General features: G+C 34.2%; 1 protein-coding gene across 1 annotated transcript; it reads right to left on the bottom strand.

Annotated features, from left to right (window-relative positions):
• Window positions 1-10334: 10334 nt before the first annotated feature.
• LOC139889432 (uncharacterized) lies at window positions 10335-12395 on the bottom strand. The gene is made up of 4 exons (XM_071872387.1): window positions 11770-12395; window positions 11355-11628; window positions 10485-11210; window positions 10335-10376 (listed from the first exon to the last, which is right to left on the bottom strand). The coding sequence occupies exons 1-4, from the start codon at window positions 12393-12395 to the stop codon at window positions 10335-10337; spliced, it is 1668 nt and encodes a 555-aa protein (XP_071728488.1).
• Window positions 12396-144179: the final 131784 nt, after the last annotated feature.

The following is a 144179-nucleotide window of genomic DNA, read 5'->3' as shown; positions in this document are numbered from 1 at the left end:
GAACTAGGCGGTCTTAATGTGGTCAACCCGTGGTTATTAGGGTGCATTAGAGTCTAGTCTACAGCCCGACCTTTTTGCTATAGCATTATTATGCATTTCATTTTGTATAAGTTATATTATTAGCTTTCATATCTTTTTGGTATGTGGTTTGCGGTTTTGCTGTTTGCAGATGTCGACTTCGAGCGATAACTATGTTGCTGCTCCTGCTCCACCGTCTCCTGCTAGACGTCGTGCTAATCAACCAGAGATCAATGATCCTGTTCATTACTATTTTTCTACCATTACTCATATGAACCGGGCTTATAATGAGGTGACACGTATTAACGCCCTTAGTGATTGTTTGCGCACTTTGCCACATAATGAAGTTATGGACGAGATCCATGCCGACATGGGTAACTTTATCTCTTTCAAACATAGGGTTGAGGATGCTAACCGTAAGCGTGATCGAGAAGTTAATGCTAAGTTCGAGGCTCTCGAGAGCACTGTCCGTGGGTTGAAGGAAGAGTTGGATGTTGTGAAAGGGAAGTTGCGTAAGTATGAGGATCCTGCTGAGACTCATGCTGGATCAGCTTATCACACCCGCTCTAAGCGAATGTGATGTGATTATTCATATTGATTATCTATTTCATCAGACTTAATGTCCTTTTTATACATACATTTTGGGTTATGTACGGCGTTTTGCCGAGGATTTTATTAAGATTTTGTTATGGGATATTTTTCATTATGTATGGATGGTTATTTTTATGACATCTATTATCATTATCATGTTTTATTTCTGATGTTGTGGCTCTTGGCATATTATATTATGCGTAATATATGTTCATGTATGTTAGGTGCTATGTATGTTGTATGATGTTATCATAAAATATGTATGCATGTGATGGTTATTTCTATAACAATCATAACTGTCATGTTATTACTCATAGTGTTTGTTAACTATTATTTATGATGGTTAATCTTTTTGTGTTTTGATCTATTCCTTTATGACACTAGTATTATTCTTGGTACTAACGGATGTGTTGTTCTATTTTGAAGATCATGCCTCCAAGAGAGTCCACTGAAGCGCGTATGCAACGCCTGATCAATGAAGAAATTGCTGCTGCTATGGCAGCAAATGCTAATGTTAACGCCAATGTGAACAACAACAACCAGGTGGGATGTTCCCACAAGACTTTTATGGCTGGTCGACCCCAAGAATTCAGTGGTACGGAAGGACCAATAGGGCTTACTCGTTGGTTCAAGAAGATCGAATCTATTTTCAGGGTCAGTCGGGTCCGTGAAGAGGACAAAGTTAGTTTCGCTAGTTGCACTCTCAAGGATAGTGCCTTGACATGGTTGAACAATCTGGTTAGTAGTTTGGGAAGCGATGTAGCTTATGGTTTGGCCTGGAATGATTTTAAGGAAAGATTGATCACCCGCTATAGACCTCGGGGTGAGCTTAAGAAGTTAGAGGTTGAGCTCAAGAATTTGAAAATGCATGGCACTGAGTTAGATGCCTATGAACGAAGGTTTTTCGAGTTAACTTTGCTGTGTCCTAGGGTTTATGCGGATGAGGACCGCAAAATTGAGGCTTACATTGATGGTTTGTCCGAGAAGATTGAACACGGGGTTGAGTCTAGTGAACCCCAGACTATTGAGGCGGCTATGTCTATGGCCCACAAACTTAATGACAAGGTGTTGAGAAGAAGCAAGACTATAGTTGCTGAAACTAGTGAGGAGGTTGTCAAGAAGGCTGATAATGGGAAACGAAAGTGGGATAACAACTGCAATCAAAACCAAAATCAGCAGAAGAAATAGGATACCTCAGGTGCTAACAACAGAAATCAGCGTGTGTGTCCTCGTTGCTATAAAGTTCATGATGGTTACTGCACAGTTACTTGTAAGAGGTGCTCCAAGCAAGGGCACATTGCTAAAGATTGTACAGTGCTTTTGTCGGGTTCTGCTACTCTCGCGGCTGGTGGTAATAATAATAATGTTGGTAATAGAGGTGGTAACGGTAATGGTAATGGGAAATCGAATAATGGAGGTAATCAAAGGGTTTGTTAAGAGTGTGGGAAGCCGGGGCATTTTCGAGATGCTTGTCCCAACAAGAAGACTGCTGAAACTGTACGCGGCCGAGCGTTCAACATTAATGCTAAGGATGCGAAGGAAGATCCTAAGCTTGTTACTGGTACGTTCTCAGTCAACGATTTATCCGTTTATGTACTATTTGATTCAGGGGCTGATTTAAGTTTCGTGTCGAGTAAATTGAGTCCGAGAATCAAAACGCCGTTAACTCACTTAGACAATACTTATGTTGTTGAAGTAGCTAATGGTAAAGAACTTACTGCTAAGACTGTACATCGTAAATGTAACATTAATCTGGGTGGTAGGGATTTTGAGATAGACTTGATACCGATTGAACTTGGTAGTTTTGATATTGTTATTGGTATGGATTGGTTATCTGCGAACCGTGCTGAGATCGTGTGTTATGATAAGGCTATTCGTATTACTGATGTGATTGGAGAGCCACTGATGGTCTTTGGAGATAAGAAATGCACACAGTTAAATCTTATTAGCTGTATGAAAGTTCGTAAACATCTCCGCAAAGGCTATCATGCTATTCTTGCTCATGTTGTTGATCCTAGTAAGGAAGTGAAGAACGTTGATGACGTTCACATTGTTAGGGATTTTCCTGAGGTGTTTCCTGATGACTTACCTGGCCTTCCGCCGCAACGCGCGGTAGAATTTCAAATTGATCTTGTTCCTGGCGCTGCTCCTGTAGCACGTGCTCCTTGTCGTCTTGCGCCTTCCGAACTTCAAGAATTGTCGAGTCAACTCCGTGAGTTGTTAGACAAAGGTTTTATTCGTCCTAGTTCGTCCCCTTGGGGAGCTCCCGTTCTGTTTGTTAAGAAGAAGGATGGTTCTTTTCGTTTATGCATTGATTATCGTGAACTGAATAAGCTCACTATTAAAAATCGTTATCCTCTTCTGAGAATTGATGATCTGTTCGATCAGCTTCAAGGTTCTTCTGTTTATTCAAAAATTGATCTTCGTTCTGGCTATCATCAGTTGCGTGTTAAAGAATCTGATGTTTCAAAAACTGCTTTTCGCACCCGTTACGGTCACTTTGAATTTCTTGTTATGCCGTTTGGATTGACAAATGCACCTGCTGTGTTCATGGACCTCATGAACCGTGTGTGTAGACCCTATCTGGACAAGTTCGTTATTGTGTTCATCGACGACATCCTTATTTATTCGAAGAGTGATGAAGAGCACGAGGAACATTTGCGGTTAGTGCTTGATCTGTTGAGAAAAGAAGAGTTGTACGCTAAGTTCTCTAAGTGTGCTTTCTGGTTAAGAGAAGTTCAGTTCCTTGGTCATATTGTTAATAAACAGGGAATACAAGTTGATCCTGCTAAAATTGAGGCGATTGAAAAGTGGGAAACCCCGAAAACTCCTACTCAGATTCGTCAGTTCTTAGGGTTGGCAGGTTACTATCGAAGGTTCATTCAGGATTTATCTCGTATTGTGAAACCTCTGACTGCTTTAACGCATAAGGGGAAGAAGTATGAGTGGAAGGATGAACAAGAGAATGCTTTTCAGATTTTGAAGAAGAAGTTGACTACCGCTCCGATTTTGTCACTACCGGAGGGTAATGACGATTTTGTTGTTTATTGTGATGCATCGCGACAAGGCTATGGTTACGTTTTGATGCAACGAAAGAAGGTTATTGCGTATGCGTCACGACAGTTGAAGATTCACGAACAGAACTATACAACTCATGATTTAGAGTTGGGGGCTGTTGTTTTTGCGCTTAAAATTTGGAGACACTATCTTTATGGTGTTAAGAGTACTGTGTACACCGATCACAAGAGTCTTCAACATATCCTCGATTAGAAACAGTTGAACATGAGACAACGAAGATGGATTGAGACGTTGAATGATTATAATTGTGACCTTATGTATCACCCGGGTAAGGCCAATGTTGTGGCTGATGCATTGAGTCGTAAAGAAAGGACTGAACCTCGTAGGGTTAGGGCCTTGAATATGACAATTAGATCAAACCTCGTTAGGCAGATTCTTGAGGCACAACAAGAAGCCTTAAAGGAGGAGAATTTTGTGAAGGAGAATGTAGAAAAGGTAGCTAAGAAGTTTGAAGTACGAGCTGATGGTACTAGGTATTTTGCGGAACGTCTATGGGTTCCGAAATTTGGAGGTCTTCGACAACTTGTTTTGGATGAGGCTCATAAGTCTAGATACTCTATTCATCCTGGTTCAGGAAAGATGTATCAGGATCTTAAGGAGCTGTATTGGTGGCATAATTTGAAAGGTGATGTAGCTAAGTATGTGACTAAGTGTTTGACCTGTGCTAAGGTCAAAGCTGAACATCAAAAACCGTCTGGACTTTTGGTGCAACCAGAAATTCCCGAGTGGAAGTGGGAAGGTATCACTATGGATTTTATTACTAAGTTACCAAGAGTTTCAGGCGGCTATGATGCGATTTGGGTGATTGTAGATCGACTCACTAAGTCGGCTCACTTTTTTCCGATTAGGGAAACGGATTCGATGGAGAAACTCACCCATTTGTATTTGAAAGAGATTGTTTCTAGGCATGGTGTTCCCGTGTCCATTATTTCCGACCGAGACAGTCGATTTGTGTCGAGGTTTTGGCAATCTTTACAGGAAGCCTTGGGTACTAGGTTAGATATGAGCACCGCTTATCATCCTCAAACGGATGGTCAAAGTGAAAGGACTATTCAGACATTAGAAGATATGTTGTGAGCGTGCGTCATTGATTTTGGAAATGGGTGGGATAAATATTTGCCGCTAGCTGAGTTTTCTTATAACAACAGTTACCACGCAAGTATTAAAGCCGCACCGTTTGAAGCTTTGTATGGTAGGAAATGTAAGTCTCCTATTTGTTGGAATGAGGTTGGGGATGCTCAACTTACAGGTCCAGAGATTATTCACGAGACTACTGAGAAGATTGTACAAATTAAAGAAAGGTTGAGAACTGCTAGAAGTTGGCAAAAGAGTTATGCCGATAAGGGAAGGAAAGATGTTGAATTTCAAGTTGGTGATCATGTTATGTTAAAGGTTTCGCCTTGGAAGGGCGTAATCCGTTTTGGTAAAAGGGGAAAGTTAAGTCCTCGTTTCGTGGGACCTTTTGAGATCATTGAAAGAGTTGGACCGGTGGCTTATCGTTTGAAATTGCCACAAGAACTCAGTGTTGTTCACGATGTTTTCCATATTTCGAATTTAAAGAAGTGCTTGGCTGAATTTGATCAGACTATTCCTTTGGAGGAACTTCAAGTTGATAAACAATTGCATTTTATTGAGGAGCCTGTTGAAATCATGGACCGAGAGGTTAAGACTCTTAAACATAGCAGAATTCCTATTGTTCGGGTCAGATGGAACGCTAGACACGGTCCCGAGTTTACTTGGGAGCGTGAAGACCAGATGAAGCAGAAATACCCGCATTTGTTCCCAGATGCCGAGTCAACCCCTGCGCCTGCTTAAATTTCGGGACGAAATTTCCGTAACGGGAAGGTACTGTCACGACCCTACTTTTTCCGTTATCTTTGTCAGTTAATTATTTAACGGCCATTAACTGTTAGTGTGCCACGTCATTTCTATGACCTATATTATTATTTTTGTAATAATATATATATATTAATTATTGTGTGTTATGTGAATATTTGTATTCATATTTTAAATTTATACGTTTCTACGTCTCGCGAATTTCCATCCGGCGAATCTTTTTGGTTTTCAAACCAACGATCGAGTTTTTGGGACATTTAAATCCTAAATATTTTAAATATGATATTTTAAGATCATATTATTATATAGTGTATTTATATTTATTTTTCGTCGCGCGTTTGTTATCTTTCCGGATTTTTAATCGCGTAAGTGCGTTTTCGCATTTCGGGACTCGTTCGGGCTTTCGGGCCACGAGGATTATACATTTAAGTGAGATGGACCAAGTGGGGCCCACCCCACTAATTTTTTCGGCCGAAGCCTCATGGGAGGGGGGGGGAGTAATTCCCTTGGTTTTTTTTTTTTTTTTTTTTTTGACAATTCATTTTAATCATTCCACAAAATAATCAAAACCTAACTTGCAACTTTTCTCTCTTCCTCCTCCTTGCCTAGCCGTCGCCAACCATCACCCAACATCACCATCGTCATCAAAAATTAAAGCTTGGATCAAGGATTGATTAGTATAAACGCGTTCCTCTCTTCGTTCTCTACGCGATTACATAGATTGTTTCTCGATTAGGGTATAAACCCTAATCCTAGAACTTTTAATTTTTCAATTATTTTCTGTATTTTGATGTTTATTTAGTAGTATGATGTTTGTAGATTATTGTAATGATGTTTGTATGCATAGATGTACTCAAAATCACATGTTTTCGGTTTGTAAAATTCTGGACAGCAGGTAATTCGTGTATTCTGAGTTTGTGAATGATATAAATGTTAAAATAAACTATTTATATGAGTTCCTCTCATCAAGACATTATTTTTAGACTCCGGATTCATGTCGTTTCGATTCCCGGAGCCCTAGTTATGATCAAATTAGTATTTTGTAAAGATTGAATTGTGATATTGACATGAACCAGGTTTGGTCCGACTTTGTGACCTTCCTTGGAGTCTTTAGGGTGTGTTAGTGTGTTAGGACTGATGATGGGACGAACTTTCATGTTCGGGTCACCTAAATCCGAGCCACGGTTCACCCGTTATGACTAAAACACGGTTTTGAGTAAATTGAAGGTCCAAGTGGTGTCATGGCTGATTACCACGACTTGCGGATTGTTCTTGGTGTGTTCTTGAGTGCACCATTGTGTCAGGTGGTTTAAATAGGCAGAGATGCATATAAGGCTCGCCAGAAATCGACACCCGGGGCTCAAGATACGACCCGATGAACTTTTGAATTAAAACTTATGATTAATTCTAAAACTTATGATAAAAATAATGAATTTCATTATTAATTAATTACTTATGATAAAAGAAGTAATTATTATTATTTAAGACTTATGATATAAATAATTATTATATCATTTAATTATTATTTATGATTTAATTAACATTTTAATTTAACTTACGATTAATAATACTTTTATTATTATTGGAAAATACTTATGAAAAGTATTAAATTTATTTTATGAGAATATTATTATAAGACTTATAATAAAGATTAAATAATTATTTAATTATTATAAGACTTAATTATTATTTAATTATGATTTAATTATTAAATACTTATGATTTAATAATTATAATTAGAAACTTATGATATGGTTAATAATACTTATGATATGATTTAAAAATTTATTATTAATTAATAATACTTATATTATTATTAATATTTAATTAATTAATTAAATACTTATGATATATTAATTATATCACTTCAACTTATTTTAACTTTAATAATTCATTTTATTTAATTAAACTTATGTTATGACTTAATTATACACTTTTAACTTTAATAAACATTATAACTTATGTTATTATTATAATTTACACTTTTCAAATTAATGTTGACTATGTTTGACCAAGGTTGACTTTTGAGTTGACTTTCAGTTGACTTTGTCTTTCAGTTGACTTTTGTTGACTTTCTAAATAAGGAAACTTTCCTAACTTAAAAACTTTCTAAAAATAGAACTTTCTAAATTTGGAAACTTTCCAAAAATAGAAACTTTCCAACAATAGAAACTTTTCAAAAATAGAAACTTTCCAAAAATAGAAACTTTCCAAAAATAGAAACTTTCCAAAAATGGAAACCTGCTAAAAATAGAAACTTTCTATAAATAGAAAGTATGTGTCTGTACGCTGTTCCAGTCAAACCGATGCTTGCCGAGTATTGTTCTATGTCTACTTGTAACATGTACAATAGCTATCATACTAAGACTTGACCTAAGTTAGTTATTTATATCGACCTGCTTTATTTATAGGTCGGCGTTGTGATCATTCCTGATCACTTTACTCTATTTGCTGTTCGCTTGTTTGTGTGGTTTCTTCAGTTGCTTTTAAGGTGAGTTATAGTCCCGTTTTTACATACTTTTCAAAGTATATTTTTGGGATGTGATTACATGCATTTTTATTTACGTTTAGACACAAGTAACAGTTAAATTTAATTATTCATTGTGAGTTGGACAAAAATATTCCCTAGTCTGGTAACTGTAATCATTGGTTTCTACAGGTGAACGCGAATCCTACGGATAGATCTATCGGGTTTGACAACCCCATTTCGAGCTAGTCGCGCTAGCAATTTATAATCGGAATGTTTAGTACTTCGTAATTTGTTGTAGATACACTGTCCAAGTGTATATTTTTATTGTGTTTGGCAAGGGTAAATAAAGGGTTAAGTGGTTACCAGGTGGCTCATTGATAATGGAATAATGTTTAATGTTTTCTAACATTTTTTTTAAATCTTGTGGTCTAAAGTTTACTTATTATTTATACCTATAATTCACTCAACCTTTGTGTTGACAGTTTACTTGCATGTTTTCACAGGTACTTGAGTTTTGTGATGCTCCCGCTGTGTTTAGAAGAGTCTGCATGCATTTGGGCAGATTTTATGAAACGATTTATGAAACTTAAGCTTGCATTCTATTTTTGGATAATTTAAACTTGTGGGTTTGTTGGCAAGGTTTTGTGTCAACTTTTGGTTTATTACTATGGTTGGTTGTTTTGAAACTACTTATTTTGGTTTGTTTCCTTTTTAGGAAACTTTTGAAATAAAAGAATGCAACTTTATTTACTTAATTCATTTAAGTCCGATCAAGCTGTGGGACCAACTGACGGATCCGTTAAGTGTTTTGATGGGGTCGTCACATGATAAGAGTGGGTTTAGATGCTATGAGTGTGGAGAGTATGGACACTTCAAAAGCGAGTGTACAAAATGGAACGACAAAGAAGCACACTTGATTCGAGAAGAAGAACCGGTACTCCTTTGATGAAGATACTATCAAAATTACGGGGGTGATTGTTGGGTAATTTTGATAGTTAAGTGGTTATCTAGGTTAAGTAAAAATAAATGCATTGTCATAAGTTTAGATTTAGTTTATTATTAGTTGATTTTATTAAATTAGGTGTCAGTTAGTTTTTGCTACTTGGAAGTAGTCTTTGCATTGAACGGATATTGTGGTCAAATAGAAACAAGTCTACTAGCAAGTATTTTGGTGCACGTTGGAGAGTGGAGAGGCACAGTAGTTCCCATTTTTATGTATGCAGGTGATTTCTTTAAGGCTATAAATAGCCTAGCTATGTTATTGAATAAATGCAACAAACTCTTATTCCAATATTTCCTTTACTTTATTTACATACCACAAAAGCACAGTTGTTTTCTTACTCTTGATAGTTTAGCTTGTGAGTTTGTTATAGATCACACACTACAATTTATACCCTTTAGAGTAAATAAAAACCCTTGGACCTTATTTTGTCCATACGGCTCAAATAGTTGGCATAATAGTTTCTGTTGAGCATGTATTTTCACACGTTGATTGCATTCTGTTCGATCACATACGCCTCTTCTTCCACAATCGATTGCATCTTCATGGTATGTATGTTCATGTTTATCATTCAAGATCGTATTTGTTTTGGTACTGTATGTGTAAAGCATGTATTTATTTTTGTTAAAGCTTTCAGTTTACGGTATATATCTATTAAAGCTTTCATGTTTATCATTAGATATATTGCATCATTCACGAAACTGTATGTGTAAAGCATGTATATTTTTTTTATTGAAGCTTTCACGATCGTACATGTTTGAATGCTTTCAGTTTACTTTCAATGTTTAAAGCAAGAAAGTAGTTTATTTCACCGACATGTTGTTCTTCAATTTTGGTCACACATCAATCTGATTAGGTTAAGTAAAAAGCTTCTAATTTTTATCATATTAGTATTCTTAGCTTGGTGTACATACATAGCCAGTGGGTATTCCTGCTTTGGGGAATAAGATTATGTATAATTTTTATTTTTGCACAACCTGCATGGTTGTAATGTTGGTCTTAGTTGTACTTAAAATATTTAATTATGTGAGTAGAACTATTATGGTTAAATGTTTAGATATTGTACTATGGGGAGAAGCTGTTGTAGGTAGAAACAATCTCACTCACCTTAATCCCTCTTTGCATATTTCTAGAAGTATTGTGAGGAGATACCTTGTACATATCGAGCTCATGTTTTAAGTTCTTGTATAAATACACTGTTATTATTTGTTCTATAATCAAGTGTGCCCACCACAAAATTATAGCATGCTTTGTTGGTAAAATTTGTTGTTCTTTCAATTTTTATCTTGAACTGTAATTATATGTATGGACTAAAAGAAGTACGTACATTCAGTGGCGAAACTAGGATTCTCGGTCATCGGGGGCAAAAATTTTCAACAAAAGCTAAAAAAAAAAAAAAATTCAACAAATGAAACCAAAAAACGACACGAAATATACCTTAAACTAGTAATTTTCTCTACGTAAACGCATATGATGGAAACGCTTCATTACATCTTCATCTTTAACTTCGGCTAGAGCTTCTCTTTCAATTGTACAAATTAAACAAGCATTAAGAAATTCCTCCGAAATACGATTGCATAGGTTCGACTTTACAATTTTCATTGCCGAAAAACATCGTTCAACAGTTGCGGTCGCAACGGGTAACACCAATGCTAGCTTTAATAATCGATAAACCAACAGATAACTTATATATTTCCTTGTTTCCACCATCACTCTAGCAAGGTCGGCAATACCTTTCAAGTCCTTAAACTTTGGATCTTTTTGGACACTATGATGGTATATTTGAAGTTCATCCTCAAGTTCAATCTTATCCGCACTAGTAAAATCTTTTGGATATAAGTCACACAACAATCTTAATTTTTCCGAATCAAACATCGAGAATGAATCACGTGGATTCAACGCCGACATACAAGAAAGTAACTCGGTACTAGCTTCATTAAATCGATCACCAAACTCTTGAATTTGCATATCCAAAACGGTGTTAAAACACTCTATCTCATAATAATATTGATTAGTGATTTTCTCCCTTTGTCTCCTTGAATTAATACAATCTTCATTCATATTCAAAATTCGGATACCATGTTCTTCACAAAAAGATGACACTTTCGTTAAGAAAAGTTCAAACCCATTTATTCTTAACTCTTGCAATTTTTCTTTGGTTGACTCCACTAATTGAACCGCTTCTAAAATGTCTTGATCTTTTCTTTGAAGAGCTTTCTATAAAACATTTGTCAACTCTAAAATGCACAACATTAAGTGTAAATTAAAAATAAAATCAAATGACTTTAAATACTTCAAAAGACCAATCGCTTGATTTTGGTTAGAAGCGCTATTTCCTTCTTGTTTAACAAATTCAAGGACCTTAATAACGGAAGGAAACATTTCAACTAAAGGAACATGTGTATTATAGTGAGAATTCCATCGAGTATATCCGGGTCGTGTAAGAGAAAGCTCTTGATTCAATCCTGTCCCGGTTTCTAGTTTACCACTACCAATTTGTTCTTTTACCCTTTCTTTCTCCGTATCTATCAAAATATCTTTTCGTTTGCAAGAAGCACAAACAACATTTAACAAAACAGCTATCTTGTCAAAGAAGTTCACTATGCCTAAATATTTTTTGCAACCGCTACAACCACTAATTGGAATTGATGAGTAAAACAATGTACATAATATGCCGATTTATTTTCCTCCTAGATTTTTGCTTTTAAACCATTGAACTCACCTCGCATGTTGCTTGTCCATCATAACCTTGTCCTCTCAATTGTTTCATACTCACTTTATGTTTAGTAAAAAAAAAAAAGAATCAATAGAAGCTTTTAGAGAAAAAGAAGATGTATCCTTTACATGAACAAGGCCCACAAATCTCTCTTTAACAAATCCTTGTGCATCAACATATCGTAACACAATAACCATTTGTTCCTTTTTAGATACATCGCTAGACTCATCCACTAACAAAGCAAACACACCATCACCAATTTCTTTAAAGATACATTCGAGTAATTCTTGTTTAAAGCACTTAACAACATCTTTTTGAATGTATGAAGACATCAATTTGTTATTTCCCGGAGCTTTCGGTAGTTTACGGAGTTCCTCATTATGAATATAGATCACGTCCATCAATTTCAAGAAATTTCCCTTATAAATAGATTTTTCTAACTCATCATGACCACAAAATGGTAGAGAACATTTCAAACAATATCTACACGCAGAAATTGTAGCACTCAACCGCATTCGATATTTTGTTTTTGATTTTTCATCTTGCTTATTAAAGGCGTTGGCAATAGATTGATTTGGTTTCTTTAAAGATTGACATTTTTGTAGTGCCGTATTATGAAAGCTATACACATGTCCAACATGCTCTTTAAGTCTCTCTGTCTTTTTCCAATTATTGAACCCGTCCATCACGAATGCTTCACTACCACCTTGGTGCTCAAAATGATCTCTAAATAAGTAGCAACACAAACAATATGCTTTATACGCCTTAATACTATACTCGATCCAATTATATTTTTCGAACCAAGCTTTGACAAAACGCCTACCATTTGTGGATGGAAAATCATAACCTTTTGGTTGAGTAGCTCCTCTAACCCAATATTGTCTTCTTATCTCGTTTCTTTGATTAGCATTATATTGCAAAATTCTTGTTCTATCAACCGGATTTCACGGAAGATTCTCCATATCAACAACATTAATAGGAGTCGAAGAAGATGGTTTCATTCTTTTAAAATAATCTTCCATATCTATTAACAATTAACAATCAACAACATTACAAAACTAATAAGTAAACATGAATGATAACAAATCTATTAACAAAACAATTTCAAATAAATGTTACTGCCTATTTCAAATTTCAACATAACAAAACTTAGTTACTGACTTAATGTTACTGCCTATTTCAAATAAATGAATAACAAAACAATTACTACACATAACAAAATTAATAAATGATCTCTAATTCACAAATAACAATTTACAATCAAATCTATTAACAAATAACAATTAACAATAAAAAATTGTTGATTTAACAGCCTACAGGAAGCTTATTTTAGAATTTTAAACAATTACAATTCACAACAATAATACAAGATACATATTAACTGATTAAACAGAGTAAACAGAAAAATAACAAATACAATTTACAACAGAAATTGAACAAGATACAGATTTATGAATATTAAACCCTAAATTTGATTCAGAGAATTTTACAATTTTAAAAAGATCAATTACACAATTTTTTTCTTACCTTAAAGGCTTAAACTCTTAAACAAATCAGAAACAGAAAACTGGAAGGAGTGGAACTGTGGAAGCCGAAGCAGACAAGCAAGTAGATCGTCTTTTTTTTTCTTTTTCGTACGTACAGAAAGGGATGGAGAGATCAGAAGATGGGTTATAGGATCGATTGTAATACCCCGTCAGAATCCACTAACGACGTATTAACTCTGGTCCCAATGCTTGGCTTGACTTCTACATAACAGCAAGGTTCTACAGCAGAAGCAACTAATACCTGAGATAAAACATGCAAAACGGATCAACATAAAGTTGAGTGAATCTACAAGTTTGAGTAAATAGTTCTCGTATGTTTCATAAAACAGTTTCCATATATCGTTCGTCAAAAATCATTTCTCAAAATCGTTGTTCCGAATAAACCGCTAAGGTTTAATCTCAAAAGTTTGCATATAGCAAATGCTAAGTAATAAACTATTTGTAAGATGTCAAGTTTCAACTGTGAGTGACATCAAAAATTCTTTTTGTTTCATCTATTTGTAGACATTACCATGTCTAGTTTTAAGTTTGTAAACATCATGTTTAAGTAACATTCATCGTAAGTTAGGCCACGAGATTTCTAAAAAGCTTCGTAATAATATACACTTATCATGAGCACTTGATTTTAAAGCTTTAACCTTTGCGTAGGCCGAGCCCACGTCTTTAGTTTACCATATCATGGCGCTACGCCGATCAAGTGTATGAGTAACAACAAAATAAGCACCAGTTATGTTGAGGTGAGGTTTGTCAAACCTAACGGTACCGTCCCTATAAGTCGAGCTTACAAAGTAACTAATATAATCAAGCTAAGGGATTTTTGATCTGAACTCATATGTATATTCTTGGTAAGTTACTCGTGCCTAATATGTAATATAGTTGTAAAAATAGTTTTAAAATAGTTTCAAAAGCAGCATGTATCTCATCCCAAAAATGTTAATGAAAAAGGGACTGTAGACTCACCTTAGCATGAGCACCTGAAATATCTTAGCAAAACGTACTATAGTCGAACAATCTCGATCGAATAACGCAACCTAATCATGTAAGTCACCTTAAGTATACACATATAGGCCATACTATGTCAACCCATAGTGTACGCAAAGTCCTAGTGCTCAGACTGACTCAACAAACAAGTAAAAGTCAACTAGTCCAAGCAAGTCAACAAAAGTCAACCAAAGTCAAACCAAAAGTCAACTCGGTCAAAGTGGTCAACTAAAGTCAAACATCTCAGTAGGTCATGAAAACATGGTCAACATGTCAAACCTAGGTCAAGTATCACTTTACAACTTATAGTTAAGCGAATTGCACATTCTCAGTTTAAAGCATGCCTTCGAAATACGTACGTCGTAGAAAGATTCAACTATAGCTCATAACACATAAATCATAAAATTATGACCAACTCCAGATCACATCTATACTTAAAATAGATTCCAAAAAGTCTGGCCAAAGCCTCATACGATAATTAAAAGTCAGAAGGGGTCTAGTTATGGTTTACTAAATCAGTTTCAGCACACGCGTCAGTTTTGAAACATTTCTCAAAAAATATAGAAAATAGATTTTGATGAACGGCCATTTGGAGTTATCTCAAAACATTCCAAAATTTTAGTGGTGAAATAAAAAAAGACATCTCTTTAGCCAATTCGTACAGTTTAATCAATCTTTTATAGACCTTCCAGTTTTGTTCATCAAACAGACATATCACTTAGATGAGCATATATCTCATGGAAATTCACGTTTTTACAAGTTTGCATACAAATGAAATATGTCAATTAACATATAAACCTACATATTCCAAAAGATCAAAGTCTCAATCAACTCCTAGTTCACTCTAGCAATTTTTATGTAACTTTGAAAACTGATTCAGCTCACTTTAAAAACCAAATCTTTGTTTTGACATAACGGGAGCATTACAAAACCTTTTAACGCAAATCTTAAGTCCGAATTGCATAAATTTTCATTAGGAATACAATAGTACACTTTGTATAAACTAAAACACAAAGCATGCAACTCAAAAAATTCGGATTACAAGCATAACCTAGTCAAAACTTCGATTAAGCATATCTTGAGCATACGATAACGAAATCACGTAAAATCAAAGTCTAAAATTAATAACTTTTCAATATCTATCCATCTAAACATATTAAAAGATCAGTTGACATATCAATTTAATCAGGTCATTAAAATACAAATTCGTTTTTCATGCAAACCACATCAATCAAGCAACCAAACGATAAATTACAACACTAAACACCATTAATTGAGCACTAGACTTGATTACACTATGTAATTGAATAAAAATCTGAATTAATAAAATTAAGGTTACTAGTTATACCTTAAAATCACAATTTTATAGTACGTACGTGTAGAGAATGACGCAAAGAACAACGTTCGTGCACAGGGTTTCTTCTAAAATCAACTTTTGAGGGTGGTGGTGGTGTTGTGATGGCCGATGGCCAAAGAGGGAGAGGGGAGAGGTGAGTGTCGACCAAGAAAAAGAAAAGGGAGAAGGGTTTGGGGTTTAGCTTCTATTTATAGATCAAGTTAGGGCCTAATTAACCACTAATGACCTTGTAGCCCAAGTTAAGGTCCATTTAGGGAGTTGATGGGGGGTTCGGCCATATGGCCCTATAGGGGTGTTCCTGGGATCGTTTTGCTTATTTACTTGTACGCGCGTGGTCCGTTTCGAGTGCCGTTAACCGTACCGGGTCTCCGAAACGTTAACTAGTCGTTGAAACGAAATCACCGGATTTAATTCATTAAATAAATAATAAATTAAATTAGTTTTTCTTAAAGTCAATAATTATTGAAAATAATTATTTTATCGTTTTTCTGTGTTCCGTAGACTGAAAAGCTTTCTAGGCGATTAACTTAATCGTAACGTTTCCTAGTTATCTCGCTATCCGAAATAAGTTCATAAATTAATATAACATATTAATTCATGTAATCCACTAGGATCAAGTATGCATTTAATACTTTTAAATACACAAAGTCTAAGTAATCACCGTTAAATATTTAACGGAGAAGTAACGAATGTAAACGGAAAAAGTCGGGTTGTTACATTACCCACCTGTTATGAAAAATTTCGTCCCGAAATTTTAGTGCACGTCCACCGTAGCCGTCTCCTCGGGAAACAGTTGCGGATACTTTTATCTCATCTGGTCTTCACGCTCCCACGTGAATGCTGGTCCTCTACGGGCATTCCATCTAACTTTAACGATCGGAATTATGCTTTGCTTTAGTTGCTTGACCTCGCGATCCATAATCTCAACAGGTTCTTCGATGAAATTAAGCTTAGGATCAACTTGTACTTCGTCTAAAGGAATTACCAAACTTTCATCTGATAAACATTTCTTCAAATTGGAAACATGAAAAGTGTCGTGAATCTCACTGAGTTCTTGTGGTAGTCTCAGCCTATATGCTACTGGACCAATTCTTTCGGTAATCTCAAACGGTCTAATATATCTCGGACTTAGCTTGCCTCTTTTACCAAAACGCACTACACCCTTCCAGGGTGATACCTTGAGCATAACTTTGTCTCCAACCTGAAATTCTAAATCTCGCCTTCTAACGTCGGCGTAAATCTTTTGACGACTTCGCGCCATTTTCAGTTTCTCTTGTATCTGCGCGATCTTCTCGGTTGTTTCGTGTATGATCTAAGGACCAGTCAATTGACTAACTCCTAACTCAGTCCAACATACGGGTGATCTGCACTTCCTGCCATAAAGTGCTTCAAAAGGCGATGCCTTTATGCTTGCGTGATAACTATCGTTATATGAAAATTCTACTAACGGTAGATGTCTATCCCATCCAATCCCAAAATTAATAACACATGCTCTTAACATGTCTTCCAATATCTGAATGGTTCTCTCGCTTTGACCATCAGTTTGTGGATGGTACGCTGTACTCATGTCTAAACGGGTTCCCATGGCATCTTGTAAAGCTTGCCAAAATCTAGGTGTAAATCTGCTGTCTCTGTCAGAAATAATGGATATCGGCACTCCATGTCGGGAAACTACTTCCTTTATATAGATCTGTGCCAACCTCTCCATCTTATCCGTTTCCTTAATTGGTAGAAGATGAGCTGATTTTGTGAGACGATTAACAATAACATCGTAACCTCTCACAGTCTTGGGTAACTTAGTGATAAAATCCATAGTAATAGTTTCCCACTTCCATTGGGGAATCTCTGGCTGTGTCCGCAGTCCTGACGGTTTCTGATGCTCAGCCTTGACCTTAGCGCAAGTCAAGCACTTACCAACATAGGTAGCGATGTCAGCTTTCATGTTAGGCCACCAGTACAGTGCCTTAAGATCTTGATACATCTTGTCGGATTTATGGTAAATGGAATACTTTGTCTTGTGTGCCTCGTCTAGCACTAGTTCCCTTAATCCGTCAAATCTGTAACATCCCGTTTTTCCCGTACATATTTAAAGGTACAAACTTATTTATTAGTACGCTTATAACTTGTGCGTATGTGATTAAAAGACCTAAGTGCTAGTTATTGTGTAAATATATATATACGAATATGTATGTGTATATATATGTGTTTAGAATATATGCATGGGTATTTGTTGATGTTAAGTCTTGTGAGACTAAAAGATGAAGTTTAGACGTGCATAGGAAGCGTGAACAAGGTGTACAAGTTGAATAAATCGTTAAGTTGTGTAAAGATGTTGAATGGGTCAGTTGAAGGCCAATACCACGCCGCGGAAGCCTTTTTCGCGCCGCGACATTGAACTCAAACCAGAGTCAGGAGGCATGATAAGAAGGGTCGAGTTTTCCTTTAAATGTCGCGCCGCGGAGAAGAAGGCCGCGCCGCGACCAATAACTAGAATCTGAGTCAGGAGTGGTTTAAGACAGCTCGTAAAATACGTTAATTGCCGCGCCGCGACAATTGGGGTCGCACCGCGACCCACTGGGTGAGCTGGTTCCGGATTTTGTTTTTAAAATAAGTGGTTAAAGGGCAAATTCATCTTTTTACGTATAGATCTGATTGGAGCATTTAATCTCCACCACTTATCTCATTTAATTCATTTCTTTTCCATTTTCTTTCTCCAATTTCTCTCAAAACAAAAAAACCCACTTAGATTCAAGTGAGATTTGAGAGTGAAAAATTTAGAGTTGATCTTTGGAGCAAGAATTAGAGTTGTTCTCCTCGTTCTTAGCTACGAGTTGATAGTGTTGGTAAGTCTTAACTGTATGTTTTGAGTTTTAATTAGTTTATGCTAGGGTTTAGTTCATTTGGAACTTGTAAGACCCATTTGGGGGTAATATGGGTGAATTTGGGTTATGTTGATGAAAAGAAACCCTAAATAGCTATAATCTAGGGTTTGGTCTTATGAATTGAGGTTGTAAGTGTTAAATGGTGTTTTTAGTCACTAATACACTTGTAGTTGAAGGAAGAATTGTAAATGGGTCATGTTTGACTAAATATGTAAGTTTAAGTATTAAAATGGGTCAAAAGAGTAATGTTGACCTAGTTTGGGCGAAATGGGTATGAATTACCCTAAGTTTGCGTTAGATAAAGTTAGTAGACTTTAAATCACTAGCTTTAGTGATTTAATATGTGTCTTGGCCATTTATGGGCGGTTTTAGTGTAAGTGAGCTATTTAATGCTAATGGGTCATTAAATGCTCAAGTGTAAGTAATGTGGTTAGCTCCACTAGTTATGTATTGAAAGTGTACTTAATGTATTAGGTACATTGCTTTAAAGTTCGGAAGTGCATAATCATCATCCTTGTATTAAGGTGAGTGGAATAATTATGCGTGTACGTATATAATATATTTATTTATGTAGTATGAATGTGGCATTGTCGCGGTGTTCAAGACACCACATTCTAAGTAACGAGTAGTATTGTCGCGGTGTTCAAGACACTACTCATTGTTTGATTGAGAAGTAGTATTGTCGCGGTGTTTAAGACACCACATTGTCATGGGAGTGTATGTCGCAGTGTTCAAGTCACCACTCATGGTTTGATTGACATGTGGAATCGTCGCGGTGTTCAAGAAGCCACATTGTCATGAGGGTGAGTTAGTCGCGGTGTTCAAGACGTCACCCGGGGGGATTAGTGATGATGCGTTGAAACAGTACCTTTATTTATGAACGGATTTGAGTTATTTTGTTACACGAATTGATTTATTGTATATGTGGTATTTTAATGATTTTAGGTTGATTTCACACATATAGGCAACTAGTCCTATCCGCGTAGTTTAGTTTGTCGGTAAATCCGGTTCATTCCACAGGGAGACAGTGTTCAATGGTTTTTAATAGTCTTTGAAGTTAAACTTATTTTAAGGGAGTTTTGGATTAGGAATTGATAATACTACATAATAATAATAAAATATAACTTAATCCTAATTTAATTGAACTACTTATTAATTTATACGAATACATTAATTATAATTATTAATTTAGAAGTGAATTAATTGAAATCATACTAATAAGTTTATTACTAAATGCTAATTAATAAAATGATAACTTTTTAATAAAACTAATTGTTTAGAATTTTGTTTTGAGCAATTATAAAATAAATTTATTTAAATTAACTAAATAACATATTTTAACTAAATTAATATAAATTAATAAGAATTATAATAATTAACTAGTTATAAACTAATTACTAAATATAAATTAATACTAATTATAAACTAACAACTTAAATATAATAATAAAATAATTAAACCCTAAATTTTAACCTAATTCGTACAGTACCCGTATCGTACTTACGCGTTTCGCGTAGTATAATACGCGTTTCGAGTATGGTTTAATATGTACGCGTATCGTGTAGTTTTATACGCGATCCGCGTATGATATGGTTGATGTGACAAAACAGTGACGAAAAAACTGAGTTATAAAGTTGTGTAATTATTTTCTTTTTAGTTTTACTGAATAAATATACGTGAATAATAAAAATAATAATTAACAATAAATAAAATGGGAGTGTTTACTTAAATGTGTCACCTCTAGGTCCATGGATTGTTTTAAGTTTTAAGCTCGTATTAAAATGTTTAGTATAAAACTTATATTTTCCTTTCGAATAAATAATAAGTTTTGACTAACTAAATTAAATCTAATTTTCATTGGATTATATTTAGATAGTTACTAGTCCTTAAGTATTTAAATTGAGACCCAACCCAGTTTTGACCTTCGCCAAAACCCAAATCATAACGGTTTCCCTTTTTACAATTTCACTATTATATGACTAGTGATATTACCCAAACCACCGAACCTTACTTTTTAATTTACTGTTAGTAAATTAGTTATAAGTTCGTCTAGATCACTTTTAATGTTGAAGCTTAATTTATATAAATAAAAATAACTTTCGTTATTTTAATCTAACAAATTAAGTGACAAGGGTTAAATATCCAAATATATAATAATGGTTCTTTTAATTAGGCTCAATATTAAAAATACTAAAGTTATATTTTAATTTTTATAAATGATAACAATCCATTTCACTAGGGGCTCTACATCTAAGCAAACATTAGGGAAATTAGCTACTCATTATACTAGGGTAAACATAAAAATATAAATGTACAAACATAATTATAATGATAAAAACTGATAACGATAATTTTAACAGAATATACTTACGAAAATCTTCACTCTCATTTACTTTAAACGGTAGAAAATTACAATAATAACACCCCATTTGCGCATACAATAATGCCCTTAATCATGAACAATACACCCTTAATATTTGAAACTATCCTAAATATTGAACCTGAGAATTAATTTGGTACAGAATACTTAAAAATTGCAGTAACTAATGTATATTTGTGTGTGTAGTCTTTTCTTTTAAAATGTGTGTCTGCCTTCTCCCCTTTCTATCTATTAGTACTCCGTATTATTACATCTTGTGAATTGTGTAGTTGGAGAAAATGAGTGCGTAGTCTTCCTTTTTTGCTGTACCACTGATAAAGAATTCATATTTAAACACAAAAGCCACCGTCCCATACACATTGGAATCTGAATCTGGACAAGATATTACGCGTTTCGCGTAGGAGTCCACACGATCCGCGTAAGGCAAAATTACTACGCGTTTCGCGTAGGTCTTCACACGATTCGCGTAAGAATAGCCGACAGTTTTCTTGTTTTTATTTTATGTTTTGTTCTCTTTTGATCCCGCGTTGACGTTTATCGATTTGGACCTTTTCATTTGAACTCTTTTTCTTTGCTCATCTTGAACTTGTATTCGGGTAATATTATCTCGACATATATTTGGTTTAAATCCATCGTTTATCGTCTTTTCTTCAAACTTCGAGCTCGTATTATCTTTTGTCGTTTTTCTCGTGATTTATACATTTGAATGTCTTAGTAAACAGTAAAAACCTATGAAATATAAATGATATTGCGTCGAATAATATGTATGTTTAAAGCAATATCAAAATACCCCACACTTGAACGTTGCTTGTCCTCAAGCAATTACATCTTCTAAATAGAATCGGAACATTACATATTTTTCCTTATCGAACATTAAATCACACAACACACACTACACGAAATAAAACACACGCGATATGGAATAAGTTGGAAACACTACACAATTTTTATTGAATCACACGCACACCACACGAATTGAAATTCTGACAACAGAAACAAAGTTGAAATTCGTGATTAAGGTTTAAAAATTTGGATCCTTAGGGAAAATTGGACCTTGTGAAAACGTTTTATGATTTTTATAAAATGTCATGCTAGTTTTTACACTAGACACGTTTTTCGATTTTAACCTCAAATTCCGGTTGAGGGTAACTGAAAACCGTAGTCTCAGTCGGCGATTAGCAAGCTATCCGCCCCCATAATTGAAGTATCATGGAACTTGAAACCGAATGTCCTAAAAATGGTTTTACACAATATAATTCATAAAATAGCACAAGTTTTAGAGTAAAATTATATCGTGTGCAAATATCATCGGTGAACCATGAGTTTGCACACCTCAATTTATTATGGCATATGTATGTTGATCGCGGTCAAACATAGATGCGGTTGATCTTTACGGAGATCATCCATCTGAGGATTAGATTCATTAGTCTTAAAAGCTAATTTGCAACGTGCCCCCCCATTGTACGAGACAGATCCATCTCATGGTTAGGATAAGTCTGACCACCAAAAACCCTGTTTGATGCTGAGGTGAGGTGAATTTCCAGCCAATGATAGAGATGACTTTTCAAGATTTTTCGTCAACCTACAGCTGTTCTGGACTACATCTTCTAACATAGGTTAGCAAGTGTGTCATTTTGGAAGACTTTACTTCCTTAACGAGATATTCAGGTTTATACATTCCAAAGCGATGATATCTGCAATACTTCATAGAAACATGTGATAAATAGTTCTAAACATATGGGGTTTATAAATTTTGTTATACTTGGTTTTTTTTTTTTTTTTTTTTAACTTTATAATCAATTAAAACTTTAAAATTGCTTTTATAAATTTATATGTGTTGCTACGGAAATTTTGGTTCTAATACCTAGTCTTTATCCGTTTATAAATTTTAAAAATTAATTTATAAAATTTAATAATTTAAAAGTTAAATTTTTTAATATTTTATGTAAATAAAAATAAAAAACAAAAACATTCTTATTTATTTATATAATTTTTTTTATTATATATATATATATATATATATATATATATATATATATATATATATATATATATATATATATATATATATATATATATATATATATATATATATATATATATATATATATATATATATATATATATATATATATATATATATATATATATATTTTAAACTTTATAAGTACTTAAATTTCAAAATATCAATTTTAAATTTATATTTGATGTAACGGAAATTTCGGTTGTTATACCTAGTCTTTATCCGTTTATAAATTTTTAATATCAATTTATAATTTAATACTTTAAAAGTTAAAGTTTTAATATTTTTCAAAAACAACTTGAAAATGAAACACTCTAAAATTTTTTTTTTTTTTTTAAAATTTTATAGAAGAAAATTAATATTTAGAATTAAAAACAAGTACATGAAAAATAAAAATTAAATGAATTTAAAATACACTCTATATTTTTTATATATATATATACTTTTAAATCAACTAATTTTCAGACTTAAAACTTTGTTTCCTATCAACTAGGTAGAGACAATCTCGGTTTTACACCTATCATTATCCACGACAAAAGTTTACAAGTTATATATCTTTACGGTTATTGATAAAAAGTATATTTTTAGTAGTTTTAATTTTTCTTATGTTTTTAGTGGTTTACCATTTAAAAGATATATTATGAATCCAACAATAAATTTCGTGCAATTTGAAGAACGACAATTCAGTTATTACACTTAGCATTATCGTTTTCAATGAAAACAGGTTAAACTCAAGGTTTATCAATTTTAAATGGTAGACCCTTTTTAATAAAAGCACAACAAACAAATACAAACTAAAACACACCAAAACATAAACACACAAAAATTCAAAAATACAAAAATACGCAAAAATACAAAAAATGCACAAAAACACAATTGGCGAGAAAAAGACTTAGATTGTGAAATCGCGTCGATTTGCTTCATAGTGGAGTCGTACCATTTCGCCCCCATGGCTTCGTAGGCGTAACCTCGTTGGTTTAAGAGGTTTTCCTTTGAACATTTAAAAGGCCCTTCTCGGCATAAGGTTACGTACTCGAAATTAGAGTCCGTCTGGTTCTTTGGACAATTTCCATAATGAGCTGGTTTTCCACATTTTACACATTTGCCCAAATGACGTGATCGACGTTTCTTAGCTGATTTTGATTTTCCTTTGGCATAATTTTTCTCGTTAAGTTCTTGCCTTATTTCTTTACTCGTCTGATCGCATCTTCTCTTTATATCTAACACCACATCTCTCGGTAAAATTTTATCGCACATTAAAAAGAAGTGGTTGTAGACATATTAATTGCGCATCTTGAAAATAAACAATAAATAAAAACGAAAAGAAGAAAATAAAAAGGTAGAATGGAGGAAGAAGACTAGTTCTTTAGTGTCTGCTAGGGAAAGACCAAACGAACCCCACTCTTAAAGATGAAAATAAAGTTTGAGAATGGAGTTAACAAGCTTTAAAGTTACCCTGAATTTACTTGTCCTTAGGGTAGAATGTGATCTCGTCTCTTTCCGTAGTATTGATTCCTTCAAAGTATAATTTGAGTCGATGACCGTTCACTTTGAAAGTTCCACCGTCTTTGCTATATAATTCTGCATATCCAGATGGAAAAACTTGTTTTATTATATATGGTCCAGTCCATCGGGATCTAAGTTTCCCAGGTGAAAACTTAAAACGTGATTGGAATACTAATACTTTATTCCCTTGTTCAAATTCTTTCTTTTCTTTTAACCGTGCATCGTGCCATCTTTTAGTTTTCTCCTTGTATGTTTTAGAGTTTTCATACGCTTGTAGTCTTAATTCATCTAATTCATTCAGTTGCAAGAATCGGTTTTCTCCGGCTTTTACAAGGTCGGTATTACATTCTCTCAGAGCCCAGTATGCCTTGTGTTCAACTTCGACAGGTAGATGACACGCCTTACCGTAAATCAATCGCAAAGGTGTAGTATCGATGGTCGTTTTGAATGCAGTTCTAAATGCCCAAAGTGCATCATCTAGCTTTCGATGCCAGATTTTTGGATTATTTTTAACCGTTCTTTCTAAAATTCGTTTAAGACCTCTGTTCGTGTTTTCAACTTGACCACTCGTTTGAGGGTGGTAAGAAGTTGAAAAACGATGATTAACTCCGTACTTTTTAAGAACTTTCTCTAGTAGTAGATTTGTAAAATGAGTTCCACGATCACTGATTAATGCTTTTGGAATCCCAAAACGTGAGAAAAGATTTTTAAGAAAGCTGGCAACAACTCGAGCATCGTTAGTGGGTTGGGCTTTTGTTTCAACCCATTTAGAAACGTAATCGACTGCCACGAGAATGTATTTGCATTTGTTAGAAGCGGGAAATGGACCCATGAAGTCAATACCCCATATGTCGAATACTTCGCATACTAAGATGCCTTGTTGTGGCATTTCGTCTCTCTTGGAGATATTTCCAGATCTTTGACAAGAATCACAAGTTTTTACCATATTGTATGCATCTTTAAAAATTGTAGGCCAGTAAAAACCTGAGTCAAAAACCTTTTTGGCTGTATAGCTTGGTCCGAAATGTCCACCAGCCGGTCCTTCATGACAGTGCTCTAGAATTTGTTGCGCTTCTTTGCCGTATACACATCGACGAATAACTTGGTCAGCTCCTATACGAAAGAGGTTAGGGTTTTCCCAAAAGTAAAACTTCAGATCAGCAAAGAATTTCTTCTTTTGCTGATAAGTTTGATTTTTAACAAGAATTCCCGCGGCTAGATAATTAGCATAGCCCGCAAACCATGGAATTTCTTCTTCTATTTCAATTCTCATAAGGAACTCGTCCGGAAAAGTATCGTGAATAACAGATTCGTCGAGTGTTTCTAAGTTAGGATTTTCAAGATGGGATAAATGATCTGCAGCGAGATTTTCAGCTCCTTTTTTATCTTTAATTTCAATGTTGAATTCTTGTAGGAGAAGAATCCAACGAATTAGTCTAGGTTTAGCATCTTGCTTTTTGAATAAGTACTTTAGGGCTGAATGATCAGTATAAACAATTGTTTTAGATAACACTAAGTAAGATCTAAACTTATCGAAAGAAAAAACTACTGCAAGGAGCTCCTTCTCAGTAGTCGTGTAATTCAACTGAGCTCCTGTAAGTGTTTTACTTGCGTAATAGATTGGTTGAAATTTGTTATCTTGACGTTGACCTAAAACAGCTCCCATCGCGAAATCACTAGCATCACACATTAGTTCGAAAGGTTTGGACCAGTCGGGTGATACCATAATGGGCGCATTCGTAAGTTTATCTTTTAGAATGGAGAAAGCTTGTAAGCATTCATCATTGAAGTCGAATGTACTGTCTTTCTCGAGAAGTTTAGTCATGGGTCGAGCGATTTTGGAAAAATCCTTTATGAATCGTCGATAGAATCCCGCATGACCTAAGAAACTACGAATTCCTTTAACGTTAGTTGGAGGAGGAAGCTTTGAGATTACATCGATCTTAGCTTTGTCTACTTCCATTCCATCTCGAGAAATCTTGTGTCCTAAAACAATGCCTTCCTTCACCATGAAGTGGCAGTTTTTCCAATTTAAAACAAGATTTGATTCCTCACAACGAATTAACATTCGCTCGAGGTTGGAAAGGCATGAATCGAAGGAGTCTCCAAAAACCGAGAAATCGTCCATAAAGACTTCCATACTTCCTTCTATCATGTCATGAAATATTGCCATCATACACCTTTGAAAGGTGCCTGGCGCGTTGCATAATCCGAACGGAATTCGTCGGTATGCGAATGTACCAAATGGACAAGTAAATGTTGTCTTGTCTTGGTCTTTTAGATCAATGGGAATTTGAAAATAATCGGAGAATCCATCAAGGAAACAATAATATTCTTTTCCCGCTAAACGTTCTAGCATTTGATCAATATAAGGAAGTGGGAAATGATCTTTCCTTGTGGCGTCGTTTAAACGACGGTAGTCTATACAGACTCTCCAGCCAGTGACTGTTCTTGTAGTAACAGGTTCATTATCATCATTAAGAACGACAGTTGTACCTCCTTTCTTGGGTACTAATTGTACAGGACTAACCCATGGGCTATCGGATATAGGGTATATTAACCCGGTATCAAGTAATTTGATAACCTCCTTCTTGACAACTTCTTTCATGTTAGGGTTTAACCTTCGTTGTCTTTGTACTACGGGTTTAAAATCTTCTTCCATTAGAATCTTATGAGTACAATAAGCGGGGTTAATCCCTGGAATATCAGTTGTTTTCCAAGCAATTGCTTTCTTATGAGTTTTTAGAACGGACATTAACCTACTCTTTTCGTTATCGGAAAGTTTTGATGAAATTATAACAGGTAATTGTGATGTACCTTGGAGAAAAGCATACTCCAAATGTTTCGGGAGTTCTTTAAGCTCCAAGGTTGGCGGTTCTTCCAAGGAAGATTTTATTCGGAACCTGTTACCATCGGTAATTTCTTCAAAGGGTTCATCTTCTTTGGGAGTTTCTTCCTCACAATAATCTTCATCGATTACTACTTTCAATAATTCGTCAAGTTCAAGTTCTACATCGAATTCATCACCTTCACTCATTGAGGTGAAGTTCGAGGTGTCGACATTTAGTAATTCTTGCAATTCTTTTTCGATACAACAATCAACAATATCTACCTTATAACATTCGTCATCGGAAGAGATAGGTTGTTTCATAGCTTTATCTATGTTTAGGGTAACTTTGTCTTCCCCTACACCTAGGCTAAGCTTTTTGTCTTTAACACGCACAATTGCATCAGCGGTATTTAAAAATGGTCGCCCTAGAATTAGGGGAACCTTGCTATCTTCTTCCATTTCGAGAACAACGAAGTCGGCAGGGAAGATTAAATGATTGACTTTAACTGGTAGGTTTTCGGCAATACCAATAGGATAGTTAAAAGTTCTATCTGCTAGGCGTATACACATCCTAGTTGGTTTTAGATCGCCTAGGTTTAGTTTTAAGTATAAGGAGTGTGGCATAAGATTGATACTTGCGCCTAAGTCAGCTAATGCATCGTACATTACTGAATCTCCCATCAGACACGGAATAATGAAACTACCAGGATCTCCAAGTTTCGGCGGCATCTTTTGCTTTTGCAAAATTGCTAAGCATTCCTCGTTGAGGAATGTGGTTGAAACTTCTTCATATTTACCTTTATCGGCTATGAGATCCTTAATAAACCTTCCATAATTTGGCATACCCCTAAGGACTTCCGCGAGTGGCATGTTAATGCTAATTTGCTTGATCATATCTGAAAATTTTTTATATTGGCTTGCGAGTTTGTCTTTCTTTAATGCTTTCGGGTATGGAATAGGTGCTTTGTGCACCTTCAATGGTGGTTCTTCAATTTTCTTTTATATGATCTCAGGTGGATCATCTTTTTCTTGTTCTTTCTCAACATGTTCATCTATATCAACAGGGTCTTGTAAACTAGAAGAAGATAAAGGAACTTCTGAGGTCTTACTAGTTTCTGGGTTAACAGTTAAACCACTTCTAGTAGTTATAGCATTTACATGCTCATTCCTTGTTTGATTGTTGTTGGGATTCACTTGAGTATTTGAGGGGAGAGCGCCAGGTGGCCTCTCTGATAGTAACTGTGAGATCCTTCCAACATCTCTTTCTAAATTCTAAATCGTAGCTTGTTGATTTCGAATTTGTTGAGTTTGAATTTCTGCAGTTTGCTCGTGCTCAACCATAAAATCTCTTAAGAGATCTTCTAAACCGGATTTCTTCTCGGGTTGTGGTTGTATAAGTGCTTGTGGTTGTGGTTGTGGTTGATTGTGTTGGAAATTATTTTGATAAATTCGTTGAGGTTGATTTCGATTGTTTAGGTTATTGTAACCTGGTGGTGGATTTCTTTGATTTTGATTTTGATTTTTGAAATTTTGGTTGTTTTGATAAACCGGATTTCCTCCGTGATAGTTATTATTATTTAAACCTGAAGGTCCTCCAGTTTGATAGTTGTTAATTGGAGGATATTTTCGGTTATTTGCTTCTATCGCTGGAAAATCGTTGAAATTCATCTCACCTTTTCGTAAGTAACCTAGGAAATTTGCTTGCTCTTCCATCGTTGTTTTATCACAATCTCTAGTAAGATGGGGGCCTTGGCACATTTCACATCCTACCCTGATAGCATGCATTTCCTTGGTTACTTTCTCAATTTGTCTTGCTTGATTTGCCATTTGTACTTTTAAAGAAGCAATTTCATCATTGCTTTCGATATTAGCAACGGTTGATGATCTAGAGAATTCTATCTCTTGATGCCAATTATGGGAATGTGCTGCTATATCGGCAATGATTGTGTGAGTGTCTTCTGGTGTTTTCTTCATTATCGAACCACCTGCTGCAACATCGATATCTTTTCTAGTAGCAACATTTACTCCTTTATAGAATATTTGGACTTTTTGGAATGTATTCAACCCGTGTTGAGGACATACCCTAAGCATTTTGTTGAATCGGGTCCAAGCTTCATAAAGGGTTTCGTTAAGTTTTTATTTGAAATGATTTATATCACTTTGCAATTTCGCTGCTTTTGAAGCAGGGAAGAATTCTGACAAAAATTTGTCCATCATGTCATTCCAGTTTTCGATATAACCTTCTGGTAATGAGTCTAGCCAATCTCTTGCATCGTCCTTTAAGGACCATGGAAAGATTTTCAAACATGCGACTTCATCGGAGACATCCTTAATTTTGAATAGTTTGCAAATGCTTACAAACTTACGAAGATGCTCGTTAGCATCCTCATTTGGAGCTCCACCGAATTGGCATGTATTAGTCACCATGTGAAGGAATTGACCTTTTATTTCAAAGCCGTCAGTCATCGTAGGTTGGATGATTGCGTGGCCTTGACCTGTTCTTGTCGCCTTCATTAATGCTTCCATCGTTTGATTTGTAACAGCCATATCCGATTCTATGATTTGTTGAATATCTGGTTCAGAGTTAGAATCTAATGAAAGTGATTCTAAATCCTCAGCGAGAGATTCTACTTCTTGAGCTCTTAAGCGTTCGTGAAATTCTCTTTCGGGTTCAGGATATGGAGAAGTTAATTCAGTGTTGGAGGAAGGTAAATTCATGCATTAATTTCTATCATAACATTAAAAGCTTTTCTAGGAATGAATTCCTATAAAAGGATCGAATAACCTAAAGTCTATTAAAATCTTTTAAACGTAATCGTTCCCCGGCAGCGGCGCCAAAAAGTTGATGCGGTGAAACAGTACCTTTATTTATGAACGGATTTGAGTTATTTTGTTACACGAATTGATTTATTGTATATGTAGTATTTTAATGATTTTAGGTTGATTTCACACATATAGGCAACTAGTCCTATCCGCGTAGTTTAGTTTGTCGGTAAATCCGGTTCGTTCCACAGGGAGACAGTGTTCAATGGTTTTTAATAGTCTTTGAAGTTAAACTTATTTTAAGGGAGTTTTGGATTAGGAATTGATAATACTACATAATAATAATAAAATATAACTTAATCCTAATTTAATTGAACTACTTATTAATTTATACGAATACATTAATTTTAATTATTAATTTAGAAGTGAATTAATTGAAATCATACTAATAAGTTTATTACTAAATGCTAATTAATAAAATGATAACTTTTTAATAAAACTAATTGTTTAGAATTTTGTTTTGAGCAATTATAAAATAAATTTATTTAAATTAACTAAATAACATATTTTAACTAAATTAATATAAATTAATAAGAATTATAATAATTAACTAGTTATAAACTAATTACTAAATATAAATTAATACTAATTATAAACTAACAACTTAAATATAATAATAAAATAATTAAACCCTAAATTTTAACAGAATTCGTACAGTACCCGTATCGTACTTACGCGTTTCGCGTAGTATAATACGCATTTCGCGTATGGATTAATATGTACGCGTATCGTGTAGTTTTATACGCGATCCGCGTATGATATGGTTGATGTGACAAAACAGTGACGAACAAACTGAGTTATAAAGTTGTGTAATTATTTTCTTTTTAGTTTTACTGAATAAATATACGTGAATAATAAAAATAATAATTAACAATAAATAAAATGGGAGTGTTTACTTAAATGTGTCACCTCTAGGTCCATGGATTGTTTTAAGTTTTAAGGTCGTATTAAAATGTTTAGTATAAAACTTATATTTTCCTTTCGAATAAATAATAAGTTTTGACTAACTAAATTAAATCTAATTTTCATTGGATTATATTTATATACTTACCAGTCCTTAAGTATTTAAATTGAGACCCAACCCAGTTTTGACCTTCGCCAAAATCCAAATCATAACGGTTTCCCTTTTTACAATTTCACTATTATATGACTAGTGATATTAACCAAACCACCGAACCTTACTTTTTAATTTAGTGTTAGTAAATTAGTTATAAGTTCGTCTAGATCACTTTTAATGTTGAAGCTTAATTTATATAAATAAAAATAACTTTCGTTATTTTAATCTAACAAATTAAGTGACAAGGGTTAAATATCCAAATATATAATAATGGTTCTTTTAATTAGGCTCAATATTAAAAATACTAAAGTTACATTTTAATTTTTACAAATGATAACAATCCATTTCACTAGGGGCTCTACATCTAAGCAAACACTAGGGAAATTAGCTACTCATTATACTAGGGTAAACATAAAAATATAAATGTACAAACATAATTATAATGATAAAAACTGATAACGATAATTTTAACAGAATATACTTATGAAAATCTTCACTCTCATTTACTTTAAACGGTAGAAAATTACAATAATAACACCCCTTTTGCGCATACAGTAATGCCCTTAATCACGAACAATACACCCTTAATATTTGAAACTATCCTAAATATTGAACCTGAGAATTAATTTGGTACAGAATACTTAAAAATTACAGTAACTAATGTATATTTGTGTGTGTAGTCTTTTCTTTTAAAATGTGTGTCTGCCTTCTCCCCTTTCTATCTATTAGTACTCCGTATTATTAAATCTTGTGAATTGTGTAGTTGGAGAAAATGAGTGCATAGTCTTCCTTTTTTGCTGTACCACTGATAAAGAATTCATATTTAAACACAAAAGCCACCGTCCCATACATATTGGAATCTAAATCTGGACAAGATATTACGTGTTTCGCGTAGGAGTCCACACGATCCGCGTAAGGCAAAATTACTACGCGTTTCGCGTAGGTCTTCACACGATTCGCGTAAGAATAGCCGACAGTTTTCTTGTTTTTATTTTATGTTTTGTTCTCTTTTGATCCCGCATTGACGTTTATCGATTTGGACCTTTTCATTTGAACTCTTTTTCTTTGCTCATCTTGAACTTTTATTCGGGTAATATTATCTCGACATATATTTGGTTTAAATCCATCGTTTATCGTCTTTTCTTCAAACTTCGAGCTCGTATTATCTTTTGTCGTTTTTCTCGTGATTTATACATTTGAATGTCTTAGTAAACAGTAAAAACCTATGAAATATAAATGATATTGTGTCGAATAATATGTATGTTTAAAGCAATATCAAGTGATAATGCGGTGTTTAAGTAACACTAATGGATGTTATGAACTCCGACGGTCTTTTACAAGTACCGTTCCCTTGTACGATTGGTTAGCCATGGTTGTGTGAATTCATATCTAGCATAATTAAATTGTGAACTATGTGCTATTGTTGTTGCTAGCTTCTTGTGAATTGTGGATAGTAGTTTATGCATGATGTTTGCATGGTTATCGAATTGCTAGCTTGTATGCGGTATGGTAAGTGATTGCAAGTAAGTAGGTTATATATGAACATGTATAATTATTGCATTCACTAAGCGTTAGCTTACCCCTCTCGTTGTTTATGTTTTTAGATGCTGGTGCGGATAAGGGAAAAGGGGTTGTTGGGCACTAGGTGTCCTTTGATGATGTTTCGTTGGAGGTTTTGAAGTTGGCCTAGCGTTTCGGGTAGTTTAGCCCCAAACCATGCTCGAAGTGTTGTTTGGATTAAAACTATCGTTGTTGGATAGGTCAAATTTGTATCACATTTATTAATGGCCTTCGTGCCTTTTGTAAACACTAAACTCGTTGTATGTTTTAACGAAACTTGTGGAATGGTTTACAAATTTAATTGGCGTGTAAATGTGTATTATTTTAAAAAAAAAATTTATCGTATGGAATACGGGTTGGGTTGTTTCAAGTGGTATCAGAGCATGGTCTAAGGGATTTACGCGACTTGAGATAGGTGCCTAGACTTAGACTTTATTGTGTTTGCGCTTTATGCAGGGCTTGTAGGACTTCGGGTCGGATCGGGAATTGTTAGTGCATAGGTTTATGTGAACTAACCTTGCGCTATTTATTTTGTGATGTATTTGAAATCCATCAAGCGAGATAGACGTTGTACTAGCAAGCTAATGCGAGATGCTCACGTAACAATGACTAGCTACCATTGTTACGGGTGCAAATCGCGTCAAACAAGCGAAGTACGACGATTGTTGAGCAAGATGGGGCGGTAAGGTGTATATGTGTATATATGCGTGTCATGTCTTTCATTCGTTGTTTAACCTCTTTCGTTTTATAGAATGAAGTTGAGAAATGGACACGACACCGATAATGGGGGCACGAGCGAGGACCCCGAGTTCAAGGCCAAAGTTGAGGCCATTTTGAAAAGTCATCATGCGTCTTTCCTTGAAGATGTTAGGAAAATGTTTCTAGATACGATTGACGAGCAATTAGTCAACGTAGTAAAGGAGCAAATTAAAGTTGTCCTTCAAGAGGACAATGTTGGGAGACGACACTTTTTCTATAAGAATTTTAAAGATGCTCAACCTCCTACTTTTGAGGGCGAACGGGACCCACTTAAGAGTGCCCGGTTGATCTCCGATATGGAGGGGGCTTTTCGTACTTGTGAATGCCCGCTTGATAAAAAGACAAGGTATGGTTGTAGCATGTTGAGAGGTGACGCTAAATTGTGGTGGGATGCGAAAATCCAACTCTATGGTGAAGAACAATGTATGGATTTTACTTAGGAAGAGTTCAAGGCGGAGTTTTTCGACGAATACCGAACTTCGGCCGATCTTACGAGGCTTAAGGACGAGTTATGTTCCTTGAGGCAAGGGTCGATGGATTTGAACACTCTCAAATCCGTTTTCTTGTCTAAGACCCAATTTTGCCCGGAGTATGTCGGGAATGATAAAATGTTGAAGGAAGACTTCTATCGAATCTTGAATGATAGTTATCAAGAGAAGATAAGTGTAAATATGGTAAAAAGCTTTGATGAGTTGTTCAATATGGCAAAAGGTTTTGAGGCGCTCGTATTAAGAAAGAGTGGCTTTACTTTTGGCAAGAGGAAGTTCGAAGCTACAAGTCATTCGAACAAGAAGAGTAAGGGTGCAACCGAAAGTGTCGGTAGTGTGAATAAAAGTGTTCCCGGAGAGTTTCGTTATTCTTGTCACAATTGTTGACGAAAGGGACATATGGCCCGTGATTGCACCAACCCTCCTTCTACAACCAAACTCACTTGTTATAATTGTGGTAAAGAAGGGCACAAGAGGCCGGAATGTCCCAATTTGTACAATGATCACGTTAAGAAATTAGAGAAAGTGGCGGGTACGGCTAGGAGTCGCAACTACTTGATGATGAATGAAGAAGCCAAACAATCGAATGAAGTCGTCTCAGGTACTTTCATGGTTAACTCTAATTCGGCACGGATACTTTTTGATATTGGTGATAATTTGTCGTTTGTGTCTCCAAGATTTGTGCCTAAGTTGAATAAACCGCTAGCTAAGTTAAGTCATCCGGTAGAAGTCGAAATAGCGGATGGTAAAACGGTGCTAGGGGTTGATGTTTGTAAAAATTGTAATGTTGTGTTTGGTACCGAAACTTTTGAAATCGATCTCATTCCGATGACTTTGGGTGATTTTGATATTGTTATTGGTATGGATTGGCTCGATCGTAATATAGCCGATATTGCATGTCATGATAAATTCATCCGTGTGAAGACCCCAAGTGGGGGAGAGTTAATTATTCATGGCGATAAGCGAAGAAGACTTGTGCCGATATGCACTTTTGCACGGGCACGTCGTTCCCTTGTTAGTGGTGGCATGGCTTTCCTTGCCCATGTTGTTGATACTCGTGATGAGCCACCACCCATTCGTGAAATTCCGGTGGTAAATGAATTTGAAGACGTTTTTTCGGATGAGTTACCGGGTGTTTCGGCGGAAAGACAAGTTGAATTTCGCATCGAGTTGGTTCCGGGGGCTACCCCCATTGCTAAAACTCCTTATCGTTCAGCGCCAACGTAAATGCAAGAATTGTTAAATCAAACCCAAGAGTTGCTTGAAAAGGGTTATATTCGACCGAGTTCCTCGCCATGGGGTGCTCCGGTTTTATTTGTAAAGAAGAAAGACGGTAGTATGTGGATGTGCATCGATTATCGGGAGTTGAACAAAGTGACAATCAAGAATCGTTATCCATTGCCTCGGATTGACGATTTGTTTGACCAACTCTAAGGTGCAACATAATTTTCTAAGATTGACTTACGGTCCGGCTATCATCAAGTACGGGTCCGTGAGGAAGACATAGAGAAAACGGCTTTTCGAACGCGTTATGGGCATTTTGAGTTTGTAGTTATGCCTTTTGGTCTTACGAATGCACCGGCCGCATTCATGGATCTTATGAACCGAGTGTGCCAACCTATGTTGGACAAGTCGGTAATTGTGTTCATCGACGACATACTTGTTTATTCTAAGAGTATGAAGGAACACGAGCACCATTTGCTTGAAGTGTTGAAGACATTGCGGAAGGAGAAGTTGTGTGCTAAATTCTCCAAATGTGAATTTTGGCTAAGGGAAGTTCAATTCCTTGGCCATAGTGTAAATAAAGAAGGTATCCAAGTAGATCCGGGGAAGATTGAGACGATGAAGAGTTGGGGGAAACCGACTACGCCTACGGAAATTCGAAGTTTTCTCGGATTGGCCGGTTGTTATCGTCGATTTATCCAAGACTTTTCTAAGATTGCTTCTCCTTTGACGAAGTTGACAAGGAAGAACGTAAGGTTCAATTGGGAAAATGAGCAAGAAATTGCTTTTTAATTGTTAAAAGAGAAGTTGTGTCAAGCTCCGGTGTTAGTGTTTCCGGAAGGGGTAGAGGACATGACGGTTTATTGTGATGCTTCTTTAAATGGGCTCGGGTGTGTCCTAATGCAAAGGGGTAAAGTCATCGCTTACGCCTCTCGACAATTAAAGGAACACGAAAAGAGATACCCAACTCATGATCTTGAATTGGCGACGGTGGTTCATGCGTTGAAAATTTGGTGCCACTACTTGTATGGTGTCAAGTGTACGATTTATTCGGATCATAAGAGTTTGAAACATCTCTTTAATCAACGAGATTTGAATTATCGTCAACGTAGGAGGATGGATGTGGTAAAAGATTATGATTGTGAGATACTTTATCATCCGGGTAAGGCGAACGTAGTCGCGGATGCGTTAAGTAGGAAGAGTCAACATCCGAAAATACGAGTAGGATCGTTATGCATGATTATTACTAACGATTTTCTTGTAAAGCTTGGTGAGATTCAAATTAAAGCTTTTGTTAACAACAAACATGAAGAACGAATTGTGGGGAAAACGAAGTCTATTACTTTAGGCCCGCACGGCTTGTTATCTTTTCAAGGAAGAGTGTGGGTGCCTAAGATGGGTGGTTACCAACAAGTGCTCCTTGATGAAGCACATAAGTCAAAGTATTCCATTCATCCGAGTGCAACGAAAATGTACCTTGATTTAAAGAAGGAGTATTGGTGGCCGGGCATGAAACGTGATGTTGTTAAGTATGTTAAACAATGCATCACATGTTTGCAAGTTAAATCCGAACACCAAAAGCCGTCTGGTAAGTTACAACCATTGGAAGTCCCAAAATGGAAATGGGAGCACATTACCATGGACTTCATTACAAAGTTACCAAAGACGGCGAGAACCCAATATGATACGATTTGGGTGATAGTTGATCGATTGACAAAGAGTGCTTTGTTTCTTCCCATTCGGGAAACGATATCGTCAGAGACTTTATCCAAGTTGTTTATCAAAGAGGTGATATCGAGGCATGGGGTTCCCATATCTATTGTTTCGGATCGAGATACTCGTTTCACGTCTCGGTTTTGGAATAAGTTTCATGAAGATATGGGTACTTAATTGAAAATGAGCACGGCGTATCATCCTCAAACGGACGGTCAAACCGAGCGTACGAACCAAACGTTGGAGGATATGTTAAGGGCGTGTGTTATTGATTTCGGCGGTAGTTGGGATGAGCACTTATCATTGGTGGAATTCTCGTACAATAATAGTTACCACACTAGTATTGGAATGCCACCTTATGAGATGCTTTATTGGCGTAGGTGTCAAACTCCTATTTGTTGGGGTGAAGTGGGACAACGAGAAATCGGGAGTACCGATTTAGTCCTAGAGACGGATAGTAAAATTGAGATGATTCGGGCTTAACTCAAGGCGGCGCAAGATAGACAAAAATCTTATGTGGATAAAGGGAGGAAAACGATTGAGTTTCAAGAAGACGACATGGTGTTGCTTAAAGTTTCGCCATGGAAAGGAGTTATTTGGTTTCGAAAATGAGGAAAGTTAGCTCCTCGGTTTATTGGTCCTTTCAAGGTTTTGGCATGTGTTGGTGAGGTTGCCTATAGACTAGAGTTGCCCGAAGAGCTTGCGGGGATTCATAGCACGTTTCATGTTTCCCATCTCCGTAAGTGTCTTGCGGATGACTCGACTTGGGTGCCGTTAGATGAGATTACTTTGAACAACAAGCTAGAGTATGTGGAAGAACCAATTGCAATCCTTGATGAGAAGGTTAAAATGTTGCAGAGCAAAGAAGTTAGAACTTTCAAAGTGCAATGGCGACATCGAAAGGGTTCCGAGTTTACATGGGAATCCGAAGAGTTTGTCTTGGTTTATCTTCCGGCTTGTCATGCGGCTTGGATCGCGAGGACGCGCTCCAATTCAAGTGGGGGAGAGTTGTAACATCCCGTTTTTCCTGTACATATTTAAAGGTACAAACTTATTTATTAGTACGCTTATAACTTGTGCGTATGTGATTAAAAGACCCAAGTGCTAGTTATTGTGTAAATATATATATACGAATATGTATGTGTATATATATGTGTTTAGAATATATGCATGGGTCTTTGTTGATGTTAAGTCTTGTGAGACTAAAAGATGAAGTTTAGACGTGCATAGGAAGCGTGAACAAGGTGTACAAGTTGAAAAAATTGTTAAGTTGTGTAAAGATGTCGAATAGGTCAGTTGAAGGCCATTACCGCGCCGCGGAAGCCTTTGTCGCGCCGCGACATTGAACTCAAACCAGAGTCAGGAGGCATGATAAGAAGGGTCGAGTTTTCCTTTAAATGTTGCGCCGCGGAGAAGAAGGCCGCGCCGCGACCAATAACTAGAATCTGAGTTAGGAGTGGTTTAAGACAGCTCGTAAAATACGTTAATTGCCACGCCGCGACAATTGGGGTCGCGCCGCGACCTACTGGGTGAGCTGGTTCCGGATTTTGTTTTTAAAATAAGTGGTTCAAGGGCAAATTCATCTTTTTACGTATAAATCTGATTGGAGCATTTAATCTCCACCACTTATCTCATTTAATTCATTTCTTTTCCATTTTCTTTCTCCAATTTCTCTCAAAACATAAAAACCCACTTAGATTCAAGTGAGATTTGAGAGTAAAGAATTTAGAGTTGATCTTTGGAGCAAGAATTAAAGTTGTTCTCCTCATTCTTAGCTATGAGTTGATAATGTTGGTAAGTCTTAACTGTATGTTTTGAGTTTTAATTAGTTTATGCTAGGGTTTAGTTCATTTGGAACTTGTAAGACCCATTTGGGGGTAATATGGGTGAATTTAGGTTATGTTGATGAAAGGAAACCCTAAATAGCTATAATCTAGGGTTTGGTCTTATGAATTGAGGTTGTAAGTGTTAAATGGTGTTTTTAGTCACTAATACACTTGTAAATGAAGGATGAATTGTAAATGGGTCATGTTTGACTAAAATTGTAAGTATAAGTATTAAAATGGGTCAAAAGAGTAATGTTGACCTAGTTTGGGCGAAATGGGTATGAATTACCCTAAGTTTGCGTTAGATAAAGTTAGTAGACTTTAAATCACTAGCTTTAGTGATTTAATATGTGTCTTGGCCATTTATGGGCGGTTTTGGTGTAAGTGAGCTATTTAATGCTAATGGGTCATTAAATGCTCAAGTGTAAGTAATGTGGTTAGCTCCACTAGTTGTGTATTGAAAGTGTACTTAATGTATTAGGTACATTGCTTTGAAGTTCAAAAGTGCATAATCATCATCCTTGTATTAAGGTGAGTGGAATAATTATGCGTGTACGTATATAATATATTTATTTATGTAGTATGAATGTGGCATTGTCGCAGTGTTCAAGACACCACATTCTAAGTAACAAGTAGTATTGTCGCGGTGTTCAAGACACTACTCATTGTTTGATTGACATGTGGTATTGTCGCGGTGTTTAAGACACCACATTGTCATGGGAGTGGATGTCGTGGTGTTCAAGGCACCACTCATGGTTTGATTGACATGTGGAATTATCGCAGTGTTCAAGACGCCACATTGTCATGAGGGTGAGTTAGTCGCGGTGTTCAAGACGTCACCCGGGGGGATTAGTGATTACGCGGTGTTTAAGTAACACTAACGGATGTTATGAACTCCGACGGTCTTCTACGAGTACCGTTCCCTTGTACGATTGGTTAACCATGGTTGTGTGAATTCGTATCTAGCATAATTAAATTGTGAACTATGTGCTATTGTTGTTGCTAGCTTCTTGTGAATTGTGGATAGTAGTTTATGCATGATGTTTGCATGGTTATCGAATTGCTAGCTTGTATGCGGTATGGTAAGTGATTGCAAGTAAGTAGGTTATATATGAACATGTATAATTATTGCATTTACTAAGCGTTAGCTTACCCCTCTCGTTGTTTTTCTTTTTAGATGTAGGTGCGGATAAGGGAAAAGGGGTTGTTGGGCACTAGGTGTCCTTTGATGATGTTTCGTTGGAGGTTTTGAAGTTGCCTAGCGTTTTGGGTAGTTTAGCCCCAAACCATGCTCGAAGTGTTGTTTGGATTAAAACTATCGTTGTTGGATAGGTCAAACTTGTATCACATTTATTAATAGCCTTCGTGCCTTTTGTAAACACTAAACTCGTTGTATGTTTTAACGAAACATGTGGAATGGTTTACATATTTAATTGGCGTGTAAATGTGTATTATGTAGTGACCCGAACTTTTCCATGTTTATATATATTAATTGAGATTGATATTTACATGATTAAATGTTTCCAACATGTTAAGCAATCATACTTGTTAAGACTTGATTAATTGAAATAGGTTTCATATAGACAATTGACCACCCAAGTTGACCGGTGATTCACGAACGTTAAAACTTGTAAAAACTATATGATGACATATATATGGTTATATATATAGTTAACATGATATTATGATAAGTAAACATATCATTAAGTATATTAACAATGAACTACATATGTAAAAACAAGACTACTAACTTAATGATTTTGAAACGAGACATATATGTAACGATTATCGTTGTAACGACATTTAATGTATATATATCATATTAAGAGATATTCGTACATCATAATATCATGATAATATAATAATTTAAAATCTCTTTTGATATTATAAACATTGGGTTAACAACATTTAACAAGATCGTTAACCTAAAGGTTTCAAAACAACATTTACATGTAACGACTAACGATGACTTAACGACTCAGTTAAAATGTATATACATGTAGTGTTTTAATATGTATTCATACACTTTTGAAAGACTTCAAGACACTTATCAAAATACTTCTACTTAACAAAAATGCTTACAATTACATCCTCGTTCAGTTTCATCAACAATTCTACTCGTATGCACCCGTATTCGTACTCGTACAATACACGGCTTTTAGATGTATGTACTATTGGTATATACACTCCAATGATCAGCTCTTAGCAGCCCATGTGAGTCACCTAACACATGTGGGAACCATCATTTGGCAACTAGCATGAAATATCTCATAAAATTACAAAAATATGAGTAATCATTCATGACTTATTTACATGAAAACAAAATTACATATCCTTTATATCTAATCCATACACCAACGACCAAAAACACCTACAAACACTTTCATTCTTCAATTTTCTTCATCTAATTGATTTCTCTCAAGTTCTATCTTCAAGTTCTAAGTGTTCTTCATATATTCTACAAGTTCTAGTTACATAAAATCAAGAATACTTTCAAGTTTGCTAGCTCACTTTCAATCTTGTAAGGTGATCATCCAACCTCAAGAAATCTTTGTTTCTTATAGTAGGTTATCATTCTAATACAAGGTAATAATCATATTCAAACTTTGGTTCAATTTCTATAACTATAACAATCTTATTTCAAGTGATGATCTTACTTGAACTTGTTTTCGTGTCATGATTCTGCTTCAAGAACTTCGAGCCATCCAAGGATCCGTTGAAGCTAGATCCATTTTTCTCTTTTCCAGTAGGTTTATCCAAGGAACTTAAGGTAGTAATGATGTTCATAACATCATTCGATTCATACATATAAAGCTATCTTATTCGAAGGTTTAAACTTGTAATCACTAGAACATGGTTTAGTTAATTCTAAACTTGTTCGCAAACAAAAGTTAATCCTTCTAACTTGACTTTTAAAATCAACTAAACACATGTTCTATATCTATATGATATGCTAACTTAATGATTTAAAACCTGGAAACACGAAAAACACCGTAAAACCGGATTTACGCCGTCGTAGTAACACCGCGGGCTGTTTTGGGTTAGTTAATTAAAAACTATGATAAACTTTGATTTAAAAGTTGTTATTCTGAGAAAATGATTTTTATTATGAACATGAAACTATATCCAAAAATTATGGTTAAACTCAAAGTGAAAGTATGTTTTCTAAAATGGTCATCTAGACGTCGTTCTTTCGACTGAAATGACTACCTTTACAAAAATGACTTGTAACTTATTTTTCCAACTATAAACCTATACTTTTTCTGTTTATATTCATAAAATAGGGTTCAATATGAAACCATAGCAATTTGATTCACTCAAAACGGATTTAAAATGAAGAAGTTATGGGTAAAACAAGATTGGATAATTTTTCTCATTTTAGCTACGTGAAAATTGGTAACAAATCTATTCCAACCATAACTTAATCAACTTGTATTGTATATTATGTAATCTTGAGATACCATAGACACGTATACAATGTTTCGACCTATCATGTCGACACATCTATATATATTTCGGAACAACCATAGACACTCTATATGTGAATGTTGGAGTTAGCTATACAGGGTTGAGGTTGATTCCAAAATATATATAGTTTGAGTTGTGATCAATACTGAGATACGTATACACTGGGTCGTGGATTGATTCAAGATAATATTTATCGATTTATTTCTGTACATCTAACTGTGGACAACTAGTTGTAGGTTACTAACGAGGACAGCTGACTTAATAAACTTAAAACATCAAAATATATTAAAAGTGTTGTAAATATATTTTGAACATACTTTGATATATATGTATATATTGTTATAGGATCGTGAATCAACCAGTGGCCAAGTCTTACTTCCCGACGAAGTAAAAATCTGTGAAAGTGAGTTATAGTCCCACTTTTAAAATCTAATATTTTTTGGATGAGAATACATGCAGGTTTTATAAATGATTTACAAAATAGACACAAGTACGTGAAACTACATTCTATGGTTGAATTATCGAAATCGAATATGCCCCTTTTTATTAAGTCTGGTAATCTAAGAATTAGGGAACAGACACCCTAATTGACGCGAATTCTAAAGATAGATCTATCGGGCCCAACAAGCCCCATCCAAAGTACCGGATGCTTTAGTACTTCGAAATTTATATCATATCCGAAGGGTGTCCCGGAATGATGGGGATATTCTTATATATGCATCTTGTTAATGTCGGTTACCAGGTGTTCACCATATGAATGATTTTTATCTCTATGTATGGGATGTGTATTGAAATATGAAATCTTGTGGTCTATTATTATGATTTGATATATATAGGTTAAACCTATAACTCACCAACATTTTTTGTTGACGTTTTAAGCATGTTTATTCTCAGGTGATTATTAAGAGCTTCCGCTGTCGCATACTTAAATAAGGACGAGATTTGGAGTCCATGCTTGTATGATATTGTGTAAAAACTGCATTCAAGAAACTTATTTTGTTGTAACATATTTGTATTGTAAACCATTATGTAATGGTCGTGTGTAAACATGATATTTTAGATTATCATTATTTGATAATCTACGTAAAGCTTTTTAAAACCTTTATCTATGAAATAAAGGTTATGGTTTGTTTTAAAAAATGAATGCAGTCTTTGAAAAAAAACGTCTCATATAGAGGTCAAAACCTCGCAACGAAATCAATTAATATGGAACGTTTTTAATCAATAAGAACGGGACATTTCAGTTGGTATCCGAGCGTTGGTCTTAGAGAACCAGAATTTTGCATTAGTGTGTCTTATCGAGTTTGTTAGGATGCATTAGTGAGTCTGGACTTCGACCGTGTTTACTTGAAAAATGATTGCTTAACAAATTTTGTTGGAAACTATATATTTTTAACATGTGAATATTATGTGATATATTAATCTCTTAACGCGTTTGATATTATGTGATAGATGTCTACCTCTAGAACAAGTCCCATTGACTCACCTAATAATAATGAAGAGTCAAATGTAAATTGGAATGATTCGTGGACTGATTCACAAGTTCCCGAAGAGGAACCGGAAGAAGAGTCGGAACCGGAAGAAGAATCGGAACCGGAAGAAGAATCGGAACCGGATGAAGAAATAGAACCGGTGGGGGAAATAATAAAACGGTTAAGTAAAAGAAAATCCTTAACCAACCGACCAAGGTTAATTATGGTCAATGGTGTTTCCGCTAAGGAAGCAAAATATTGGGAGGATTACCAATTCTCCGATGAATCGGATTCCGACGAGAATTCCGATGATGTTATAGAAATTACCCCAACTGAATTTAAAAAGTCAAAAGAAAATAATAAGGGAAAGGGCATAAAAATAGAGAAATCTAATTCCAACCCCGATGAACTTTATATGTATCGTCAACCCCCGAAGTCCTTAAGTTGTAACAATGACCCGGGAACCTCTAAACCACCAGGTTTTTCTAAACCAATGTGGAAAACCGGGCCACATTATTAGAAATTGTCCGAACCAGGAGAACACGAATGGACAAGGCCGCGGAAGAGTTTTCAATATTAATGCGGTAGAGGCACAGGAAGACCCGGAGCTTGTTACGGGTACGTTTCTTATTGACAATAAATCTGCTTACGTTTTATTTGATTCGGGTGCGGATAGAAGCTATATGAGTAGAGATTTTTGTGCTAAATTAAGTTGTCCATTGACGCCTTTGGATAGTAAATTTTTACTCGAATTAGCAAATGGTAAATTAATTTCAGCCGATAATATATGTCGAAATCGAGAAATTAAACTGGTTAGCGAAACATTTAAGATTGATTTGATACCAGTAGAGTTAGGGAGTTTTGACGTGATAATCGGTATGGACTGGTTGAAAGAAGTGAAAGCAGAGATCGTTTGTTACAAAAATGCAATTCGCATTATACGAGAAAAAGGAAAACCCTTAATGGTGTACGGAGAAAAGGGCAACACGAAGCTACATCTTATTAGTAATTTGAAGGCACAAAAACTAATAAGAAAAGGTTGCTATGCTGTTCTAGCACACGTCGAGAAAGTACAAACTGAAGAAAAGAGCATCAATGATGTTCCCATTGCAAAAGAATTTCCCGATGTATTTCCGAAAGAATTACCGGGATTACCCCCACATCGATCCGTTGAATTTCAAATAGATCTTGTACCAGGAGCTGCACCAATAGCTCGTGCTCCTTACAGACTCGCACCCAGCGAGATGAAAGAACTGCAAAGCCAATTACAAGAACTTTTAGAGCGTGGTTTCATTCGACCAAGCACATCACCGTGGGGAGCTCCTGTTTTGTTTGTCAAGAAGAAAGATGGTACATTCAGGTTGTGTATCGACTACCGAGAGTTGAACAAACTTACCATCAAGAACCGCTATCCACTACCGAGAATCGACGACTTATTTGATCAACTACAAGGCTCGTCTGTTTATTCAAAGATTGACTTACGTTCCGGGTATCATCAAATGCGGGTGAAAGAAGATGATATTCCAAAGACTGCCTTCAGAACACGTTACTGTCATTACGAGTTTATGGTCATGCCGTTTGGTTTAACTAATGCACCAGCCGTGTTCATGGACCTTATGAACCGAGTGTGTGGACCATACCTTGACAAGTTTGTCATTGTTTTCATTGATGACATGCTTATTTACTCAAAGAATGACCAAGAACACGGTGAACATTTGAGAAAGGTGTTAGAAGTATTGAGGAAGGAAGAATTGTACGCTAAGTTTTCAAAGTGTGCATTTTGGTTGGAAGAAGTTCAATTCCTCGGTCACATAGTGAACAAAGAAGGTATTAAGGTGGATCCGGCAAAGATAGAAACTGTTGAAAAGTGGGAAACCCCGAAAACTCCGAAACACATACGCCAGTTTTTAGGACTAGCTGGTTATTACAGAAGGTTCATCCAAGACTTTTCCAGAATAGCAAAACCCTTGACTGCATTAACGCATAAAGGGAAGAAATTTGAATGGAATGATGAACAAGAGGAAGCGTTTCAGTTATTGAAGAAAAAGTTAACTACGGCACCTATATTGTCATTGCCTGAAGGGAATGATGATTTTGTGATTTATTGTGACGCATCAAAGCAAGGTCTCGGTTGTGTATTAATGCAACGAACGAAGGTGATTGCTTATGCGTCTAGACAATTGAAGATTCACGAACAAAATTATACGACGCATGATTTGGAATTAGGCGCGGTTGTTTTTGCATTAAAGACTTGGAGGCACTACTTATATGGGGTCAAAAGTATTATATATACCGACCACAAAAGTCTTCAATACATATTTAATCAGAAACAACTGAATATGAGGTAGCGTAGGTGGATTGAATTGTTGAATGATTACGACTTTGAGATTCGTTACCACCCGGGGAAGGCAAATGTGGTAGCCGATGCCTTGAGCAGGAAGGACAGAGAACCCATTCGAGTAAAATCTATGAATATAATGATTCATAATAACCTTACTACTCAAATAAAGGAGGCGCAACAAGGAGTTTTAAAAGAGGGAAATTTAAAGGAAGAAATACCCAAGGGATCGGAGAAGCATCTTAATATTCGGGAAGACGGAACCCGGTATAGGGCTGAAAGGATTTGGGTACCAAAATTTGGAGATATGAGAGAAATGGTACTTAGAGAAGCTCATAAAACCAGATACTCAATACATCCTGGAACGGGGAAGATGTACAAGGATCTCAAGAAAGATTTTTGGTGGCCGGGTATGAAAGCCGATGTTGCTAAATACGTAGGAGAATGTTTGACGTGTTCTAAGGTCAAAGCTGAGCATCAGAAACCATCAGGTCTACTTCAACAACCCGAAATCCCAGAATTGAAATGGGAAAACATTACCATGGATTTCATCACTAAATTGCCAAGGACTGCAAGTGGTTTTGATACTATTTGGGTAATAGTTGATCGTCTCACCAAATCAGCACACTTTCTGCCAATAAGAGAAGATGACAATATGGAGAAGTTAGCACGACTGTATTTGAAGGAAGTCGTCTCCAGACATGGAATACCAATCTCTATTATCTCTGATAGGGATGGTAGATTTATTTCAAGATTTTGGCAGACATTACAGCAAGCATTAGGAACTCGTCTAGACATGAGTACTGCCTATCATCCACAAACTGATGGGCAGAGCGAAAGGACGATACAAACTCTTGAAGACATGCTACGAGCATGTGTTATTGATTTCGGAAACAGTTGGGATCGACATCTACCGTTAGCAGAATTTTTCTACAACAACAGCTACCATTCAAGCATTGAGATGGCGCCGTTTGAAGCACTTTATGGTAGAAAGTGCAGCTCTCCAATTTGTTGGAGTGAAGTGGGGGATAGACAGATTACGGGTCCGGAGATTATACAAGAAACTACCGAGAAGATCATCCAAATTCAACAACGGTTGAAAACCGCCCAAAGTCGACAAAAGAGCTACGCTGACATTAAAAGAAAAGATATAGAATTTGAAATTGGAGAGATGGTCATGCTTAAAGTTGCACCTTGGAAAGGCGTTGTTCGATTTGGTAAACGAGGGAAATTAAATCCAAGGTATATTGGACCATTCAAGATTATTGATCGTGTCGGACCAGTAGCTTACCGACTTGAGTTACCTCAACAACTCTCGGCTGTACATAACACTTTCCACGTCTCGAATTTGAAGAAATGTTTTGCTAAAGAAGATCTCACTATTCCGTTAGATGAAATCTAAATCAACGAAAAACTTCAATTCATCAAAGAACCCGTTGAAATAATGGATCGTGAGGTTAAAAGACTTAAGCAAAACAAGATACCAATTGTTAAGGTTCGATGGAATGCTCGTAGAGGACCCGAGTTCACCTGGGAGCGTGAAGATCAGATGAAGAAGAAATACCCGCATCTATTTCCAGAAGATTCTTCAACACCTTCAACAGCTTAAAATTTCGGGACGAAATTTATTTAACGGGTAGGTACTGTAGTGACCCGAACTTTTCCATGTTTATATATATTAATTGAGATTGATATTTACATGATTAAATGTTTCCAACATGTTAAGCAATCATACTTGTTAAGACTTGATTAATTGAAATAGGTTTCATATAGACAATTGACCACCCAAGTTGACCGGTGATTCACGAACGTTAAAACTTGTAAAAACTATATGATGACATATATATGGTTATATATATAGTTAACATGATATTATGATAAGTAAACATATCATTAAGTATATTAACAATGAACTACATATGTAAAAACAAGACTACTAACTTAATGATTTTGAAACGAGACATATATGTAACGATTATCGTTGTAACGAAATTTAATGTATATATATCATATTAAGAGATATTCGTACATCATAATATCATGATAATATAATAATTTAAAATCTCTTTTGATATTATAAACATTGGGTTAACAACATTTAACAAGATCGTTAACCTAAAGGTTTCAAAACAACATTTACATGTAACGACTAACGATGACTTAACGACTCAGTTAAAATGTATATACATGTAGTGTTTTAATATGTATTCATACACTTTTGAAAGACTTCAAGACACTTATCAAAATACTTCTACTTAACAAAAATGCTTACAATTACATCCTCGTTCAGTTTCATCAACAATTCTACTCGTATGCACCCGTATTCGTACTCGTACAATACACAGCTTTTAGATGTATGTACTATTGGTATATACACTCCAATGATCAGCTCTTAGCAGCCCATGTGAGTCACCTAACACATGTGGGAACCATCATTTGGCAACTAGCATGAAATATCTCATAAAATTACAAAAATATGAGTAATCATTCATGACTTATTTACATGAAAACAAAATTACATATCCTTTATATCTAATCCATACACCAACGACCAAAAACACCTACAAACACTTTCATTCTTCAATTTTCTTCATCTAATTGATTTCTCTCAAGTTCTATCTTCAAGTTCTAAGTGTTCTTCATATATTCTACAAGTTCTAGTTACATAAAATCAAGAATACTTTCAAGTTTGCTAGCTCACTTTCAATCTTGTAAGGTGATCATCCAACCTCAAGAAATCTTTGTTTCTTACAGTAGGTTATCATTCTAATACAAGGTAATAATCATATTCAAACTTTGGTTCAATTTCTATAACTATAACAATCTTATTTCAAGTGATGATCTTACTTGAAATTGTTTTCGTGTCATGATTCTGCTTCAAGAACTTCGAGCCATCCAAGGATCCGTTGAAGCTAGATTCATTTTTCTCTTTTCCAGTAGGTTTATCCAAGGAACTTAAGGTAGTAATGATGTTCATAACATCATTCAATTCATACATATAAAGCTATCTTATTCGAAGGTTTAAACTTGTAATCACTAGAACATGGTTTAGTTAATTCTAAACTTGTTCGCAAACAAAAGTTAATCCTTCTAACTTGACTTTTAAAATAAACTAAACACATGTTCTATATCTATATGATATGCTAACTTAATGATTTAAAACCTGGAAACACGAAAAACACCGTAAAACCGGATTTACGCCGTCGTAGTAACACCGCGGGCTGTTTTGGGTTAGTTAATTAAAAACTATGATAAACTTTGATTTAAAAGTTGTTATTCTGAGAAAATGATTTTTATTATGAACATGAAACTATATCCAAAAATTATGGTTAAACTCAAAGTGGAAGTATGTTTTCTAAAATGGTCATCTAGACGTCGTTCTTTCGACTGAAATGACTACCTTTACAAAAATGACTTGTAACTTATTTTTCCAACTATAAACCTATACTTTTTCTGTTTAGATTCATAAAATAGGGTTCAATATGAAACCATAGCAATTTGATTCACTCAAAACGGATTTAAAATGAAGAAGTTATGGGTAAAACAAGATTGGATAATTTTTCTCATTTTAGCTACGTGAAAATTGGTAACAAATCTATTCCAACCATAACTTAATCAACTTGTATTGTATATTATGTAATCTTGAGATACCATAGACACGTATACAATGTTTCGACCTATCATGTCGACACATCTATATATATTTCGGAACAACCATAGACACTCTATATGTGAATGTTGGAGTTAGCTATACAGGGTTGAGGTTGATTCCAAAATATATATAGTTTGAGTTGTGATCAATACTGAGATACGTATACACTGGGTCGTGGATTGATTCAAGATAATATTTATCGATTTATTTCTGTACATCTAACTGTGGACAACTAGTTGTAGGTTACTAACGAGGACAGCTGACTTAATAAACTTAAAACATCAAAATATATTAAAAGTGTTGTAAATATATTTTGAACATACTTTGATATATATGTATATATTGTTATAGGTTCGTGAATCAACCAGTGGCCAAGTCTTACTTCCCGACGAAGTAAAAATCTGTGAAAGTGAGTTATAGTCCCACTTTTAAAATCTAATATTTTTGGGATGAGAATACATGCAGGTTTTATAAATGATTTACAAAATAGACACAAGTACGTGAAACTACATTCTATGGTTGAATTATCGAAATCGAATATGCCCCTTTTTATTAAGTCTGGTAATCTAAGAATTAGGGAACAGACACCCTAATTGACGCGAATTCTAAAGATAGATCTATCGGGCCCAACAAGCCCCATCCAAAGTACCGGATGCTTTAGTACTTCGAAATTTATATCATATCCGAAGGGTGTCCCGGAATGATGGGGATATTCTTATATATGCATCTTGTTAATGTCGGTTACCAGGTGTTCACCATATGAATGATTTTTATCTCTATGTATGGGATGTGTATTGAAATATGAAATCTTGTGGTCTATTATTATGATTTGATATATATAGGTTAAACCTATAACTCACCAACATTTTTTGTTGACGTTTTAAGCATGTTTATTCTCAGGTGATTATTAAGAGCTTCCGCTGTCGCATACTTAAATAAGGACGAGATTTGGAGTCCATGCTTGTATGATATTGTGTAAAAACTGCATTCAAGAAACTTATTTTGTTGTAACATATTTGTATTGTAAACCATTATGTAATGGTCGTGTGTAAACATGATATTTTAGATTATCATTATTTGATAATCTACGTAAAGCTTTTTAAAACCTTTATCTATGAAATAAAGGTTATGGTTTGTTTTAAAAAATGAATGCAGTCTTTGAAAAAAAACGTCTCATATAGAGGTCAAAACCTCGCAACGAAATCAATTAATATGGAACGTTTTTAATCAATAAGAACGGGACATTTCATATTATTTTTTTTTTTAAATTTATCGTATGGAATACGGGTTGGGTTGTTTCAAAATCTCGGTACCCAAATTCTATCTAAGAAGTATCGGGTTCCATTTTCTCGAATGACAAACTTCTTGTCCATTCCTCTAAGTGATTCCGTAGTAACGTTCCCTTCTTTCAATGCATCTAGTTGTGCATCGCGTATCTTAGAAGTAAGGTTCGTTCGGACAGTCATGTTCAATGCTCTAACTCGGAGAGGTTTAGCCTTTTCCTTCCTACTCAAGGCATCTGTAACGACAGTAGCCTTGCCAGGATGATAGCAAATCTCGCACTCGTAGTCATTCAATAACTCTATCCAATGTCTGTGCCTCATATTAAGCTATTTTTGGTCAAAGATATGTTGCAAACTCTTGTGATACGTGAAAACAGTAAACTTAGTACCATACAGATAGTGTCTCCACAATCTTCAGTGTAAAGACCACAACACCAAGTTCTAAATCGTGCGAAGTATAATTATGTTCATGTATCTTCAATTGTCGTGATCCGTATGCAATCACTTTCTTACGTTGCATCAACGCGCAACCAAAACCCTGTCGTGAAGCGTCGCAGTAGACCACTAAATCCTCGGTTCCTTCGGGTAAAGACAAAATCGGGGCAGTAGTTAATTTCTCTTTTAACAACTGAAATGCGGACTCATGCAGCTCAGTCCATTCATACTTCCTACCCTTGTGAGTCATTGTTGTCAACGGCCGGCAATATTAGAAAATTCCTCAATGAATCTTCTATAATAACCGACAAGACCTAAGAATTGCCGAACCTGCGTTGGCGACTTAGGAGTCTCCCATTTCTTGACCGTTTCTATCTTCGCAGCCATAAGTTACACTTCGAAAACTTCGCATACAGCTGCTCCTTCCTAAGCATCTCTAGTAGCAAACGAAGACGTTACTCATGTTCCTTCTCATTCTTAGAGTATACCAGAATATCGTCGATAAGCACAATAACAAACTGGTTTAGATATGGCTAACACACACAGTTCATGAGATCTGTTAGGACCCCGAAGTTGTATAGTGTTAATGTGAAATAAGCTTAATTGAAGGTTCCTTAGAAGAGGGCTATATAAGGAACCTAAGTAGTCCTAATTAGATAGCAATTGCATTGTAACTGAGTTCTAGAAGCTGTGGAATGTAATTGTACCGATTCTCTCTAATACCGAGTCTCATGCTTACATACCGAATCTCTCTTTATCTTATCATTTCTCTCAATCTCAACATGATCTGACCTATCATTTGGTATCAGAGCGAAAGCTCATTCGAGTGTCGATCCGAATATCGTGTGTATCTTCAAACCACCTTCATACTCTCATTTGAATCTTCAAACTAAATCTTCGAATCTTCATCATATATTCTTCAAATCTTCATCCAATCTTCATACTTATCTTCAAATCTTCAAAATACCTTCATACTCATCTTCATATCATTTACCGAATCTTCAAACTAAATTTACCGAATCTCAACAAAATTTCATTTTCACATTCACTATTCAATATCACTGTACTAGTCAACTTCAAAATCAAAATTAAAAAAAAATAAAGATACCGAGTCTATCTTTTTCTCTCACCTGACACAGACACTGTACTGAGTCTTCTGACTTCTACAGTACCGAAGACATCAATCATCACCTCTCTCATCTATTCAAAACACGTGATTCGTTCTCTCTCTTAATACTGTACATCGAAGATCAGTCATCTATATCACTCTCATCTAATATCATCGAAGATCAGTTGCTGCTGCTGGTGTTCCTATTGTTACTTTTCCACCATCACCTTCTCGTTTACCACATTTATATGATGCTTTGGAGCAAGAATATTTCAGTCGTATGTTTTCTAGAGTCAATCTAGATGTTCTTCGACGCACTTCGCTTCGAGCATTGTTTCGTGCTCATGTTCGATATCCACTTAATTCCTGCTCTTCTCCGTTGAGTCCTCACCGTGATGATGAACATGACGATTCTGATCCTCAGAATAGCCATGAGGGGGAGATAGGAGTAGATGGAGAATATCTAACGGTAAACATTTCAACTAAGGGTGGTGGTGTAAGGTCTTCATCAGCTTCACAAGCTCAACAAGTTCAGATGGAATCAGAAATGGTTACTACACATGATGAAATTGATGATAAGGAGCCTGAGCAAGTTATAATTCCAACTGTTCATAATGAGGCTGATAGTGGACTGGTAGATGAGGATTTGAACTTGAGTGATTTCTATCTTGAAGAGACGGATGACGATGGATTTGTCATTCTAAGCAAGTTATCATCAGTATCTTCAATTCTGAAAGATGTAGAGATTGTAGATGAAAAGAATCCTGAATCAGTAATAGAAAGTGATGATGAAATGGATTCTTCTGATGACGATGAAGACAATCTTTATGTTAATCCAAATGAAGATGAGATCTTTGATCATATTGAAGATGATGATGTTTGATAATGCTAAAAACGAACATATATTTCATAGCATTATTCCTCAAGAAAGACAAGCTTTTAGTTGCAATTGTTCTATTTAAAAGTGATATTCGTTTAAATAATAAAAGGTGAAGACAAAAGACAGATTCGACGAATTGAAGACGCAAACGACCAAAAAGCTCAAAAGTACAAAATACAATCAAAGAGGTTCCAATTATTGATAAGAAACGTCTCAAAATTGCAAGAGTACAAGATTCAAAACGCAAAGTACAAGATATTAAATTGTACGTAAGGACGTTCGAAAATCTGGAACCGGGACCAGAGTCAACTCTCAACACTCGACGCAACGGACTAAAAATTACAAGTTAACTATGTATATAAATATAATATAATATATAATTAATTCTTAAAATTAATATATATATTATAATATATTTATAAATCGTCGGCAAACAAAGAGCCAAAGCTAGGTGAGCTGTAATTTCAAACTCCGCGAGTTGCGGAGTTTGAAGGCAAAAAATTACGCGACTCGCGGAGTTCACCTGGACTCAAATTCCTATAAAAGCCAACGCAGTTCGACGAATAATATATCATATAATCTATCTCTCTCTCAATATATACGTAATATATATATATTTATATTTTAATTTTGATTTTAATTTTAATTCTAATAATAAGGGTACGTTAGCGAATGTTGTAAGGGTGTAAGTCGAAATTCTGTCCGTGTAACGCTACGCTATTTTTAATCATTGTAAGTTATGTTCAACCTTTTTAATTTAATATCTCGTAGCTAAGTTATTATTATGCTTATTTAATCCGAAGTAATCATGATGTTGGGCTAATTACTAAAATTGGGTAATTGGGCTTTGTACCATAATTGGGGTTTGGACAAAAGAACGACACTTGTGGAAATTAGACTATGGGCTATTAATGGGCTTTATATTTGTTTAACTAAATGATAGTTTGTTAATTTTAATATAAAGATTTACAATTGAACGTCCCTATAAATAACCATATACACTCGATCGGACACGATGAGCGGGATATTTATATGTACGAATAATCGTTCATTTAACCGGATACGGAAATGGATTAATAGTCACTAGAATTATTAAAATAGGGGTGAAATTATGTACAAGGACACTTGGCATAATTGTTACCAAAGTATTAAAACCTTGGGTTACACGCAGTCGATAACCTGGTGTAATTATTAAACAAAGTATTAAAATCTTGTTATAGTTTAAGTCCCCAATTAGTTGGAATATTTAACTTCGGGTATAAGGATAATTTGACGAGGACACTCGCACTTTATATTTATGACTGATGGACTGTTATGGACAAAAACCAGACGGACATATTAAATAATCCAGGACAAAGGACAATTAACCCATGGGCATAAAACTAAAATCAACACGTCAAACATCATGATTACGGAAGTTTAAATAAGCATAATTATTTTATTTCATATTTAATTTCTTTTATTTTATATTTAATTGCACTTCTAATTATCGCACTTTTATTTATTGTTATTGTATTTAATTGCACTTTTAATTATCGTACTTTTTAATTATCGCAATTTTATTTTATCGCACTTTTATTTATCGCAATTTTATTATTGTTAATTACTTTACACTTTAAATTAAGTTATATTTATTTTTATTATTTTACATCAGGTTTTAACTGTGACTAAGGTTTTTAAAATCGACAAACCGGTCATTAAACGGTAAAAACCCCCCTTTATAATAATAATATTACTTATATATATATTTGTATTTTTATAAAATAAAACTAATATAGCGTTAAGCTTTGTTAAAAGATTCCCTGTTGAACGAACCGGACTTACTAAAAACTACACTACTGTACGATTAGGTACACTACCTATAAGTGTTGTAGCAAGGTTTAAGTATATCCATTCTATAAATAAATAAATATCTTGTGTAAAATTGTATCGTATTTAATAGTATTTCCTTGTAAAATATAAGCTATTTTATATACCCCTTAGCTTTAACTATCAAGTATTTTTGGCGCCGCTGCCGGGGAACATCTAGCTTAAAAGCCGGAAGCGCAACGCTAATATATATAAAAAACAAAAAGATTTTTATTTTTAGTTTACTTTTATTAAAATACGCTTTTGTAAAAATACGTTTTAATATATTCGAAAATATAAAAAGAAAAACAAAAATATAAATATTTTTAAGAGTTTGTTAAATATTTAAGTTTTATAAAGTTTCTTTATTTTTATTTTATAAAAATATAAGTCTTATTTAAATATTTTGTTTTTATTAAAAACATAATAAAAAATAAAAAAAAACCGAAAAAATATATATATATATAAATCTAGTTTTAAGATTTTTATTTATAAAATTATAAAGAATTTTATTTCTATTTTAGTTTTTAAAGATAAGTTTTATTTAAATTATATAAATATATTAATTAAATTAAAAACAGAAAAATAAAAAAAAATAATAATTACGTCGAAACCTGTCAAACGAGTTCACTTAATCTGAAATTTGAAACCCCGCGACTCGCGGAGTTTGGAGCCAGGAATACCGCAAGTCGCGGAGCAGCCCTGACACGGGTACACAGGAACCCTAACAGCATTAATTACGAGATAATTATTATTATTATTAATTCTAAACCCTAATTAGGGTATTTTTATTATAATATTTAGTTTTAATTAGTTTATTTTATTTTATTTAATTTTATTTAGTTTAATTAAATTATAAAATTAATAGTTTTAATAAATAAATAATATAAAAATAATATTTTTATAAAAATTGTACTTTTTACAACTTTTAGTATATTTTTATATTTTGTCCCTTTTTATTTGTTTTAGCATAATATTTGTATTTTTCGCTCATTTTTAGTTTTAAAACATAGTTTTTGCCATAGTTATTTTTATTTCTAGATTTTTAGGCTTTGCCGTAAAACCCCTTAAGTGTGAAATTTTTTTCTTTAGACTAAGATTTAGGTGCTTTAGAATTTTGCGACGCCTTTTTGGTTTTTAGTGCCTTTTTAAGTTTTAACGCGCTACTTTCTTATTTTTATTTTTCGACGCCTTTTACCTATGTATCAATTATCATTCCAATTAGTAATCTCAATTTGCGATTATAATTTTAAGTTAGTGATAGTTATAAGGTTGGGTTAGTCGAGTGTTTTTAAGTTTTATAAGTTTCTTTCATTTTTCGACGCCTTTTATTTTTCAATTTTTTTTTTCGACCTTTTTCGACGCGCTCTTTTTCTTTCTTATTTCTCGCTATTCTAGTTTTAAGACATAGATTTTTATTCTACTTCTTATCTAAATTTCTTAAAATTACGAAAATTTATTTTAAGTGGTTAAATTGATAGACATCAAAATTTTCTGGTTCGTAGTAATAGTTGGATTTGTACGTGGACCGGGTTATTGGAGCCAAACAGTCCTCAATTATATTGAGACCAAACGAATCCTGCCCCTCTCCTGCATCTTTTGGCTATTCGAAACGTGGGCAAAATCAGAAAAGTCTATTAATTGGATAACTTATATAATTTTTCTTTCCTTTTAAAAACTAATAGGATATTCAGTGAATGCACCGAGCAAGACGTTCACCACCTTTTGTACGTTCACCACCTGTAACTCGATCAAGACATCAAGCTAATATTATCGCCGTTGATTTTTCTTTAGAATCGTCATCTAGTCGACCAAGTACTCCAGTTCAAATTTCCGATAATCCATTTTTTGAACCCGACCTCACAATTGAGAATCCGAAGAATATTCAGGGACAATTCGTAGATCCTGAACCATTAAATTTTCCTCCGGAACCACCAATCATTCAAACAGAGATTGTTGAGGAATGAACCATTAAATCAGAATCCTCTAGTGATTCAGATTCAACAAATTCAATTATGGAAGTAACAGAACCTTTAAGTATGGAAGACCGAATGCGAGCTAAACGCACTGGCCAAGGTCACGCAATTACTCATCCAGACATTAATGCGCCAGATTATGAAATCAAAGGACAAATTCTACATATGGTGACTAATCAATGCCAATTTAGTGGTGCGCCGAAGGAAGATCCAAATGAACATCTTCATACCTTTAATAGGATCTGTACACTATTTAAAATAAGAGAAGTTGAGGATGAACAGATATATCTCATGTTATTTCCCTGGACTTTAAAGGGAGAAGCCAAAGATTGGTTGGAATCTTTACCTGAAGGGGCGATTGATACATGGGACGTTTTAGTTGAAAAATTTCTTAAACAATTCTTTCCTGCATCTAAAGCCGTAAGACTTCAAGGAGAAATTGTTACGTTCACGCAGAAACCGAATGAAACTCTATATGAGGCGTGGACTAGAATTGGAAAGTTATTAAGTGGATGTCCGCAACATGGTTTAGACACCTGTCAAATAGTACAAATATTCTACCAAGGATGCGACATCACTACAAGAAAAGACATCGATATAGCAGCTGGTGGTTCCATTATGAAGAAAACCAAAACTGATGCTTATAAAATTATTGATAACACCGCTTCCCACTCACATGAGTGGCACCAAGAAACAGATATCGTTAGATCATCTAAAGCAGCTAGAGCCGATTCTAGCCATGACTTAGATTCCATTTCTGCAAAGATAGATGCTGTCGAGAGACGAATGGAAAAGATGACTAAAGATATCCACTCAATACGAATTAGTTGTGAGCAGTGTGGAGGATCACATTTGACAAAAGATTGTCTCGGTATTGAATTAACAATGGAACAAAGAGAGAATATTTCATACATAAACCAAAGGCCTGGAAATAATTATCAGAATAATTATCAACCGCCAAGACCGATTTACAATCAAAATCAGAATTATAACCGAAATATTCCATACAACAACCAACAAGGTCCTAGCAATCAACAAGTATCCAATAATACTTACAATCAGCAAAGACCTAATTTTCAAAACAAACCACCACAAACCGATGATAAAAATCCGAATTTAGAAGATATGATGATAAAGCTAGTTGAAACTCAAACACAGTTTTTCACATCTCAAAAACAAACTAATGAACAAAATGCTCAAGCATTTAGAAATCAACAAGCTTCTATTCAAAATCTGGAACAAGAAGTAAGTAACCTAGCAAGGTTAATAGGTGAAAGAAAACCGAGAAGTTTACCTAGTGATACAAATGCAAACCAATGAAACAGCTAAAGCCATTACCACAAGAAGTGGTACAACACTTAAACCACCTGAAATACCTGTAACTTCTGATGACTATTCCTACTCCACAAGAACCACAACCTGAACAAGATAAGGAAAAAGAACCGGTAGTTGAAAAGGTTAATGAAGATAACACAGTTAAGGCTAAACCTTATGTTAAACCATACCAACCACCACTTCCTTACCCGAGTAAAATGAAAAAAGAGAAACTTGAAGCCGAGCAATCCAAATTCTTGGATATGTTTAAACAGATAAATGTAAATCTTCCTTTCATTGATGTGATTTCAGGAATGCCTAGATATGCTAAATTTCTGAAAGATCTAATCTCAAATAGAAAGAAAATGGAAGAACTATCGGCTGTTACTATGAATGCTAATTGTTCAGCAGTGCTATTGAATAAGATACCAGAAAAATTATCTGATCCAGGAAGTTTCACAATTCCATGTTTTCTGGGTAGTCTTAGTTCAATAGAAGCATTGGCAGACTTAGGTGCTAGTATAAATTTAATGCCGTATTCACTATACGCTAAACTAGACCTTGGAGAATTGAAACCAACAAGAATAAGCATACAACTAGCCGATCGATCAATAAAATATCCTAGAGGGATAATGGAGAACATGCTAGTTAAAGTTGGTACTTTAGTATTTCCAGTAGATTTTGTTGTTCTGGACATGGAAGAAGATTCTCAAGTTCCTCTCATTTTAGGAAGACCATTCTTAAACACGGTTAAAGCAATGATAGACGTGTTTGGTAAGAAATTGACCCTAAGTATAGAGGATGAGAGTGTTACCTTTTCAGTTGATAAAGCAATGCAACAACCACAATCTGCAGATGATACATGCTATTATATTTAAACCATAGATTCACATGCAGAATTATTAGAAGAATTTCCAGAATTACAAGGAACAGGAGAATGTTCTTTAGGAGAAGGAACTGAACCAATTGATGAAGCTGAAATGTTAGCTACACTAATAGCTAATGGATATGAACCAACTACAGAAGAAATTCAAATGCTAAAAGAAGAAGACAGATATCGATATAAATCATCGATAGAAGTACCTCCGACATTAGAGTTAAAGCCACTTCCAAACCATTTGGAATACGCTTATTTACATGGTGAATCTGAATTACCTGTAATAATATCGTCTTCTCTTACTGAAAATGAGAAATCACAACTCATTTCTGTGTTGAAAGCTCATAAACCAGCCATTGCATGGAAGATTCATGATATTAAAGGAATAAGTCCTTCGTATTGCACACATAAAATCCTTATGGAAGAAGGTCATAAAACGTATGTGCAACGCCAACGAAGACTAAATCCGAATATGCAAGAGGTTGTTAAAAAAGAAATAATTAAATTGCTAGATGCAGGTTTAATTTATCCAATTTCTGATAGTCCATGGGTAAGTCCAGTTCAATGCGTGCCTAAGAAGGGTGGCATGACTGTCATTACAAATGAAAAAAATGAGCTTATTCCTACTAGGACTGTAACAGGATGGCGTGTGTGTATTGATTATAGAAAATTAAATGACGCCACCAGAAAAGATCACTTTCCCTTACCTTTTATTGATCAAATGTTGAAAAGATTAGCCGGAAACAGTTACTATTGTTTTCTTGATGGATTTTCCGGATATTTTCAAATTCCAATAGCACTCGAAGATCAAGAAAAAACCACGTTCACGTGCCCTTATGGTACTTTTGCTTACAAACGCATGCCATTTGGACTTTGTAATGCCCCTGCAACCTTTCAAAGGTGTATGATGGCGATTTTTCACGACATGATAGAAGAATGCATGGAAGTTTTCATGGATGACTTTTCAGTCTTCGGTGATACATTTGAATCATCTCTAGTTAATCTGGAACGAATGCTTATTAGATGCGAACAATCAAATCTAGTACTTAATTGGGAGAAATGTCATTTCATGGTTAAAGAAGGCATCGTTCTTGGACATAAAATTTCAAAAGAAGGAATTGAAGTGGATAGAGCTAAAGTAGATGTAATTGCTAAACTTCCACATCCCACCAATGTTAGAGGAGTTAGGAGTTTTCTAGGGCATGCCGGTTTTTACCGACGTTTCATAAAAGATTTTTCTAAAATTGCCACTCCTATGAATAAACTCCTAGAAAAGGATGCTCAATTCATCTTTTCAGATGAATGCATCAAATCTTTTAATATTCTTAAAGAGAAACTCACTAATGCGCCGATCATGATAACACCAAATTGGAATCTACCGTTTGAACTAATGTGCGATGCAAGTGATTTTGCAATGGGAGCCGTTTTAGGACAAAGGATTGAAAAACGATTTCAACCTATATATTATGCTAGTAAGACGTTACAAGGAGCACAAACGAATTACACAACTACTAAAAAAGAACTCCTTGCTATTGTCTTTGCTTTTGACAAATTTCGTTCATATCTCGTTCTAGCAAAAACGGTGGTCTATACCGACCATTCTGCTCTTAGATACCTATTTTCAAAACAAGATGCCAAACCAAGATTAATCCGTTAGATCTTACTCTTACAAGAGTTCGATATTGAAATCCGAGATAAAAGAGGAGCAGAAAATCTCGCCGCTGATCATCTTTCTCGTCTTGAAAATCCTGAATTAGAAGTTCTAAATGAATCGGCCACACAAGACAACTTTCCTGATGAATATCTATTGAAGATAGATTATAATAAAATTCCATGGTTTGCAGACTATGCAAACTATTTAGTATGTGGATTCCTTGAAAAAGGATTATCGTACCAAAAACGAAAGAAATTCTTCAGTGATATAAAACACTATTTCTGGAAAGATCCACATTTATTTAAAAGTTGTCCAGATGGAATAATACGCCGATGTGTATTCGGAGATGAAGCTAGTAAAATTTTAAACCATTGTCACACAGGACCAACAGGAGGGCATTATGGGCCTCAACTAACAGCAAGAAAAGTTTATGATGCTGTATTCTATTGGCCTACAATTTACAAAGACGCACACCTTCTTTGCAAATCCTGTGATGCTTGTCAAAGGGCCGGAAAAATAAGTCAACGTGATGAAATGCCACAAAATGTCATTCAAGTATGTGAAGTATTTGACATTTGGGGTATTGACTTTATGGGTCCATTTCCAAAATCTCATAATAATCTCTATATTCTCGTAGCCATTGATTATGTATCTAAATGGGCGGAAGCACAAGCTCTCCCAACTAACGATGCACGAGTTGTAGTCAACTTTTTAAAATGTCTTTTTGCAAGGTTTGGAACACCGAAAGCTTTAATAAGTGATCGGGGTACTCATTTCTCTAATAATCAACTTGAGAAAGTTCTCAAAAGATATGGAGTAACTCATAAAATCTCCACCGCATATCATCCACAAACAAGTGGACAAGTTGAAAATACCAACCGAGCTTTAAAACGTATTCTAGAAAAAATCGTAGGATCAAATCCGAAGGAATGGTCCATTAAATTGGAGGATGCACTCTGGGCTTTTAGAACAGCCTACAAAACTCCAATTGGAACCACACCTTTTAGACTCGTTTATGGAAAAGCATATCATCTTCAAGTAGAAATTGAACACAAAGCATTTTGGGCATTGAAGACATGTAATCTTGATTTACATGAAGCTGGACGTCTACGGTTAAGTCAATTAAACGAATTAGAAGAATTAAGACATGAAGCATACGAAAATTCGTTAATCTATAAAGAAAGAACAAAGAAATGGCATGATAAAAGAATCAGAAGTTCAAAAGAATTCAAAGAAGGAGACAGAGTTCTTCTTTTCAATTCACGATTCAAGCTATTTCCTGGAAAATTGAAATCAAGATGGTCTGGACCATTCATAGTCAAAAGAGTTTTCCCATACGGAATGATAGAATTAATAAATTCAAATGGAATTGAATTTAAAGTTAATGGTTACAGAGTTAAACATTACATAGATAGTCCAATGGAAGTTGACAATGAAGTTAATCACAATTTCGATACCACAACTAACTAAGTGTGGAGAGAATCAAGTCTTTTAAAGGATAATATGTATTTCTGTTAGAGTTAGATTTTCTGTTTTCGTGTAGTTCTCAAAAATGGAACCCGAATGGTCTTTCCCTAGCAGACCCTAAAGAACTAGTCTTCTCCCCCCATTCTGAATTTTTTTTTTGTTTTTACGAAATGAAGACTTCCTGTGAACTAAACCATGGTCTAATGCTACACGCTTTGATCACTAAACGTAATAATGACACACTTCTGAGTGATCTAGTATCAGTAATCAGAGAAAGATTGGACGTAGTAAGAAAAGAATCCAGATGCGAAGATAATAAGTAGCAATTTGGTAAAGGAAAATCAAAATCCGCAGCGAAAAGAAGAGCACGACACCTAGAAAGATGTCACAAATGCGGAAAATGGTCACATGGAGGTAAATGTTCAAATAATCAAACCTATTCAAACACCGAATTTGTTACTTTATGCAGAGACGGACCGTTCATATGTTTAGAAGAAAAAACACTGAATGCTCGAGGTTACGCCTATGTAGCCATGGAAAACCAATTAAACCGACTATCTTATGAGTGGGATAGATCGTATCACTAAGAATACTATCTCACAGGTAAGTCTGTACAGTTTTTATTTTTTATTTTCATTTTTAACCTTTTGATAATAAACGCTAAGTTGTTCGCTATAAAGTATTAAATTGGTATTGAATAAAATTAGGTTTGGCGACCGAAATTATTGATATCATTCAAAAATTTATTACATCACCGCGAAATTTAACGTTTATTCTTAAGGTATAAATATCTTTAATCAATCAACCCAAATATTTCAAAAATTCGTCATGAGTTAAATTACGTCATGGAACTGAAATTACTTTACCGAAAAGATGGGCGCATATTTTTGATAATATTTGATTGATTAAAGTGGGATAAAAAGCCAAAAAGATTTTTAATTTTATTTTTACCGTGTTTTTAAAATTAATATATTAATCTTAAATTAATATTGTAAACTTTTTAAATTAATATATTTAAAATTGTAAATATTTGAACAATTGATATTTTTAAGTTTGTATATATAAAAACAAAAATATAATATAAGTTTGGTGTGAATTTTTAATTTAATGCATTTTAAATTTAAGTTTGGTGTAAATTTAAAAAACAAAACTTTACTTTATTTCGCTAAGTTAAAAATATGATTTTTAAAATTCGTCGTGAGTTGAAGACTAGGTCGTTGAACCGAAATTGCTCTACCCGAGGGAGGGATGAGAACTTTTATTATCATTATTTTTAATCTTATTGAATTAAAGTATGCCAAAAACATTAAAAAAAAAAACCCAAAAATCTTAGCTTTTAAAACAATCACTACAAAAAGACAAATTTTAAAATTTTGTCGAGGGACGGACTAGGACATCGATCCGAAACGACCTCGTCCTAAAACAAAGGAAAACAAAATTTTAAATTTATTTTATATTTGTTTTATAAGTTAAGGCTTATAAAAAAAAAAACACCGCGACTCGCGGAGTTTGTAAGCATTAAACACCGCAAGTCGCGGAGGGACTAAAATCCAGAAAAAATATAACGAGCTGAACTGATCAGTCCCCATCCCCACACCACAAAAACTGCGAAAAAATACCCGAAAATACACACACAAACACTCCGAAATTCACAATTTTTCACCGTTTTTCATCACATTTTTAACTAAAATCATGTTGAGAAGGATGCTATCAAGGAATTACTCAAGAAAAACGGTAAATTTCTACACCTAAACACCATTTAATCCGAAAATTAGTGTTCTTGAGCAATTTTATACCCAATTCGATTTTGATGCTTTTTAGTGTAATTATGCTTAAATTATTTATGTATTATGCTTGTATAACATAGATTGATGCTATTTAACATGATTAAAAGCCTTAAACTTCAAATTTTGAGAAATCTAGGGTTTGTGTTCTTGAGCAATTTGAGGCTTTTTGATATAAACAGGTTATGGCCAATTTTTGTCATGAATTATTGCTAAATTAAGTAGTGTAACATGTTTAGGTAGTTAAATGATCCAAACTTTGAGCCTAAACATAATTTTTGAGAATTAAAGTGGACTTTTTCAAGTCTAAAATTCATGAATTTGATTTTTGAGAGATAATGCCAATTGAAACTTGTTTAATTGCTAGTAATGATTATTTTGACATGTTATTTGAGTTGAATGCTTATGAACTTGGCGAACATTTTCGTATATGCTTATTTGAAAAAGTGTAGATTTGATAAAAATATGAAAATGAGCATAAGTTTGATATAAATTGGACATGTCATTGTAATTATTTTGATTGATGATTTTGCTGACACTAATGCATATTTGGATGCACAAAAAAATTGTGTTTGATGTGTTTTGCAGACTGAAAGGGGTGAATCTTCATCCCAAGCTCGAATGCTCCTCCTGAGAATGCGGAACAACAGGATGTTGATAGCTATTACAAACAAGATATACCTCATCCAGTTATTACATTTTCAGATATGCACTTGGAAGATTTGCACCCGAACTTGAGATTTGACAAACGTTGGATAGATTATCCAAAATACCAAAGGGGCTTGCATACTCTTCATTCTAAAGTTGTTGAAGTACCTAGGGCAATAGAATGGGGACCATTAGAAGCTGTAGAATTGGCCGGGCTAATTAGAGAATTACTTACACAGAGGTATGGTAATTCTACTTTTAACGATTGGGTATGATTATTCAGCATGCGTAGACCTGTATATAAAGTATGGTGTGAAGAATTATTGTGTAGTATAGAAATAAATGATCGGGTAGCTAGTTTAACCGATCGATCTTTTATTAGATTTTTGTTAGGAGGTTTGATGCGCCACATGTCTCTACTAGACATGGCTCAGGCCATACGTATATATGCGCCTGAGGAGTTAGCATCTGCCGATTGTAGAGGGTTGATATTGAACGGTAGGAAAATTGATGAAAATTTTGATACGCATGGTGTATGGAGTCAAATGACTAGCCATCACCGATTTAAAGGGGGAAATTACTCTTATTTGGATATAGATAGAGCAGAGTTAAGAGTAATTCATAGGTTTTTAGCTAATTCGATTACACAAAGAGGTAAGAATAAGGAAAAGGTAAATGAACAGGATTTGTTTTACCACATGTGTATTCGAGACCCATAAAGCGCTGTAAGTATACCTTATTGTGTGGGTTATTATTTATCAGCAATGGTTAGGGGGATGAGACCGCATAGCATAATAGGAGGTGGTATATTTATTACTTTGATTGCTGAATATCTCGGTGTGGATATAAGTCGGGGGGGGGGATTATTAGTCGAAGAACCAGAACCCCGCGATACAATAGGTTTAAATGTATACCATGGTGCGAAGGTTTTGAAGAGGTGAAATAACGCCGCAGTACAATACCATGGTAGACATCCACAGGTTGAGAGAAACCAACAGCCAGGAAATGTGGGAGGGGGAAATGAAATGACAGAAATGCAAAGGTTTATAGCTTCACAAGAGTATGAAAATGCTAGACATCGAGCATTTGAAGATTGGCAAGTTCATCAAAACCAAATCATAGCTCATTGCCAACATGTAGGTAAAAACTATATTCCTACTCCATCGCCCGTATTTCCTCCATGGTCTATAGAGATCAAACCACCGTATCCTACGTATAACCCAGCCGAAGCATTTTATAACACATATGGTTATGCATGGAACCCCTACTGGTATCAGTATCATCCATAGTTTACTTAGTTTTATTTATTTTATAATTTGTAATGTTGATACATTTAATACTTATGTTAATATTGTAATAGTTTTTATAATTTTCTAATTTTTTTTTATTAGATTTTAATAATTTTTGAATGTGGGGTAATATACCAAACTTCAAAATATGTATATATGTTTGCAGTTTATCTTATGTACACAACAGGGTAAAACAACGCATTTTCAAAGACTGGCATTAAGTTCAGCAAAAGCAACTAATTTTGACGACAAGATGCAAAATAAATGTGATATAACAACAAAACGGAATGAACAAATGATATGCACCATTTATCATTCAGCAAACAAACACAAATATGTTTGGAAAATTTGGTAAAATTTAATCATTTCTAGGCTAATCACCCTCAATAATTTAAATTGTTACTGATTTCTTGCAAATGAGGGCATTGCAAGATTTTAAGTGTGGGAAGGGGTTAAATTCTTTCGGATTTTTAAAAATTTTTATCTTAAACACTTGGTTACCATTAAAAATACTAGTAAAGCAGTAGTTGTATTAGAATCTAGTGCTCTCTGATAATAAAGAACAGCCCTAGTCTTATATACTGACTACCCAATTCTAGTAAAATTTTTCAAAATTTTCAATTAAATGAACTCAAAATCATGTTTATACATATTTATGAATGATAAAATTAGGTATTAACACCGAAATTATTGTTACCTCGGAAAGGACATAAATTGAGAAACAAACCAAAATGTTAAAATTTATTTAAAATGGAATAGAGGACAATAAAAAGGAAAATAAAAGCCAAGTGTGGGAAAAATTACCAAGTTATCTTAAACATATGTCACATATTTCTGTAACAAATAATTGAAAATACTTTTGTTTTGGACTAAATTAACTGTTTTACCCGATTTACTATAATGAAAGATGGATCTACACGATGAATCAATTCCATCATTAAAAGGAAGTAAAGTCTTCTGAAAAAGACACGCGCTTCTTGATTTAGGTCATGAAGTTATCGTCCAGACCAGCTGTAGGTTGATGAAAAATCTAGAAAAGTCATCTCTAAAATCAGCAGGAAATCCACGGACCTCAGCATAAAACAGGGTCGCCAAGTGGTCAGATTTATCCTAACCATGAGAAGGATTTATCTCGTACAATGGGGGGCACCGTGCAAATTAGCTTGATAAGACTAATGAATTAGATCCCCAGAAAGGATAATCTCCTTAAAGATTAAAAATCAGCTTATAAGCCTGATATTACTCAATCCTTGAGATTGACCTTAAAGATTGAGAATTCAAACTCATAGAATTCAATGATATCTAAACTCGAGCTTGAACGAGAAAATATTTTGATAAAATTACAAACCGATTTGTTTTCTGAAAACCCTATTTTCACTGCGTTCATTACCATTGAACGTAAAATCCTAGGAATTCACCTGGAATTCATTAGGTCATCTGAACCAAATCGGGTGTCAACCGTAAGAACGGTGGTTGCATAGCATGGTCAAAGACAAGACCTTGTGCCAAACCGAAAAATCATAAGGGTGAGCTTTACTATTGCTCCTACCAAGGATAGTAATTGCGTCCGACACGTTATAGACCATAATTAAAAGCATGTCAGGGGACATTGCCTTAACAGTTGCTTGTTCAACGCTTTCCTTTACAACCGGATGGTAGTTTATCGAAAGGTAATATACGGGACAAGTGAACTGGATTTGTTGCTTTCCTAATACAAGGTTAGCAAGTGGGTAACACAAAACCACAAGTGTTGAGCTAAAATTTTCAAATCTGAAACCCACACAACCCATAAAAGTATTTTGCAAACACCGGTGAAGGGTTATTCCGGAAAACTTATCTAGGGTAAAAAACTAGATTTAATTTTCAAAAGATCAAATGTTTTCATAAAGATCCAATTTCCTTAATGGATCTAAATTTTATAGTCATGTGGGACTGTAAACCATATCGCTACTACCATTGTTTATACCGCCGTATAGAAATCACTGATGTACAAAGTGTGAAGAATAAAGAAGTGGTTCTAGTATTTCAAGACTATATTGCTTGAGGACAAGCAACGCTCAAGTGTGGGAATATTTGATAATGCTAAAAACGAGCATATATTTCATAGCATTATTCCTCAAGAAAGACAAGCTTTTAGTTGCAATTGTTCTATTTAAAAGTGATATTCGTTTAAATAATAAAAGGTGAAGACAAAAGACAGATTCGACTAATTGAAGACGCAAACGACCAAAAAGCTCAAAAGTACAAAATACAATCAAAGAGGTTCCAATTATTGATAAGAAACGTCTCAAAATTGCAAGAGTACAAGATTCAAAATGCAAAGTACAAGATATTAAATTGTACGCAAGGACGTTCGAAAATCCGGAACCGGGACCAGAGTCAACTCTCAACACTCAACGCAACGGAATAAAAATTACAAGTTAACTATGTATATAAATATAATATAATATATAATTAATTCTTAAAATTAATATATATATTATAATATATTTATAAATCGTCGGCAAACAAAGAGCCAAAGCTAGGTGAGCTGTAATTTCAAACTCCGCGAGTTGCGGAGTTTGAAGGCAAAAAATTACGCGACTCGCGGAGTTCACCCGGACTCAAATTCCTATAAAAGCCAACGCAGTTCGACGAAAAATATATCATATAATCTATCTCTCTCTCAATATATACGTAATATATATATATATTTATATTTTAATTTTAATTTTAATTTTAATTCTAATAATAAGGGTATGTTAGCGAATGTTGAAGGGTGTAAGTCGAAATTCTGTCCGTGTAACGCTACGCTATTTTTAATCATTGTAAGTTATGTTCAACCTTTTTAATTTAATGTCTCGTAGCTAAGTTATTATTATACTTATTTAATCTGAAGTAATCATGATGTTGGACTAATTACTAAAATTGGGTAATTGGGCTTTGTACCATAATTGGGGTTTGGACAAAAGAACGACACTTGTGGAAATTAGACTATGGGCTATTAATGGGCTTTATATTTGTTTAACTAAATGATAGTTTGTTAATTTTAATATAAAGATTTACAATTGAAGGTCCCTATAAATAACCATATACACTCAATCGGACACGATGGGCGGGGTATTTATATGTACGAATAATCGTTCATTTAACCGAACACGGGAATGGATTAATAGTCACTAGAATTATTAAAATAGGGGTGAAATTATGTACAAGGACACTTGGCATAATTGTTAACAAAGTATTAAAACCTTGGGTTACACGCAGTCGATAACCTAGTGTAATTATTAAACAAAGTATTAAAATCTTGTTATAGTTTAAGTCCCCAATTAGTTGGAATATTTAACTTCGGGTATAAGGATAATTTGACGAGGACACTTGCACTTTATATTTATGACTGATGGACTGTTATGGACAAAACCAGACGGACATATTAAATAATCCAGGACAAAGGACAATTAACCCATGGGCATAAAACTAAAATCAACACGTCAAACATCATGATTACGGAAGTTTAAATAAGCATAATTATTTTATTTCATATTTAATTTAATTTATTTTATATTTAATTGCACTTCTAATTATCGCACTTTTATTTATTGTTATTGTATTTAATTGCACTTTTAATTATTATACTTTTTAATTATCGCAATTTTATTTTATCGCACTTTTATTTATCGCAATTTCATTATTGTTATTTACTTTACGCTTTAAATTAAGTTATATTTATTTTTATTATTTTACATCAGGTTTTAACTGCGACTAAAGTTTTTATAATCGACAAACCGGCCATTAAACGGTAAAAATCCCCCTTTATAATAATAATATTACTTATATATATATTTGTATTTTTATAAAATAAAAATAATATAGCGTTAAGCTTTGTTAAAAGATTCCATGTGGAACGAACCGGACTTACTAAAAACTACACTACTGTACGATTAGGTACACTGCCTATAAGGGTTGTAGCAAGGTTTAAGTATATCCATTCTATAAATAAATAAATAAATATCTTGTGTAAAATTGTATCGTATTTAATAGTATTTCCTTGTAAACTATAAGTTATTTTATATACCCCTTAGCTTTAACTATCAATGTTCCAAATAATGATGCAACAAATCCTACTGGCCATTCATCAAATTCTACACCCTCATCGAATTCAAATCCAACAAATACTAATGAAAGTTCAACTTCTGGTACATCCACATCAAGTGAAACAGTGAATTCCAGATTCAAATACAATCATGGAATATTCTTTAAGAATCAGGAGCAAAGATTATTGTTGGGAGTAGAACATGATTTTATAACGTTACGAAACACATTCATCGAAGAAAATGCTTACAAGATCTTCCGCATCAATGAATTACCAAGGAGTAAAAGGTTTACTTATATAGGTTCACGATTGCTTCCAGCAAGTGAAACGAATTGGTATGAGTTTATGTGGAGGAAACATATCAACAAAGATGAAGATGATTTGTGGCTTCAAAGAAAATATCGTATTTCAGAAGTGTTGAATATTACTCGAGTCGGAGTAGAGATAAGCGAAAAGAAAGACGTCATCAGTCAGTTCCACGTTATCAGAGAAGATGAGAAAGAGTACAAGTTCACTGAAACAGATTTTCATAATCTAGATATGCTTGACATCATTCACATCTACAACTACCTCAATATCATCACCATACGACCTTTTGCTAAGGCTCAAGCTTTGGAAGCTGTGAAAAGATACATGAGGGAGACAATTGAACTGATGAGACGTGAAGATTTTCAAATAGGTCTCGAAGCAAAAAGGAAAAAGATTCGAATTACGTGTCCGAATCAATTTACAGAGGGACTGAATGATATGAGGTTGTTTCAAATGCAATTCGAACCCGAAGGGTTTGTTTTTGTGAATTCTCAAAAAGAAAAGGTGTTCATTCGTACTGAAGAGCTAAACAAATATTCAGATGGAACACTTAAGGCTGCACTGAAGTATCTTAAGATTCATCAAAGCAAGTTCCATGACATTGACATGATAATGGGTCTTGGAAAATTCATAAAGCATATAAGAGATCGTCTGAAACTCCGGGTTCGTACAAGACAGTTTGAGATACTTCGTGGACAGAGAAAGAGAAGATATTTCAAGGAAATGGATGAATATCCATTATATGAGGGAGATCCAAGAAAAGCATGGGGTGTCTGGAAACCTTCTAAGCAAATTTTAGAAAATCAAGTAGAAGTTTCAAAACCAGATGGCACACGATGGAAACTAACGTTTGGACCTCTCAAGATTACAAAATAGGATTATGTTGTAAAGTTCACATTTAACACTAAGGGGGAGATTGTTAGGACCCCGAAGTTGTATAGTGTTAATGTGAAATAAGCTTAATTGAAGGTTCCTTAGAAGAGGGCTATATAAGGAACCTAAGTAGTCCTAATTAGATAGCCATTGCATTGTAACTGAGTTCTAGAAGCTGTGGAATGTAATTGTACCGATTCTCTCTAATACCGAGTCTCATGCTTACATACCGAATCTCTCTTTATCTTATCATTTCTCTCAATCTCAACATGATCTGACCTATCAACTTCCTTAGATGCCGAAGCACCTTGCTTTGTAGGATTTATTATTAAGTCATGTTTAGATTGGATGGGCTTAGTGGTCTTTTTACCATCCGTGCATTTAGATCTCTTGCCTACCGAAGCTTGCGCTTCATTTAGCGTAGGGCTTACTGTTATTCTTGGATGTGATATGGAGATAGGTGAGGGTGACCTAATTGGCTCTTGGTCTTGGTCCGTATCACCAATGGTTAGAGTAACTATTTGGCGGACGATGGGTGTCGAAGTCCTAGATCTAGTTACTCGTTGGGTTGGCGGAGTCTGAATCATTTCATCAGGCATGTATCGAGTTCTCTTAAGAGAATGTTCAGGAGATGATTCAGATGTTGTTGCTGAAGTGTCACTGCTTACTTCGGGTGTTGTGGAAAGGGTTGGTTCAATCCTAGTTGGACTAGGTTCCCTGATCCTCACGGGTTGAGCTTGGTGTGCTACCCTAGATCGTTTGAGGTTCACCCTAAGTGAAGGATTATCTGGCCCGGGTGGTTGAACTACAGGTTCCTATACAACCTCTGGGGCTGGAACCACGGCAGGTTCAACTTGTTCTTGTTGTATCAGGTTCGGAAGAGGTATTCCTACAGCCTGAAAATAAGAACGCATACCAGCGTCTTGGGGTTCAGCTAGCCTCACTAGCCAATTTGGAATTGGCGCAGTGAATTGATTATCAGACACCATAGGGGTGTTCATCTTCAGCTCTCCAAACCTTTTCATCTGTAATCCATGTGTACCTGGTAAAAATATATTTGCATTTCTGCAAGCATTTACAGCATCATGGATAAATATACAGAAAAACCTTTCGCAAGGGATGTATGAACCCCTTGGCTTATCAACTTGAGCTTGAACCAAATCCCATAAAAGCTCAGCATAGGCAGGAGCCTCTACTCTTATGAAAGAGTAGAATACTTTCAGCATTGGCACAGTCAAGCTATCAGATCCACTCCTTGTCATCAGCAAGCATCTGTTGATGTTTGAGAAGATCACATACCACCTTGAGTGCAGATATTTCTTCTGAAACTTAGGTGGTGGAATGTTGGTAGCTCCAACATAACCAAGATCAAAGACAGAAGTCATCATTTGCTGAGTAGCAGGAAAAGCAGGAGCATTCTGTACAAGAGGAAGTCTGAAGACCCTCCTGAAATCAGCTTTAGTGAAACTCCTCCTCCCTTAAATTCCTCTTAGTTGAAATTCAAAACGAGCTTGTGTTCCCTCTGGATTTTCAGTAGTAGGTTGTATAGCTTCCACAAACCTAATTGTTCTGTTAAGTAACTCCAGATCTTTTGCAGCTACACTGGCAGTAGTATTGAGAGCAGGCCACAGTGTCTGCCTCTCTAGAATTGCTGTCCAGTAGTTGCAGGGTATACTGGTTTCAGAGTTGATGAAGTGATTGTTCGCCATTTAGCTGTGTAAATTAGGAATAGAAGACCACAAGATATTTAACAAAAAGCATATATCTCTATTCTTATTTGCCTTTGAAATCCTTTTTATATTTTTAAATTTTAAGATTTTTATGGTTTTTCAAAAATATAAAAGTCTTTTATTCTCAAATATGAACAAATAATTGACAACCATGACATTCATATGATATTCATCTTAGTACAAAATCATCATGCAAAGTCAATTACATAACACAAGGACTCAGAATAACACTTAGTCAATTTTTAAACACATTTCAAGCAGATTCGGTAGTTATGAAAACTTTAGATTCTGTAACTAAATAAGCTTGAGTTTTCATATCAGAAAGATATAGAATAAACATGTTAAGTGTTTGAAGATAAATATCATAAAATTTCAAGGTACCAAATTTCAGACTCGGTATCAAGAAAGAAAACCAGATTCGGTATCTTCAACAATTAACAGAAAGTCACTCAAACATGCATATTCTATCATATATCAAGTAATATCACAACCATGATCAATTAACCATTCAATTACAAGTATATTAACATGTTAATTGTATGAACAAACTCGGTATCAGGATAAGAACACATTCGGTAGATACAGAATTCATCAAATAAGCAATTAAACATGTAATCAGACTCGGTCAAATGATAGATCAGTCAATTTAACTCAGATTAGACAAGATTTCATGTTGATTTTCCAAATCAATTGAGTTTAATCAAAGATTAATTGAAATCGACTCAGACTCGGTATAATCAACAAGATTTCAAAAATTAAAGGTCATAATCCAGTTATTTTGATCTTTTCTGGTTGATAAAAACTTAATTATCTCAGATCTACAATTATATATCTTAAACATTGATTAAAATGAACAATTACCAAGAATTTGAAGAAACAGAATGACGGACTCGATAGAATTAGGCAGATTCGGTATAATCAACAGACTCGGTAGGTAATTAATAACAGTAAGAGAGTAATGTTTGACTTTGACTCTCCTTTTATAGATACCGAAAGTAAAATACCGAATGGGCTTTACAGAATGGGCCTAAAATACCGAATACAGTCCAATTTTTCTAAACTTTAACAATTTAACTCCAAATTTTGACAAATTGATTTTTCCTCTTGAAATCCATTTCAATCTTTTTGTGAAAAACAATTCTGAGACAATTTCTGAAAACTTTGAACTTACCGAATCTGTACTGTTGGTTGTCAGACTTGGTAAAATGCTAAAAATAGCATTTATTCAGAAAAGATTAAATATTTTTGGATTTTATCTTTTCCAATTTTTATGAATTTTTCAAAATAAGATTTGTACTTAAAAGAACTTTGAATTTTATACAAAGTAAAAATCTTCAGTGATACCAATTGTTGACACGGGTTGCATACTGAGATGTATACAAGCCATAGTGAATTATTTCAGATAAAAACAAAGAAATTTTGAATTCAGTTTTGAAAAACAATATTTTTGAATTATTTTCTCATTTTCTCCCTTTTTCTCCCCCTCAAAATGTGATATACAAGAAAGTAAATCAGCATTTTGATTATATTTCCAAGAAAATAAATTAACTCCCCCTTGAAATAGGATATCAATGAGTTACCTCCTCCTTGTGTAACCATTGAACAAATATATGTAGGAAGTTATCATTAATCTAAAGGCAGACCCTTAAAGAAAAATTATCTAAAGCACTGAAACTTAGTTGCTCTCCCTAGAAAGTATCTACTCCCCCTAAACACAAGATCCCAAAAATAAGTTCCAACAGATCTAAGGAATATCAAGCACTATACTATATCATGCCAATCTCTTTGATCAAGAAATTTAGCCTAAGTTCATCTAAAGGTTTAGTGAACATATCAGCTAATTGCACTTTAGTAGGCACAAAGTATAACTCTATATCCCCTTTCTCTACATGGTCCTTAATGAAATGATAACGAATATCTATGTGTTTAGTTTAAGAATGCTGGACCTGGTTGCTTGTTATTGCAATAGCACTTTGTGAATCACAATAGATCGGGGTCTTAGAAATCTTAAAGCCATAGTCCAAGAGTTGAGTTTGCATCCACAAAACTTGTGAACAACTGTGAGCAGTAGCAATGTACTCAGACTCAGCTGTTGATAAAGACACACAGTTCTACTTTTTGGATGACCAACCAACTAGTCTATTCCCCAACATCTGAATTGATCCAGATGTGCTCTTTCTATCAACATGGAAACCACCATGATCCGCATCAGTATAAGCAGTGAGATTGAAATCGGATCCATGAGGATACCAGATCCCAAGGTTAGGTGTACCTTTAAGGTATTGAAAAATCCTAACAACCGCTTTGGAGTGAGATTTCTTAGGGTTGGACTGAAAGCGGGCACAGACAGTTACGGCAAGTGAAATGTCTGGTTGACTCGCAGTCAGATACATTAAAGAACCAACCATGCTTCGATAAAGCGTAATATCAAAGGGTTCCCCATTAGTATCAGCATCCAGTAAAGTCCTCATTGGGGTTGTCATTGGTTTTAAAGCAGTCATTTTAAAACGTTTTAGCATATCATTGATATACTTTGTTTGACTGATAAAAATCCCATTTGGTAATTGTTTTACTTGTAACCCCAAGAAGAAAGTTAACTGGTCAATCATGCTCATTTCGAATTTACTGGCCATAAGGTCACCAAATTCTTTGCATAAGGCCGGGGACGTGGAACCAAAAATAATATCATCAACGTAAATTTGAACCAAGAGAATGTGACCGTGGTTTTTACGAGTGAATAGCGTTGTATCAATCGTTCCACGAGAGAAGCCATTGTCTAGCAAATACTTTGCTAAGGTCTCGTACCATGCACGCGGTGCTTGCTTCAGACCGTATAAAGCTTTCTCCAAGTAGTAAACGTGGTTTGGATGAATGGGATCGACAAAGCATTCTAGTTGATCAACATAGACTTCCTCTTGAAGATAACCATTCAGAAAAGCAGTTTTGACATCCATTTGAAACACCGTGAACTTCATATGAGAAGCAAATGCAAGGAAAAGACGAATTGCCTCAATCCTAGCAACCGGAGCAAACGTTTCGTCATAATCAATGCCCTCTTGTTGTAGATATCCTTTGGCCACAAGACATGCCTTATTTCGAACCACAATTCCATCAGAATCCTTCTTGTTCTTGAAAATCCACTTAACCCGTATTGGTCGTTGACCCGTTGGTCTTGGAACTAATCGCCATACTTTCAATCGTTCAAATTGATTGATCTCGTCTTGCATTGCAACTACCCAGTATGGATCTAGTAAAGCTTGAGCAACCGTTGTTGGTTCAATCTTACTAAGAAAGGCTGTGAATAGACACATATTCTGAGTAGCCCTTCGAGTTGAAACTGGAGCAGATGCATCACCAATAATAAGATCTATTGGATGAGTTTTAGTCCATCGGGTGTGTGGAAGAGATTGTACATCAATTGTATCCATCGAAACATCAACCGTTGTTGACGTTGAGCCTTGATCTGCTTGATCTGATGTAACAGTATCTAATGGATTCAATAGAGTATCTGGAGAAACAGCTGGAGTTGTATCAAATGACGAATCTTGATCTTGTTCAAGATTATCAATAACAGGAGGTTGGAGGGAGGATGAAGAAGCAACAGGTGAATTAGTTGGTGTTGAATCTTCATCAAAAAGACTTTGAAGAGTCTCCACAGTAGTTGACTGTGATGGTGTAACTGGTACGGTTTGAACATTTGAATCCCGTTGAGGAGTATAAAGACTATCAAACAAGATATCTAGTTCCTCTGATGTAACCGTAGGAACACCCTTCTTCGAGAAAATTGAGTTTTGCGTGGAAGAAGTAGTAGCCAGGTTAGGATCGGGTTTTGAACTGAGTTGTTCAAAATCCATTCCCGAAAATTCATCGAACTTGACGTTAATGCTCTCTTTAATCATCATTGTCCGCTTATGATAAACACGATAAGCAACTTTGTTCGAGGAATAACCAAGAAATATGGCTTGATCGCCATGAGGATCAAACTTTCCGGGGCTGTCAAAATCGTTAAGCACATAGCATATACAACCAAAAACACGGAAATATTTGACATTCGGGCGTCTACCATATAATAACTCATATGGAGTTTTATCAAAACGTTTGTTTACAATACAACAATTTTGGGTATAGCATGCAGTTGAAATGGCCTCCCCCCACATTTTTAGAGGTAATTTGGAGTATGCAAGCATCGTTCGTGCTGCTTCGCACAACGTACGATTACATCATTCGACTACTCCATTTTGTTGGGGGTCCGAGCAGCAGAGAACTGATGTTCAATGCCTTGGTCTTTCAAATAACTATCAAGCGGGTCATTCTTAAATTCTGTCCCATTATCAGTTCTGATGCTCTTAACATGTTTGTTAAAAGAGCGTTGAATCTTTTTAATGAATTCAATGATAATGGCAGGGGTTTCTGACTTAGTTCGCAAAAGAAAAATCCATGTAAACCGGGTATAGTCATCAACAATCACAAGCACATGTTTCTTGCCACCGAGGCTAGAAATACGCATGGGTCTACATAAGTCCATATGCAATAATTGCAAAGACGATGAAGTACTGGGGTTTTGCTTAAGTGGATGATTAGTCCATTTCAGCTTACCCATCACACATGATGGACACACATGATTCTTATCATATTGAAAGGTTGGAATACCATCAACTAAATCTTTAGAGACTAATCGATTGATACCCTTGTAATTCAGGTGTGACATCCGATGATGCCATAACCATGAATTTTCTTTAGTAGAACGAGTGGCCAAACACATGGTTGCATGTGATGGTGCATCATTGAGGTCAATAGTATATAGTGAAGCACAACGTTTACCAACAAGAAGATCATTCCCTTCGGTGGATTGCATCGAGCATTGTCGACGTTCAAACAAAACTTTGAGATCTCCATCGCAGAATTGGCCCACACTAAATAAACTGCACCCCAAACCCTCAACATATGAAACCCATTTGATTGTTATGCCATTTTGCACAAAATCTCTGTAACCCGTTATTGCTGCAATCTCATTGTTTCCGAATGCAACCGTTCCTAGGAATTTGTCAATGAAGTTGACAAGCAAGGATTTATCGCCCGTCATGTGTCGAGAACAACCGAAATCGATATACCAAACACAAACGTCGAAACCCTGTAAATGTGAATTCCCTAGAGTTTAGGTACCCAAAGTTTCTTGGGTCCTTTTCCGTTAATACCAGCAATAAACTTTTGATTAACAATAAACTTTGGATCAATGATGAAATAATCACGTAAAGCATCATGCAGTTTAGACAATAAAGCATCATTTAAAACCACATTACATGAAGCATCATATGCAATATCAATCTTTACATCGTTATCAGAAGTCTTAACACACAATTTATTCCAAGTAGATGTTTTGTTCACAGACGAAAATTGAAAAACATGAGATAATTTCCTAGGCCGACTAGTAGATTGCTTTGGTTTGGTTGCTACTTTCTTAGTCGTGGACTTAGGAACCCATACAGATTTGTAATTCAAGTTTGGATTATGACCTGTGACACGAAAAACACCTTTGTTAGTTAGACGTCCAAACTTTTCAGTTGACACATGAGATGACTGATTTTGCAGAATTTCCAATTTGATTGTACGTTCTTTTGCATCATACTCACTTAAATCAGGTTTAGAACTTGTGTGTGTTGTGGACTTAACTGATTTCTTTAAAAGACTCACTTTTGAAGTTTTTGTCATAGGAATCATAGGAATCTTTTCAGTTAACACAGAACCGTTTGGAGAATGAACCTTTTTAACAATATATTGAGTTGTAGAAACAACTTTCGAACCATGATTGCCAAATTGAGAACGTAGAGGATTTTTAAGAATAGTAATGGGTTTTACATCCTTAGATGTTGTTGTTCCCTTCCCCTTCTTAGTAATCCCACCAGTACATTCAAGCACATTGGTTGCAACATTAGACGTTTGCTTAAGTGTGTTAGCCTGTTTCATTTGAATTATCTTTTGTTTTAAGCTTTTAATCTCAAGACATAATTCTTCAGCAGAAACTATCACTTCACCCTCCTTAAAAGCATAAGTACATTCTTTCTTAGGCAGTGAAGGCAATTTATCACACAAAGCAAGCATTTGTTCTAATGATTGGCACTTAAGTTGCAAGTCAATATTCTCCTGTTCAAGTTAAGCTACTATACGATTCAAATTATGTACAGCAGGCAAATGCAAGTAATAATCATGTAAAGGATCAAGTTGACTTTTAAAATCTATCAAAGGTTTAATGTTCGGTTCATCCTGAGGTTCTAATTTTTCATCTAAAGAATTTTGACCTAGAGAATCTGTCTCAAAGAAGACAGTTACTTCATGTGCTAGGTCTTTACGGAAAACATCATCTGAACATGCAGGTAAAGTTGGTAGAATTGGTTTCACATCAAAAATTGGTTCATCAAACACCTCATCTGTTGCAGTAATGCTAGAACTAGGTTTGTTAAACACTTCATTCTCAAGCATTAAAATGTATTTCTCTAGCCTGAGTGTTGGGATATAAACCAGTCTATGCTTAGGCACATAATCTTCACGTTGCATGTTCTTTTCAGTTTCAACAAGATTTTTCAAGAAATCAGGATTCGATTTACCTATCTTAGCATTGATTTTTTCATACATTAAGCTAATTTGATAGTATTTCCTAGATTTACGATTTACAATAATATCATCAAAATCAGCATCAGAAGCATGTACAAAATGCGATGGTAAACCGGCTTGAAAATAATCAGAATGATATAATCCTGGAATCTTTTTGGAAGCATCTTCCAAAATTTTCGGATCTTCATAACCCAACCCCCACTTTTCACCATGAATCGTTTTTGGTCTAATCATGAAAATCATTTGTTTTGAAAGTTCCATATCCATGATAGCTTTAGATTGCTCTGTTTGATAGAGTTTTTCCTCATATCGAGCAAGTTGAGCTTTCATTTGAAAAGATTCTTTTGACAATAAAGAAATTTCAATGTTTTTTTCAATTATGGTGTTTTCCAATTGAACGATTTTCTTGTTTAGTTTTGAAAGTGTGGGTTCATGTTGGTTTTTCAAATCAGAAAGATCTTTTTCTAAAAATTGAACTTTTTCTGCAAGTCGTTCCGATTTTAAACGATAATCAGTTCTTTCAACTTTAATTGGATGAATTGTCTTTTTTAGATCTTCCAACTCAGTTTCCGTAGAGTTGAGTTGGAGAGTCAATTGTTGCACATCCGTTTGCAATTTGGATGAGGAAGGTCTGGTCTCATTCATTTTGATTTTATCTTTTAAAACCTTGTTTTCAGATTTTAAGCCTTTGACTTCTTTTGACATTGAGACCAGATTCTTCATCAAGTCATTTTGCATTTTTATAAAATCAGGTAAGATTTCAGTTGATTGTACCTCATCATCATCGGATGTTGAGTCAGAATTCTCCATTGCTTCCTTAGCTTTGATGACCTTTGTCACCTTGCAAACATTTGCATGTTCCACCTCTGAATCTGAATCGTCAGTCCAGTTAAACCATGTATCATCAACCGATTTTAGCTCTCCCCCAGTTTCCACAATCTTAGCCATCAACATTTTCTTCTTGTAGTAAGCTGCGTCCTTCTTCTTAGGCATCTTGCACTCATGAGAGTAATGACCAGCTTTGCCACAATTGAAACAAACTGAATCTTCCTTCTTGGAATCATCAGCACGTTGTTATTTAGATTGATCAGCTTTCTTGTAGTACGAGGAAGATGACGAGTTTTTGCGTTGATTGCTTGATTTGCCTTTAAACTTGTGTTTGTTCAAGGCTTTTATGAACATGGCTGCCATCTTGACTAATTCAAGGTGAGAATCATCAACATCGGAAAGATTCAAATCTTCTGAATCAGTTGATTCTTCTACAAGCACTTTCTTGGACAAGCTTTTGAAAGACGTCAATGATTGCTCTTCTTTTTGGCAATTAGAGCAAGTGGATCGCCCGGAGAAGATCTTTCCTTCCTTCTTGAAGTTTAGACACTTCAGGTTGGTAATGCATAAGAACTCCAACAAGCTCATGAATAGTCAACTTATCAATCTCTTTAGTAGATCGAACAATGGTTCCATAAGGAAGCCAATCAGCATTGAGCTTTTTGAGAAACTTCATGTTGACTTCAGCATTTACTTTTATGATCTTGCACCTTTTCAACTCATTGAGAACACCATTGAAACGACGATAGGTATCCTTGAGTGGTTCATCAGTTTTCTGCTTGAAATCTTCATAGAATCCCAGAGCCTTATTCAATTTAGTAACGTCTGACATGTCATAACCTTCTTGCTGTCGTTTGATCTCATCCAATATATCTTTTGCTGTTGTGTTGCTATCAACATTTTCAAACAATTCATACGGGATAGCTTGCATAACAATATTCTTTGCCTCTATGTCACCCCGAGCTCTCTCACGCTTATCACCAGAAAGTTCATAGACTGGAATTGGCATACCAGTATCCGGATGATAATCCACAACTGGACCATCTCTCAGAGAAGCCCAAATGTACTTTGCTTTCTCACCCTTATAGTCTATGTACTGAGTGATACGGTGAAGCCACTGAGTGTACTTTCCATCAAACAACACTGGAGGACGGGAATCTGATCTAATGATCAAAGTATCTTGAGTAGACATCTTGAAAAAGAGGTAGATTCAGTAAAGATTCTGTATTACACAAATCTAAGATGAAAAATCACAAAAATCTGATCAGAATGTCAGATTCTGTGTCAGATTCGGTACTGTAGCAGATTCGGTACTGTAGCAGATTCGGTAAAGATTCTCTATATCAGATTCTGTAAAAGAAACTGATCAGAAATACAAGAGACACACTCATATTCAGTATAGATTCGGTAATCACAAGAATTGTAGCCTGTAACCACTTAAAACAATGGATTAAGTGATACAGAAACTCAAATTCTGTATTTGATTCGGTAGTCAGATTCTGTATGAATTTGAAGTTCAAACTCAATTCAATCCTTTTGAATTAGATTCTGTAACCTTGCTGCATAAGGAAACACGTTAGTATCACACAAAATATCAAAGATACCGAAAGTATAGGATACCGAATGTCAACTGTAGCAGTTGACAATACCGAGTCTAAGTTTAAAACTTAGAAATATGACAAAATCCTTTCTCAAACCACACCAAGTAGCTGCGTATAATCAAACTGAATGTGATAGAATCACAATCACACCACAATCTGCAACACTTAAGATGAATTTAAGTAATGAAGCAGACTCGGTATGACAGTTACGATACCGAGTGTTGATCAAATCTTCAAAACTTGATGAATTGAAGAAATTGAACCGTCAGAAATGTGATTTAACACCTCACGAACACAACTGAATCCTTAAATCTTCACAAAAATCTAGAATCAAGCTTGAATTAAGCAATACCGAGAGTTTTAGCCACAAACTCTAAAAATCAACTTGATTCTCCATAATTGAAGTTAAAAAGCTATAATGATGATCGAAACTCTTTCTAAAATACCTAATGCACCTTCGCTGAACTTATCACAAGAATCTGAACGTCAGATTATCAAATTCGATAATACCGAATGTGATTCAAAATACCGAGAGTATTCAGATTCTGTAATCTACAATCTCTGGATCGATATAGTGATGTAGATTCACTTCCTGGAAGCTCTGATACCAAATGATAGGTCAGATCATGTTGAGATTGAGAGAAATGATAAGATAAAGAGAGATTCGGTATGTAAGCATGAGACTCGGTATTAGAGAGAATCGGTACAATTACATTCCACAGCTTCTAGAACTCAGTTACAATGCAATGGCTATCTAATTAGGACTACGTAGGTTCCTTATATAGCCCTCTTCTAAGGAACCTTCAATTAAGCTTATTTCACATTAACACTATACAACTTCGGGGTCCTAACAGAAGTAAAGTATTACTCTGCAGTAAAGTCTGCGTTGACTCAATCGATTAAGGAAACTCAATCATTGAAGTCCAGAACGGCCGAAGGGGAGCCGAAAAATCTTGAAAAGGCACCCTGCGTATCGGCTGGAAATCCTCCTGTACCTCAACGTACAACAGGGTCTCGAGGTCCGGCTTATCTTGATGAGGAAGATCTGCCGTGTCCCATGGAAATGAGTCAACATAACAATCCTTCGGGATATTTATCAGACTTCCAGCAGACTGTTCCCTTGGTTCATGAAAGTGATCAATTGGTTCAAACCACTTCTCTTCCGGATTCTGAATCTCAGGGTCTGGAGGAAGAGTCTTTAACTGAAAGAGATGTACCACCTCATGGTATATCAATGATTTCAGGAGTTGGGGATAGCAATATCTCTGCGAGAACTAAACCGACGGGTAGTCCTGCTACTTTGTCAGAGTCCCATGAGACCAAAGTCATGGAGGCGGATGCTTTGAAAGAAACTTCGCCGGTGACAACTCCGGTTGTTACCCAACCTCCATCAGAAGGGGATATCACGAATCTGACTAGTAGTATGTATGGCTCTACATATAAGAATAATACCGCACAATCATCCTTACCTACCCTCACGGCAACTCAAACACTTCCACCAACATCGCCTTCAATAATTGCTGCTGATGCTGCTTTTGTTCATGGTTACACTGTTGTTTCACCAACTAGGTCACCTTCTCGAAGTTCAAATAGATATGGATTACAGTATCTCTCTGTCAATGAGGTGGAGGAGCTCTATCTTGCTGAGTTTGCTAAATGAACTGATCTTGATGAAGTTCGCGAAACTATGATGATTTATCTTGAGCAAGCAAGGATAGTGTATCCTTTATCTCCATGCAAGTCACCTGGTCCAATTCACATGCCTGATCATGATGATTTCGATCCCGACAATCTTCATGAGGGGGAGAATAGACAAGGTGGTTATCGGTCCAGTGTTTTTCAAAGATCAACTTATGAAGCTGGTACATCTAGTCAACGGAAGGATAAAGATGTTGTTGATATATCTGATTCCAGTGATGAAATTGAAGAAATTCAGTGTGAAAGTTTTCTAGATGAATCAGAAAGTCAGAGAGAGGGTGATTCAGGAATGTTAATGACTATGGATTTAGCTGATCAATCAGAGAAAAAGTTAACTCAAGAGGACAATCAAAACTTTGACAACATTGAAGATATTTTGAAGGGGTCATCAAGTGTCGCCAATGAATTCAATGATCATTAATTTGTTAATTTGACATCTCCAACTGACGAATTTGGAATACACTTCGAAAAGGAGATTTTCTCTAATGGCAAAGAAGATACCACGACTCCTCCCGATTTGAATGTTCCTTTTCAAATTGTAGAGATTGTTCTTGAACGTGATGCTAATTACCAACTGAGTGAGGATGAAGAGAAAGATATTCTTCATTCACCATTCATTGAACAACAAGCATATAGAATTTATGGTGATTCTGATCTCGTCCTTTCTGCATCAATGAGTGTTCTGGGTGCATGGAAATTTCAAAAGAAACCAGAATATCTCAAAGCTTATCTGAGTGTTCATGACAAATTCAAATTGAAGAATGAAGAGAAACTTCAAATTCAGCGGAGTTCAGAGATTAAAATCATAAATAAGATTTCGATGATTAATAAGGATGGAGTGAAGATGCCATTGTTTCAAGTTACAAGAATGGATGATGAGGATTACCAATTCTCAGAAGCGGATTTTGATAAACTGAAGATGGATGACATTATTTTCATTTACAACTATCTGATTAACTTGAATGAATCTGCAACAATTTATCATGCTACTGCAATGAAGGCAGTCTACAGGTTTATTCTTGATTCGATGAGATGGATGTCAGTTCATGATTTTCAGTTGGGATTGGAATCTGGACACAAAAAGCTCGGAATCAAACCACCAAATCAAGTGATTGAAGAGCTAAGATACATGTCCTTACTTGAAGTGAGCGACTGTCCATATGGATTTGTATTTGTCAATTCTTACTATACAAAGATCTTCATCAGAGTCTCAGATTTCAGAAGATACTCAGACGGAACGTTGATGTATGCTTTCAAGTACATGAGATGGAGATTGATCAATAACTGCTATTCAACTGAAGATATTGAGATTGTCAAATACATTCTCACAAGATTAAAAAGTTGTCTCAAAACAAGAGTGAACATACGAAGATATGAGAATCTTAAGGGATTCAAATCCAAAGTTCACTTCAGAGGAACAAAGTTCCTTTAGATGTTTTAAATAGGATTATGTTGTAAAGTTCACATTTAACACTAAGGGGGAGATTGTTAGGACCCCGAAGTTGTATAGTGTTAATGTGAAATAAGCTTAATTGAAGGTTCCTTAGAAGAGGGCTATATAAGGAACCTAAGTAGTCCTAATTAGATAGCAATTGCATTGTAACTGAGTTCTAGAAGCTGTGGAATGTAATTGTACCGATTCTCTCTAATACCGAGTCTCATGCTTACATACCGAATCTCTCTTTATCTTATCATTTCTCTCAATCTCAACATGATCTGACCTATCAAGATCCATGAACACTGCCGGTGTGTTCGTCAATCCAAACGGCATTACGGTAAATTCATGATGTCTGTAGCGTGTTCTAAACGCTGTCTTCGGTATGTCTGTCTCTTTTACTCTCATCTGATGGTAACCTTACCTCGGATCATCTTAGAGTAACATCCAGATCCTTGCAACTGATCTAACAGATCATTGATTCTCGGTAGCGGGTATCTATTCTTGATACAAGGTTTCATAGATCCATCCTTCTTCCTAACAAAGAGCACAGGTGCTCTCCATGGTGAAGAGCTCGGTCGAATGAATCCCTTATCTAAAAGCTCTTGTAACTGACTAGACAACTCTTGCAATTCTGAAGGTACAAGTCTATTCGGTGCATGTGCTATTGGCGTCACTCCTGGTATTAAGTCAATCTGAAATTCTAAGTCACTATACGGTGGAAGACATGGTAATTCTCTCGAAAGGACCTTAAGGAAAATTTCTAACGATTGGGACATCTTCGGGTCTCTTAACTGCTGATTCAACTTTGCTCACATGTGCCAGAATCGCGAGACATCCTTATCTCACGTACTTTTGGACCTTCGAACAATTAATGTAACGCAACGGTGTACTTATCTTCTATCTGAACACCATCATTGATTCGTCTTCAGTAAAAGGAATTCGAATGGCCTTCTGGTCGCAAGAGCCTCGGTTGTGTCGTCAGATAACCAGTCTGTAGTGACCTAGAAAATTTCGACTAATTTTAAATCAAACTCTCGATATGATATTGTATTTTCAACACGATAAGCAAAGTCTGTTAGGTTGGATCTCAAAATTTTTGAACTGTTTTCATATATTCAATTGACCTTCGACCAAATTCTGACGATTCATGAACAGATAATTGTAAATAGATTTATGTGTATTTAAATATATATATATATATGTATATATATATAATAATTTGGAAATATAATTTTAAATATTATATGTCATTGTTATTAAATTAATTATGTAAAATAAAAATGAAAATATGATATTATGATTATTATTATTTAAAACATATATATAAAGGTATATTAAATTTATATTTTGTGATTTCGAATCTATTTAGTAAACGACGGTAACACTCAAATGCCATTCGTTGGATGTTAAGCAAGTTAAATTCAAATTTATATGATTTTAAAATAAACGGTTAGCCGAAAATGAGTTTTACAAATTATAGGTTTATTAAAAATGTATTTAGGAACTATTTGTTGAATTTTAAAACTTTTTATATTTTACTTAGGGATGGGAGTAAATAATTAATGTAATTTTTATTTAATAGTTAATGACCGAATTTTATATCATAATGACTAAAATAAATAAATATAATTAAAATAAAAGTTTGGAATTTTTCTGAAAGACTTTTATCCGCCACTGATTTATCAACGGAGCACGAATTTTAGTCCGTGAATGAAATAGTAGACGACGGCTAACCAAATGCACGTTTAATTTCTTTAATTATATTATAATCATTATTATATTCAATATTACTATTTATGATTGAATTATAATTGATTTACTGTGTCTAATTGAGAATATGCGAACCATTTCTTTTGTTTCATCTCACTTTTTGTTACACTGAGCTATCTATCTATCCTATCTATTGCATTTCTTTTCTATCTATCATATTATATTATATATATACATGGACATTTGCATTCACCAAACCAAGAAACAACCGAAGTCATATTGTATTATATATTATATATATTCTTCCACTTGTTTTACTACTTTATATATACATACATATGCATATGAAGTTTAACAACCACTATCATCTATCTCCTACACTTGTTTCTACTTACTTCTGCAGTCGACAAAACCAACACCCACACCCTCTCCAAATCAAGAACCATTGCCCATTTATGAACTCATTCAACTCTACAAACCCGTCACCATAAATCACCATGACCTTCACCATCACCACCTCTCTCTCTCTATCTCTCTCTCTCTCTCTCTCTCTCTCCCTCTCTCTCCCTCTCTCTCTCTCTCTCCTTATTTCTTGTTTGTCTTCTTCGTGAAACCACCAAAATAATCACCACAAAACCCATTTTTTTGCTGCAAATTCTCTGTCTGTTATGCTGCTGTAAACAGCCACAAAACTATCACCAAAACAGCCCCATCATCGAACTACAGTTGTGTTCTTCTTATCCTTTTGTTTTCTGTTTAATCACGATTGAGGCATCACAAAACCCATCATATTTTACTGTTACTGCAGCCCACTTGTTTCCGTTTCCAATAAGGATACTACGCTGCAACTGCAGCTGCAATTTTTCTATTTGGATCGAACAAACACAAACACAAGAAATCACGTATTGTTTCGTTCCTATTCAACCATAACCACCATGTTTATGAGCTTATGTTTTTCTGCTATTCTGTCGAAACTAAACTCGCTGATGCTCTCCTTTGTTTCTGTTACAAATTCAATAACAAGGATGAGAAAGAATAATGATGTTATAGGACGAGGAAAATGATGAATAGTGGTGTTGTGATTATGATGGTGATGATGAAGTATTACGATGTTAATGATGATTACGGATGATGGTGATAACAAACGATGATGATTCACAGAGGTGAAGACGATGACAGTATAGATATATGATGATACAGCGAAGTCGTTATATGAAGATGATGTTATCATTAAAGTTATGATTAAGATTATGATTATAATCCATGATTTTATGTGAAAGTTATGATGATAAATAATATCATGATATATGATAATCAATGACGATAAAAAAAATGATGATAATGTTAAGGTGAGGATTCACGATGAATATAGTGATTATGAAGTTAACGATGATGAGTTGATATAGTTAGGATGAAGATATAAATGATTATTTTGATGATGATGAATAGTTCTGGGTTTAGTATTTTGAGGAAGAAGATGGAACAGAAATAAAGGTTATATAAATTTAGGAACCAGTTAAGTAAGAAAAACAGAAGACAGATCAATAGTTAGGGTGTTGTTAGGCAAACAAGAGGTCCTGAGTTCGAATCTAGGCGGCTGCAAATTATTATTTTCTTTGTTTTTACAAAAGAAACTGACTGGATAGATGGACCAGTTGGGCTGATTATTTAAAAACGGAATTGGGCTTGTTAGATGGCTAAGTAGACTACTATACTTTGGGCTGTTGATAAAAACCCACTTAGTTCTTAATCAAACATATAAGAAATAAAGGAATTTATGGAGCTAAATAATTCAGGAAGTACCAAACAGCTTACTGGTCGGGAGTGTGTTTGGGTTGAGCAAAAGGTCGTGGGTTCGAGTCCGGTCTATGGCATTTTTTTAGAAAGCTTGTTCTTTAAAGGTTGTGCTCTATTTTTATTTTTATTATTATTTGTATTATTATTATTATTATTATTATTATTATTATTATTATTATTATTATTATTATTATTATTATTATTATTATTATTAAATTTATCATTTTTATTATTATTATTATCACTAGTAATGTAAGTAGTATTATTATTGAAACTAACATTTTTATCAAAATTATCATTTTTCTTATTAAAACTATCATTATTATTATTATTATTATTATTATTATTATCAGGATTATCGTTATTTTTGTCATTATTATTATTATTTTTAACACTAATATTATTATTTTTATCATTATTATTATTAGTATTATTATATATCAACTAAAGATTTTCTATATAAAAATATGATATTAACATAAAACATAACTATATTAAACTTTTTGTAATAAATATCTATTCAATGCATATAAAAATAAATATAATTAATTTAGTTATTAATGAAACGTACAAGTTACTAAAATAACAGTTAATAATAATACCTGAATTTGTTCTATTACGATTATATGTTTTAATATATATAAATGATATAGGTTCGTGAATTCAGGGCCAACCCTACTTTTGTTCAATGTCGTCGTATGTATTTTTACTAAAAAATACAATAGGTGAGTTCATTTGATTCCCTTTTACTCTTTACATTTTTGGGACTGAGAATACATGCGCTACTTTTACAACTGCTTTATTAAATGCTTTTGAAATACTTTTTGAACTGCGAATACATGAAATGCTTTTATAAATGTTTGACGAGATAGACACAGGCAAAACATTCCTCGAATGAATTATGTAGACGTGATAATTACCACCATTGAATTATGTGGACGTGATAATTGCCACAATTGATATGTATATTTTTCCCCTGATTATTATTGCTTGGTAACCTAAGAATTAGGGAACATCACTAATTTTGAGAATTAGTGCACGCCTAATTGACGCGAATCCTAAAGGTAGTTACCGGGTTTAACACCCCCACCCAGAATGTTCACTAGACGGAAGGGCTAGTGGGCGTGGTGTTTAGTACTTTGAAGTTTATATGATTATTATACAGACGAGATGTTCTGTTTTGGGGATATTATTATGCGCATTATATGTTAAGGTCGGTTACCAAGCCAAACTATGAAAGCAAAGTGAATGTTATGTATCGAGAGAATGATTTTAGACACAGGTTATGTGTATGTTATTTTTGTGCACGAGATATGCGTACGGTTACTAAGATTTGTGAAAGATGATTTCGTACACGAGAAAGGTGTACTGTATTTAAAAGATATCGCATGTACATTACAGGTGGGTATAGGATTCGGGCCCATTTGTACCATGCAGGATTTAAATCTTGTGGTCTATCAATATGATGAATTTTATTGTTTTATGATAAACCTATGAACTCACCAACCTTTTGGTTGACACTTTAAAGCATGTTTATTCTCAGGTATGAAAGAAATCTTCCACTGTGCATTTGCTCATTTAAGAGACATTACTGGGAGTCATTCATGGCATATAGAGGTCCGTTCATCGCAATGGTACTAGATGTTATTGTATTCGTTCAGAAAGATTTTGGACGGGGTATGACATGTGGTATCAGAGCGATGGTCTTAGCGAACCAGGTCTTGCATTAGTGTGTCTAACTTGTAGTTGTTTAGATGCATTAGTGAGTCTGGACTTCGACAGTGTCTACATGTCAAAAGTTTTGCTTATCATTTAGTGTCGAAAATTATTTTCTTATCATCCTTAAAGTCTAGACACGTCTTACTGCCTCTATTGCATAGACTGTGTATAGATAAATTCATATCTTAGTGTATCTGTTATTGTTACCTTTGCCTGACAGCTTCCGTAGATTTCTCAGTAAGTTATGGGATTTTAGTATTATATATGTATATGTAAATTATGTATTGCAGGGTACTAATCTACATCCTATAATCTATTTCTTATCGAATATCCTTCATCTGATCGTACGAGATGAATCCCTCAACCAGTTCGAATTCCTCGAATTCCGACAGCTAATCCGATATGGAGTTTCACCTAAGCTCTGAAAGCAGTGTCACCAGAATGAGTCAACCAATTCTTTTGATGGGTTCGTAGCCTACTTAATCATTGGAGACAAAAAAAAAGATGATCCTTTCCATCAACCAAATTCACCTCTTGGCAATGAATTTGAAGCACTTACCGGTGAACCAGTCCGAAATATCATTTTCACCCTCATTTCTCGAATATCTCATCATGATTACATAATATCTCAGATTTTAAACCTTATTCATTCGCTCGTTCCAACCGACAATCATCTCGGAATAATAGAAAAAGTCAACAAACTTCGCGCTCGAAAAATAAATTTGGAGAATATGGTGCATAATTTACCAGTTTCAGCAACATCACCGGCACCAACAGTACCACCAACAACCCAAGTTTCAACATCACATGCCTCAACATCTCATTCTGTACCTCGAGAATAATCATCGTTCTACGTATCGTTCTACATCAATTATCTTCGTTCTTCAGGGCGATTATGTAATCTCTAATGTTTTAGATGTAACATCCCGCGTTTTTCCGTTAAATTTATTTTAATACCGTCTTTTTTTTTATTTAAATAATATCCCTCGTTATTTAATTTTAACGTCACCCGTTTACAAGAGCGTTTTTAAAATATTCGTTTGGTTAATTCCCGCACCCGCTTTGAAACTCGAGGGACCAAAGTTGCAAAGGGGCCTAACTAGTGACTAGGTCAACTAGTCAAACCCCATCTCATCCATTCATTATCACCACCCACCTTCATCCTTCCCTTTCTCTCTACTTCCCATTTTTGAACACAAACCCCAACTTCATAAAATCATCATCTAAATTCGGGATTGGAAGCAAACTTCAAAACAAATTACATTTTCGTGATCCTCTCTTCATCCTCTACATTTTGATACCAATTTCATCAAGTTTGGGTAACTTTCTAAAAACTCTAGATTTCTATAAATTCGTGTTTTTGACTTGAAATTGTGTTAGTTAGTGTCTATGGCTCGTGTATAACATGAATATATGATTTGTTTGCTTGATTTGTTGATTTTGGTGTGACTAGCTTGAAAATGAAAATCGTATGCTTAATCTTTGATTTTGGATGATTAAATGTTGTTAGATTGTTAAAGTTCATGTTTTAATCGTGTTACTAGTATCATTAGCTACATTTTGATGTGTAGGTTGATTAAGAAAACTTCAAAAACCCGATTAAGGATTTTGTGATGTTTGACTAGGGTTTGATAGTTCTTGACATGAACTTTTGATGCTTGAATGCTATGAAATGTTAATTGTTAGTGTTTAGTAGTAATGTATGCTTCATTACCTTCAAAACGGCATATCATATGTGAGAATTGGATTCCCGAAACTCAAAATGCATTTGAGGAACTTGAAAATTTGAAAATAGACTTTTATTGATCACTTGACGAGAAATCGGTTGTTGAAAATGATGTTTTTGATTGATGATATGTGGTTAGTTGTATTCCTCGTCAAAATACCTTTTCGACGATATATGATAGGCATTATAAGTGTTTGCGGGTCAAGAGTTGGGTTGGAAAATGTTTTGGTTCGTGCATACTTTGAAAAACAGGAAAGTGTCTGCCCAGATGGTGGCGCGGCGCGCCCCATCCCCGCACGGCGCGCGGATTGGCCTGGCCAGATTCTGCTTTGTTTGGCGCATTTCACGCGAAATGTTTGACTAGCTATCGACCTCCGATTCACATGAAACTTGTTTTAATATACTTGTATATGAATAACTAGCACAGAAAAATAGTTCGGGACCCAACCCGAACGTGTTGACTTTTCGTTGACTTTGACCAAGTTTGACTTTTAGTCAAACTTAACCAAACTTTTATGCAATCGTTCTAACATGCTTTTATACGTGATTCTTGTATGAAACTTGACAAATTGATTCACATGCTATATTTAATCGAGTCGTAACGAGCCATAGGACTAATTGAACACATTTCACCCGACCTTGTATCGTAACCGGTTAATTGACACAACTTACTTGTTTAGGTCAAGGCTAAGCAACTTTCATGCATACGTTACTTTGTGAAGTACTTTTATACTCGTGCACTCGAGGTGAGATCATAGTCCCACCTTTTCAACAACTTTTTATACTTTTAAATTGTGGGCTGAGAAACATATACTTTGTTACATTTTGTACTACTTACTTTTATACTTTGAACACAAGTACAAGGAAAACAAACATTCCACAGCGAGTTAGAACAAAAATCCTCAATTCGATTATCATTAGTTACACTTGCAGGGTGTAAGCGAGAACTTATATTGTGTGGCCATACGGGTTTGACAGACCCTCATTACGGACGGTTCGCTACCGTCTACGGATGAAATATATTTTCGAGAAACAGTGTATGTTCTAACACTATTGTGATGGGGTTCTATGGAAGGAAACGTTAAGTCTTGATAATTGGGTGCTCGCGAACAATACTTTTGGAATGCAAACGATTTTGATAATCAACTATGGGAATACTAAATCTTGTGGTTCAAAAACAACGTTTACAAATACATCTATGATTTCACCAACGTTTTTCGTTGACAGTTTTCTATATGTTTCTCAGGTTCATACTCGGCTACTTGATACATGCTTCCACACTCTTTGATTACTTGATTGGAGTCAACCATGCATGCATACGCTAGGGATAGCACTTTTGGATTCAAACTTTTGTTTACATACTTATGCTATTTATAGCAACTGTGTTTTTAAACTAATTATGTCGCAAGTTATTTCATTTATACTTTATGACTTTTGTAAACTTAGACTTGTTGTCGAACGGTTTTGTAAACTAAACTTGCAAGTCTTGTACCTTTTAAATGAATGCGACATAATTTTGGTCAAACGAGTCTCATATAGGGACTACGACCACGCAACGGGACCTAAGTTAACGGCGCCGTCAATAACGGTTTTGGTCGGGTCGTTACAAGTGGTATCAGAGCGTTGGTTGTAGGGATCTAGGATGTGCATTAGTGTGTCTGACAGAGTCGTTAGGACGCATTAGTGAATCTAGACTACAACCGGATAGTTAGCCATTGCATTCTGACATACATTTGCTATAGATAGCACTTACTTGAATACTTGTGCATTATACTTGAATCATTCTTAGGCAAACTTTATAATGGTACCCAACCTTCATCATACGAACTCGTATTCCGCCACTTTTTGGTAATACACGTGAATTCAAGGTTTATACGCGTACGGATGACCACGACTTCGTTAGTCACTCTAGTTCGGGAATTCTGACTCCTTGGTTGTTATCCACCCCGTCTCAGCTTACTATCCACAAGTGTTGTAAAGTTACCACCACCACTCTAGATGAGTATCGTCATCACTATTTATCACTACGGTTGCGCACTACTTGTTATCATGACTCGTTACTCTTTTCATACCTAAATACATTATTGTCTGAATCGAACCGCATTGACGTGAACAATCATTTATACACTTCCCTCGGGGAACGCTTCCTTAGAGTTGCAGAAATTCTTTCAATTTAATACGAGTCACGTTTGAGACGTCGTTACACTTTGTTCATTCTAGATCTTCACAGTTACACGAACTTGATGTTATGGAGTGATGTGGGAATGGAGGTATGAGTTAGCGTAATATAACGACACTCGATCAACGTGGTTATATTACGGTAAGCCATACCAAAGTTCTAATGACTCGTGATGGTGATTGGACTCGATCAACCTAATCACCACCATGTGCCATGTACATGACTTCATCTATTCATGTTTGGACATCTGAAAACTCCGAAAATACTGACAACAACCATACCGGGGACACACCTTCGAATATTGTCGAACCATATTTATGCTTCCGAATGAATGACGAATTCTTTCAACTTCAAACATACGTTATACATGAATACTATCTCGTCCTCGCACAGTTTTATCAACGAACTACAATATACCTGTTATACTCACACCGAGGTGGAAATTTCTCTCGTATTACACTCGTACTTCCGTATAAGGAAATCTTTTATTTTAAATTCTCAATGGAGAGAGACTCTTCACGTTATACTAGTATTCGCCTCGAGGGTGAATAGTCTCGACGAACGTATTTGGAAACCGATAAATCTTCCGCGACGCGAATTTTCTTGAGAAACTTGTCCTAACAAACTTGTTCAAATATACCTTACGGAATGTACTTTGTTTCGGATCGAGATCCTCGTTTCACTTCTAGATTTCGGAGTGCCTTACAAAAAGCCTCGGGACCACGTTTATACATGAGTACCGCGTACCATCCGCAACCCGACGGACCGAACAAACATGCGATTTAAACCTTGGAATCCATAATACGAGTTGTATTACTAACTTCAAATTTACTTGAGAAAAGTATTTTCCTTTAGCTTAATCCTCGTACTACAATGATTTTCATTCGAGTTGTAACGTCACACCTTTTGAAACCACATGTGACCGGAAACGTCATCCTCCTTTTTGTCGAAACCAATTAACGATGATCAATTCACCGGGGCCGAGTTTATTCATGAGCAACAGAGAAAATTTATTCATATTCAAGACAGACCCAACACGACTCGTAGTCGCCCAGAGAGCTTGCCAATGTTACACGTAAACCTTTCGAATTCCATGGGAAACCGCGTCACGTTAAAAGTCGCACTTTGAGGAGGTGTAATCCGTTTCGGGAAACATAGAAAGCTAAATCCGTGATATTTTAATCCTTTTGAAATCTTGGGGCGTTTTAGACCCGTTGCTAGCCGTTTAGATTTTCCGGCTCATTTCGAGTCTCCGTTTATCCTACATTCGATGTATCAACTTAAAGACGTGTTTTGCGAAACAAGAACTTGTCATTCCTTTTCGATAAGCTTACTATCGACGATAAACTTCATTCCTAGGAGGACCGGTTGAAACCATGAATTGTGAACCCAAACTTTAAGACGACGTTAAACCCCGACCGTCAAAGTTCGTTGAAATACCCTAGAACGTACTCCTCCCTCACTCGTAGAATTGGCAACACCAGATCTCGAGGAAGATTCAACAACTACTACTTCCAACTAAATTTCGGGACGAAATTTCTTTTGAGGTGTGGATAATGTAACATCCCGCGTTTTTCCGTTAAATTTATTTTAATACCGTCTTTTTTTTTTATTTAAATAATATCCCTCGTTATTTAATTTTAACGTCACCCATTTACAAGAGCGTTTTTAAAATATTCGTTTGGTTAATTCCCGCACCCGCTTTGAAACTCGAGGGACCAAAGTTGCAAAGGGGCCTAACTAGTGACTAGGTCAACTAGTCAAACCCCATCTCATCCATTCATTATCACCACCCACCTTCATCCTTCCCTTTCTCTCTACTTCCCATTTTTGAACACAAACCCCAACTTCATAAAATCATCATCTAAATTCGGGATTGGAAGCAAACTTCAAAACAAATTACATTTTCGTGATCCTCTCTTCATCCTCTACATTTTGATACCAATTTCATCAAGTTTGGGTAACTTTCTAAAAACTCTAGATTTCTATAAATTCGTGTTTTTGACTTGAAATTGTGTTAGTTAGTGTCTATGGCTCGTGTATAACATGAATATATGATTTGTTTGCTTGATTTGTTGATTTTGGTGTGACTAGCTTGAAAATGAAAATCGTATGCTTAATCTTTGATTTTGGATGATTAAATGTTGTTAGATTGTTAAAGTTCATGTTTTAATCGTGTTACTAGTATCATTAGCTACATTTTGATGTGTAGGTTGATTAAGAAAACTTCAAAAACCCGATTAAGGATTTTGTGATGTTTGACTAGGGTTTGATAGTTCTTGACATGAACTTTTGATGCTTGAATGCTATGAAATGTTAATTGTTAGTGTTTAGTAGTAATGTATGCTTCATTACCTTCAAAACGGCATATCATATGTGAGAATTGGATTCCCGAAACTCAAAATGCATTTGAGGAACTTGAAAATTTGAAAATAGACTTTTATTGATCACTTGACGAGAAATCGGTTGTTGAAAATGATGTTTTTGATTGATGATATGTGGTTAGTTGTATTCCTCGTCAAAATACCTTTTCGACGATATATGATAGGCATTATAAGTGTTTGCGGGTCAAGAGTTGGGTTGGAAAATGTTTTGGTTCGTGCATACTTTGAAAAACAGGAAAGTGTCTGCCCAGATGGTGGCGCGGCGCGCCCCATCCCCGCGCGGCGCGCGGATTGGCCTGGCCAGATTCTGCTTTGTTTGGCGCATTTCACGCGAAATGTTTGACTAGCTATCGACCTCCGATTCACATGAAACTTGTTTTAATATACTTGTATATGAATAACTAGCACAGAAAAATAGTTCGGGACCCAACCCGAACGTGTTGACTTTTCGTTGACTTTGACCAAGTTTGACTTTTAGTCAAACTTAACCAAACTTTTATGCAATCGTTCTAACATGCTTTTATACGTGATTCTTGTATGAAACTTGACAAATTGATTCACATGCTATATTTAATCGAGTCGTAACGAGCCATAGGACTAATTGAACACATTTCACCCGACCTTGTATCGTAACCGGTTAATTGACACAACTTACTTGTTTAGGTCAAGGCTAAGCAACTTTCATGCATACGTTACTTTGTGAAGTACTTTTATACTCGTGCACTCGAGGTGAGATCATAGTCCCACCTTTTCAACAACTTTTTATACTTTTAAATTGTGGGCTGAGAAACATATACTTTGTTACATTTTGTACTACTTACTTTTATACTTTGAACACAAGTACAAGGAAAACAAACATTCCACAGCGAGTTAGAACAAAAATCCTCAATTCGATTATCATTAGTTACAATTGCAGGGTGTAAGCGAGAACTTATATTGTGTGGCCATACGGGTTTGACAGACCCTCATTACGGACGGTTCGCTACCGTCTACGGATGAAATATATTTTCGAGAAACAGTGTATGTTCTAACACTATTGTGATGGGGTTCTATGGAAGGAAACGTTAAGTCTTGATAATTGGGTGCTCGCGAACAATACTTTTGGAATGCAAACGATTTTGATAATCAACTATGGGAATACTAAATCTTGTGGTTCAAAAACAACGTTTACAAATACATCTATGATTTCACCAACGTTTTTCGTTGACAGTTTTCTATATGTTTCTCAGGTTCATACTCGGCTACTTGATACATGCTTCCGCACTCTTTGATTACTTGATTGGAGTCAACCATGCATGCATACGCTAGGGATAGCACTTTTGGATTCAAACTTTTGTTTACATACTTATGCTATTTATAGCAACTGTGTTTTTAAACTAATTATGCCGCAAGTTATTTCATTTATACTTTATGACTTTTGTAAACTTAGACTTGTTGTCGAACGGTTTTGTAAACTAAACTTGCAAGTCTTGTACCTTTTAAATGAATGCGACATAATTTTGGTCAAACGAGTCTCATATAGGGACTACGACCACGCAACGGGACCTAAGTTAACGGCGCCGTCAATAACGGTTTTGGTCGGGTCGTTACATTAGAGATTATGTATTCTAGTTATAACGATAAATTAAATGAGATTAATATTATATTAACTCATTGAATCTATGATTACATCTGAAGAAAATATATATGTAAGTATATTTTCATAAAGATTGTAATTAAAAATTCTTTCGTACAAACTGTTAATGGTGAAAATATTTTAACGGGTAGGTAATACCCGAGGAATATTTAGATTTCACATTAATAAGTTACATTGTACATTCTTCGAATCAGATTCAACAGTCATTTACTATCCTACTTACATCCACAGATATATGTATCCGTTCACCGCAGAATAACCATTTTTATTCAAATTCATATTTGGATTTTGATTTATCAGAATCCAACAAGTGGCATAATGAAGAAAACATTGGACAAAATAAAATTTGTTAGAAACAAACAAATTAACTATGAGAAATTTTGTTAAGAATCCACGCTAACTGTTCCTAGCTAACTGTTAATTCCGTATTACCTTTTATTTATCGCAATTTATTTATCGCAATTTATTTATCGCATTTTATTTATCGCAATTTTATTTATCGTCATTTAATTTCTGTTATTTATTTTACGCACTTTAAATATCGGGACACGTATACAAGGTTTTGACATATCATATCGACGCATCAATATATATTATTTGGAATAACCATAGACACTCTATATGCAGTAATGTGGGAGTTAGCTATACAGGGTTGAGGTTGATTCTACAATAATATATATAGTTTGAGTTGTGATCGAGTCTGAGACATGTACACGGGTCACGATACGTATTAATTAATTCGAATATTATATATTAAACTATATTTGAATGATTGGACTATTAACTGTGGACTATCGACTGTGGACGAATAATATTGGACAATTAAAATGAATTAAAATACTAATTATAACATATGAAACTAAATAATTCTTCAAGTTTGCCACTTGATTTCATCTTAAACCTCATTTGTATCTTGACGATTACAATCTGCGTTCCAAGCTTTCATGATTCTTGAAAACACCTCAATCGAGAGGATAAACCAACCGCACTTCATCTACGGAAGAAAAGATTTATGCATATAGTTATGCACCTGAAAAACTCTTGGAACCTGAGTAAAGGTTTAACACATATCTGTGCTAGCTCCTTTGGCATTGTTATTACAGAAAATAACATTGTAATTCTTTTTCACAATAGTCAGTTTTGCCGCAGCTTCAGCAAGTCAACTTCGAATTTTCATTCGAAACAATCTTATTATTAACCTTGATATATATGCGTGCTTTTTTATTGTTACTGGAGAACCTTTTATATTCCCCCATATTACCAGCAGATGTACAAGCAACCTCGTTGCTCCTTGGTTTAAATCTCTCTGACAAATTACTATATTTATCTATTGAAGTCTTATCATGAACTCATCGGCATCTTGTAATGATAATTACCATACCAAATACCGGGAGGCATAAATCGATAATCTAGAATTCCTCAGCGATTCTACGACAACAATTATATATATATATAAGTGTATGTATATATATATTCTATCTCCTAGATTTACAAATCTTCAATTCTGAATTTCTGAAAAGCGCTTTAGTCTATGAATCAGTTTTCTGAGTTTTGAAAAAGCTGATGAAATCTTTAGCGAATACCTTGCTCCTTAATCTAAATCTTTGCGGACGAATTTCTTCATCACCTTCTAATCTTAAATATTTTAAATTCTAAAGATATCATCGTATCTTTTGTTATAAATATCTTAGATATTTCTGAAGATACCTTCATAAATATCCTTATTTGAAATTATCTATCTCTTCGTGCTATTAAGATATTTCTGAAGATACCTTCATAAATATCTTTATTCGAAATTATCTATCTCTTCGTGCTATCCGTGTTACGTCATAAAGGAAACTATCTTAGTTTCTAAATTTCTTTAAAATTCGAGTTTGAATTATCAATGGTTTCTGGAGAAGTGTTGGGAATTGAAGCATGAGTTAGTATAATATAATGATGTCAGGCCAACGTGGTTATATTACAGTAAGTCATGATGAATTTCTAATGGAACGTGATGATGGTTCACAGATCTTACCCTCATCATGTGCCATGATACATAACTCTTTCATTCTACTTAACCTCTAAACATATCAAGAGATTATTTTCTTGATAGTTCTATCCTTATCATAATTCCAGCAGTTTGCTAATTAATCATGATATTACATTTTCTTTCTGATTAGAAGATTTCCTTAAATTCCTTGAATTTCGGAAATCCGCCACGACTACGTCAAAAGTTCAGACGAAACTTTTCACTCTTTTGTGATAGCTTTACTCGTACGCTTCACATGATCGAATCGTTTTATCTATATTAATCAATAATGATAAAACTCTAACTCATATTCGTCATGAAAACATTTTTATTGTTAGCCATGACAACCTCACTCAAATTTCGGGACGAAATTTCTTTAACGGGTAGGTACTGTAGTGACCCAGAAAATTTCGACTAATTTTAAATCAAACTCTCGATACGATATTGTATTTTTAACACGATAAGCAAAGTCTGTTAGGTTGGATCTCAAAAATTTTGAACTGTTTTCATATATTCAATTGACCTTCGACCAAATTCTGACGATTCACGAACAGATAATTGTAAATAGATTTATGTGTATTTAAATATATATATATATATATATATATATATATATATATATATATATATATATATATATATATATATATATATATATATATATATATATATATATGTATATATATATAATAATTTGGAAATATAACTTTAAATATTATATGTCGTTGTTATTAAATTAATTATGTAAAATAAAAATGAAAATATGATATTATGATTATTATTATTTAAAACATATATATAAAGGTATCTTAAATTTATATTTTGTGATTTCGAATCTATTTAGTAAACGACGGTAACACTCAAATGCCATTCGTTGGATGTTAAGCAAGTTAAATTCAAACTTATATGATTTTAAAATAAACGGTTAGCCGAAAATGAGTTTTACAAATTATAGGTTTATTAAAAATGTATTTAGGAACTATTTGTTGAATTTTAAAACTTTTTATATTTTACTTAGGGATGGGAGTAAATAATTAATGTAATTTTAATTTAATAGTTAATGACCGAATTTTATATCATAATGACTAAAATAAATAAATATAATTAAAATAAAAGTTTGGAATTTTTCTGAAAGACTTTTATCCGCCACTGATTTATCAACGGAGCACGAATTTTAGTCCGTGAATGAAATAGTAGACGACGGCTAACCAAATGCACTTTTAATTTCTTTAATTATATTATAATCATTATTATATTCAATATTACTATTTATGATTGAATTATAATTGATTTACTGTGTCTAATTGAGAATATGCGTTCCATTTCTTTTGTTTCATCTCACTTTCTGTTACACTGAGCTATCTATCTATCCTATCTATTGCATTTCTTTTCTATCTATCATATTATATTATATATATATATACATGTACATATGCATTCACCAAACCAAGAAACAACCGAAGTCATATTGTATTATATATTATATATATTCTTCCACTTGTTTTACTACTTTATATATACATACATATGCATATGAAGTTTAACAACCACTATCATCTATCTCCTACACTTGTTTCTACTTACTTCTGCAGTCGACAAAACCAACACCCACACCCTCTCCAAATCAAGAACCATTGCCCATTTATGAACTCGTTCAACTCTACAAACCCATCACCATAAATCACCATGACCTTCACCATCACCACCTCTCTCTCTCTCTCTCTCTCTCTCTCTCTCTCTCCTTATTTCTTGTTTGTCTTCTTCGTGAAACCACCTAAATAATCACCACAAAACCCATTTTTTTGCTGCAAATTCTCTGTCTGTTATGCTGCTGTAAACAGCCACAAAACTATCACCAAAACAGCCCCATCATCGAACTACAGTTGTGTTCTTCTTATCCTTTTATTTTCTGTTTAATCACGATTGAGGCATCACAAAACCAATCGTATTTTACTGTTACTGCAGCCCACTTGTTTCCGTTTCCAATAAGGATACTACGCTGCAACTGCAGCTACAATTTTTCTGTTTGGATCGAACAAACACAAACACAAACACAAGAAATCACGTATTGTTTCGTTCCTATTCAACCATAACCACCATGTTTATGAGCTTATGTTTTTCTGCTATTCTGTCGAAACTAAACTCACTGTTGCTCTCCTTTGTTTCTGTTACAAATTCAATAACAAGGACGAGAAAGAATAATGATGTTATAGGACGAGGAAGATGATGAATAGTGGTGTTGTGATTATGATGGTGATGATGAAGTATTACGATGTTAATGATGATTACGGATGATGGTGATAACAAACGATGATGATTCACAGAGGTGAAGACGATGACGATATAGATGTATGATGATACAGCGAAGTCGTTATATGAAGATGATGTTATGATTAAAGTTATGATTAAGATTATGATTATAATCCATGATTTTATGTGAAAGTTATGATGATAAATAATATCATGATATATGATAATCGATAACGATAAAAAAAATGATGATAATGTTAAGGTGAGGATTCACGATGAATATAGTGATTATGAAGTTAACGATGATGAGTTGATATAGTTAGGATGAAGATATAAATGATTATTTTGATGATGATGAATAGTTCTGGGTTTAGTATTTTGAGGAAGAAGATGAAACAGAAATAAAGATTATATAAATTTAGGAACCAGTTAAGTAAGATAAACAGAAGACAGATCAATAGTTAGGGTGTTGTTAGGCAAACAAGAGGTCCTGAGTTCGAATCTAGGCGGCTGCAAATTATTATTTTCTTTGTTTTTACAAAAGAAACTGACTGGATAGATGGACCAGTTGGGCTGATTATTTAAAAACGGAATTGGGCTTGTTAGATGGCTAAGTAGACTACTATACTTTGGGCTGTTGATAAAAACCCACTTAGTTCTTAATCAAACATATAAGAAATAAAGGAATTTAAGGAGCTAAATAATTCAGGAAGTACCAAACAGTTTACTGGTCGGGAGTGTGTTTGGGTTGAGCAAAAGGTCGCGGGTTCGAGTCCGGTCTATGGCATTTTTTTAGAAAGCTTGTTCTTCAAAGGTTGTACTCTATTTTTATTTTTATTATTATTTGTATTATTATTATTATTATTATTATTATTATTATTATTATTATTATTATTATTATTATTATTATTATTAAATTTATCATTTTTATTATTATTATTATCACTAGTAATGTAAGTAGTATTATTATTGAAACTAACATTTTTATCAAAATTATCATTTTTATTATTAAAACTATCATTATTATTATTATTATCAGAATTATCATTATTTTTGACATTATTATTATTATTATTTTTAACACTAATATTATTATTTTTATCATTATTATTATTAGTATTAAAATATACCAACTAAAGATTTTCTATATAAAAATATGTTATTAACATAAAACATAACTATATTAAAATTTTTGTAATAAATATCTATTTAATGCATATAAAAATAAATATAATTAATTTAGTTATTAATGAAACGTACAAGTTACTAAAATAACAAATAATAATAATACCTGAATTTGTTCGATTACGATTATATGTTTTAATATATATATAAATGATATAGGTTCGTGAATTCAGGGCCAACCCTACTTTTGTTCAATGTCGTCGTATGTATTTTTACTACAAAATACAATAGGTGAGTTCATTTGATTCCCTTTTACTCTTTACATTTTTGGGACTGAGAATACATGCGCTAATTTTACAACTGCTTTATTAAATGCTTTTGAAATACATTTTAAACTGCGAATACATGAAATGCTTTTATAAATGTTTGACGAGATAGACACAAGCAAAACATTCCTCGATTGAATTATGTGGACGTGATAATTGCCACCATTGAATTATGTGGACGTGATAATTGCCACAATTGATATGAATATTTTTTCCTTGATTATTATTGCTTGGTAACCTAAGAATTAGGGAACATCACTAATTTTGAGAATTAGTGCACGCCTAATTGACGCGAATCCTAAAGGTAGCTACCGGGTTTAACACCCCCACCCAGAATGTTCACTAGACGGAAGGGCTAGTGGGCGTGGTGTTTAGTACTGGGAGTCATTCATGGCATATAGAGGTCCGTTCATCGCAATGGTACCGGATGTTATTGTATTCGTTCAGAAATATTTTGGACGGGGTGTGACATGTGGTATCAGAGCGATGGTCTTAGCGAACCAGGTCTTGCATTAGTGTGTCTAACTAGTAGTTATTTAGATGCATTAGTGAGTCTGGACTTCGACAGTGTCTGCATGTCAAAAGTTTTGCTTATCATTTAGTGTCAAAAATTATTTTCTTATCATCCTTAAAGTCTAAACACGTCTTACTGCCTCTATTGCATAGACTGTGTATAGATAAATTCATATCTTAGCGTATCTGTTATTGTTACCTTTGCCTGACAGCTTCCGTAGATTTCTCCGTAACTTATGGGATTTTAGTATTATATATGCATATGTAAATTATGTGTTGCAGGTTACTAATCTACATCCTATAATCTATTTCTTATCGAATATCCTTCATCTGATCGTACGAGATGAATCCCTCAACCAGTTCGAATTTCTCGGATTCCGACAGCTATTCTGATATGGAGTTTCAGCTAAGCTCTGAAAGCAGTGTCACCAGAATGAGTCAACCAATTCAACTGATGGGTTCGTAGCCTACTTAATCATTGGAGACAAAAAAAAAAGATGATCCTTTCCATCAACCAAATTCACCTCTTGGCAAAGAATTTGAAGCACTTACCGGTGAACCAGTCCGAAATATCATTTTCACCCTCATTTCTCGAATATCTCATCATGATTACATAATATCTCAGATTTTAAACCTTATTCATTCGCTCGTTCCAACCGACAATCATCCCGGAATAATAGAAAAAGTCAACAAACTTCGTGATCGAAAAATAAATTTGGAGAATATGGTGCAAAATTTACCAGCTTCAGCAACATCACCGGCACCAACAGTACCACCAACAACCCTAGTTTCAACATCACATGCCTCAACATCTCATTCTATACCTCGAGAATAATCATCGTTCTACGTATCGTTCTACATCAATTATCTTCGTTCTTCAGGGCGATTATGTAATCTCTAATGTTTTAGAGATTATGTATTCTAGTTATAACGGTAAATCAAATGAGATTAATATTATATTAACTCATTGAATCTATGATTACATCTGAAGAAAATATATATGTAAGTATATTTTCATAAAGATTGTAATTAAAGATTCTTTCGTACAAACTGTTAATGGTGAAAATATTTTAACGGGTAGGTAATACCCGAGGAATATTTAGATTTCACATTAATAAGTTACATTGTACATTCTTCGAATCTGATTCAACAGTCATTTACTATCCTACTTACATCCACAGATATATGTATCCGTTCACCGCAGAATAATCATTTTTATTCAAATTCATATTTGGATTTTGATTTATCAGAATCCAACAAGTGGCATAATAAAGAAAACATTGGACAAAATAAAATTTGTTAGAAACAAACAAATTAACTATGAGAAATTTTGTTAAGAATCCACGCTAACTGTTCCTAGCTAACTGTTAATTCCGTATTACCTTTTATTTATTGTAATTTATTCATCGCAATTTATTTATCGCATTTTATTTATCGCAATTTTATTTATCGTCATTTAATTTCTGTTATTTATTTCACGCACTTTAAATATCGGGACACGTATACAAGGTTTTGACATATCATATCGACGCATCTATATATATTATTTGGAATAACCATAGACACTCTATATGCAGTAATGTGGGAGTTAGCTATACAGGGTTGAGGTTGATTCTACAATAATATATATAGTTTGAGTTGTGATCGAGTCTGAGACATGTACACGGGTCACGATACGTATTAATTAATTAGAATATTATATATTAAACTATATATGAATGATTACTTCTACATATATTTAATGTAATCCTAGTGTCAATTAGTGTTTGGTGGTGACGGACAGTGTCAAGTAATGACGAGTTATGACGTGATTAGATGCTTCTTATAGGTTATAATAGCAATTAATTCGCAAAGTGTTAACTTCTACATATATTTAAGATTATACGGTTCACGTTCTAAACGGTGTTTATCCTAGTAACCTACTTGACTCACTCCCAATTCCTTATTTTGCGATGTCGAAACTTCTATATGAGTTACTGTAATGTAATCCCGGTCATTACATTACGCTATCTCACATATCCATTCGACATCACTCCATAAGTTAAAGATAGCGTAGTCAACTTAATTCTCTTAAGTGTCGTGTTGTGTGTACGTATGTGATTCGTGATATCATGTATCTAGTCCAAGTCCATATCATTATGAGTATATGCATGTGATATATAATATGTAACCCTACGGGTCGCATAGTAGAGCAAACAGTGCAAGCATGGCGTATAACAGTCATTCTAAGTACACGGTTATAGACTAGACCCACTAATGCGCCCTACGGTTCGACACACTAATGTATCCTAGTTCCCAATAGCCAAAGCTCTGATACCAAATGTAATACCCCGTCAGAATCCATTAACGGCATATTAACTCTGGTCCCAATGCTTGGCTTGACTTCTACATAACAGCAAGGTTCTACAGCGGAAGCAACTAATACCTGAGATAAAACATGCAAAACTAATCAACATAAAGTTGAGTGAATCTATACGTTTGAGTAAATAGTTCTCGTATGTTTCATAAAATAGTTTCCATAAATCATTTGTCGAAAATCATTTCTCAAAATTGTTTATCTGAATAAACCGCTAAGGTTTAATCTCAAAAGTTTGCATATAACAAATGCTAAGTAATAAACTGTTTGTAAGATGTCAAGTTTCAACTGTGAGTGACATCAAAAAGTTCTTTTTGTTTCATCTGTTTGTAGACATTACCATGTCTAGTTTCAATTTTGTAAACATCATGTTTAAGTAACATTCATTGTAAGTTAGGCCACGAGATTTCTGAAAAGCTTCGTAATAATATACACTTATCATGAGCACTTGATTATAAAGCTTTAACCTTTGCGTAGGCCGAGCCACGTCTTTAGTTTACCGTATCATGGTGCTATACCGATCAAGTGTATGAGTAACAACAAAATAAGCACCAGTTATGTTGAGGTGAGGTTTGTCAAACCTAACGGTACCCTCCCTATAAGTCGAGCTTACAAAGTAACTAATATAATCAAGCTAAGGAATTTTTTATCTGAACTCATATGTATATTCTTGGTAAGTTACTCGTGCCTAATATGTAATATAGTTGTAAAAACAGTTTAAGAAATAGTGCCAAAAGCAGCATGTATCTCATCCCAAAAATGTTAATGAAAAAGGGGACTGTAGACTCACCTTAGCAAGAGCACCTGAAATATCTTAGCAAAATGTAATATAGTCGAACAATCTCGACCGAACAACGCAACCTAATCATGTAAGTTACCTTAAGTATAAACATATAGGCCATACTATGTCAACCCATAGTGTACGCAAAGTCCTAGTGCTCAGACTGACTCAACAAACAAGTAAAAGTCAACTAGTCCAAGCAAGTCAACCAAAGTCAAACCAAAAGTCAACTCAGTCAAAGTGGTCAATTAAAGTCAAACATCTCAGTAGGTCATGTAAACATGGTCAACATGTTAAACCTAGATCAAGTATCACTTTACAACTTATAGTTAAGCAAATTACACATTCGCAGTTTAAAGCATGCCTTCGAAATACGTACGTCGTAGAAAGATTCAACTATAGATCATAGCACATAAATCATAAAATTATGACCAACTCCAGATCACATCTATACTTAAAACCGATTCCAAAAAGTCTGGCCAAAGCCTCATACGATAATTAAAAGTCAGAAGGGGTCTAGTTATGGTTTACTAAATCAGTTTCAGCACGCGCGTCAGTTTTGAAACATTTCTCAAAAAATATAGAAAATAGGTTTTGATGAACGGCCAATTGGAGTCATCTTAAAACATACCAAAATTTTAGTGGTAAAATAAAAAAAAAGACATCTCTTTAGCCAATTCGTACAGTTTAATCAATTTTTACAGACCTTCCAGTTTTGTTCATCAAACAGACATATCACATAGACGAGCATATATCTCATGGAAATTCACGTTTTTGCAAGTTCTCATACAAATGAAATATGTCAAGTAACATATAAACCTACATATTCCAGAAGATCAAAGTCTCAATGAACTCCTAGTTCACTCTAGCAATTTTTATGTAACTTTGAAAACTGATTCAGCTCACTTTAAAAACCAAATCTTCGTTTTGACATAACGGGAGCATTACAAAACCTTTTAACGCAAATATTAAGTCCAAATTGCATAACTTCTCATTAGGATTACTGTAGTAAACTTTTTATAAACTAAAACACAAAGCATGCAACTCAAAAAATTCGGATTACAAGCATAACCTTGTGAAAACTTCGATTAAGCATATCTTGAGCATACGATAACGAAATCATGCAAAATCAAAGTCTAAAATTAATAAATTTTCGATATCAATCCATCTAAACATATTACAAGATCATTTCATATGTCAATTTAATTATATCATTAAAATACAAATTCGTTTTTCATGCAAACAACATCAATCGAGCAACCAAATGATAAATTACAACACTAAACACCATTAATTGAGCACTAGACTTGATTACACTATGTAATTGAATAAAAATCTGAATTAATAAAATTAGGGTTACTATTTATACCTTAAAATCACAAATTGCTAGTACGTACGCGTAGAGAATGACGCAAAGAACAACGTTCGTGCACAGGGTTTCTTCTAAAATCAACTTTTGAGGGTGGTGGTGGTGTTGTGATGGCTGACGGCCAAAGAGGGAGAGGGAGAGGTGAGTGTCGACCAAGAAAAAGAAAAGGGAGAAGGGTTTGGGGTTTAGCTTCTATTTATAGATCAAGTTAGGGCCTAATTAACCACTAATGACCTTGTAGCCCAAGTTAAGGTCCACTTAGGGAGTCCATGGGGGGTTCGGCCGTATGGCCCTATAGGGGTGTTCCTGGGCTCGTTTTGCTTATTTACTTGTACGCGCGTGGTCCGTTTCGAGTGCTGTTAACCGTACCGGGTCTTCGAAACGTTAACTAGTCGTTGAAACGAAATAACCGGATTTAATTCATTAAATAAATAATAAATTAAATTAGTTTTTCTTAAAGTCAATAATTATTGAAAATAATTATTTTGTCGTTTTTCTGAGTTCCGTAAACTGAAAAGCTTTCTGGGCGATTAACTTAATCGTAACGTTTTCTAGTTATCTCGCTATCCGAAATAAGTTCATAAATTAATATAACATATTAATTCAAGTAATCCACTAGCATCAAGTATGCATTTAATACTGTTAAATACACAAAGTCTAAGTAATCACCGTTAAATATTTAACGGACAAGTAACGAATGTAAACGAAAAAAGTCGGGTTGTTACATCGATGGTTTGGGAGGAAAAAGGATTAACAATTAAGCTGATCGTCTTTTGTTTTTGTTTAATTAGGATTTAAGGCCCAATTTTTGAATGGATCAAGACTTTTGGAATTGGGCCAATAACATAATTGATTGGATTTTGAGTTTGGGGCAAATGGCTAGTGGATTTGGGGCAAATGGCTTATGGGTTTGGGGCAAAATAAAAAAAAAATATCTACTGAAATTTCGAAATCCACTGGGGACGGGCGCCCCCACCCCTGCCCCCTATCATTTTCGCCCCTGCGTGCATTATAAGGATTTATCTTATATAGATATGTTTTGGAATTTGTGTGATCTATATCGCCCCACTGAATGAACTAAGTTTGGAATTGTTGAATAAAGAGGTTCGTAATCCATGAACTAACATCCATCTATTTTTAGGTTAAAAAACGTGACGATTGTAAATGTTACTAGATCCATTATGCAACTATTTTTCAAAAGTAATGTCACACATGTCTATGTATAATTCACCTCTTCGAGTCATTGATAATCCACACCTATTCGAGTCACTGATACTCACATATCATCATGTTTTTTTTAACAGCGATTGGGATCACCCGAGGGGGACTAAACCACCTGTTGCGATCATCTCCCGTTTTGACTATGCCAATGCAGCGATAATAACCCCGCCCCCATCGCTAGCCTCTAAACCCGAGAATGCTAGGAAAGAAAATTGGACAAACGAAATGGTTTTCTAGTTGTGTCAGTTCTTAAATAGATATATCACGAAGCATGGTTGAACTTCTACATTTAAATGGGTTTCCAATTAGCCAGATTTTGAAAGAGTTATAAAATATAAATTCCAAAGTGATAAACCTATGAAGAACAAGTATGATAGTATGAAAAAGGAGTACAACCTCTAGAAGTCACTAAAGAATGGAGAGACCGGTCTTGATTGGAATGTAAGTACCAACCAACTTGATTATTATGATAAATGGTGACAAACTAAAACTGCGGTAGGATATTTTAATTCATTTAATCTATAAATAACATATAGAGTTAAGAAAATATAATTCATTTAACTTGACTATCGATTCACAATTATATTGTGTATAGAAAAATTCCAAATACACAACAATTAGAAAAATCAACCATCAGCATAATTACAAGAAAAATGGGATCAATTATGTGGGGATGCAGTTGCTAGTGGGTCGAATTGTGTGGCACCTTCAATGGAATCAAGTACAATCAATGAGGTGTTTGGTGAGAAACTCGTGGATGATGATGTCGAGATGGGTTGTGATGCAGATGCTTATCAAGTAAACAATGACACTCCTTCAAATCTTGAGGACCAACAAGATGCATCAGTACCAATCCCAAGTGAGGTTGCTAAAAAATTTGATATGCCTTCTATAATAAACTTTAATCCCAAACCAGATAACATGAAACATAAATGAAGAGAATCATCAGGATATTTAATACTTGAGAACCATTTAGCGAAATATACTGTGAATCAACAACGTGCTCTATAAATATTAGAAGCAGATTCTTCCAAACTTGATCAAAGTACCGAGTTTAGTATTGAAGCTTCTTTAGGTGTGCTTAACGGGATGGTTGATGTAAGATTAATGACAGAAGAAGAGGATTCAAACCGGGCTTGACGGTAATTGACCATTTTATCCATAGTTAATATTAATTTATTAATATCAGTGATTTTATAATTACATGTTTATAATTATTTGACTATTTAGTTGAGACCAGTTTGTGACAAGAGTCTCATAACACATTTGTTTATTTAAATCGAACCTCGTTAGAGTTTCTTAATGAGGTACATTATGTTCCATATAACTGGTAAATACCCGTGTGAGATGGGATAAGTTTCCTTACACTTGAAGAGACCTAAAATATTTATATACTACTTCTCGTTCATTTCATTTCAATCTTTTGTTCATTTCATTTCATTTCAATCTTTTAGCTAAATAAAACCCTAAATTGTAGTGACCCGAACTTTTCCATGTTTATATATATTAATTGAGATTGATATTTACATGATTAAATGTTTCCAACATGTTAAGCAATCAAACTTGTTAAGACTTGATTAATTGAAATATGTTTCATATAGACAATTGACCACCCAAGTTGACCGGCGATTCACGAACGTTAAAACTTGTAAAAACGACATGACGATATATATATGGATATACATATGGTTAACATGAGATTATGATAAGTAAGTATCTTCATAAGTATATTAACAATGAGTTATATACATATAAACAAGACTACTAACTTAAGGATTTTGAAACGAGACATATATGTAACGATTATCGTTGTAACGACATTTAAATGTATATATATCATATTAAGATATATTAATATATCATAATATCATGATAATATAAAAATTTAACATCTCATTAGATATAATAAACAATGGGTTAACAACATTAATTGAGATCGTTAACTTAAAGGTTTCAAAACAACACTTACATGTAACGACTAACGATGACTTAACGACTCAGTTAAAATGTATATACATGTAGTGTATTTAGATGTATTAAAATAGTTTTGGAAGACTTCAAGACATATATCAAAACACTCATACTTAACGAAAATGGTTACAGTTACTTTCCCATTCTTTTCTTTCATCAAGAATTCTAGTCGTATTCTTACCCGTATTATACACAGCTTCAAAACGTACTTACTATGGGAATATACCAATAGGAACTAGCATGGGATTCCACTCTTGATTATGTCATGTATGACTAATCAATTTTAACTTCTACCATGAGCTAGTCAACTAACTAGAACTCCTTTTAACCCCACTCACCACTCACCAATTACCACTCATCATTCACTCCATTTCACTTCCAATTCTCTTTCTAATTCTCTCTCAACACACCCACACTATTATGAACGTATTTTTCCAGTAGTTAATTATCATCTTCATCAAAAATCACTTCAAGAATCAAGCTATAATCATCATAGGAAGAACACTTCAAGAACACTTCAAAAATCCCTTCAAGTTTACTAATTTACTTCCAAGCTTTCTAATCCATTCCAAGTAATCATCTAAGATCAAGAAACCTTTGTATATACAGTAGGTTATCTTTCTTATTCAAGTTAATATTCATATTCAAACTTTGATTCAATTTCTATAACTATAAACTATCTTAATTCGAGTAAAAATCTTACTTGAACTTGTTTTTGTGTCATGATCCTACTTCAAGAACTTTCAAGCCATCCAAGATCCTTTGAAGCTAGATCATTTCTTGTCACTTCCAGTAGGTTTACCTACTAAACTTGAGGTACTAATGATGTTCATAACATCATTCGATTCATATATATAAAACTATCTTATTCGAAGATTTAAACTCGTAATCACTAGAACATAGTTTAGTTAATTCTAAACTTGTTCGCAAACAAAAGTTAATCCTTCTAACTTGACTTTTAAAATTAACTAAACACATGTTCTATATCTATATGATATGCTAACTTAATGATTTAAAACCTGGAAACACGAAAAACACCGTAAAACCGGATTTACGCCGTCGTAGTAACACCGCGGGCTGTTTTGGGTTAGTTAATTAAAAACTATGATAAACTTTGATTTAAAAGTTGTTATTCTGAGAAATTGATTTTTATTATAAACATGAAACTATATCCAAAAATTATGGTTAAACTCAAAGTGGAAGTATGTTTTCTAAAATGGTCATCTAGACGTCGTTCTTTCGACTGAAATGACTACCTTTACAAAAACGACTTGTAACTTATTTTTCCGACTATAAACTTATACTTTTTCTGTTTAGATTCATAAAATAGAGTTCAATATGAAACCATAGCAATTTGATTCACTCAAAACGGATTTAAAATGAAGAAGTTATGGGTAAAACAAGATTGGATAATTTTTCTCATTTTAGCTACGTGAAAATTGGTAACAAATCTATTCCAACCATAACTTAATCAACTTGTATTGTATATTATGTAATCTTGAGATACCATAGACACGTATACAATGTTTCGACCTATCATGTCGACACATCTATATATATTTCGGAACAACCATAGACACTCTATATGTGAATGTTGGAGTTAGCTATACAGGGTTGAGGTTGATTCCAAAATATATATAGTTTGAGTTGTGATCAATACTGAGATACGTATACACTGGGTCGTGGATTGATTCAAGATAATATTTATCGATTTATTTCTGTACATCTAACTGTGGACAACTAGTTGTAGGTTACTAACGAGGACAGCTGACTTAATAAACTTAAAACATCAAAATATATTAAAAGTGTTGTAAATATATTTTGAACATACTTTAATATATATGTATATATTGTTATAGGTTCGTGAATCAACAGTGGCCAAGTCTTACTTCTCGACGAAGTAAAAAAATCTGTGAAAGTGAGTTATAGTCCCACTTTTAAAATCTAATATTTTTGGGATGAGAATACATGCAGGTTTTATAAATGATTTACAAAATAGACACAAGTACGTGAAACTACATTCTATGGTGGAATTATCGAAATCGAATATGCCCCTTTTTATTAAGTCTGGTAATCTAAGAATTAGGGAACAGACACCCTAATTGACGCGAATCCTAAAGATAGATCTATCGGGCCCAACAAGCCCCATCCAAAGTACCGGATGCTTTAGTACATCGAAATTTATATCATGTCCGATGGAGGATCCCGGAATGATGGGGATATTCTTATATATGCATCTTGTTAATGTCGGTTACCAGGTGTTCACCATATGAATGATTTTTATCTCTATGTATGGGATGTGTATTGAAATATGAAATCTTGTGGTCTATTGTTACGATTTGATATATATAGGTTAAACCTATAACTCACCAACATTTTTGTTGACGTTTAAAGCATGTTTATTCTCAGGTGAATATTAAGAGCTTCCGCTGTTGCATACTAAAATAAGGACAAGATTTGGAGTCCATATTTGTATGTTATTGTGTAAAAACTGCATTCAAGAAACTGATTTCGATGTAACATATTTGTATTGTAAACCATTATGTAATGGTCGTGTGTAAACATGATATTTTAGATTATCATTATTTGATAATCTACGTAAAGCTTTTTAAACCTTTATTTATGAAATAAAGGTTATGGTTTGTTTTAAAAATGAAGCAGTCTTTGAAAAACGTCTCATATAGAGGTCAAAACCTCGCAACGAAATCAAATAATATGGAACGTTTTTAATCAATAAGAACGGGACATTTCAGTTGGTATCCGAGCGTTGGTCTTAGAGAACCAGAATTTTGCATTAGTGTGTCTTATCGAGTTTGTTAGGATGCATTAGTGAGTCTGGACTTCGACCGTGTTTACTTGAAAAATGATTGCTTAACAAATTTTGTTGGAAACTATATATTTTTAACATGTGAATATTATGTGATATATTAATCTCTTAACGCGTTTGATATTATGTGATAGATGTCTACCTCTAGAACAAGTCCCATTGACTCACCTAATAATAATGAAGAGTCAAATGTAAATTGGAATGATTCGTGGACTGATTCACAAGTTCCCAAAGAGGAACCGGAAGAAGAGTCGGAACCGGAAGAAGAATCAGAACCGGAAGAGGAGGAACCGGATGAAGAAATAGAACCGGTGGGGGAAATAATAAAACGGTTAAGTAAAAGAAAATCCTCAACCAACCGACCAAGGTTAATTATGGTCAATGGTGTTTCCGCCAAGGAAGCAAAATATTGGGAGGATTACCAATTCTCCGATGAATCGGATTCCGACGAGAATTCCGATGATGTTATAGAAATTACCCCAACTGAATTTAAAAAGGCAAAAGAAAATAATAAGGGAAAGGGCATAAAAATAGAGAAATCTAATTCCAACCCCGATGAACTTTATATGTATCGTCAACCCCCGAAGTCCTTAAGTTGTAACAATGACCCGGGAACCTCTAAACCACCAGGTTTTTCTAAACCAATGTGGAAAATTACGGCTCGTATTAGGGGAACATCATATATCCCTAGAAACTTGGCAAAACGAACCAAAACCGAAGAAGAAGAAACAAGCGAGTCGGAATAAGATAGTTGTATTCGTGTGGTGTAATATATGTAATATAGTGTGCTTATGCTTTATGATATATGTAAAAATTGCTTGTATTAATAAGTATTTTTTTTTATGAATCTAACTCTTGTCTATTTTACAGTATAAAAACACAAAATGGATAGACAACCCAATATTTTAAGAGACCTACCCGGAGACATGATTGATGAAATCTTGTCTAGAGTCGGTCAGAATTCTTCGGCACAACTATTTAAGGCGAGATCAGTTTGTAAGACATTCGAAGAACGTTCCAAGAATGCCTTGGTTTATAAAAGGCTTTCGTTCGAAAGATGAGGGATATCACATTGGGAAATCCATAAGTTACGATGTGTTTACTTTGACGCATATATTGCGGGGAACCCAAATGCTATTTTACGCAATGGGTTAAGAAATTATTTTGACTCAATATATCCGAATATTGGACTTCGTGATTTAGAAAAAGCGGCTAACATGCAACATAAAGAAGCATGTTATGCTTACGGATTAGTAATGTTCGCTTCTCACCAAAGTGAGAACAAGAACATCGGGCTACAACTATTAAACAAAACGTTCCCACAAGTGACGGAGTCGGTAATTGGGGTAAGAAATGAGGTTTTTAGATTGTTACGGGACTGTTGGACATTACGTAACCCTCGTCCCTTTGACGACGTTACAACACGCTGTCTTATCAACGGCCATAACGGTTATGTTGCACAAGACCAAGGATGGGAAGTAGTCCTAGTAAAACCAGAATGCATGACTTGTTTCTGGACGTATGAATTACGTGTCTTTATTGCCTTTGCTGAACGACTTGTGTACTAGCTAGAATTATCTTCACAACCATCTTGTATCAAATTTATTGTGTCTATATTTCATGCTATATGTAAAATAAGCGGTATTGTAAGTTTGTAAAATATTGTGTAAAAGTTTGAACGCGAAATATTATTATAATCAGTTTTTCATATAGAATTGTAGTAGTTGAATTGTATATTAGCTACTAAGTATGAACTTAACGGGTAGGTACTACCCGAATTTAAACTTATAAAACGCTAATATGAAGAAAAAGCTTTTATAAATGAGTTCATATTATGCTACGAAATACTATTAACTACTCTTAATATTCTGTATGATTAACTTGTTCCATTTGACTATTTTGAAGGAAATGGCACCGACTACTCGACACACCGTAAATATGAATGAAGAGGAATTCCGTACTTTTCTAGCTTCAAACATAGCCGCAGTACAGGCTGCGCTACATACCAACAATAACCTTGGATCTAGCAGTACAGGAAATCGTGTAGGATGCACCTACAAAGAATTCACTGCCTGCAAACCTTTGGAATTTGATGGAACCGAAGGACCGATCGGATTGAAACGGTGGACCGAGAAGGTCGAATCGGTGTTTGCCATAAGTAAGTGTACTGAAGAGGACAAAGTGAAGTACGCTACGCATACCTTCACAGGTTCTGCGTTAACATGGTGGAATACCTATCTAGAGCAAGTGGGACAAGACGATGCGTACACACTACCGTGGTCAGCATTCAAGCACTTGATGAACGAGAAGTACCATCCCAGAACCGAGGTCAATAAGCTCAAGACAGAACTTAGAGGGTTACGAACCCAAGGATTTGATATTACCACGTACGAAAGACGATTCACAGAATTGTGCCTATTGTGTCCAGGAGCATTCGAAGATGAGGAAGAGAAGATCGACGCATTTGTGAAAGGATTACTGGAAAGAATCCAAGAAGATATAAGTTCACACGAGCCCGCCTCCATACAACAGGCATGTAGAATGGCTCACAAACTAGTGAACCAGATTGAAGAAAGAATTAAAGAACAGACTGCTGAAGAGACCAATGTGAAGCAAGTCAAAAGAAAGTGGGAGGAAAACGGTGATAAGAATCACCAATACAACAACAACAGCAATTACAACAATAATCGCAACAATTATCCCAGCAATCGCAACTACAACAAACGGCCCAACAACAACAACAACAACAACAACAACAACAACAACAACAACAACTACAACAATCATCCCAATAACAATAATAACCGCAACAACAATAACAATCAGAAGCAGCTATGCCAAAGGTGTGAAAAGTATCACTCGGGGTTCTGCACCAAATTTGGCAACAAGTGTAAAAGAAATGGTCATAGCGCGGCGAAGTGTGAGGTCTACGGACCAGGGGTTAATAGAACGAAAGGAACAAATGGTGTCGGAACGAGTAATGGCGGAGCAAGTAGTGTCGGAGCAAGTTATGCCAATGTAGTTTGTTATAAATGTGGAAAACCGGGCCACATTATTAGAAATTGCCCGAACCAAGAGAACACGAATGGACAAAGCCGCGGAAGAGTTTTCAATATTAATGCGGCAGAGGCACAGGAAGACCCGGAGCTTGTTACGGGTACATTTCTTATTGACAATAAATCTGCTTATGTTTTATTTGATTCGGGTGCGGATAGAAGCTATATGAGTAGAGATTTTTGTGCTAAATTAAGTTGTCCATTGACACCTTTGGATAGTAAATTTTTACTCGAATTAGCAAATGGTAAATTAATTTCAGCAGATAATATATGTCGGAATCGAGAAATTAAACTGGTTAGCGAAACATTTAAGATTGATTTGATACCAGTAGAGTTAGGGAGTTTTGATGTGATAATCGGTATGGACTGGTTGAAAGAAGTGAAAGCAGAGATTGTTTGTTACAAAAATACAATTCGCATTATACGAGAAAAAGGAAAACCCTTAATGGTGTACGGAGAAAAGGGCAACACGAAGCTACATCTTATTAGTAATTTGAAGGCACAAAAACTAATAAGAAAAGGTTGCTATGCTGTTCTAGCACACGTCGAGAAAGTACAAACTGAAGAAAAGAGCATCAATGATGTTCCCATTGCAAAAGAATTTCCCGATGTATTTCCAAAAGAATTACCGGGATTACCCCCACATCGATCCGTTGAATTTCAAATAGATCTTGTACCAGGAGCTGCACCAATAGCTCGTGCTCCTTACAGACTCGCACCCAGCGAGATGAAAGAACTTCAAAGCCAATTACAAGAACTTTTAGAGCGTGGTTTCATTCGACCAAGCACATCACCGTGGGGAGCTCCTGTTTTGTTTGTCAAGAAGAAAAATGGTACATTCAGGTTGTGTATCGACTACCGAGAGTTGAACAAACTTACCATCAAGAACCGCTACCCACTACCGAGAATCGACGACTTATTTGATCAACTACAAGGCTCGTCTGTTTATTCAAAGATTGACTTACGTTCCGGGTATCATCAAATGCGGGTGAAAGAAGATGGTATTCCAAAGACTGCTTTCAGAACACGTTACGGTCATTACGAGTTTATGGTCATGCCGTTTGGTTTAACTAATGCACCAGCTGTGTTCATGGACCTTATGAACCGAGTGTGTGGACCATACCTTGACAAGTTTGTCATTGTTTTCATTGATGACATACTTATTTACTCACAGAATGACCAAGAACACGGTGAACATTTGAGAAAGGTGTTAGAAGTATTGAGGAAGGAAGAATTGTACGCTAAGTTTTCAAAGTGTGCATTTTGGTTGGAAGAAGTTCAATTCCTCGGTCACATAGTGAACAAAGAAGGTATTAAGGTGGATCCGGAAAAGATAGAAACTGTTGAAAAGTGGGAAACCCCGAAAACTCCGAAACACATACGCCAATTTTTAGGACTAGCTGGTTACTACAGAAGGTTCATCCAAGACTTTTCCAGAATAGCAAAACCCTTGACTGCATTAACGCATAAAGGGAAGAAATTTGAATGGAATGATGAACAAGAGAAAGCGTTTCAGTTATTGAAGAAAAAGCTAACTACGGCACCTATATTGTCATTGCCTGAAGGGAATGATGATTTTGTGATTTATTGTGATGCATCAAAGCAAGGTCTCGGTTGTGTATTAATGCAACGAACGAAGGTGATTGCTTATGCGTCTAGACAATTGAAGATTCACGAACAAAATTATACGACGCATGATTTGGAATTAGGTGCGGTTGTTTTTGCATTAAAGACTTGGAGGCACTACTTATATGGGGTCAAAAGTATTATATATACCGACCACAAAAGTCTTCAACACATATTTAATCAGAAACAACTGAATATGAGGCAGCGTAGGTGGATTGAATTATTGAATGACTACGACTTTGAGATTCGTTACCACATGAGGAAGGCAAATGTGGTTGCCGATGCCTTGAGCAGGAAGGACAGAGAACCCATTCGAGTAAAATCTATGAATATAATGATTCATAATAACATTACTACTCAAATAAAGGAGGCACAACAAGGAGTTTTAAAAGAGGGAAATTTAAAGGATGAAATACCCAAAGGATCGGAGAAGCATCTTAATATTCGGGAAGACGGAACCCGGTATAGGGCTGAAAGGATTTGGGTACCAAAATTTGGAGATATGAGAGAAATGGTACTTAGAGAAGCTCATAAAACCAGATACTCAATACATCCTGGAACGGGGAAGATGTACAAGGATCTCAAGAAATATTTTTGGTGGCCGGGTATGAAAGCCGATGTTGATAAATACGTAGGAGAATGTTTGACGTGTTCTAAGGTCAAAGCTGAGCATCAGAAACCATCAGGTCTACTTCAACAACCCGAAATCCCAGAATAGAAATGGGAAAACATTACCATGGATTTCATCACTAAATTGCCAAGGACTGCAAGTGGTTTTGATACTATTTGGGTAATAGTTGATCGTCTCACCAAATCAGCACACTTCCTGCCAATAAGAGAAGATGACAAGATGGAGAAGTTAGCACGACTGTATTTGAAGGAAGTCGTCTCCAGACATGGAATACCAATCTCTATTATCTCTGATAGGGATGGCAGATTTATTTCAAGATTCTGGCAGACATTACAGCAAGCATTAGGAACTCGTCTAGACATGAGTACTGCCTATCATCCACAAACTGATGGGCAGAGTGAAAGGATGATACAAACGCTTGAAGACATGCTACGAGCATGTGTTATTGATTTCGGAAACAGTTGGGATCGACATCTACCGTTAGCAGAATTTTCCTACAACAACAGCTACCATTCAAGCATTGAGATGGCGCCGTTTGAAGCACTTTATGGTAGAAAGTGCAGGTCTCCGATTTGTTGGAGTGAAGTGGGGGATAGACAGATTACGGGTCCAGAGATTATACAAGAAACTACCGAGAAGATCATCCAAATTCAACAACGGTTGAAAACCGCCCAAAGTCGACAAAAGAGCTACGCTGTCATTAAAAGAAAAGATATAGAATTTGAAATTGGAGAGATGGTCATGCTTAAAGTTGCACCTTGGAAAGGCGTTGTTCGATTTGGTAAACGAGGGAAATTAAATCCAAGGTATATTGGACCATTCAAGATTATTGATCGTTTCAGACAAGTAGCTTACCGACTTGAGTTACCTCAACAACTCGCAGCTGTACATAACACTTTCCACGTCTCGAATTTGAAGAAATTTTTTGCTAAAGAAGATCTCACTATTCCGTTAGATGAAATCCAAATCAACGAAAAACTCCAATTCATCGAAGAACCCGTCGAAATAATGGATCGTGAGGTTAAAAGACTTAAGCAAAACAAGATACCAATTGTTAAGGTTCGATGGAATGCTCGTAGAGGACCCGAGTTCACCTGGGAGCGTGAAGATCAGATGAAGAAGAAATACCCGCATCTATTTCCAGAAGATCCGTCAACACCTTCAACAGCTTAAAATTTCGGGACAAAATTTATTTAACGGGTAGGTACTGTAGTGACCCGAACTTTTCCATGTTTATATATATTAATTGAGATTGATATTTACATGATTAAATGTTTCCAACATGTTAAGCAATCAAACTTGTTAAGACTTGATTAATTGAAATATGTTTCATATAGACAATTGACCACCCAAGTTGACCAGCGATTCACGAACGTTAAAACTTGTAAAAACGACATGACGATATATATATGGATATACATATGGTTAACATGAGATTATGATAAGTAAGTATCTTCATAAGTATATTAACAATGAGTTATATACATATAAACAAGACTACTAACTTAAGGATTTCGAAACGAGACATATATGTAACGATTATCGTTGTAACGACATTTAAATGTATATATATCATATTAAGATATATTAATATATCATGATATCATGATAATATAATAATTTAACATCTCATTAGATATAATAAACAATGGGTTAACAACATTAATTGAGATCGTTAACTTAAAGGTTTCAAAACAACACTTACATGTAACGACTAACGATGACTTAACGACTCAGTTAAAATGTATATACATGTAGTGTATTTAGATGTATTAAAATACTTTTGGAAGACTTCAAGACATATATCAAAACACTCATACTTAACGAAAATGGTTACAGTTACTTTCCCATTCTTTTCTTTCATCAAGAATTCTAGTCGTATTCTTACCCGTATTATACACAGCTTCAAAACGTACTTACTATGGGTATATACCAATAGGAACTAGCATGGGATTCCACTCTTGATTATGTCATGTATTACTAATCAATTTTAACTTCTACCATGAGCTAGTCAACTAACTAGAACTCCTTGTAACCCCACTCACCACTCACCAATTACCACTCATCATTCACTCCATTTCACTTCCAATTCTCTTTCTAATTCTCTCTCAACACACCCACACTATTATGAACGTATTTTTCCAGTAGTTAATCATCATCTTCATCAAAAATCACTTCAAGAATCAAGCTATAATCATCATAGGAAGAACACTTCAAGATCACTTCAAAAATCCCTTCAAGTTTACTAATTTACTTCCAAGCTTTCTAATCCATTCCAAGTAATCATCTAAGATCAAGAAACCTTTGTATATACAGTAGGTTATCTTTCTTATTCAAGGTAATATTCATATTCAAACTTTGATTCAATTTCTATAACTATAAACTATCTTAATTCGAGTAAAAATCTTACTTGAACTTGTTTTTGTGTCATGATCCTACTTCAAGAACTTTCAAGCCATCCAAGATCCTTTGAAGCTAGATCATTTCTTGTCACTTCCAGTAGGTTTACCTACTAAACTTGAGGTAGTAATGATGTTCATAACATCATTCGATTCATATATATAAAACTATCTTATTCGAAGGTTTAAACTCGTAATCACTAGAACATAGTTTAGTTAATTCTAAACTTGTTCGCAAACAAAAGTTAATCCTTCTAACTTGACTTTTAAAATTAACTAAACACATGTTCTATATCTATATGATATGCTAACTTAATGATTTAAAACCTGGAAACACGAAAAACACCGTAAAACCGGATTTACGCCGTCGTAGTAACACCGCGGGCTGTTTTGGGTTAGTTAATTAAAAACTATGATAAACTTTGATTTAAAAGTTGTTATTCTGAGAATATGATTTTTATTATAAACATGAAACTATATCCAAAAATTATGGTTAAACTCAAAGTGGAAGTATGTTTTCTAAAATGGTCATCTAGACGTCGTTCTTTCGACTGAAATGACTACCTTTACAAAAACGACTTGTAACTTATTTTTCCGACTATAAACCTATACTTTTTCTGTTTAGATTCATAAAATAGAGTTCAATATGAAACCATAGCAATTTGATTCACTCAAAACGGATTTAAAATGAAGAAGTTATGGGTAAAACAAGATTGGATAATTTTTCTCATTTTAGCTACGTGAAAATTGGTAACAAATCTATTCCAACCATAACTTAATCAACTTGTATTGTATATTATGTAATCTTGAGATACCATAGACACGTATACAATGTTTCGACCTATCATGTCGACACATCTATATATATTTCGAAACAACCATAGACACTCTATATGTGAATGTTGGAGTTAGCTATACAGGGTTGAGGTTGATTCCAAAATATATATAGTTTGAGTTGTGATCAATACTGAGATACGTATACACTGGGTCGTGGATTGATTCAAGATAATATTTTGTACATCTAACTGTGGACAACTAGTTGTAGGTTACTAACGAGGACAGCTGACTTAATAAACTTAAAACATCAAAATATATTAAAAGTGTTGTAAATATATTTTGAACATACTTTAATATATATGTATATATTGTTATAGGTTCGTGAATCAACAGTGGCCAAGTCTTACTTCTCGACGAAGTAAAAAAATCTGTGAAAGTGAGTTATAGTCCCACTTTTAAAATCTAATATTTTTGGGATGAGAATACATGCAGGTTTTATAAATGATTTACAAAATAGACACAAGTATGTGAAACTACATTCTATGGTTGAATTATCGAAATCAAATATGCCCCTTTTTATTAAGTCTGGTAATCTAAGAATTAGGGAACAGACACCCTAATTGACGCGAATCCTAAAGATAGATCTATCGGGCCCAACAAGCCCCATCCAAAGTACCGGATGCTTTAGTACTTCGAAATTTATATCATGTCCAATGGAGGATCCCGGAATGATGGGGATATTCTTATATATGCATCTTGTTAATGTCGGTTACCAGGTGTTCACCATATGAATGATTTTTATCTCTATGTATGGATGTGTATTGAAATATGAAATCTTGTGGTCTATTGTTACGATTTGATATATATAGGTTAAACCTATAACTCACCAACATTTTTGTTGACGTTTAAAGCATGTTTATTCTCAGGTGAATATTAAGAGCTTCGCTATTGCATACTAAAATAAGGACAAGATTTGGAGTCCATGTTTGTATGTTATTGTGTAAAAACTGCATTCAAGAAACTGATTTCGATGTAACATATTTGTATTGTAAACCATTATGTAATGGTCGTGTGTAAACATGATATTTTAGATTATCATTATTTGATAATCTTCGTAAAGCTTTTTAAACCTTTATTTATGAAATAAAGGTTATGGTTTGTTTTAAAAATGAATGCAGTCTTTGAAAAACGTCTCATATAGAGGTCAAAACCTCGCAACGAAATCAAATAATATGGAACGTTTTTAATCAATAAGAACGGGACATTTCATAAATCACTCTCTGATCTTGTAAACATGGAATTAACTAGTGCAAATTCAAGATCTATACTTTATGCATCTGATTCAACTAGTGTTCAACATCATAACAAGGTGTGAATTACAGATTTTGATGAATTCAAATGGGTTTTATGTGGGTATTGTAAAAGTGATCTTTTTATTGTTGATTCTTAAATCTAAGTGTTTGTCATGCTCGATTGTTGCTTAATATAGCTTCTATAAGTGTTATATAATGCCCTTAAACCATTTAATCGATCAAAACATTTTATATATCGAATTGGGATGTAAAAGTGCCAAAAACGAGCTGAAATGACATGTTCAGAAGTCCTCGTACGAAGTGGACTTCTCCTCATATGAAGTGGGTCTTCTTCGTGCGAAGAGAAATCTCCTCGTACGGGCTTTTTATCAGATTTTGGAAAAACTAAAATGGTCGTAAGCTTAACTTTGTTTTTGACAAATAACTATCGTTGAAAACGTAATGAGGCATACTTTCCAATGGTAAAGATCTAAATATTTGAATCAAACTTTAAATGGGGTCAAGTTTATATGATAGAGTGTATGCTTCGTCTGGCACGCGTACGGGGGTGGCTATTGAAAGGAAAATTGGGTAAACTTGCCATTAATGGTTCATAGACTTATTTGAATGACTTAATAGCATAATATAATACTAAAAATCAATTATTCGTTGAATGTTGCTTGTATGTTGTTCTTCAGCTTCACACGAACAGTAATCACTTCGTGTAAAGTGAGGGACAGTTCGTGCGAAGTACGTGTAACCTCATACAAACTAGGGCTGATTCATGTTTATATTTGCTAAGTTATATTGTTCTTACGATGGTGTTGTACTTCGTGCAAAGTTAGGGTCACTTCGTACGAAGTGTGACTACTTCGTACAAAGGGATTTCCTCGTACGAATGATTGGTTTATTTGTTTATGTAACTTTGTGATTCTGATATGTAATTTGAATTGTTATTAGTATATGAGAGATGGTTACTGACTTGATTGTATCATTCTAAGGCGATAGAGTGGAAGTGAAGACTCAGTAATATTAGACCATTGAGTTGTGCTAGTATCGATGAGTGAGACTGTCCTTACGGATATTGGTATTCTGTAACAAGTGTAGTTACTACCCACTGTTATGCTTAGTAAAGATTATGATAATCTATGTATGCATGTTGATTATTGTGGTAATTATAAGTAGTAGGTTATACTACTATCATCCAAGTTGCCAGATTAGATTATATCTGTAGCATGCCTGATTAGGTTATCATGTGTTTATTAGTGATGTTACCTACCTACCGTGAGGTTGTAGGTGGTTTATGTGTCCATGGGAAAGCTGTCCGTGTATAGAAGGGACGGAAGAGTTCAACCATGTAAAGAAGGTTGGGCCCATTGGTTACTGTAATGGCAGTATATTGCATTTGACGTATGTATACGTTAGGAGAGGTATATTGTGTTCCAATAACGAGTGCTATCGGTACAACTCTAGCTTGATCAGCTAATAGTTGTAAACCTGGAAGGGTCAACGATCCTCATGTTTTTATAGCCGTTAGTGCTATGAGAGTGAATAGACATGTAAATATATTAATACCATTAGTGAATAGCTATTTAGAGCTATTAGCTATGCAAGGCAATGATAGTATAGTGTCGTTAGTGCCTATAGTGTATAGCTAGTTGATGCTATTGCTGCTCTTTTAAGGGAAATAATGCCTAGCTCTGTATATTATAGATGTTTAATGCCATATTATATGATAAATGTTTAATGATATGACTTCATGTCATGATCAGAAGCATGATCCCTAAAATCTAGGCTTGATAATTTATAGTAATATCTGGTGGGATATCGCATTCACTTAGCGTTGTGCTAATTCCTTCACATTTTCTCCCCTGCATGTTATATTGTTTTGCATGCTAGGGATGGGAGAAGATAGTCGTACTTTGGTTATGTTTGACACACTGAAGTACTCTGATGTTTGATATAACTATACTTAACAGCTGTTTCAAAAAGTAACACCAGTTTGATAAATGATATTCCGTTGTGTATTTTACAAAAAGTACGGTGTTACAATTTGTGGTTGTTTGCAATTGATTTATTTGAAGATTTGGTGAAAAGAGAAATATTTATAAATATGTGGAGTGATAGTGGTAGGCTAGCGTGGCTGCAACAAAAGTAAGGGGAACAACAACTGAAGTTTCCTTTAGGGTTTAGAAATTAGGGTTTAGAGTTTAAATTTAAGGTTTAGATTGGGTAATTAAAACAAAAAAGGTTTAGAGTTTAGGATTTTGGGTTTAAGGACTAAACCCTAAACTCTAAATCGGACTAAATTTTGAAAAAAAACTTCACATAAGATAAAAAAAAACGCTCGAAGAATAACATTCATCACGATGAATGTTATCATGAATAACACTTATTGATGAATGTTATTTATTCAAGCATTTTCTGGTCAAAATAATAACATTTACCACAATGCGTCTTTTTTAGATGTTCGTATTTTCACATAATCTTAATGTTTGTGAAAAAATTATTTAAAAAGTGAAAAAAAAATTACTTCCCCCTTCTCCCACATAGTCACTTCCCCCTTGATCCATCCTATATATACACGGGGCTATTGGCCCAACAATTTGGAGGTGGCCCTTTCAAATAGGAGGTTAAGGGTTCGAGCCCAGCTTAGGACAATTTGTATATAACTCCTCTTAATTGTCTTATTAGGCGTCATATTATCTATATATCTAATAGACAAAATCCTGTAGCACTATTAATCAATCGTAGCCAGGGGTATTTTTGTCATTTCACTTTTTTTTGGTCTCCAACGATAAAAGAAACAACTCTCATAAAAGAACCAACCCTTCAATGTTATCAAAAGATGTCGAAAAAAATTCTTTTTTACCAAAAAAATTAACTAACCTTTTTTTTTTCTTCCTCAGCGATAAAGGAGGCAACTTTCATAAAAGGAACAACCCTTCAATGCTATCAAAAGATGTCGAAAAACATTCTTTTTTACAAAATAGATCAACTTACTTTTTAAAAAAAAACGAACGCTAAAAGAAGCAACTTTCACAAAAGGAACAACCCTTCAATGTTAGATGTCGAAAAAAATTCTTTTTTACAAAATAGATCAAGACTTTTTTTTAACTCGCAATCAAAACGGAGCCACCGGCGCGAAGCGAGGACTCCGCAACTAGTTAGTACCAAAATCTTATAACTAAATCATTGATAAACCTTGTCTATCATGGTTAAAACATTATCGTCTTAATTGTTACATCATTAATTAATAATTTTCATCTGTTTATTCTAACTAACACAAAATTATTATTTTTTTTTTTCAAACAACACTTATTAATAAATAGAAAGTGTCTTTTTAATATAATAATTTTAGGCATTCAAAAAAATATAAAACAAGTGTTAAAATATAAACACAAGTGTTGTACAATAAGCATTAAAGGGTGTACATTATGCATTATAAATTAAATGACTAAACTATGTTGATTAATGCTTGTACAATATTAACTAAATATAAATGAATAATTGTTTAATATGGTAGAATGCTCGTACAATATTCATATAAAAATAGTTGTACAATATGAATTGAAACTTTTATATTTAGTCAATTTAGTCATGAGGGTATTTTTTTTGCCAAAGTAATAAATAAGGGACTAACGCATGTTAAGATGTATTCATCAAACTTATAGTGAGGATGTTTATGAGGAAGTCATGATGAGGATTGCTCGGCTTCAAGTTTCTCTTTCTTCATTTTACTCGGGTAAGGAAGTGGTGGTTGATATGGTGCTTACATACCATGGCTATGGTCAATGTCATGTCACTTGCGAATGATTTTAGCGAGCCACAAGAACTGGCCTAATATATTAGTGAGTATACTCACCAAAAAGTACGTTTAGTGAGGCACGTGCACTCATCGACTAAGGCATGTACCCATAGGTGAAACTACATGGGAGCAGATAAATTATAGGTTTTTCGACTCTTCCCCCCGGTGGAATTTTTTTTTTTTCCCCAAAACCTACATCTTTTGCTCCAAAATCTTCAAATTTTGTCCAAAATTCTTCAACTTTTGCCCAAAACCTTCAACTTTTGCCCAAAAACCTTCGACTTTTGCCCAAAAACCTTCATAATTTGTCTAAAAACCTCAATTTTTTTTGCCCCAAAACCTCCATATTTTGTCCAAAAAAATTGCTACAGTTTTAATTTTTTTTTTGCCCCCGGTAAAAAAAATCCTAGTTCCGCCACTGATGTACCTATCGACCGCCATCGGCCGCCACCTCCCGCCACTCGCTGACGACGATAGGAAGCAACTCGCCACCTCCTTCGTTTGTTACGCCTGCAACGAGCAAGTGACGAGCGAGAGTGGTGTAGTGACCCGTCCAAATCCATCTGGACGAAATCTTCAACATCTGGTCTCATTGCGAGGTACTGACCTCTATATGATAAGTTTTACAAACATTGCATTCGTTTAAAAGACAAACTCATTTCAAAATATAACCTTTCGATACAAATGATATACGATTCCTGTAATATGAACAACTAATCTGTCATTGACTTAATAAACGACTTTTTGAACTCAACGACTCGAATGCAACGTCTTTTGAATTATGCCATGAATGACTCCAAGTAATATCTTTAAAATGAGCAAATGCACAGCGGAAGATTTCTTTAATACCTGAGAATAAACATGTTTAAAAGTGTCAACCAAAAGGTTGGAGAGTTCATAGGTTTATCATAAACAATCATTTCAATAATTTCAATAGACCACAAGATTTCATTTTCGGTTTCAAAACACTCGCAAGTGTATAAAATCCATTCGTATGATGAACACCTGGTAACCAATATTAACTTTAATGCATATAGAATATCCCCCGCATACTCGCAAGTATGCTATATAACGGCGATCGCAATCACCATTTAAATCGAAGTACTAAAGCAGATCAAATTTTCTGACTGGGGCTGGTCAGTGCCCGTAGATCTACCTTTAGGATTTGCGTCAATTAGGGTGTCTGTTCCCTAATTCTCAGGCTACCAAGCTAAAAGGGGCGATATTCGGTCTAATAATCCAACCATAGAATGTAGTTTTGAGTACTTGTATCTATTTCGTCAAACATTTATAAAAACAGCGCATGTATTCTCAGTCCCAAAAATATATATTGTAAAAGCATTTAAAAAGGAAACAAATGAAACTCACGATACGATATTTTGTAGTAAAAATATGTATACGACAGAACTGAACAATTGTAGGGTTGACCTCGGATTCACGAACCAATATCAAGTATATATATTAACACGTATAATTGTAATCGGGCAAATTTATATATAATTAGTAATTATTATCACCATCTTCATCTAACATGATCGTATATGATCACATAAAATCATCACCATAATCACTTCATTTATCATTGTTATCAAAAGAGTCCCTCGCTCATCATCATCATTTAATAACAGAAAACGAATAGCAGTTCAGGTGAGATCGATGGGTGTTGCAGGGGTGACTGTTTGGGCTGTAAAATGGGAAAGAAAAAGAAAATGCTACAGTAGCAGCATGGTTTTGTGGGTTATGTTGTGTGATTTTCGAATAATAAAAGAAAAAGACAGGAACATTTAACAGCATAGCAGTGAGTTGCATTTTTAATCATCATCTTCTTCGCTTGAATAGTAGTAGTAACAAATAATAACGATTGTTTATGGTTCAAGTGGGTGTGTGTGGATGCAGTGGTGACTCGAGGTAGCTGCAACAGAAACTTGTGATGGTTGAGTGGTGCTTGCTGCATCCGAACAAGAGAAACACAGGAGCAACATGGGATGTTCAAAGGTGGAGTTTATGGTGGTGGGTTGGTTGTGATTTACGGTGGTGGTGAAATGGTTTCGTGGTTACAACAGATTAATAAATCGTGAACAGCTGCAGTGATGTTGATGGTGGTTGTGTTAATGGTGGTTGCAACAGGAACGAGAAACATAAAGTGGTGGCTTTGGTGAAGGTTGTTGCAGTGGATGGTATGAAGGGAGATGGTGAAGCTCACGATGGTAAACAAATCAAGGTGGTGATGTCGTGATGTTGTTCAACCAGGAAGAAACAGGAAACCAAAGTAGATAGTAGGGTTTTTGATGGTTTACATGGGCGATTTTGTAGTGGGTTTGAGGTGGTGATGGAAGGTGACGAGTTAGAGTGAGGATGGTGGTGTTGTGGGTTTTAACAAGAAAAATTCAAATAGCACACATAATGGGTTTAGTGTTGGTTCTAACAGTGATGGTGGTTGTAAGTGTTTAAGAGGTGATAATGATGGTGGCCGGAGGTTGAAGTCATGGTGATGGTTTGATAGTTCCATGATGGTTGTTCGTGATGGTACCCAGTGATGAAAGATGGTGGTAGTAGCCGGTGGTAGTGGTGGTTGAGATGGTGGTCTTTCATGATGGAAATAAGAAGGAGAAGAATGAGACTAAGTGATGTGTGTTTGTGTCAATAAACTAAAACATAAATTGGAATGAGATGGTTCAGTATGTATATGTATATTCTATATATAGATATATATGTGCTAGTGGAAGGATGACAGACAACCACAACCAAAAAGATTACAGTGATCGAACAGTAATATCAATTTAAGTTCACGGATGAAGGAATCAAGTGGTTGTCTAGTTGTGATTTAAGTCACATAAAGTAACGTATACTATATTAATTAAATATAATAATAATTAAAACGTGTGAATCATTAATAAATTCTACTGACATTTTTAATAGGGTATTATATCGTACTCCGTTGCTAATCAGTAGCGGATAAAAGTCTTCGAAATAATTCCAAATTTTTACAGTAATTAAAATTATTTATTTTAGTTATTATGGTACAAAATTTGGTCATTAACTATTTAAATTACCAAATAAAAATTAAATCACTGCCTGCGCTCGATCTCAGGTAAAATATAAAAAGTTTTTAAAAAATTAACAAGTAGTTCCTAAATACATTTTTAATAAGCCTATCACTTATATAACCCATTTTTGGATCACCGTTTATTTTAAAATCATATAAGTTCAAAATTAACCTGCTTAATATCAATCAGAACATCAAAGACTATTATAATCATTTATATAGATTCATTTTAATAACAATTTAATTATATCGTATATTATTATTTTAAGTTATTATTTATATATATATATATATATATATATATATATATATATATATATATATATATATATATACATATTTATTTACAAATAATGGTTCGTGAATCGTCGAAACTGGTCGAGGTTAAATGAATGTATGTAAACAGTTTAAAAATTTTGAGACTCAGGATAACAGACTTTGCTTATCGTGTCAGAATTATGAAATCGTTTAGAGAATTAAGTTCAAAATAAGTCGAAATTTTCCGGGTCATGACAGTACCTACCCGTTAAAGAAATTTCATCCCAAAATTTGACTGAGATCGTCATGGTTGACAACAAGAATGTTTTCATGACGAATATGAGTTGAAAAATAGGGTTTTATCACCATGGAGTAATATGGATAAAACATTTTGATTACGTGAAGAGTACGAGTGAAGCTATCACAAAAGAGTGAAATGAGGAAAATACAAGTTCGTCTTAACTTTTGACGTAGTCACAGTTGATTTCCGGAATTCAAGGAATTTTAAAGAAATCTTCTAATCGGAAAGAAAATGTAATAGCACGATTTATTAGCAAACTGTTGAAATTACGGAAGAACAGAAATATCAAGGAAAATTTATTAGTGATATGTTTAGAGGTTAAGTAGAATGAATGAGTTATGTAACATGGCTCATGATGACGTTAAAGTCTGTGAATCATCACGTTCCATTAGAAATTCAGCATGACTTACTGTAATATAACCACGTTGGCCTGACGTTATTATATTATACTAACTCATGCTTCAATTCCCAACACTTCACTAGAAAATCATTCATAATTTAAACTCGAATTTTACAGTATATAGAAACTAAAACAGTTTCCTTTATGATGTAATATAGATAGCACGAAGAGATAAATAATTTCGAACAAGAATAGATGTGAAGGTATCCTCAGGAATATTTAAGATATTTATAACGGAAGATACGATGATATCTTAGAATTTCTAAAGTGCCTGAAATTAAAGGATGATGCAGAAACTTTTTCTGCAAAGAACCGAAATAAGTAGGAAGTAAGATATTCACTGAATATTTCATCAGACACTGAAACATATAGATTCTTTGAATACAGGTTTAGTCCTTGTGATTTGTTCACCATCTCCTTCCCGGTTTGCTCAATCCGTTTTTCAGTACCAAGTTTTCTATTTAGCGTTTCCAACACTCCATTCTTTATCATCAAACTTTTGGCCATTAAGACCATCTACAGCTTTTGCTGTTTCATCAGCATTCAATGTTCCATATCTGAATCATTGGTTATCAATCCGAGATGTTTCAAAAATTTCGAAGGGTTTGAACGCAGATGGTATTCGTCAAGATACAAATGATGTTTAAGATGAAATCAAGTGGCAACTTGAGGAAATATTTAACTGTAGTAGATGTAATTTATTAATGATATTTTAAGTCCAAATGTGTTGTAATTAATATTTCCTACTCTTTTAATACTTTTTAATTGTCCAAGGTTAGTAGTCCAATGTTAGTAATCCAATAGTCCAATAGTCTAATAGTTCAATATATAATCTGGTTAATCAAGACGTATCGTGACCCATTGTACCGCTATTGTCTTTGAAGTAATCTCGACGTATTGTGTAAATGTGTCCCGATTTATCCGACGATATTTAAAGTGCGTAAAATAAATAACAGTAATTAAATGACGATAAATAAAATTGCGAGTATTAAAATTGCGATAAATAAATTACGATAATTAAAATTGCGATAAATAAATTGCGATAATTAAAATTGCGATAAATAAATTGCAATAATTAAAATTGCGATAAATAAATTGCGATAATTAAAATTGCGATAGATAAAATGTAATAAGGAAATACACATAACGGATTATAGGAACAGTTAGCTAGGATTTGGTTAGTATGGATTTAAAATTTTACGTAGTTAATTAATTAGTTTCTAATTCAGTTTTATTTTGTCCATTATTTTCTTTATTATGCCACTTGTCAAATCTTGACTTAGATTCTGATCGGTCAAAATCCGAATATGAAATTGAATTTGAATGAAAATAGTTGTTCTTTGGTGAACGGATACGTATATATGTGGATTTGAGCAGTATTGTTAATGACTGCTGAATCAGGATTGAAGAATGTACATTGTATCGTATTAATGTGAAATCTAAATATTTCTCGGGTATTACCTACCTGTTAAAATATTCTCATCATTAATAGTTTTGTACAGGAGATTTTTTAATTACAATCTTTATGAAAATATACATACATATATATTTTCTTTAGATGTAATCATGGATTTAATGAGTTAATATAATATTAATCTCATCGAATTTATGGTTAGAACTAGAATACATAATCTCTAAAACATTAGAGATTACATAATCGCTATGTAGAACGAAGATAGATGATATAGAACGATATGTAGAACGATGATTATGCTCGAGGTATAGCTTGTGATGTTGCGGTTTGTGATGTTGGTACAGCTGCTGATGCTGGTGGTACTGTTGGTGCCGGTGATGCTGCTGGTTCTTGTAAGTTCTGCACCATATTCTCCAAAACTACTACTCGAGCACGAAGTTTGTTGACTTCTTCTATTATTCTGGGATGACTGGCGGTTTGAACAATCGGATGAATGAGGTTCAGAATTTGAGATATTATATAATCGTGGCGAGATACTCTGGAAATTAGGGTGAAAATAGTGTTTCAGACTAGTTCGCAGGTAAGTGCTTCAGGTTCTTCGCCGAGAGGGCAATATGATGGATGGAAGGGATCACCTTCTTCTTGTCTCCATTGATTAAGTCGACTACGAATCCATCCCCAATTTATCCAGAATTGATGATGGCTGATTGGTTGATCCATTCCGGTTATACTGCTTTCGGAGCTCAGGTGGAAATCCATATCGGAATAGCTATCGGAATCCGAGGAACTCGAACTAGTTGCAGATTTCATCTTACACGGTTAGATAAAGGATTTTTCGATATGAAATGATTTTTAGATATCGGATGATATTCTAATTTAATACCTATATATAGCACGAGGGATCCTGCAGATTACGGAGGAACTTTTGGAAGCTGTTAGGCAAAGGTTACAGTAACAGATATGGTAGGATATGATTTTATCTATACACTATCTATGCAGTAAATGCAGTAAGACATGTTTAGACTAAGAATGATAAGCAGGTAATTTTCGACATGAATTGATAAGCAAAAATTTTGACATGCAGACACGGTCGAAGTCCAGACTCACTAATGCATCTTAACAACTATCAGTTAGACATACTAATGCAAGACCTGGTTAGGTAAGACCACCGCTCTGATACCACATGTAGTGACCCGTCCAAATCCATCTGGATGAAATCTTCAACATCTGGTCTCATTGCGAGGTACTGACCTCTATATGATAAGTTTTACAAACATTGCATTCGTTTAAAAGAAAAACTCATTTTAATATATAACCTTTCGATATAAATGATATACGATTCCTGTAATATGAAAAACTAATCTGTCATTGACTTAATAAGTGAGTTTTTGAACTCAATGACTCGAATGCAACATCTTTTGAATTATGCCATGAATGACTCCAAGTAATATCTTTAAAATGAGCAAATGCACAATGGAAGATTTCTTTAATACTTGAGAATAAACATGCTTAAAAGTGTCAACCAAAAGGTTGGTGAGTTCATAGGTTTATCATAAACAATCATTTCAATAATTTTAATAGACCACAAGATTTCATTTTCGATTTCAAAACACTCGCAAGTGTATAAAATCCATTCGTATGATGAACACCTGGTAACCGACATTAACTTTAATGCATATAGAATATCCCCCGCATACTCGCAAGTATGCTATATAACGGTGATCGCAATCACCATTTAAATAGAAGTACTAAAGCAGTTCAAATTCTCTGACTGGGGCTGGTCAGTGCCCGTAGATCTACCTTTAGGATTCGCGTCAATTAGGGTGTCTGTTCCCTAATTCTTAGGCTACCAAGCTAAAAGGGGCGATATTCGGTCTAATAATCCAACCATAGAATGTAGTTTTGAGTACTTATGTCTATTTCGTCAAACATTTATAAAAACAGCGGATGTATTCTCAGTCCCAAAAATATATATTGTAAAAGCATTTAAAAAGGGAGCAAATGAAACTTACAATACGATATTTTGTAGCAAAAATATGCATACGACGGAACTGAATAATTGTAGGGTTGGCCTCGGATTCACGAACCTATATCAAGTATATATATTAACACGTATAATTGTAATCGGGCAAATTTACATATATAATTAGTGATATGAATTTTTATATTAAAAATTTATAGGTTTCCTTAATAAATTAAATATATTCATTTTATTATATAAAAATATTAATATTGTTAAGTTATAGGTATTGAGTGTAGTTTTAATAGTTATTTGATAAATTAATAATATTAAATAAAAAGTTGTATTATCTTTTAATAATAATAATAGTAAATATTTTTAATAATAATAATAATTATAGTACTATAATAATTATAGTAATAGTACCCATGATAATAATAAAGTTAATATGTTAAGTTATATTATTTTTATAATATTAAATATTAATAGCTATATATAAAATAATAATTTTAATAAAAATAATAAAATTTTAATAATAATGATAATGTTAAAAATAATAATAATGTTAATAAACATGAAAATACTTATAATACTAATAATAATGATAATACTAGTAAAAATAAATAAAAATGTTATAAGTTGATAATAATAATGATAATCCTTATATTAATTCTTAATGATAATACTAATACTATTGTTAATAATAATAATAATAATAATAATAATAATAATAATAATAATAATAATAATAATAATAATAATAATAATAATAATAATAATAATAATAATAATAATAATAATAATAATAATCTTAAAATCATGTTATTACTAATAATAATGATAATACTAATAATAATAATAACTATGATAATATTAATAATACTTATAATACTTATATAAATGATAATAATGTAAACTATATTAATAATAATAATAAAAATCATGATATCAATAATAATAATAATAATAATAATAATAATAATAATAATAATAATAATAATAATAATAATAATAATAATAATAATAATAATAATAATAACTACCTCTCAAGAAAAGTTCCAAAAATAAATGCATATGCCCGGGCTCGAACCTGAGACCTCTCACTTAAACACACATACTCTCAACCACTGCTCTGCTTATTCACTTCTGTTTTAATATCGAATTAAAACCCTATAACTCATATCATCATCCTCTTTATCATGATTATATCTCAGTCCAACAGCAAGACACAAGCCCGATTTTGGCCCAACAACATAAATCTAATTGAAGCCTAAATATCAAGTTTAACAAGCCCAAATAACCGAACCCATTTATTTTGATTAATTGGATCTCGTAAGCCCAACTCTGTATAACCTAATCGATTAAATGGGTGTGAGTTGAATTCGATCAGACACATCATCAACGTCTTCATCGTGATTATCATCACCATCGTCATCTAACATGATCGTATATGATCACATAAAATCATCACCATAATCACTTCATTTATCATTTTTATCATAAGAGTCCCTCGCTCATCATCATTTAATAACAGAAAACGAATAGCAGTTCAGGTGAGATCGATGGGTGTTGCAGGGGTGACTGTTTGGACTGTAAAATGGGAAAGAAAAAGAAAACGCTACAGTAGCAGCATGGTTTTGTGGGTTATGTTGTGTGGTTTTCGAATAATAAAAGAAAAAGACAGGAACATTTAACAGCGTAGCAGTGAGTTGCAGTTTTAATCATCATATTCTTCGCTTGAATAGTAGTAGTAACAAATAATAACGATTATTTATGGTTCAAGTGGGTGTGTGTGGATGCAGTGGTGACTCGAGGAAGCTGCAATAGAAACTTGTGATGGTTGAGTGGTGCTTGCTGCATCCGAGCAAGAGAAACACAGGAGCAACATGGGATGTTCAAAGGTGGAGTTTATGGTGGTGGGTTGGTGATTTACGGTGGTGGTGAAATGGTTTCGTGGTTCCAACAGAAAAATAAATCGTGAACAGCTGCAGTGATGTTGATGGTAGTTGTGTTAATGGTGGTTGCAACAGGAATGAGAAACATAAAGTGGTGGCTTTGGTGAAGGTTGTTGCAGTGGATGGTATGCAGGGATATGGTGAAGCTCACGATGGTAAACAAATCAAGGTGGTGATGTCGTGATGTTGTTCAACCAGGAAGAAACAGGAAACCGAAGTAGATAATAGGGTTTTTGATGGTTTACATGGGCGATTTTGTAGTGGGTTTGAGGTGGTGATGGAAGATGACGAGTTAGAGTGAGGATGGTGGTGTTGTGGGTTTTAACAAGAAAAATTCAAATAGCACACATAATGGGTTTTGTGTTGGTTCTAACAGTGATGGTGGTTGTAAGTGTTTAAGAGGTGATAATGATGGTAGCCGGTGGTTGAGGTCATGGTGATGGTTTGATAGTTCCATGATGGTTGTTCGTGATGGTACCCGGTGATGAAAGATGGTGGTAGTAGCCGGTGGTAGTGGCGGTTGAGATGGTGGTCTTTCATGATGGAAATAAGAAGGAGGCTAAGTGATGTGTGTTTGTGTCAATAAACTAAAACATAAATTGGAATGAGATGGTTCAGTATGTATCTGTATATTCTATATATAGATATATATATGTGCTAGTGGAAGGATGACAGACAACCACAACCAAAAAGATTACAATGATTTCAATATTTAACAGTGATCGAACAGTAATATCAATTTAAGTTAACGGATGAAGGAATCAAGTGGTTTTCTAGTTGTGATTTAAGTCACATAAAGTAACGTATACTATATTAATTAAATATAATAATAATTAAAACGTGTGAATCGTTAATAAATTCTACCGACAGTTTTAATAGGGTATTATATCGTACTCCGTTGCTAATCAGTAGCGGATAAAAGTCTTCGAAATAATTCCAAATTTTTACAGTAATTAAATTTATTTATTTTAGTCATTATGGTATAAAATTTGGTCATTAACTATTTAAAATTACCATATAAAAATTAAATCACTGCCCGCGCTCGATCTCAGGTAAAATATAAAAAGTTTTTAAAAAATTAACAAGTAGTTCCTAAATACATTTTTAATAAGCCTATAACTTATATAACCCATTTTCGGATCACCGTTTATTTTAAAATCGTATAAGTTCGAAATTAACCTGCTTAATATCAATCTGAACATCAAAGAGTATTATAATCATTTAATAACAATTTAATTATATCGTATATTATTATTTTAAGTTTTTATATATACATGTATTTATATATTTATATATATATATATATATATATATATATATATATATATATTTATACACATTTATTTACAAATAATAGTTCGTGAATCGTCGAAACTAGTCGAGGTTAAATGAATGTATGTAAACAGTTCAAAAATTTTGAGACTCAGGATAACAAACTTTGCTTATCGTGTCAGAATTATGAAATCATTTAGAGAATTAAGTTCAAAGTAAGTCGAAATTTTCCGGGTGATGACAAGTGGGTCCTATGGCTTCAACGATTATTTTTTAATCCGTTGTTTTTTTTTTCTTTCAAAATTACATCTTTTTACCAATATAAATAAACCTCAAACACTCTCATTTTTTATATAACTTCATTTCAAAAACTTATATTTACTCTCATATTTCACTCTCACTTCACAAACATAGTTTTTACAAACATTGTTACCTTCGATGTTCATATCTATAACAACCCTCATATTTCCATACCTGAATTGACTAATTTGACTATAGGGTTGTTATCCATACCTAATATATAATTAAATTTGACATTGATCAAATATTTATTTTTAGTCGACACTTTTTGTTAACTAAAGTTTACACTAATTATATAAAATAACTTTAGTTAATATTAATATTAATGCGTATTATATTTAAAACTATATGAAACATAATTATTAATTAAATGATAAGTTATTTTAATCATTATATATATATATATATATATATATATATATATATATATATATATATATATATATATATATATATATATATATATATATATATATATATATATATATATATATATTTAGCTTATAAAAAATAGAGATTTTTTTTATAAATTAAATAATGAGCCCATGAATTTTGACTAAATATTTTCAAAAACAAAAACTTATTAAAAACATTTTTAACATGTTTTTATTTTTTGTCAAAATTGGCACCTTTATTTTATTTATATTTTTTCTTTTCACCAACCATTTTTTTCCTATAAATACCCACTTCCATTTCATAAAAACTTGTATCAAATCTTTGGAAAAACTCTCTCACAAACTTGGAAAAGTACTTGAGGTATTTTCTATATTTTTTATCGAATTGCTTTTATTTTTTTGTATATTCTTTAAAAATTCAAATTTAATATATATAAATTATTTTAACATGTTATAATTAGTATTATGAGGTATAAAAATAATTTTGATAATTTATGGAATATTATTTATAATTAAATACGAATTATGTAGTATTTAAACATAAAAATAATAATAAATTTGTAATAAAATATTAAACAGTAATAAAAATAATTATAATTTTTTTTGAGATTATTATACTTTTATAAACAAGTGAAAATTATAAAAATTAAATAAATGGGAAGATTAGTATTTAAAAAGAATTTACTTTTGCATTATTCTAAACCGAGATAAATAATAAAGAAAATACAAAATAAATACAAACGTGTATTAAATATTTTTATAAAATTTTTATATGATTAGTAGCATCACTAGATACTTTAAAAAATATATAAAAATTAATTTTAAATTATTTTTCCTATTTATTTAATTATAGGCCGATTACAATGGTTAAATAATTAGAAAACATTAAATAAATAATATTTTGATATAAAATTTGATTTAATAATTTTTATAACATTTTTACATAATATAGAACCTATAAAAAATATAAAATTATTTATTTAGGTCGATTTAATATTTATTATCTAATTAAATTTGATTAATATAAACCGAGTATATATATAAATAAAAGTGTGAAATAAATACAAAAACTTGATAAAATTATTTTTATAAAATATCCTACTGAATTGTATAATTAACTAAGTTTATAAAAATTATAAATATAATATTTAATGAATTAATATTCGAATTAACATATATTAGTATGATTTTCGATTAACATAAGTATATTACATATACTAAATTAATATTATTATTATAACTTACGGTTAATAACTAAGTATACTATATAATAAAGTATAATGCTTATAATGTAAGTTAATAACGATACATTATTAATAAACACTTATTTTATAACTATACTAATTTAATAATAATAACTTATAGTATATAATATAAGATAATCAAATTGTTAATACATTAATAAATATAATATAACATATATAATAACATATAAACCTAAAGTGAAGGTTAATCAAAGATAATGTACAATTCATGTGAACTTCATCGCTACTCACGGTCGTAAGTGAATGATGTCTAGGTTGCCATTTATGGGTAAGCTTGTGGATCTCGAATGCCATGACTTAGATTCTGGTCAAGAGTCCTGGGCCCCCGGTTACATCTGGCCATTCCTGACTTATTTGATAGCAACGAAGTTTGAGTAAAGTTATACAACGTCTTGCTAAAGATTAACCCGAACTTTCTAAAATTGGAAAATTACTATAAGTGGAAACTTTCCATAAATAGTAACCTTCCGAAAATGGAAATTCTTTAGTGAACCATTACTATCAATATAGTACTATATACTATTGTCTGTTAGGCAATGTCTGATCATACGTTCTATCTCTAGGTTGAGATCTCGGTCACGTCCTTCCGTTCAATTCTTTCGTGGAATACTCTTTTGTGCTACTAAGGTGATTTTCATAGCCTCACTTTTACTGTTTACTTAACTATTTATAACTTTTGGGGTGAGACACATGCTTGCTTTATAACTGTTTTACGCTTAGACACAAGTACTAAATTGTTAACTATGCTGTCATGTTTTGATTCATGCTAAATCCCTACCGTAATATCGTTAATTGCTACGTTTAAATGCAAACTTAATTATTGTGAGTAGGCCTATTGAGAGTAACGTCTCTAACCATTCGACCGTTGGTCTTTGGTTACATAATAATGATTCCACGACACTGACAGTACAAGGTGTCATAGGGTAAATTGTTTAGTAGCGATATTACAAACTACAACAACACTTTTAGATTGATATTTCTATATCAATCAACTTTAAACTAAATCTTGTGGTCTAAAACTTTGGATATTATTTATAAACCTGTGAATTTCACTCAACCTTTTTGGTTGACACTTTAAGCATGTTTTGTCTCAGGTGATGATTGAGCTAGCTGTTTGCAACTTTGTGATGATAGATTTGATGCTTGCATTGAGTCCACATCGCATATTATATTTTAGTTCATAAACATTTATTTTACGTTTTAATAATAATGTAAACATGTATTACTGCTTCCGCTGTTTTATTAACAAGGTTTTATTTAAAAAGTCTTATATAGAGTCGTTCTCGTTTATACAACTGTGTTATGATATGATTGGTCACAATTACCCCTGGTCCATTTTGGGGGCTGTGACAGATTGGTATCAGAGCAGGCTGTTGTAGAGAACCAGGATTGCATTTTAAGTGTGCCTTATACAATTAGGCACCTTAGCAATGTAGGACTACAACTTCCTTTGACTATAGTGCCTTTAATTGTTGCCTTTAACTGTTAAATGCTACACTATACTTTAGAAACTTTACTTATCTTAGAATGCCGAGCCAATATAAGAACTCTGCTCATTCTCCTAAGTACTATTCAATTCCGCCACCACATTTAAATGCGACACCGTTCTCGACATTCCTATGTCATCTATCATGGTTTTGTATATTACATATGTATTACATGAAATATTATCCATGATTTTTGAAACTCTAATATTTGTTACTATTCATACTCAAACGTATATAACCTCCTTGTTATACCACGTACCTATATGCTTTATGCCTTTATGCATCGGTTTGCGAACCGAAAAATGTCATTGAGTTATCGAGAATCTCAAAGATATTATAATGTCATCACTACTCATATTCGTTACTTTTAAATCTTTGTTTTCTCGTTATTTTTGATCATCGAATTTTCTTGACGGATGGCGTCTACGAAACTCTAGAATGGAAGGGTTTGGATTACCAATTTAAAGGATCCTATAGCTCAAGCCCTAGACCTGAATAGGCCATTACGAATTGAAAGTCTTTAATCATTATCTGATTACATACTTATCATTTTTAATCTAGACACGTCATACTGCAATTATTGCATAAATGGAGTAAAGACAAATTATATCTTATCATATCTATCCCAATAGACTTTGTCTAACACTTTTCCTAAATTTCCTCCGTAAATTACGGAAATCTTTTTTCTATATATACGTATTCAAGGAGACGAATATATCATTCAATATTCAACACCCATTTCATATCAAACCTTATTCCAAACCCATAATATGGATTTCTCACCTGATTCCTCAAGTTCCTCTAGCTCCGAAGATAGCGTGACGGGAGCACACCCACCGATCAATTACCGAGATTTCTTCAGAAAATGGGGATGGGTTCGCGAAATACTCACCCTATGGAGAAATGAAGAAGGTACTCCTTACCACTAGCCAAACTTACCACCAAACGTCGGAGTACTCGATCCGCTTACCGGCGAACCTATTCGCAATACCACTTTCACTCTTTTCGCAAGGATTTTCCGCCTCGAAGGTCGACTCGATGTAGCCCAAGACAGTATCCGTCCTCTACTCCCGAATTCTAACCAGATAGGGTTATTAGAAGAAGTTAGAAGACTTCGAACTAAATATCAAGAATTGACAAACCTTACGGAGGAATGGGTATAACAAATCCATAGACTCGAGCAAAAAGTAGAAACCCTGGAGGAAACAGTGCACGATTTGGAAGCTAGGCTCACACCTACTACCCAAGTACCACAAGCAACACCAGCAACATAACCAGCACCACTAGTACCAACAATACCAGCAACATCACCAACACCAC

Source organism: Rutidosis leptorrhynchoides, chromosome 2 (assembly GCF_046630445.1).
Source record: "Rutidosis leptorrhynchoides isolate AG116_Rl617_1_P2 chromosome 2, CSIRO_AGI_Rlap_v1, whole genome shotgun sequence".
In the NCBI taxonomy this organism is placed as follows: Eukaryota; Viridiplantae; Streptophyta; class Magnoliopsida; order Asterales; family Asteraceae; genus Rutidosis; species Rutidosis leptorrhynchoides.
The sequence above is the reverse complement of the archived record's forward strand: the minus strand, read 5'-3'. Positions and strand labels throughout refer to the sequence as shown.

Bases quoted from the DNA above. Each gene is read 5' to 3' on its own strand.
- LOC139889432 (XM_071872387.1), bottom strand. From the start codon at position 12,395: ATGGACGGGTTCAATAATTGGAAAAAGACAGAGAGACTTAAAGAGCAT. The intron at 11,629-11,769 runs GTGAGTATGAAA...AATTCCAATTAG, and splicing joins TTTTTTTTACTAAACATAAA to TGGTTGTAGCGGTTGCAAAA. The intron at 10,377-10,484 runs GTAATGAAGCGT...TTTTTTTTTTAG, and splicing joins CCGAAGTTAAAGATGAAGAT to CTTTTGTTGAAAATTTTTGC.